Source organism: Phoenix dactylifera, chromosome 2 (assembly GCF_051530095.1).
Source record: "Phoenix dactylifera cultivar Ajwa chromosome 2, Ajwa_hap1_PhDact_Kaust_v1.1, whole genome shotgun sequence".
In the NCBI taxonomy this organism is placed as follows: domain Eukaryota; kingdom Viridiplantae; phylum Streptophyta; class Magnoliopsida; order Arecales; family Arecaceae; genus Phoenix; species Phoenix dactylifera.
In genome coordinates this window covers 54979985-55123017 of record NC_143191.1, presented here as the reverse complement: position 1 = coordinate 55123017, position 143033 = coordinate 54979985, and the positions used below count along the sequence as shown (strand labels likewise).

At 42.0% G+C, this 143033-nt stretch overlaps 10 protein-coding genes, 1 long non-coding RNA gene and 2 pseudogenes across 26 annotated transcripts; 6 read left to right on the top strand and 7 right to left on the bottom strand.

The window, feature by feature from the left end:
- The first annotated feature begins 659 nt into the window (after positions 1-659).
- Positions 660-10247, top strand: LOC103715760 (cell division cycle 5-like protein). Its single transcript, XM_008803500.6, has 4 exons — positions 660-1201; positions 1631-3355; positions 7866-8147; positions 8503-10247. Exons 1-4 carry the CDS (start codon positions 1025-1027, stop codon positions 9769-9771), a joined length of 3453 nt encoding a protein of 1150 aa, XP_008801722.4. The 5' UTR covers positions 660-1024; the 3' UTR covers positions 9772-10247.
- Positions 10248-15566: 5319 nt separating this feature from the next.
- On the bottom strand, positions 15567-23577 carry LOC103715784 (uncharacterized). 4 transcript variants are annotated; one of them, XM_017844860.5, is made up of 4 exons: positions 20571-23577; positions 17540-17603; positions 16307-16677; positions 15567-16191 (listed from the first exon to the last, which is right to left on the bottom strand). In XM_017844860.5, exon 1 carries the CDS (start codon positions 23427-23429, stop codon positions 20844-20846), a length of 2586 nt encoding a protein of 861 aa, XP_017700349.5. In that variant the 5' UTR covers positions 23430-23577; the 3' UTR covers positions 15567-16191; positions 16307-16677; positions 17540-17603; positions 20571-20843. The 4 variants fall into 4 exon arrangements, with proteins under 4 accessions (XP_017700349.5, XP_038978756.3, XP_088573171.2 ...); XM_039122828.3 differs by having other exon boundaries at positions 16307-16591; XM_088717045.2 differs by having other exon boundaries at positions 16307-16492.
- A 5082-nt stretch (positions 23578-28659) lies between these two features.
- Positions 28660-33297, bottom strand: LOC103715754 (putative disease resistance protein RGA3). Of its 7 annotated transcripts, XM_089929221.1 has the most exons (5): positions 29901-33297; positions 29718-29794; positions 29449-29535; positions 29257-29361; positions 28660-29160 (listed from the first exon to the last, which is right to left on the bottom strand). In XM_089929221.1, exon 1 carries the CDS (start codon positions 33136-33138, stop codon positions 29971-29973), a length of 3168 nt encoding a protein of 1055 aa, XP_089785347.1. In that variant the 5' UTR covers positions 33139-33297; the 3' UTR covers positions 28660-29160; positions 29257-29361; positions 29449-29535; positions 29718-29794; positions 29901-29970. The 7 variants fall into 7 exon arrangements, with proteins under 7 accessions (XP_089785347.1, XP_089785346.1, XP_089785349.1 ...); XM_089929220.1 differs by having other exon boundaries at positions 29257-29535; XM_089929223.1 differs by having other exon boundaries at positions 29257-29333; positions 29449-32676.
- A 6660-nt stretch (positions 33298-39957) lies between these two features.
- On the bottom strand, positions 39958-44973 carry LOC149768426 (putative disease resistance protein RGA1). Of its 5 annotated transcripts, none has more exons than XR_016399601.1 (4): positions 44189-44973; positions 41046-41122; positions 40783-40869; positions 39958-40678 (listed from the first exon to the last, which is right to left on the bottom strand). XR_016399601.1 is itself a non-coding variant. In XM_089929229.1 (1 exon), the coding sequence occupies exon 1, from the start codon at positions 44492-44494 to the stop codon at positions 42581-42583; it is 1914 nt and encodes a 637-aa protein (XP_089785355.1). In that variant the 5' UTR covers positions 44495-44956; the 3' UTR covers positions 41318-42580. The 5 variants fall into 5 exon arrangements, 1 of the variants encoding a protein (XP_089785355.1); XR_016399600.1 differs by having other exon boundaries at positions 39958-40675; positions 44189-44971; XR_016399603.1 differs by lacking the exon at positions 44189-44973 and adding an exon at positions 41230-41296.
- An 18338-nt stretch (positions 44974-63311) lies between these two features.
- Positions 63312-64969, top strand: LOC149768425 (uncharacterized). Its single transcript, XM_089928492.1, has 2 exons — positions 63312-64592; positions 64734-64969. The coding sequence occupies exons 1-2, from the start codon at positions 63560-63562 to the stop codon at positions 64967-64969; spliced, it is 1269 nt and encodes a 422-aa protein (XP_089784618.1). The 5' UTR covers positions 63312-63559.
- Positions 64520-66131, top strand: LOC120110403 (uncharacterized; annotated as a pseudogene).
- A 640-nt stretch (positions 66132-66771) lies between these two features.
- Positions 66772-69048, top strand: LOC148699979 (uncharacterized). Its single transcript, XR_016399605.1, has 5 exons — positions 66772-67531; positions 67609-67853; positions 67970-68368; positions 68458-68559; positions 68656-69048. It is a non-coding gene; the product is annotated as an uncharacterized LOC148699979 (long non-coding RNA).
- A 4011-nt stretch (positions 69049-73059) lies between these two features.
- On the bottom strand, positions 73060-88285 carry LOC149768423 (putative disease resistance protein RGA3; annotated as a pseudogene).
- On the top strand, positions 77317-78523 carry LOC149768424 (uncharacterized). Its single transcript, XM_089929233.1, has 2 exons — positions 77317-78296; positions 78412-78523. Exons 1-2 carry the CDS (start codon positions 77323-77325, stop codon positions 78431-78433), a joined length of 996 nt encoding a protein of 331 aa, XP_089785359.1. The 5' UTR covers positions 77317-77322; the 3' UTR covers positions 78434-78523.
- A 4481-nt stretch (positions 88286-92766) lies between the features above and the next one.
- Positions 92767-94248, bottom strand: LOC149768422 (putative disease resistance protein At3g14460). Its single transcript, XM_089928480.1, has one exon. The coding sequence runs from the start codon at positions 94246-94248 to the stop codon at positions 92767-92769; it is 1482 nt and encodes a 493-aa protein (XP_089784606.1).
- Positions 94249-95930: 1682 nt separating this feature from the next.
- On the bottom strand, positions 95931-101160 carry LOC120110141 (putative disease resistance protein RGA3). Of its 3 annotated transcripts, none has more exons than XM_089929227.1 (5): positions 97173-101160; positions 96988-97064; positions 96720-96806; positions 96518-96632; positions 95931-96421 (listed from the first exon to the last, which is right to left on the bottom strand). In XM_089929227.1, the coding sequence occupies exon 1, from the start codon at positions 100402-100404 to the stop codon at positions 97243-97245; it is 3162 nt and encodes a 1053-aa protein (XP_089785353.1). In that variant the 5' UTR covers positions 100405-101160; the 3' UTR covers positions 95931-96421; positions 96518-96632; positions 96720-96806; positions 96988-97064; positions 97173-97242. The 3 variants fall into 3 exon arrangements, with proteins under 3 accessions (XP_089785353.1, XP_089785354.1, XP_089785352.1); XM_089929228.1 differs by having other exon boundaries at positions 96518-96613; XM_089929226.1 differs by having other exon boundaries at positions 96518-96806.
- Positions 96759-135939, bottom strand: LOC103715756 (putative disease resistance protein RGA3). The gene is made up of 4 exons (XM_089928479.1): positions 133440-135939; positions 121871-122888; positions 121686-121762; positions 96759-96818 (listed from the first exon to the last, which is right to left on the bottom strand). The coding sequence occupies exons 1-2, from the start codon at positions 135753-135755 to the stop codon at positions 121944-121946; spliced, it is 3261 nt and encodes a 1086-aa protein (XP_089784605.1). The 5' UTR covers positions 135756-135939; the 3' UTR covers positions 96759-96818; positions 121686-121762; positions 121871-121943.
- LOC149768421 (uncharacterized) lies at positions 124652-128254 on the top strand. Its single transcript, XM_089929232.1, has 2 exons — positions 124652-126373; positions 127562-128254. The coding sequence occupies exon 1, from the start codon at positions 124723-124725 to the stop codon at positions 126199-126201; it is 1479 nt and encodes a 492-aa protein (XP_089785358.1). The 5' UTR covers positions 124652-124722; the 3' UTR covers positions 126202-126373; positions 127562-128254.
- Positions 135940-143033: the final 7094 nt, after the last annotated feature.

Below are 143033 nucleotides of genomic sequence, written 5' to 3'. Positions count from 1 at the left end.
TTTAAGAGATTTTAATTTCTTTTTATATTCTGATACATGCCCTCAAATATGCATTAGTAATAATAAATATTACGAGCTATAGTGGTTGTTATAAATGAAAAAGAATAAAGTAGAATAATCCCATGAATAGTAAAAGAACCTCCATAACTATTTTTGTTATCTAATTATCGAATTACTTTTTTCTTGAGCAATATTTTACAGAAAACATCGAAGAGTAGGCACTAGACTAATCCGAGTATTAAAACAAGTTAAAATAGACAAAAATAAGATTAGAATTTTTTTGCATGTAAACCTTCCTAAATATGTAAAATTTCTTGAATACTCTCGTAAAATTGCTATTTGCATGCATACTCTTATAAATATTTATTTTTGTATGTCTACCTATTAAGAGTATTTTGGTTATTTTTAATTTTAAACTACTAATTTTTTAATGGTGTTTCATGGTGTGATCATATATGCAAAAAAAAAAAAAAAAAGGAAAGCAAGGGCATATATGCAAAATAAGTTTTATATGAGGGTATATATGTAAACATAATTTAGAAAGAATATTTATGTAAATTCAAATATTTAGAAGATACATATACAAAAATATAGAGGTATAATTATAAATATTTATAAAGGAATATATAAAAGAAACTTTATAACTTGCATCCACTTTCATGGCCTAAACTAATTATAAAGAAAATAAAAAGAGGGGAATTGGCCTTGGCAACCCTAGTTCTCCTTCTCTCTCCCCTTGTCTTCCACATCCCTCCCTCATCTCCTCCTCTTACCACCGTTAGATCTATACGTGGTATACCTTAATATCTATTTTAGTGTATCTGTTGTCTACCTTAGTGCATCGCCTTCCAAATCCGAAGAAGAATTCCGAAGACAACCGGCGAGAGTGACCTCAAACCCTAGCAGCAGATACTTCGTCTCCTCTCTTCCACGGATTACAAGCCCTAGAGGGATCGAAAGAGATCCTTAGAGATCGGCCAAAACCCTAGACGAAGCGGAGGGGGATAAGAAAAAAGGGGGCAAGATGAGGATTATGATCAAGGGAGGCGTGTGGAAGAACACGGAGGATGAGATCCTCAAGGCCGCGGTGATGAAATATGGGAAGAACCAGTGGGCTCGGATCTCATCGCTTCTCGTTCGTAAGTCGGCGAAGCAGTGCAAGGCCCGGTGGTACGAGTGGCTCGATCCCTCCATCAAGAAGGTACCAAAATAGCTTCTTGTTTTCTGTCCTCCGATCTCTTGCGTCCTTCTCTGCCCCGCCTTCTTCTAAAAAGGATCTTTTTTTTTTTATTGATTTGAACGCCGTCCTCGAAATCACTTAGAAAAAGGAAGACGATCTCTTTTTGTAACTTTACATTGATGCCCTAATGATTTGTTTATCGTGGCGTTCTAAATGGAATGGATTCTATTTTTTTTTCTTTTTTATCAGAAGGGAGGCGATATTTTGTTATTTTACATTGATGTACTGATGAGTTGTAGAATCCTTTTTTCAGTTTATATAAATCTCATTGTTTTGATTATATTATGATGGGATTTTAAAGGCACAGGTGTCAAGTATTTAATCTGCAATGATACTGGACTTGTGTTTAGAATTTAACGGATTTTTTGATTTGAATGTGATTGGTTACAGACTGAGTGGACCAGGGAAGAAGATGAGAAGCTGCTTCATCTTGCTAAACTTATGCCTACTCAATGGAGGACCATTGCACCGATCGTCGGCCGGACACCATCTCAGTGCCTCGAGCGCTACGAGAAGCTTCTTGATGCAGCCTGTGCCAAGGATGAAAACTATGAACCAAGTGATGACCCACGAAAGTTGCGTCCAGGAGAGATTGACCCCAATCCTGAGTCTAAGCCTGCACGTCCTGATCCTGTTGATATGGATGAAGATGAAAAGGAAATGCTCTCGGAAGCGCGGGCTCGGTTGGCCAACACCAGGGGCAAGAAGGCAAAGAGGAAGGCGAGGGAGAAACAGCTCGAGGAAGCAAGGAGGCTTGCATCCTTGCAGAAGAGGAGAGAGTTAAAGGCAGCTGGCATTGATACGAGGAAGAGGAAGAGGAAAAGGAAAGGAATAGATTATAATGCGGAAATACCTTTTGAAAAAAGACCTCTACCAGGGTTTTATGATGTTTCAGGTGAGGAGAGGCCTGTGGAACAGCCTAAATTTCCAACAACCATTGAGGAACTGGAAGGAAAGAGGAGGGTTGATATAGAGGCCCAATTAAGAAAGCAAGACATTGCAAGGAACAAAATTGCACAAAGGCAAGATGCTCCTGCTTCAATTTTGCAAGCAAACAAACTAAATGACCCGGAAGCAGTTAGGAAGAGGTCAAAACTGATGCTTCCAGCTCCTCAGATTTCGGATCAAGAACTGGAGGAGATAGCAAAGATGGGTTATGCAAATGATTTTGTCTTATCAAATGAGGAACTCACTGAAGGAAGTGGTGCTACGCGTGCTCTTCTAGCAAATTACTCGCAGACTCCAAGACAAGGGATGACTCCCTTGCGAACCCCACAGAGAACTCCAGCTGGGAAAGGTGATGCTATTATGATGGAAGCTGAAAACCTGGCACGATTAAGAGAGTCGCAGACACCTCTTTTTGGTGGAGAGAATCCTGAGTTGCACCCATCAGATTTTTCAGGTGTTACTCCAAGGAAAAGGGAGATACAGACTCCAAATCCAGTGGCAACTCCTCTGGCAACTCCGGGTGCTATGAGTCTTACCCCAAGAATTGGCATGACTCCTTCAAGAGATGCATATTCTTTCGGTGCAACACCTAAAGTGACTCCTTTCCGTGATGAGCTTCACATAAACGAAGATATGGAAATGCAGGATAGTGCTAAGCTTGAACTCCGCAGGCAGGCCGAGTTGAAAAAAACATTGCGTTCTGGTTTAACTAATCTTCCCCAGCCTAAGAATGAGTATCAGATAGTTAGTCAACCAATTCCAGAGGAAAATGAGGAGACCGAGGAAAAGATTGAAGAGGACATGTCAGATAGAATAGCTAGAGAGAAAGCACAGGAACAAGCGAGGAAGGAGGCCTTACTCAGAAAGAGATCTAAAGTGCTTCAGAGGGAACTCCCTAGGCCACCTGCTGCTTCATTGGAACATATTAAGAATTCTTTGATGAGGGGTGATGAAGATAAGAGCTCTTTTGTTCCCCCTACTTTGTTTGAGCAGGCTGATGAAATGATAAGTAAGGAGCTTCTTGCATTACTAGAATATGATAATGCCAAATATCCACTTGATGGAAAACAAGAGAAGGAAAAAAAGAAATATGCCAAGCATGTGGCAAATGGGAAAGCTATGCCTCTACCTGAAATTGAAGATTTTGATGAGGATGAACTGAAAGAGGTTTGCTTCTTTCTGTTATCTTTATGTATGTTTTTTTTGGGATATGTTTGCTCCATTTGCTTTCTGTTGTCTTCATGTGTAATTTATTTCTGGGTATCTTCATTCTGCATTCATTTCCTCTGTTAGGTACTCTTTGATTATGCATTGCCTAATCGACAAGGCATTGTTCAGTTTCTGGCTAGATATTCTGTTTTCAATTTAAACTGTGAAATCTTTTTTCTTTTTTTTTTGATTTATGCACTGGAAAGAAACAGAGGGATATTGATAAAATGCTGACGTATGTCAGTCTACTTGTAGAGAGGTTTTTTTTTTTTTTTGAATCTTACTTATGAAAATCTACCTCCTGAGGAACTAAGCAGGTTATTGTAGTGTTTGTCTTTCTGGGGAGTTAGGAAAATTTGTCAGGAGGGAAAATATCTGTCTTCATATTATTTAAGTTGTTTAGGCATGAGTTAAATTATCTAGTAATTCAGGGGCTAAAATTGTAACTGGGAGCTAGTGTATTTAGATCCTTTGATATCTACACTCATTCCATCTTTCTGTTGAGATGTATGATATTATAGGTATGGTTAAAATAGGAATGGAAGTGATAATTTTAAGAAAAGATTTATTTCTAACTGAAGAGACATACAAATGCAAAGAAATTTGATATGCATAGGCTGAAGATTTCTGGGCCATCCTAAGATGTTAGAAAATGAAGATCTAAGTATTAAAGAAAATAGAATGATTATATGGATTTAAAAGAGCGAAAAGAAAAGAACAGAACAGAAGATGTTCTTTCCTTTTGAAATTACGACTCTTGATCCCTTCGCTTCAACATGACCAGTGCTTCCTATCGAACTAGACCTTGGTTTTGGGTTAGCTTGAAGTCCTTCTAGACAAAATAATATACACGTAAATTAACATGTGTGCGTTCGTAGCCTTGCTTGTGCTGTTTTTGGTCTCATCTGCATCTTTCCTACGACCATTTATTTGTTGCATCCACATTGCTCAAAGAGTCTCTGTACTTGATTACAGGTCAAGATCTCCTAGTCTTAGTAGTCTGCTTCTTTTTTAGTATTTGCAGTCAGTCATGGGTATTGCATAAAGGATCTATTTGTCTTGCTGATTTTATGCAACAATTTAATGGAACAATGTCAAACAATCCCCTTTGTCAATGTCTAAGTTGTACGCATTATTCAAATTCCATTTCTTGTGTGAACTTGACATGGTTCGAATTGAGCTTAGTTCAAGGATCAGGAGTTTCAAATCCACCTTTTCTCATTATTTTTTTGGTATTAGAATTCAATTCTGATGAGAATTTTGGAAATTTAGATAACCACATATTGAGCTATTTTACATTTAGGTTTCCTGAGAAAACAGTTATGTTAATTCAAGAAATGAATTATCTGACATGCTCAAAGCTTGCAGAAGCTTTGGTGCAGCAAAGTCCTATTTTCGATCATTTGTTGTTGATTTAGTCATGTTGGTGTCTTAACATATGACTGTTACAAATGGAAGAGTTTTAGGGCATTAGACATTGAGTTATCCACCTGAAGAGTCTTTCTAGGAGGTATTTTGTTAATGTAAGGAATCAACTCCGTATGATATCTGAACAGGTGAAAGGTCTAGATTGTCCATTTCTGGTAAATCTTTCGGAATTGGTTGTCATTATTGTGCTTAGATGAGTTGGGCAAATAAACTCATGTTTGAAGAGGAGTTCATGATGATTTGTTAGAACATTTAAGCCAGCGATATATGAACTAAGTCTTGCAGACCTTGCAATTAGTGGTGGAAACTGGGTTTATTAACTTGCTGTGATGTTCTGAAACTTGAGTGAGGACTACTTAAATGCAAAATTTTACTATTATAGACTAGTACAATCACATAACATAGGAGACTTTATATTTGAAAATATACTACAGAGCAATAAATAACCAATGATCTTATACAACTATATGCGAGCAATGTCTCTATTTACAGCAAAGTATATATGGGATCTTCTTTAACCTCATCGCTGAAATTGTGTCATTGTCGAAGCATTACCTTGTTAGTGCATGATCTTGATATTTTATGTACGTATATGACTTTATAATTAGTCATCTGTTTTCTGTATCTGCTTTCTGTCTTAGAACTGGTTTATGATCGCTTATCCATAAGAATTTTATAGACTGATTTAAAAACTGAATGTGCTTGCTGTTCAACAATTTTGTAGCTTTGATTCTCCATGTAAATTTTTATAGTTCTCTGCCAGCAGAGTTGTTCTGAGTCTCATTTATGCATAGCTATGTCCATCCAAAGGGATTTATATATGGTTCTGATTTGTGCACAGTTAATTTTGCATTCTGCGCTTGTTCCACCATATCTAGTCATTTGCATTGATGACAACTGGCTCATTATTATTTTAAGTCATGATCCAAGTTTGGTTGGTCTAATCCTCGAATTGATTCACTTTCTTGTGATAGACTTCCCAGTGGTCTGTGTTTTTACTGGCACTCAACAAAACCTAGAAGTTGTTTATACATGGTGCTTTTGTCAAGTTTTTGTGCTTGATCTTCTAAAGATTGACAAAGGGATTTGAATTTCTTTTTCAAGTGACATATAACATATTTACTTGGGCCGCTATTGGAGACTGAAAAAATGGGTTCAAGTCGAACTTATGCAGGATGTTCATTTTTATGTTCATAAATAGTTATATCTGGAAGATGCTTGAGCATTTGGTTCTCTTCATTGCAATCCGGTGCTCCTTTGTTGCCTAACTTTTTTCAAGTAGTGGGCATTTTTATTGACATCTTGGAGATGTGTTGATCCCGTCCTCCAGCACAGCTTACAAGTGTCTTCTGCACTGCTTTATTGACCTTAGAGATCTGTTCCTGTAGATTTTGCAGGTAGTGGCAGGCTGTAGTGTATAGTGACAGTCATTCCCCTTTAACACTTTGGCCACCAGGTGCTAGTGCCTACAAAACATACTGAAGATATGCTTTAGATCTTATTGCTCTGTGGGTCTGTTTAGATAAGCATTGTAACACTCCTTTTGTCCCTTACAATGCCTTCCAGTGGATCCAATTGCTAGCACTGATATTAGTGTTCTGCCAGCAATCACCTGTTACATTGTTATCTTTGATGAATCCAACATGTTAAAAAGTATTGCCATGTACCAAATGTTGTTCTTTTTTATTCTTAATGCAGAGTTCAAATCTCTGGCATGCTGTTGTATAATACAGTGACACTCCTTGTCTGGTCAGTTTGTTTCATCTATGTGAAGAATCCTGAAATGTATGATAACACTCCGGTAAATTTGCAGCACTGGCTGAATGCTCTTAGCAAATGCTTCAATACCTTTGAATTGATGCCTTTTGAGGAACCATAGCACCTCCGGAATCTCCTTACAGGATCATGGAAAGCTTGATTTTTCCTGCCTATAGACCCAAGATCCCATAAACAGGGCAGGACATGGGAGGAGGATCTGACGGTTGCTAGTTACATAGGATTGATTATAACCTGTATGATAGCTTTCTAAGCATGACAAGCACCTAGAAAATCATGTATGGCCAAAATGTTTCTGACCCATGGCAAGCACCTAAAAGGAAGGTGACATGCCTTGGAACAGGATGGTGATGATATACAGGTGGAAGGAAAAGAAAATAGATACATAAAATTGGATGACTAGCATGGTGTTGCTGAAGGGGTCTTCATATGGATCATATGCATATAACTTGGAAGAGTATTTTCTAAATGAATGGGATTCTGGTCTGATAATACAACTATCATTAAGGGCATACTTTCAGAGGGTTTGGTGGTTCAAGGCAAAAAAAGACTAGCCATCAAAAATATGGGCTGACTGGCTACTTTGAAAGAGTGAGGTTTTTAACAACTTCAAATTATTTGCTGGTTTCATAAGCTTCTTATTTGTTTAAGTTGAAACGACATGCCTGCTGTTATAATGGCCATAGCTAGTATGGACATTACAAACAAAAGAATGTGCTTAAGAATTTGGAGTAGAGGGATAATATTCCCTTGCATCTGTTAGCAAATGGCTTGCATATTCTTTTTTTGAGGTTGTGAAAATTGCATGTCGGCATGAAGCACTGTTTTGTGAACTCATTCTTTATATCTTTAACATCTTTGAGGGCTATCCCTCGATTTTAGAGTCCAACTTCTCTTTATAGCTTACATGGTCTGCCACCCTAATTTTTCTCCTCATAGCATTTCTTTTCTTTTCTTTTTTTCTTTTCATTTTACAACACATTTTACCGGGAATTCCCGGTTGTAGTTCAGCAAGTCTTTTTTCTGTCATTCTTTTTTTTTGTATTTGTTACTGAACTGTAATGAATCCGTTTCGAATATGTTCAATGGTGTCTCTACATGCCTTTTTTGATTTGCATTTTTTTTTCAGTACTTGCTTCAAGACATAAATGGAAAGAGCATATGGTCTCATTAATCATACTTTATGACTATAGTGCATGCTTTATAGATTATGGTAGCCTCATCATCATGGAAAATGTTAATGTAGCTCAATTTACTTTTGCAGGCTAATTCTTTGATTAAGGAAGAAGTTGAATTTCTTCGCGTGGCAATGGGGCATGAGAATGAGTCTTTTGATGATTTTGTTAAAGCACATGATGCATGCCAGGAAGATCTTATGTACTTCCCTGCTCGTGATAGCTATGGCCTTGCTAGCATTGCTGGCAACAGTGAAAAACTTGCTGCTTTGCAAAATGAATTTGAGATCATGAAGAAGAGAATGGATGATGAAGCAAAAAAGGCAACACGACTTGAACAGAAGGTTAAACTTCTCACACAGGGATACCAGGTATGCTGGGATCGTACTTGGTGTTTGTTTTCTCATTTCTTTTTCTCCCTCTTTTCCCTCTCCAAGTTAAGATTTGATGTGGATATATTTTGCCTGGTTTTCTATATGTGCCAGTTTTTTTTGTCAAGTTAAATCCATCTAAGTTTTGAAGCAAATATCACTTGGATAATTAAAGTTCATTGAATACTGATGTATGGAAAACAGCGAGGCCTTGAACCAGTTTCATGGTCTACAAATTACCCTGTTGCTAATTGGTTGCCTTTCCCACTTTTTCATGCCTAAATTTTTGAATTCTCATTGTTATTGTTATCTCCGTCTTATGGATCTTTAACTTGGTTCTTATTTGAATGAGCAGACAAGGGCTGGAAAATTATGGTCACAGATAGAGGCCACATATAAGCAAATGGACACTGCTGCTACAGAACTTGAATGCTTCAAAGCTTTACAAAAGCAAGAACACTTAGCAGCCTCATACAGAGTCAGTGGCTTAATTGAAGAAGTCAACAAACAGAAAGTGCTCGAGCAGAGCCTCCAGCAACAGTATGGGGATCTCTTAACTGAGCATGATAGAATTCAAAAGCTACTGGAAGAACACAAAGTACAATTACGGATACAGGAAGAAATTGCTGCCAAAAATCGTGCACTTGAGGAAGAACTTGCAGCAAGGAATCGTGCCCTCGAGGAAGAAGCGGCAGCAAAACATGGTACTCTGGATGAAAAATTGGCAGAAGAGAACCAGCATGTGGACACTGCTCAGTTGGGTGACGTCTGTAGGCCAGATTCAGGATTGGATCAAACTGATTTACCAAATGCAGATCATACTGAAACCAGCTCTTCGTGCAAACAACCTATACCTTCAATACCCAGCAGCCAGTTGTTTGCAGAAGGTTCGTCTGAGAGAATAGATGCTTTTGAAGGTCAATCTACCCAAAGCGCAAATGTAATTCAAGAGGGTCTTAGTGATAGCAAAGAGCATACTTATGTCGTTGATAAAAATGCTGAATTATCAGGTGGTGTGGCTGGATTTGTTAATGAAGAAAAAGAGATGGTTGGCCATATGATTGATGCACCTGCTCCAGTTAAAAATCAAATAGATGGCTTGCGGGAGCAGGAAACAACAGTTGCCCATTCAGGTAGTGAGGTTGCTGGTGCACCAGTTATACAGCCCAATATATCTCAACAAACCAGGGATCCATCTGCTTCCTCTGACTCGGCTGTTCAGATGACTGCTTGTTTAAGCGATCAGATAACTGTTTCATGTTCAACTGGCTTGGAGAATATGGTGGTGGATTCAGGTGATGGAGTGGTGGATGGTGAGCTGGTTGGATGCTCCAATATTTCTGCACAAGCTGTTGTTCCCGTTGAGTCTGGGAATGCCGATACCCGGTCCGCTGACCAAATTGCTGGTGATTCAAGCAATCTAGCAGCTGCTGCTAGCGCACTATGCTCTGAAGAAAAGATACATTCTGATTTTTCTTTTCAGACAGCTGTTAATTCAGCAGACTACGCCCTTAACAGTACAGATGGTGGAATTGTAAGTGAGACTAATGTCTCAATTCCAGATTGCGGGGAGAATTCAATGGTTAAATCAGATGATAAGGCAGAAACAGGAGATGGCAAGTGATGATACCGGACTGTTTGGTTAAATATGCAAGCATTCCATCTGTAAGATTCTATGACCAACGTGAGGCTTTAGTCCCCAACACTGTCCATGTGAAAAATAAGGGTTATGTCACTTATTGCACCTTGATGGTGAACCTAGTGATGTTGGAACTGACAACTTTAATGTTTTCCTTAATGCAGTCAGGAGGATTATTGGAGGTTTTAGTTTGAGAGATCCTGTCTCAGTGGGCTATTGCAATATTAATTTGGGAAAAAACAGCCTTTTGTTTCTATGGAAAATTGAGGAGTTATTGTTGGCTTGTTGCAGTAATGTGCTTATAACTGTTCTTAGGTGCTGATGACTCCAATGTTTGGTGGTTGGAGGCCACCTGTCGAGTCTTCTCTGATTGTGGGCTTGAATCTCATGGTTGTATTGTGTTTTTCTCAGGCTAATGTAATCTGACATTTGAAAGAACACGATGTGAGTTGGTATTTCAAGCGTTGACTACTCTTATTTTGCTTTGCATGCTCTTATGACAGCATCGAAAAGTGCATGTTTTTCCACCCAATTTTGAATAATCCTATATGAGATTCCATCCACTTATTGCAAGCTTCGATTAATCCTACGTTTCTTCTCTTAGCTGAATGACGCAACCATCATCTTAACTCAAGGGGAGACATGTTCAACCGGCGAGTCGGGCCGGGTTCGGACGGACTCAAGCTAAGGCGCCATTTAATTTAATTGGGCTCAGACCGATTCTGGCTTAGTTTTTAGGCTCAAGCATGCTACTTATGGGGAGAGATCATGGGTTTCTTTGACCACCTTTTGCTAAAGAATCTCACTCTTCCCTTTTTTTTTTTTTCAAAAAAAGCTGCATTGTCTCACCAGCGGAAGTGATGAAATGGCTCTCTCCAGTTCCTAGGAAACCTTAGAAGGATGCTGATGTTCTTCACCTCGATCCGATCTTCCTACTCCCTATTTTGAGCTCCATATCTCCTCCGTTGCCGCTGGACTCGCGATTATTACCATATTCGCAGTTTCGATTGATCCGAAGGTAGAGGGGTGTGGCACCAATATGAGATCCGACTCTACCGACGAAATTTGTCTCCTGGATCGGACAAGGGGCATCGATGTGGCAGTGATCGACAGTCGCTTGGTTTGATAGGACTCGTGGTGGGGTGATCGGATTAGGATGAGTGGCTGATCGGGTAGCGATGGGGTGATGGAGGAGGGTGGGGGTAGCAGGGTGAATTGATCTCATGCCGGGGAGTCGCATGGGGCTGCACTCTTTTGCCTAGGATAATGAGTCCTGCTCACGAGCTGGAGGAGATGAGGGATGGAACTCCTCTCCTTTATTTGGCGGAGTGATGGATTGAGGTGAGTAGGCTAAGTAAGTGAGAACCCTAGCCTCCTTGTTCTTCAATTAATCCAATGAACTGGCAGGTTGGGTTCACTAGAGACTAGGTCACCAACATAGGTTGGTTACGAGCCTGGGGCATATCATATATATCATATATTATTTTAGATCTGGGCTGGGTTGAATTGACCTAAATCTGAGTTCAGCCCATGGAACAGATAGGCTCATATCTCAGGTCCGACCAAACCCATGGGGCTTAAAGTCTGGCCCAAGCTCGTCCGAAATCATAGAGTTTGAGCGGGCCGGGCATGTTGTCCAGCTCATAAACAGGGTTACTCAAGGAATATTTAGCAATGGTGGGATCGTGGTCCTTGTTGGAGTTGTGTTGACAAGCACTCTTATTGCCTTGGTGTATGTGTATTGTTTGCTACCTTGGATGAACAATCTAATATTCATCTGGTCCAATGCTTCAATCGGAGCATATAGGACAACCATACTTTCTTAGTTTATTCTGTTGTTACTATGTGCAGGTATCATGAATATGTTTAGGTTCTCTCTTCTACGCATTTTGCATTCTCATTTGTAAGAGGGATTGAATGAGGATTCCGATTTTTCTCTTTGTCGATTTATGCAGTCAATATTCTGGATGCTTAGATTTTTAAGTTTCTTCCAGAGTGGATCTTCTTTGGTGAAAAAGAGAAGAAATGAGAATCCTGCTTATTTTAAAGATTGGAGCAACTTTGCGTCAGGCCAACCTTCACAACTGAAGCAGACAAGCAACTGCTGTTGTCAGGTTGGGCAACCTTCTTCTCCAAGCTACATACATATAAACACATTAAATCATGCCTATGTTTATGTTAGTCACAACCTAAGCATTTCTGGTGTGTTATTGCATTCATGCTCATTATTTTCAATTGGGACATAGAGGTCTTGCCCAACAAAATGATGAAAGTTCATTCTGATACGACCATGACTATGGCTGCAAATGGGTCGGGTTGGATCAGAGATTGACCCAACCCCATATCCAATCCATGTTTGAATTGGATAAAAATTCTGAATCCAACTCTAATTCATTTCCATTTGAGCTGCACAGATTTGATTTAATATTCATTTTTATAACTGCAATTGAATTTTTCATATCAAATTTAGTAAAAATAATTCAAATACAAATGATCAAGACATCAGAGATGGTTAGCAATAATTGACGAATGAGGAGCAAGTGCAAATAATCTACTAGTTCTGATTTAGAAATGCTTCATATTTTAGATTATGAAAAATAAAATAGAAAGGCCAGAAAGGATCTCTAAGGGTGTTCAATTACGGTGAATTGACAGAAGGCACTCTAATAGTCTGATTTAATTAGATGCACTCTTTTTTTTTTGGTAAAAACGGTAAATTATATAGCTCTAATGTGAGTACATTCTGTCAGATCACGAGAAAGTAAAAAGTACAAAGAGGAGGAAATATTTCCTATAGATGTCTAGAGGAACTCCTCGGAGTGCCGGGCGACGAAGGAGGCGACCCAATCGGTTGCCCTATTCGCCTTCTAAAATACGTGTATTGCCTGAAAACCACCCAACTCCTGAGTCAGTCTCCGAGTTTCTCTAATGAGGGGATGTCCATCACCATACCTATCCACACCTCGGATCTAGTCAATCACCACAGAAGAATCCCCTCAAGAAGCACCTGCTGGGCACCGAGGACCCTCCTCGCATATAACAACCCCTCCCATGCAGCCCAAAGCTTTGCCTCTACAATAGTGAGTTCCGGCGTACACTGACCCCCTGCTGCTACCAGCCTGCCCCAGGAGTCTCTGATCACAAATCCAACACCCCTAGATACACTATCCACCGACATGCTACCGTCGAAATTCACTTTGAGATGACCAAGGGGTGGGGGCAGCCAAGAAACGAGAGCGAACTTAGGCGCTGTGATAGTGGAGAGAGTGCCATAGATGTCCCTGGCCATCTCAGTAGAGAACAATGCAGAAGCTGCAGTAACCTCTCCCGCCTGCAGTATAGCTCAATCAACCACCATCCTCGGAGACAACCTCCTACCCTCGAATAGGCCAGCATTCTTGTCCAACCAAATATGATAAGCCAGGTATGCTCTAAAGATGCCCTCCTCCCAGAGTCTAGGGCTCCGAATAGACACTCTCAATAAAAGAATCAGGTCCTGTGCTGACTCCACCGACTGAGGCAAGGAGGCCGGTGATCTGCTCCATATCTCTCTCGTCCTAGAGCACTGTAGAAGAACATGATCAATGGTCTCCTCCATTTCCATGCATACCATACATCACTATGTGACCCGCACTCCTCGCCGAGCTAGCAAATTTCTGGTCGGTAGGCATCCCCATGCCACCTTTCAGATGAAGAATGCACACACGGGTGAACCCGCATCCTCCAAATCCATCTTTCCTCAATTTGCTGGCTGACTCCCTACTGAATAGAGGAAGTAGATCCTTGGCTCGTACCCGTGTCCGACTTGATGGCCTCCACACTAGCCTGTCAGACTTCTTCCGAGAGGGAACCGGTAGAGCCAGAACCAACTCTGCCAACTGCTCTCCAAAAGCCTCCCGAATCAACCCCTCCCTCCACTGACCCCCAGCAGGGTCCAATAGATCACAGACTCTGTATCCATCCAATCTCGCCGAGTCTACCAAGGTCGGCAGACGACTGATCAGCTGCTCAGTCACCCAGCCGTCCTCTTAAACATCGATCGATCGCCCATCCACAATGGACCATCTAATCTCCAAAAGCATCAACATGGCACTGGCACACATCTTCCTCCAGACCGGTGAGTGGTGCCGTCCTGCCCGTGTCCCAGGAACCAAAGCCTCATACTTGGCCCTCATCAGTGAGCACTACAAACTATCAGGCTCTAGCATAAATCTAGCTATGTGACGCGCCGCTATAGCCTCACACCTCACCACCAAGGAATGCACTCTCAATCCTCCAATCCTGGTCGGCTGGCATACAACCTCCCATGCCAACAAGTGGATACCGCCTCTACCACTACTCCTCCCCTAGATAAAGCTCTTGAAGAGCTGCTCAATAGTCCTTAGAACCGCCACTGGAATAACAGAATTGGAGAGAAAGTAAGTCGGAATCGACGAAAGAACTGACCGAACCAAGGTAATCCTCCCCATCATCGATAATGTGTGCCTCTGCCATCCGCCCAGTCTATGTCTGATACTAAGCTCTAGAGAGGAATAGTCCCTGCTGTGCAGCCGCTGACCTGAGAGCGGGATCTCCAGATATGTCAACGTGCCCACGTGCTCGCCCACCCCCAAAATCTCCAAAATAGAATTCTTCACTGGCAACTTGTCTTCGGGCTGAAACATATTGATGATTTGGATAAATTGACACACTGCCCCGACACTGCACAATAGTCACGAAGAATCCTGCAGATGACCTGCGCGGCCTGCTAAGTCGACCGGGTCAGCAATAAACAATCATCAGCGGAAAGCATGTGAGAAATCTGCACAACCTCCTCCAACGACCTATAAGCCTCTAACTCCTGCATGGACACAGCATGTTTAAGAGCTCTAGAGAGCGCATCCGTACAGATAATGAAGAGCAAAGAAGAGAGGGGGCAGCCCTGGCACAACCCTCCAGTAGACTCAGAAACGAGATGGTGTACTATTCACCAAGATGGCGAAAGAAGAATGCCGCACACAACCCATAACCCAGCTGACTCTCTATTTTTTCCTCTTCTCCGGAAGTATTCTTTTTCGTTTTTTTGATTTTATTTTGTTTTCATGTGATCCTCTGAGAAAATCCTGAGGGAAAAAAGTCATAATAAAAGAGTGTCTATTAAAAAAAAAGAAGTTTCAGTTTTTTTTTTTTAAGAGAATAACGGAAAAAAAAGTTTGAGTTACTACTGTAAACAAGTCCCATCGTATCCGTTTATCTAAATAGAAGCGTCATTTGCATTTGCAAATGCTGTTTCAATTCTTCCATTGAGTCTTTTTTTCTCTTTTTTCCTCCTTGAAAGAAACAAAATTTGACAAAAACAAATTTTGATGATAAGTACGTTACTAAATATTTGTGTAATAAAACATTTGTTTTGGAAGAAAGTTTCATATTTTGGCATCGATCAAGGCTGAAGTTGGATCTTGAAAGTCATAGGAAGATCTAAGAATATTTTGAAAGAAGATCTTAGAACATGCACAACTAAGTTGGCAGGTTAATTCTTAAGATGGTTGTAACCCAGCTTTAGGACTCGGTCCTGCATTTGATTCTCCAGTGTTACCTCGATGGTCATCTCGCACAAAAATGCAAGAATAAGTTACATGCAGATTAATACAGGTAGGAAAAGAGTTCAGAAGAAAAGCAGTTTAAGCCATTCTATTAAGTTGAGTAGGTCCATATCAAATGCTTCTCCGCCTCTACAGGTTTCAGATAGATCCTTTCTCCAAAAAGGGCGAGAAAACAAATGAAGATATTGGAATGTAATAAACCCCTCAAGATCAGATAGGCACTCTATATAGATTGAGACATTTAAATAGATAAAAAAAGGAAAGAAGGATGCAGTCAAAAAGAATGAGAGAACAGGTTCATCTCCCTGCTTTACTTCTCTAAATACAGCTGAACGCGAAGAAATTTCTGAGAAGGAAAAAAGCGATGTCCTGCACTACTCTCAATTTTCTCTCTGTATAAGTCATCTCTCTAGTGGTGTGGGTTGTGAACACCTACTTGATATTTGCATAGCCACTCTATCTACTAGTGTGAGATGCTATGTTCAAGAACTCGAGTGAGATAGCTATCTGATAATGATGGGAGATTGAAGATAAGCAGCTCTAGGGCCCTCATCATTTCAGTTAAGAGCAAACTTCAAACACATATGGGGCTTCGAATCGCTTGTTCTGAATTTCTTTTTTTTTTTTGGATACAAAATCCACATCTTTCATTGGTTGAGTGGCCGCAAGGCTCTACAGGATCATGACAAGCATTCACATGCAGTGCATGTGCCACAGTTCATGTCTTGGTACATCATCTTGATGCATCACTCCTACAGAGAATAGGCCAACCAAATCACTCCCAGCTGCAGGGTGGCCAATCATGCTATAATCCGATGAAACCCTAATCAACAGAAGCATAGCAAAGTGATAAAATTCATTAGGAAGCACTGCGAGTTTCTAATTATTGGACCAACCCATGGTTGCTCAAAATAAGAATGGTTGCAAATGGCTCTTACCAGAATGATGGAAGCTCCTCCTTGTTTGGCTGAAACTTCTTGCTTAACAGAGCTGGTGCACCATTTTGATGACATAAAGAGCCACAAACACCACTTTCCTAGAGCAGGCCCTCATCCATTCTCCCAGGAACCACACATTAGGCCAGAAAGGATGCATCTTACACCTTGGTGAATTTTACCATCTATCTGCATGGCAAGTACCATTCCTCTAGAAAACTCTTATGAAGGCTGAAACACATCACAACTGCTCCTCTTTATTTTTAGTCTCCACAGATGGAGACGTTTCTGAGTAGGGATAAGTGAGGTTCATGAGGCATTAAGTGGCAATCATTTCCATGCTTGTGTACATTTGGCACCATTCATATAATGATCTTTAGAAAAGAATAACAATAAGCTGATACTGTTTTTATGCCAAATGTGATTTCCTACATTTGCTGATATTTTTATAAGAAAAAATTAAAAAATATAAATTCTTCTTGCTTTCTAACGGAAAGACAACTCGAACATTATTTTTTAAAAGTGTCTCCGTATATCCTTGTATGTGTTTGACATGCTTCATATATCAAGCTCGTCCAGGCACAAGATGTTTCGCAACTATGCCTTATTTTTGCTGTGTTACATACTTTGGCAACTACAACTGCACTTGAAAAAATGGTCAACTTTAACTGCAGTGTCCATGACCTGGGAAAATAATCAGCACCAAAAAAAAATGAAATAACCTGATATAGGTGAAGTGAGATGAGTAATGAATTGAAACAAAATCCAAGGTAAGCATGTCGAAGTCAAGTTTATAACCAAAACCACTAACTAGTTACACATTACAAACTTCTGAAGTGCAAAAACTCACCTAGGTGATGGGGAAAAAGGTTTAAAGAAAAAAAAAGCCAAAGAAGAACAGGCTTTTCCAAGGCCAAAAACATCCATGGTTATTGAGTCCAAAGTCATCTGAAGCCTAACACTAGAGAGTTTTTTCTTTTCTCGTGACAGGATTAAGCTCGTATCAAAATCATTTTAGCTAGCTTTTCAATCACTTTATCCAAAAAGTCCTTTTATTTATCTTTCACCTTTCCTTTTTTTTTTCTGTTATAACAGGAGGCATGCATGCCCTTAGCAAACAAATCCAGTTTGCTATAATATATCATACAAATTTATACATCATCTGACATCTGACTTCAAAGAACAGAATACCAACTGGAAAAAATACTGGTATAGTTGAGTTCAATATCAACTTACAGATGAAACTGCTCCCATTGGCAATGTTTGATAATGAAGCTTCAACAGAAGTTTTTGGGAGAACCTACAATACATTTTCCAATGAATATTCAGTACAATTGAAATTACATGATAACTGAAAGGCATTCATTTTTTCAAAAGTATAAGGTTACATATTTTTTAAAGCATGCGTAAGATTTTGTTTTCTTTTTTTTTCTCTCTCTTTACCAATGATATAAACCAATCTATCAAAGTTACATTCATGAAAACAATTTTCAACAGAATAAAGTTGTCATCGTATATGGTGAACATCACTCACAAATAAGGCAAACACTACCAAGTTCAGTAAATTTTTCATTGAGTTCACCAAAGGTCCGATACTTTTATGAAGGGGGTTATGGCATTAACCAGCCAAATAGGAACTAGTCTTATGATCTAAAAGATCTATGAAGTGATTAAGAAATCGGACTGAGCCCACCATATAGTGGTTTGGAAAGGGCAGCAAGAGCAGCATGATCACAATCTCTCACCTAGAAACAAGTCATTGTAATGTTTGACTTTCCTTATCATATCAACAACATTTTTTATTTCTCTTTAAAAAGCAGTTGCAACAACTGCTACAGCGGCTGCTATGCTATGGGTTTAAAGCAAGCAATTTATTCTATAGAGGACTAGACCATTTTCTAATTAGATCCAACAATTAGCCAGTCCAGGAGAAAGTTTAGTATGATATATGATTGAGGACACCTTTCTTCAATGGCTGATATTGTATAATTTTAGATATCTTTGTTTTATGGTTAATATTATTGACTATGGACATTTGTATCTTATGAGCGATTTTTATTATATTTGGTGGATGATGATATTTCTTATTAGATTGTGAACCTTTATATTATGGATGTTGACATGATACTCTAATGTTAGATGGATGATGTTTTATAGCTTTGTTCTTGATGTTTCTAATATCTTTCTTTCTTTCTTTCTTTCTTTTTTGTGTGAATTTGATGTAAAGCATTAATTTTGGACACTTAGTAAGAAAAACTATTAATATATTTTAGCAGCCTGCTTTGGGAGATAGCACCGCTATCCACTATGAAACCCCCCAGCCGCTAAGTTCCCACTATCCAATATTTAACACATTGATCAATGATAACCATCTTGAACATGGACAAGTCTCTCCACAGAAATCCGCTGCTATTAATTAGGATTATCTAATTTTATCTCCATTAAAATCAATTAGAACTTCTACCGTCAAAAGAGATGAATTATGCATTTTGTTCTCTTGTATCGTCCAAAGATTTAAAGATAAGGGTTCTCATTTATAATAAACATCATTAATCATACGAGAAACTTCAAATCTTACTATAACATGAAGCTTCAATTCAAAAGAAACCATACTTATAAAGAACTTTAGGATGATGAAGCAAGACAATTTAATTTATAGAATTTGCCAGTACCAACCTTGATAGGTTGATGGATTTTTTGCACTTCTAGTTGCACAACTAACTGTTGAGAATTTAGAATGTTGTATTGGGCAAGCAAAGGACTAAAAAGAGAAGAAAAGTAAAGGCATGATGGGCAGGAAAGTTTGGTTGGACAGCCTTGGAGGGAGAGAGGGTGCATTTGATGAAAAAAATGTAAGGCTGAATGATAAATCCATCATCATATTTGATAATAAAAAATGGAAGGAGTAATAAGGGACTACTGATAAATCCATCATTAAATTTTTTAAAATTGTAAGATGCCCGAATCCTCTTATGGTGGAAGTCAGGAACATGCTTGAAGGTTTACAAATTTTTGCTGCTTTTGGCAAGTGAAGATTCATAAGCTTACTTCAAATACTTTAGACAAGGACTAATTGTTATGGTTATGATTATGGCAGATACTTGACAGGATTCAGCCAAGACATGAAAATGCAACAATGAAATTGAATTTTCTTAGGTTGCTAACAATAATCAAGAAATTGCATAGTTCCCTGGTAATATGGGAGGACACAATTGTAAATGTTAAATGAAAAGCGAGGATTTTTAGGAGTGCCGATTTCAGCACATGTTAGGGTGGCAAATTAAGTTGAAGATGGGTTGTCTCAAAGAGAGAAATGAGCCAATTTTGTTGTCATTTGGAATTTTGATGCTAATTTTGTATGACTTATATTAACAACCTTATATTGGTGATCATGTGACTTAAATTAACACCTTTATATTTGATGGTAATTTTATATGCTTCAGGCAATGCACGTGGATGGCTGTGATTAAGTATGTTTCTTATATATTTCGAAGATATGGGCTTTATAAGAGGCCTAAAAGAGAATAGAGAGAGGTTTTAGATGCCGCCTCCCTTTTTTCTACTATGGAACTAGTAACATTTTGCATACGAACCATGTTTTTAGAGATTCTCAAAGAATAAATGCAAAATTAGATTCCAAGATATAGTTATCTATGAATATTTAAACTGATTTTCAACTATTTACCTCATCCGTATGCTTCCAAGTTAAAGACTCTAGGAAAATATTACATTTTCTTTTCCATGTGGTTATCACAGGAGGAAACCACGGAACATCCAACCGAGATACGATAAATGCTCTGGAATTTCCTTATATATAGAAGATATATCTTCAAAACAATAACAGGGAGCAGAAAATATAACGAAAAGAGGAGTCACATATTTAACTTAACCAGAAATATAAACTTCTTACTGAAGTAAGATGCAAAATTGCCTTCTTAACTACATACACTTAGGATATTTCATGCAATTTCATTCCGTTGGATATTTTCAATCACATTTGAGTTATGCATGGTTACTTGTGTGCAAGATATTCATAACACTGAGCAATGTATCCACCATCATATAGGGTGTGTGTGATAATTCACATAGGTGTCACATAAAATATTTTCCCTTCCACACATTTGTACAAAAATCAACACTATAGAATGTACCCAGTCTGAACAAAGCAATGTAATAAATGTTTTTAATAATACAATAGCTAGTGAATTAATATGGAAAATAGAACTAGAAATAAGCAGTTAAGCACATAAGGAGTCAAGATACTTGCCTCTTATTCAGTTGCTCAAAGAACCTCTAGAATCTAGATGGTACATTAATCTGATCCCAGCAACCTGTGGAATCTTCAATGATTGGAGAATGTAGCTTTTAAATTTTGTGCACTTTTTCCATTGTCAAGACATCTCATCCTGTCTGATTTAGTACAGGACATGTGAGATGAATGCTTATGTGTGGCTATGCATACCATTTCCTTCAACTTTTCATAGCCAGCACTGCGATCAGCATGAAAGCAGATCATGACTATTAAAGTCAGCTCTCAGCATTACTTTATAACCCCATTACCTCCACCGGTGATTTCCTCCAACATCTTTGCATATGTTCGGGGACTAGGACGGCAATGCCTTTCCTCCATGATAGATAGCATCTGTGAGCATACATCAACATGGCCCTTTTTAAGCAGGGCATCAATAAGAATTTTCCAAGCAATTTCATCGCAATTATAACCTCTTGAAAGTAAGCTACAGAAAACTGATGTAGCCTTCTCAAAGCTTCCTTCATCACAGAGTCCAGAAAGAAGTAGCTGATAAGATTCTAAATGTGGCAGATAACCACATTCAGTCATGGAATCAATAAATGCCAAAGCCTCTATGTACAATTTTAATTTGCAGCAACAATTTATTATAATCGTGTATACATCTTCGCTGGCAGGTTTCCCACCTTCTTGCATGTGAAAGAGCAAAGATTTTGCTTCTTCCAGCCGGTCCACTTTGCAGAAACCTTTCATGAAGGCACTGTAAGTGTTAATTGTTGGGGTGTAACCCCCTTTGGACATCTTCTCCATAAGCTCAAGGACAGTATCCATATCCAAAATTTTCCACATACCAGCAGTATCAATGGACACACTATCCATCTGCTTCCTGTTCAAAAGAATTTTGAGCAATGTAACATAAGTCTCGTCATTTGGCTCACAGCCAGCATCAATCATCTCCTTGAAAGCAGTAAAAGCTCGATCAACCAATCCCATATTTCCATACCCATCTATTAATGTGTTATAAGTTACTGAATTAGGGAGAACCCCATCTGCCTTCATTTGAACCATCATGCTTTCCGCCTCTTCCAGCCTGCCTTCCTTACAAAATGAACGAATAAACACAGTATAAGTGCACACGTCAGGTTTGCAACCCAAGGAATTCATCTGATCTAAAATCCTCATAGCATATTCAAATTCTCCTACTCTCACCATCTCATCAATAAGAATTGTGTATGTGACAACTGTGGGTTTAAGTCCCTCCTCCAACATATCATCCAATACTGACGTTGCCTCCTGCAACTTCTTCTCCCTACACAAACCATCTATCAAAGCACTATAGGTATAACTGTCTGGCAAACAATTTCCTGAAGCCATCTTCTCTAGCAGCGAACGTGCAATATCAATCTTTCCAGCCTTGCACAACCCATCTATTAATGCAGTATAGACCACCTCATTCACCTCCACTCCTTGCTGCATGAAAGAATCAAGGAACAAGCAAGCTTCATCAGCCCTACCACCCTTGCAAAGGGCATCTATCAAGATCGAGGACGTCCACTGGTTAGGCACTAAACCATTCCTCTCCATCAAATCGAGCAACATTAGGGCACTATCCAGGTAACCCTCCTTGCATTGCCCCTGTATCAATGCAGTGTATGTAACAAGGTTCGGTGACAAGCCAGTCCCGATCATCTTACTCAACAAAGCCATTGCCTTGTGAACCTTCCTCTCCCGACACAACCCACATATCAATTCAGTATAAGTCCTTACATTTGGTTTACACGCATTCGATTCCATCAACCCTAAAACTCCAAAAGCAGCATCAATCTTCCCTGCTTTGCAATACCCATCAACCAAAGCATTGTAAGTAACAATATTAGGCCTCAAACCTCTCCCAGCAACTTCATTAAGCATAACTTCCGCATCCTCAACCCTTCCCTTCTTACAGAGGCTATCTATCATCACCGTGTATGTGTACACATCTGGCGAGCAACCATCATCCCACATTTTTGGTAACAATGAGGAAGCCTCATTTGTGCAGCCAGCCTCACAAAGCCCATGAATCAGGACAGTGTAGGACACCTCATTCCTTGGGCAACCTCTCAGCGGCATTAACAAAAACACCCGGCATGCCCGAACCAAATCCCCACTCCTACAGTACCCCAACATGAAAGAGGTGTAAGTATGCGTATCGGGGCTCAATCCAGCTTGCAGTAAATAGTGCAGATAGATCTTCGCCTCGCTGAGGTTCCCCTCCTTACAGTAGGCATTGATCATTGTATTATACGTATAAATGTTGGGAAAGGTCTCACCTTTCTGCATCGAGTCGAACAAATCCTTCATCTCGGCGGTCATCGCAAACCTCGCGAGGGCCATCAGCAGCGTGTTCAAGCACCGGAGGGTCGGCGCGAAACCGAATCGAACCAGGGCTTTGATTGAATCGAAAATGGATCGCATTTCTTCGGCGGAGTAGCAGGATTTTATCATGGAGATGGTGATCTTGTTGGCGGGGCCGAAGAGTTTGGATCGGGCGAGGGCTTGGAGGAGGGAGGAGAACGAATCGACGGAGTGGCGGAACCCCGGCTGGTGGCCGATCCAGTCGAAGAAGGAGAGGGAGGTACGGGGGTCAAGGGGGCGGGTCCTGAGGAGGTTCGCGACGTGGCCGGAGGTGAGGGATGGGGCGAGACGCCGGAGATCAGGATCGCTGAGCCAGCCAGGGCGGGAGAGGATTGAGAAGAGCTGGGAGGAGGGGTCGGGAAATTCTAGGGTTAGGGTTTCGCTGAGAGTGGGGGCGGCGGCGGCGGCGATGGCGGAGGAGGAGGAGGGGCGGGAAGCGACGGCGGGGCGGCGTGCCTTGATGATCGCCGAAGATCTTAGCATGTTGGGGATCTAGGGGGGAGCCATGGAATTAGGGTTCCGGCCGCGGCGGCGGGCGGCGGCGGCGGGCGGCGGCGGAAAAGGGGAGATAAGAGAAGGACGGCGCGTGAAGTAGAGGGATGACCAACGTTTTCATCCACTTGTGGCCGACTTTTTTATTTTTCATCTTTTGGACGGAAATGCCCTTCTACAAAGAGCTAATGCCGTTGGTTATGTTAGATACCATCTCTCTTTTGAAATCTGCACATTCCTTAGGCGGGATGGTCCTGGAAAAAATAAAAAAATTCGCCGAGGAATGACACAGCTGGAGTGCATTTATGAGAAATGGAGCGGCTTTTATCCATCCTCATCATAGTAGCTCCATCTACCGTTCAGTGGTTCATCAAAAGTCGTGTGCATGATGATTTGTTAATGACAACAAATAAGCACATATGCACCTAAATACATTTTTATTTTTATAATGAGAAGCATAAATAAGCCGAATGAGAGCAAGCTAGGGTTAGTCCAAGCTTGTCTTGTCTTAATCCACTGAGCTTGAGATAGCTTATTTAATTTTGAAGTGAGCTAAAGCCAGCCATTTAGGAATACTCGTTTGAGAGATCGTGTGAAAGCATGAGATCATTTTAGGCAAGTTTTTTGACATTATTATCATTTTATAGTTGAAATATATTTATTTTTTTATAAAATAATATATTTCATAATAAAGAAATAGAAAAATAATTTTCATATAGATAATAATTAAAATAATAGATAATATATAAAAATATTATATATTCACATTTACCTAGATCAAGTCGAACTTGAGCTAAACTTATAGTTGAATTTGAACCGGTTGTAAGCAACTTGCTCATTAGCCCTAGTGACGAAGAAAATACCTTGAAGTATGGCTATTGAAGCATTTATTGAAAGTCTAGCATTTATTGAAGCATACATTTTTGTTTTCTTGAGAAAGAAATAAAAACAAGTGCATAACCAAGAATGAAGAGTATATGTTAAGGAAGGACTATAATTACCCTCCCTTCCTTACATGCTATAACAATCATTTAACAAGGCAACAATGCAATCAAAGTTGTACAAAATGTTTTTGAGCAAAAGGTTGCACGAAGCCTTGAATTACCATCCGCAAATGCTTGTGGAATTTAATATACTATTTTAGCATTATGTATAATATGAATGGCTTTCAAAGTCAAAATACAATATCATGAGTTTTGTGCATTAAAAATATTTAAAAAATTCAGTGAAATTTGATTCTTATGTTACAACATGTATGCCATGGTCCAATAACACAAATTATTGTTTTAATGAAGAAAATTATCTTTTTTATCCCTGAAGGGTTAGTGTAATTGAGTTTGATTTTACTTGACTTGGTGTAATTAGTTATTGCAGTGTTTTGTCCATAATTATCATTGGAAAGGATGAAATAGATAAGTAAATAATGATATATGATTTTAACAATACAAAATTGATAGTTTTAAAGTTTAGTAAAGAACAAAAAAATGATTTGATAAGAAGAAAAAGAGAAGAAATATGCCATCCAAAATTGGCCTTCCAACCATATATCTTCGCTTGTTCTATTTTTTTTATTAATTTTTGGTCATTAATTCAAATATATGTTTTTTCTGATGCCAGCTATTCATATAATAAATATAGCTTCCCCCCCTTTCCTCTATCTTTGTTGAGAGAATTTTTTGTTGTGGTAGGTAGAGAAAATAAAAAAACAAGAAGGAAAAAGATAAAAGAACAAGAGAATAGAATATTTATGAGGTTCAGTCTATTGACCTACGTTTGCAAGCAGAAATGATGCAAAAATTTCACTAAAAAAAATTAGAGATTATATGGTACAATATTTTCTCACAAATTCCAACTCTCAATACACCCGATTTCTAGAACACTTGGTTACTCTCTTCTTTTAGGGTTATAAGAGATATATATAATAGAGTAAGTCGATTTGGACTTGAACTGATATCTCACAATAATAAGATTAGTCCAGCCAGTGGAAGCTCTAACCTCGTACCCTGGGTGTAGCTCAAACAAAATAAGAATGGCTTCCCAAAGGAGGAGGGGGGGAGGGTCGCTCAGCTCTGCTTGCTATGCACGTTGCGCTATATTCCAATCACTTAGCTCACTCCACTTCAGAAAAAGATTTCTTTTTGCCTCTCTAAAATTTGTAAACTTAAAAAATACTCAACATAATTGTTGCAATCTACCTATTATTGGCAGACCATCAAGTGGAGTACCTTTAAGATCAAGAGTCCTTAGATTCATCAACCCTAGAGCACCTTTAAGGAGCTTTTGCAAAGATTTATAATCCTTAGGGATCATGAATAAGAGATTTTTAAGATCTCCTATATTCTGGTATCTCTTTTACGTGAGTACTGATATTAGCTTTTCTTTATTATTTTCTGAATTTTTCTATGATTTCAAATCGATATTGGATAGTTTAATGCAAATAGATGTGTATTTAATGAACTCCAACAATTCGAGGCTTAGTTGGGCTTTATAAGTTCTGAGCTGCTGATAATGAAGTGCAGCTCGGTCGATCGTGCATGATATGGATATGTGCATAGCTAACATTTTTGGCCATGCTCTCATATAATTCAAATTTTAAAACTCAATTTGAGGTGCCACACTCCCATTTAATACAAATTTTAAAATTGAATTCAGATCTTAGTCATCTTGATTTCACTCTTCCATATATAACATTGGCATTATGGGCCTTTATAAGAAACTTACGACCTTCATGAGGTTATTGTTGAGGCCTTTATAGACCTCTTTACGGATTACCTAAGCCAATATAAAGGCTCCAAGTCTGCATGCAACAGTGTACTATCAGCCTTTATGAGATGCTAGCACCTGTAGGCCTCTGTAGCCTCCATGAGATAGTTGTAGGTTACTGAGAATCAGTTTATATAAAGATTCTAGGTCTGGGTCTTAAATACAGATCATAAAACTAAAATCTCTACGAGAAATAAACTTCCTAAATTCTCTTCATGCTTCCTAAATATAGATCTTCGGCATGGTAAAGGGTAGATTTTTGCCCGAAGTAGCAATGGATACCAAGAAATTATACACAAAGCTCCTGGAACACCTCCTGATTTTCTTAATCTCATCTTCTTTGTAATATGTTCAAGGCTGCGTGTTGCAGTCACTTGGTAGTGTGGGATGCAGACTTTAGTATTCTAACATGTATGTTGGATGTTGGCTAGAAGTGCCACAGCTTTTGCTCCAAACTTGTGTGTAGGAAAGAAAAAATATGTAGAAAAGAAAATATTGTCCAGAACTTCTTCTATCTATTTCATGAGGTAGTCATTATGTATATTTATAGTTGAGAATGTACAAGAAATTATAACTAAAATGAACAAAGATAGAAAAAAAATAACAAATGAATCCCTAGGATCAATCCTAAAATTATGCTATTTGAATTCAAAATTCAGAATTTAAAATTTTGAAATTCATAAGATCATAGATCTTTGATATGTGGCTTAATATGGGGTTGAGATGAAGATACTGCAAATATAGTAAAATCTCTTTCTATGATGGGACTTAATGAAGCCCAATAATTCAAAGTCTATTTGAGCTTTATAGGTTTTTGACCAATGACCGTGCACGAAGGCTCTCGTGCAATTTGGTTGGCTGTGCCATGCATGATATGGACATGAGCATGGCTAACATTTTTGGTTATAGTCCCATACAATTCAAATTTTAAAATTCAAATTGAGATGCCACAGTCCATTTAATTCAAATTTTGAAATTAAAATTCAGGTGATCGTCATCCTGATTTCACTCTTTCATATGTAATGTCGGAGTTGTAGGATATAGTTCACTAATGAATTCCATCTTCACCCACTCTGCTTACACATTTGAGTTCTATAAAAGAGGCCAGATGGCATGCCATCTTGTCCATCCACAATCGGTACTATTCCTCCAACATGCAGAATTTGCAGAGTTATGATGCATGCTCGGCCATGGCAAATGCAAAAAGGCAAGTTCCGTGGTGTGGGGGATCTCCAAATGACACCCAAGGGTCCTATGATTCTTTGAGTGTTGTAATCTTCAACAAATATTGATGAGATACAAATATGAAGGCCTTTTTCTTTTGAGGGGCCAAGGCACACCTGCTGGATTTACATGATAAGAAGGAATTGAGGGGAGGTGGCCATGATATTAGAGAAGGGGAAAAGAGAGCACTCCAAGCTCGGGATGCAAGTGGGTTAGGCAGGTCGGGTCATGAGTGATCTCGACCTAACTCGGTTTCTTCTTCGGGTCCTAATTTTTGACCTAGACCCAACCCAATAAAAAATCAGGTTGGGTTGGGTCGCGTCCACGGCTATAATTTTTGACCCAATAGGTCATTCAAGTAGGGTCGGATTCATGTATAAGTCGGACCCAACCCAAAAAATTCAGGTCCAGCTCGGGTTTGGGTCGGGTCTGATTCGGGTCAATCCATCCAAGGCTATTGAACTTGTTTGCAACCTCGCGGCCTGCGGCCTGCGAGCCCAAATAATTTTGCAGATGCAGGTCAGGTCGGATCGGGCCGTAGGATTGAAAATCCAAAATTATCCAAATTTCAAATCGGTCAGGTCGGGTCGGGTCTGAATTTAGTAAACCTAGACCCGACCCAGAAAATTGAATGAGTCTAAATTTTAGGTCCCGACCCGGCCCCATGGGTCCTCCAAAATGGGTCGGGTCAGGTCACGAGTCAACCCGATCCATTTGCAGCCTTACTCCAAGCACTTTCCAAGATTAATATATATATATATATATATATATATATATATATATATATATATATATATATATATATATATATATATATATATATATATATATATATATATATATATATATATATATATTGATTCTTGTTTCCTCGCTAGTCTTTTATATCTATTATCTATAAGAAAACCTTGCAAAGTTATCTTGATTAGGCATCCAGTAGATATTGATGATTAGGTATCTTTGATCAGTTCCTAAAACAAGGAGTCTCAAAGGTAAACAGGATCGATGTCCTAAGCTCACTCTTCATTCATCATGCTGAGCTCGGGCCAAAAACTGTCGAATTGGGTATGGGCTGGATTGAGCATGAATTATAGTAACTTGGAGTAAGCTTGAGACTACATTTAACCTGGCCCAACCCGCTGAATTTGGTATCGCTAGGCACAGACTCCATCATAAAAATAGCATCATCATCAAATGAATAACAACCCAATTATCAGGTCTGACGGTTTTCATATGGTCACATTGATAGATGCATCAAAAGAATTTTTCAATAGATCATAGACATACAACATGTTTTCTCTATCACGTGTTTTCGGATACTAATAGAAAAATCTTGCGGAATGCTTGAAGGAATTGAGAGAATTCTGCTGTTACATGCTCTCACATCAAAGTACAAAATATAGTTTATGTATTCATGAATCCATCTGCTCATGCATTCATGCAAATACATTCTAAAAAAATGTTATTTCTTTCTAATCCTTGTCCATCCAAATGTGGTAATAATACGTCGAACATGATTTCCGCAGTCAAATCCCCAAAACAAATGTGCCCAGAATTCGTTAATGTACTTGCTCGTAGACTCCATACTTTCATTCACATCTTTCCAATGTCTGATACTCCCAAGTATGATACAATGATCTCATAAGATTTTGTCCATGATGCAAACTTTTTACGGCCAAGCAGGTGAAGTAATGAAGTTTGGAACACCATCACCTTGGGGTCATCGATCCTTTCTCTGCACGAGAACAAGAAAGAGGTTTAGTCTTGATTCTGCTAATTAGTAATTGTTGAGTAATGCATCTGAGCAGCCAGTGGTTTTTGGAATTAGTACCATAGAATCTATAATTGGCTGTTGCTAGAATAACAGCAACCAATACAATTGGAGAGAAGCTTCGGATTTCAGCTGACCTGTTGGGCTTGCAAAAATATACAAAAGCTGAAGGAAGGGTGTAAAAACAAACAGCTTGATAGATCTTTGCTTATCATACGGTATTCAAAGTGAAACTAAGATGAGCAGTCATACAGTAGCCAATTAATGTAAGGAATTGCTCTGCATATCATCCGGTCTCAGGCTTTTCTTCTTTCTTACTGCAGTCCCTGGGTCCAAGACCTGCACAAAAAGCTGTAGATCATACAATATGCGCACAAGGATTTCTTGTATTCAATAAAAGAAGGCAGCGAAGAAAAAAAAAAGAAGAAAAAAAAAATTGGTATCAGATATCGTCTCTTGAAAGGAAATGCGAAGAGGATTAGGTATCAGAAGAAAACAAGCGATCAGGTTGGGATATGTACCTGAAAGGACGAGAATGATGTAGAATATCAAATAGGTGCCGAGTAGTATAACTTCCATCCCTCGCTTGCTGAAGCAGCTGCAAAATATGGGGAATAAATTGATGGGCCTGTTTGCCAATTATCTTCCATTCATTGCTCCAGAAAGAGGAAAGAAAGGAGACACGGGTGGAAACCATTTCTGACCTTTTTCTTGTACGGTTGACTGTCGTTGGCCTATACTTGCTGATTGCTTCAACATGAGATGGGTGTTGTTTCATCGGATTGAAGGCCAATCGGGCAGCCCTCGGCGACAGATTTTGTTGGAGAGAGTCAACTTGTGGAGGGAAGGAAAGCATGGTTGCTCTTCACCAGCACCTACTAACCACTCTGGGAGAGAGACTGCTTCTCGATCATCGAGCTGTATGTGCTCCACGGCATTCACACCCTCCACAACCTTCAATTCCTCACAATCATAAACGTCTAAGTGTTTGAGTCTAGGAAAGTTGGACGCTCTCTCCAAACTCGAGTTGCTATACAAGATCAATTCTGTAAGAGAGGGGAGGTTTTGTATTTCTCTCAGGCTGTGGGCCCTTCTAATTCGTAACTCCTTCAGTGCGGTGGCATGACAGAGGAGGCTCTCTGGAAGAGACCTCAACTTCGGACAATTATAAATATGTAATTCCTTAAGAGAAGGTAGCAACGGTGTTGTCTGGTTGTCCTCCTCCTCCAACCGCCACCACCATTCTTCCCAATTAGTCATGTTTTCAAATCCAAGTTCCTCTAGTTTGGGGAAGCAAGAGTCTGTTTTTCTTCCACCAGCACTAGCACCCGCCAGCACCAAGAATTCAGGCCCGATGCTCGTGACTTCAGAAGCACCTTTAATCCATAGGCAATCTAGTTGGGGCAGCATTCCCAAGGATGGAAGTTGTTGGCATAGAGCAAAATCCTGCAGATCCAGCCTTCGTAGGTTGTGGAGTGATGACGAGGAGGGTGTCATCATCCAGCTGGGAAACTCACGGCCGAAGTAGCCATTGATTTCAAGATGTTGAAGGCATGGCGGTGGGCAGAGTTCCTCGAAGACCTCCCCTATTCTCTTGATATCTTCCTCCTCGTAATCATTTGCATGAGGCTGCTGCACATCAGAAGATCTGCTCGGTAGCGTGCAACACAAATCTAGGTAGATAAGATGGGGCTTGGCTTGAAGTGCAGCGACTTTTGCTTCAGCCTTGTCTGATACCCTCTCCAAGTTTACTATTGTCAAACTTCGGAGTTGGGACAGGGATTTCAACTCCTCCAAGGTGCAGAATCTCCCATGTTGATGTCCCTTGTGCTCTTGCTCCTGCTCCGTGTCATCTTCTCCCACTCTAGATCTGCAGCCCTCACTACCACTCACCACAAATCCCAATAATTCACTTAGTTGTTTCAGTCTCCCTATTCCCTTAGGGAGACCATCAAGTGGCGCACCCACGACGTTTAGAATCCTTAGATTGATTAACCCCACGACACCATTAGGGAGGTTGTGCAAATATTTACAATTCGGGAGGGGCAGGAATTGGAGATTTCTAAGATTTCCTATGCTCTCTGGTATCTCTCTTATTGGAGTCGCATCGAGATCAAGACGTCTAAGGTGCACAAGATCTCCCAAGGAAGTTGGGAGATTGCAAATGGCAGTTTCACTTAAGTTCAGGACCCTTAAACTCCTCAGCTTTTTGAAGAGATCTTCTGGAAGATCCCGAATAAGTGGGGAATAAAAGAATGACAAGGTTCTCAAGGACGTCTGTTCCATTATAAAGTCTGGTATGGTTTCTAATTTTCTATCTACAATCGATAAACGGCGTAATTTTATCGATGCTGATGAGGAAGAGGAGGACGTGATCTTTTTTTCAAATGCTCGTGCATCTCCGACGAAGCACTCATCCCCTGCTATATGTTGAGCTAGAGATCGCAGGAGGTCATGCATCCTGCAAGCTAATAGATCATAATATCCAGGATCTGGCTGTAGGAGGTTCCTTTGCACCAACTCCTTCCAATATCCTTCCGCCACAACTTCCAAGGGCGTATTGTCTTCGGATGTTACAAAGCCCTCTGCAGTACAACTATTAAGAAAAAAACCTCGATAAATTAGGTAGTCCTCGGGAAATAATGAAAAGCAAGTGAAGCACTGCTTGAGAGGAGGTGGTAAATGCAGATAGCTCAAGTACAAAGCACCCATCGCCCCATCCGGAAGCTTAGTAAAAGACCATGCTGAGCTAGAAAGGACCAGTTCCCATTCCGATTGCCTTTTCGCCTTGGTTCGAAGAACCCCTCCAATCGTCCTAAGACCAAGGGGAAGGCCATCACATTTTTCTACAATTCTCATCCCAACATCCTTTAACACATCCCTTTCTCCTTCCTCGTCTTCCTCAAACACCATCTTGCAAATTAATGACCAACCATCCTCTCGAGACAACTTATCCACTATATGAGTTTGTATAGCACCCATCTGTTGAGCAATATTTATATTTCTAGTTGTTATTAAAATTCTACTACCTGCCAGACCACTCTGCAAAGGATTTCTCAATAGCTTATCCCATATTTGTGCATCCCAAACATCATCCAAGACTGCAAACAATTTTTTGTTCCTAAGTAATTCGCTAAGCATGGGTTCAAGCACTTCCTTCTCTTTAGCATGTCCAGGATCACCACCAGCTTGTTGTACGATGGATCTCAGTAAATCAGACTCTGAGAACTCTTGGGACACGCACAACCAAATCCGTGGCATTTGGTTGAAGTTGTCCCGAAGCTTTTCATCATTGTAAATTTTTTGAGCAAGAGTAGTTTTGCCTATCCCACCCATGCCGACAATAGCAAAGACTGGAATTTTTTTCTTATATTCTTTGGTCAACAGGTCCACCAACCTCCTTGTATCATCCTCAATTTTCTCTCCCACAAGATGAGGTTCAACAAGTACAGGAGATGTCTTGCGACTTATTCTACTTTTACAGCGGTCATCATGGGGAGCAGGTGTAAGATGGAGGTCAGCTTTGTCCTTGGCAAGTTCATCAAGCCTAAGGTTGAGATCCCTAATTCTATTGCCAATCTCATGACGGAATCCAACTTTGTGCAAGCAAGCAAAGGGAGGGTTGCAACAACGTACCCACTCAGCACAACGAGATGAGGATGAGTTTGAGCTGAGAAGCTTCTCACCCTCGATCCGGCATTCATCGATGATGTCGTCTGCATCGTACATGAGATCTCGTAACTCGTTGAGCCAAAGGTTGATGCCTTCGTCGTCGAAGCGTCTATTCTCTGCATCAGCGAGACCGACCCGCATCCTCTTCAGCCTCCTATGGAGCTTCTTGATTTCATCAGGCACACCCAAGATCTTGGCCGCCTCTTCCTTTCCATAGGTTAATAGCATCTCACATAATTTGGAGACGAAGGCATCTGCGATCATGGCCATCTTTTGTTTCTCCAAGTGCAAGATGATGGGAGGATGGAGAGCTGGAAATGGTAGGGTACTGCTTGCGCTCTCCAAAAAGACAACTATTTAATGACCGCTAATACCCCTCTACCCTCCTAAACACGACATGCGATATGGAAGAGCTATTTCCATTATTTTACTCCGAAGATGCCATGAACTAATATATGACGTATTGAGGGGGTCTGCCCTTACTTTATGTGGGAACTGTCATTTATCTTTTTTTTTTTTTTTTTAATTTTTGGTTTGGTGTAATAGCATTTATAGTGGGATTAGCATGGTCCATCGCCTATTTATTTTCTTTCATTTTTGATTTTAGTGTAAGAAGTGGACCATTGAAGGCCTTAATGCAGCTCGGTCATGCATGCCGGTGCCAAAAATACGGAGGACGGACATCCGAACGCAAGCTTTCATGTATCTCAATGCATAATCTAAGGGCCTAAGCTGCATTGGGTCATGAAAATGGTTCCATGCATGACCGTTGGACCCAACCCTTGTCCTCTGATGTAAGAGCGTCATCAATGAGATAGGTATGGCTGTTCATTTGCAATGCACCTGCTAGTTTCCTTGGCCAAAGTTTTAGTTTGGCATAATATATATCATTATCAATAGGATAAGAATGATTTATTTTATTCTGGAGTTGTCAATCTCTGCCTTCTCTTTGTTTATTATTTTTTAGTTGGTGCAATAGCATCATCTATGAAGTACACTTTCTTTTGAAAAATTCAAAGTTTTGGTCTATTTCTGTGGTTTGTTTTAAATATTATTATTATTGTTGCTATTGTTAGAATAAGCTTGAGATGCAAGGTAAGGTTCCAACAACCTTGACTCCTCCATTCATTAAAATTATTACATTGTATTACAGTAGAAACACCGGCATTATTTCTGTACTTTAGTATTATATTGAAAATGAGAAGACAGCTGTTGCCAATACTAATAATATATATAAAAAATACTAGGTGCTAGTTGGTTGTCACAGGTCGTTGGTTATTAGTAGCTAAAAGTTTATCCTACTTTTAAAATATAATCATGATATTATTTAATAATATTTTAAATTAAATTATGGAGGTTTGAAATTTTTGAAAAATATTATTATGACCAAAAAAAAATGGAAACGAAGGCTTCCAAATTATTCCAAATACAGAAATTCTAAACTCTTCGATATGCTGCTAGAGGTGAAAGTGGATTGGATAATATCTGAGAATCCGACCAATATCAATATTTGTATTCATATCCATTAAAGAGAAATAGATATGGATATGGACAAACAACTATCCAATCTTTATTTGAATATCCGATTCTATTTATAATCCTATTTAATTTTATATAGCACTTATTTATTTTTAAAAAATAAATAAAATACTATTATTTTGATTCATCATTATTTAGTAATACTTTGATTTTTTGGTCATAAAGTTTAGTTATCTGATTTATATTTGTATCCATACCTATAATTTTGGTATTCAATTCGTATTCGTATTTATTTAAAATAAATATTAATTTAAATTTTTTAATCTAATTAATATTAATATTTATATTATATTTATTAAATAAAATAAATATAGATGTATTAGTATCCGGTCCGACTGGTTCGCGTGTAGTGGTGGAAACAAGAATACTGTACCCGAAAAATATATTAAAGAATGTGGAAATTTTGCAACTTGCTCATGGATATTGCTGTTAGGCGGCGGAAGAATACTGTACCCGAAAAATATATTAAAGAATGTGGAAATTTTGCAACTTGCTCATGGATATTGCTGTTAGGCGGCGGAAGAATACTGTACCCAAAAAATTATATTAAAAAATGAGAAAATTTCACACTTGCTCATGGATACAGCTGTTGTGACTTGACTAAAAAAGGAAAAATACAAAGGACAAGTTGGTTTTGAAGCTAAGTGGACCATCGAAGGCGTTGATGCACGTTGGTTATGTGTGCTGGTGCCAAATGTATGGTCATGATCTATGCACATAGCACATCCGAACGAAAGTTTTCATGTATCTCAATGCATGGTCCAAGAGCCTAAGCTGCATAGGGTCATCAAAATGGTCCCAATTTAGGGGTGCAAATGGGTCGGGTCGGGTCGGGTCCTAGGTGACCCCGATCCGATCCGGTTTTTTGTTCGGGTCCCAATTTTGGACCTGGACCCGACCCGGTTGAAGATCGGGTTGGGTCGGGTCGGGTCCGAGTCGGGTTCGGGTCGGGTTCGGGTCTGATTCGGATCGGGTTCGGGTCCGATCGGGTCTAATTTTTTTGTGCTTTTGGAAAAAAATTTGGGCAAATCTAATTTGGTCGTATCATAATTATGAGGTGCTGGGTGACCCATGACTTGAAAGACTTGCAATTGAGCTCCAGTCAGAACAGATGACCCATGACTTACTAACTAAGTCGGTCTACAAGCCAAAATTCATATCACACTATTTTTTATCTGTATGACTGATTGGACGGAACTCGGTGTCTCCCAGCTCCCCTCTCACGAGGACAAAAAAAATCCCAGACCTTCTTCCAAAATCCAATTCCATTACAGAAAACTGGCACATGACCCATATTCAGTTGCAGTGTTCCCTCACTTTCTCCCTTCAAAGTTCAAAAGTTAAAAGAAACAAAAACCAAAAAACAGAAGGAAAAAAAAAAAAAAAAGGCAGCTACCGAGACACCAGAGGTCTCAACAGTGTAATAGATCGAGAGAGAATCCTGACGGGCCGACGTTCCTTTGGATTCTGTGAACCTATGCTTGTTGCTAACTTGCTATCCTCCCACACTGACCAACAGTACCACAACCCACGCCAAAAAAAAAAAGAAAAAGAAAAAGAAAAGACTTTCTTTTGCTTTTCCTCTCTCTTTCTCTCTTCGGGTCCATTCGGGTCGGGTCGGGTCCGTTTGGTAAACCCAGACCCGATCCAGAAAATGATTCGGGTCCAATTTTAGGACCCGACCCGGACCCGCGGGTCCTAAAATTCGGGTCGGGTCGGGTCTACGCGGGTCGGGTCGGATCGGGTCACGGGTCGACCCGACCCATTTGCAGCCTTAGGTCCCATGCATGATAGCTGAACCCAATCCTTATCCTTTGATGTAAGGGCGTCATCAATGAGATAAGCATGAATAAGACTCATAGAAATGAGTGGATGTGGTAGGTGGCATGCTTGCACACCATGCAGGATATTATTTTTTCTCTGACCGAGTCTTTTTCTACTCTGTAGAAGTAGAAGATAGCTGTGTGCACCATGCTAATCGCAGACTCCACCTCAATAATTGCAACATGCAAATTTTTTTTATTAAAAATCTTACACCTTGCTTCTGTTATCATGTGGGTTTCTGTTATATTTTACTCTTCCTCGATATAACTCTTTGTTGATATAACGCCTTTTTATTAACTCAATGACATCTGAATGGGCCCTCCCTCTCCTTTTTTTTTTTTTTTTTTTTTTTTGTTCCCAAAAAGAAAAGAGTGAAATTACGAACGTGTTTGGACACCTAAGCTGTTGGTTCCATCTCCCTTCCAAGTTCCCACATTAGTTTTAGCTTTCTAGTCTACTGAAATGATAATAATAATACATTCTAGTGGCATAAAAAAATGTTTGATTACCACTAGAACATAACAAAATGAAACAATCTATTCTTTTTTGCTGTGGGATGAAACAATCTATTGGGCTCTTAAAAAATTAGAAGAACCAGGTCTCCCACCTGCTTTGACAAAAACATTTTAAAATAGAAGAAATGAACTGATTTGTTGAATGACGCCAGCCATAACACAAAAATTAATGCGAAAGAAGAGACATGAAACAAAGATGATAATAGATGCATGTAGGATGTGTGGTATGAATGGGCTTGAGAGTCCTTATTTTTTGAACTGATGTAGAATGGATGTTGTAATTTTGTACTGGGCAGTCACCAGAGTCCTCATGGAACCGATCCAGCAGTTGCTAGTTCTAATGGGAGGCCTTATTGGACTTATTTTTGTTCTTAGGTCGGACCCGTTTCACCATTTCATTGTATCAGTGAAATGTGTAGTAGTATTTCCACCATTTTGCTGAAAAAAGATGATTGGAACTTGTAAATCAATTTTTCCGCGAATTAAAGAAAATTTTAATTCGATGCCTTAGCGGCTTAAAGAACCGAGTACATGTTTTTTGGACCAATTTTAACCATTATACTCAGATGCGAAATCACTTCCTGAGAAGCAAGATGTTTGCTCGCCAAAACACTCAGGCTGCTGGTGTTATAAATTAAACAGTCCAAAGTGTTTTGTTGTAAGCAATTACATTTCTCTTGGCACATAAGGTTTTGATTAAGAACTAATTTACCTTTCAACTTGGAGCATCTCTATTTTCCATCAGCCGGTGAAGAGTGACATTATGGGGTGAGCCATAATTAAAGCAAGGTTCCACCTAAATTTGGCAAATTCATCATGAAACTACAAAGCTGCAGATAAATACAACAGTCGCCTAATTAGCGGTGCTACTTTGTTGCCATGGATTACCATTTGCCAATAGTTTTTTATTTTAGTGAAATGACCCAAATGATATATTGCATTTATTATTCGAACAAAGTCAAGGAAGAAAGGATAATCTCTAGGATGATGGCCATCCAACCACATGCATGGCTTAAAATATCTAATAATGTATGCCTTTGACATTGCACAACTCTGATGCTAAGATCTTCGGCAGGGTAAAGGCTAGATTTCTGCCCAAAGTAGCAATGGATACTAAGAAATTATACGGAAGGTAGCAGACAAAGCTCCTCGAAGACCTCCTGATTTTCTTAATCCCATCCTCTTTGTAATATATTCAAGGCTGCACGTTGCGGTCGGTTGGTAGTGTGAAATGCTAACTTTAGTATTCAATATGTATGTTGGTTAGAAGGGCCATAGCTTTTGCTCCAAACTTGTATGTAGAAAAAAAGAATATGTGTAAAAGAAATATTGTGGAGAACTTTTTTTACCTACCTCATGAGGTAGTCATCATGCATGTTTATAGTTGAGAATGTACAAAAGATTACAACTAGGATGATACAAAGATAGAAAAAAATAACAAATGGATCCTTAGGATCAATTCTAAATTTATGCTATTCGAACTTCAAAATTCAGAATTCAAAATTTAAAATTAGAAATTCGTAAAATCATGAATCTTTGATATGTGGCTTGATATGGGGCTGAGATGAAGATACTGCCAATATTGTGAAATATCTTTTTATGATGGAACTTAATGAAGCCCAATAAGTCAAAGTCCATTTGGGATTTATAGGTTTTCGACTGATGACCCTGCATGTAGGCTCTCATGCAACTTGGTTGGCTGTGCCATGCACGATATGGACATGTGCATGGCTAACCTTTTTAGCTATACTCCCATACAATTCAAATTGTAAAATTCAAATGGAGATGCCACACTCCCATTTAATTCAAATTTTAGAATCATAATTCAAGTGTTAGTCATCCTGATTTTACTATTTCATATGTATCGTCAGAGTTGTAGGATATAGTTCACTAATGCATTTCATCTTCACCAACTCTGCTTACATATTTGAATCCTATAAAAAGGGCCAGATGGCAAGTCATCTTGTCTATCCACAATCGGCACTACTCCTCCAACATGCAGAATTTGCTGAGTTATGATGCTTGCTCGGCCATGGCAAATGTAAAAAGCCAAGTTCCGTGGTGTGGGGGCCAAGGCATTTTTCTTTCGAGGGTCCCATGATCCCTGGAGTATTGTAATCTTCAACAAATATTGATGAGATACAAATATGAAAGCCTTTTTCTTTCGAGGGGCCAAGGCACCCTTCTGGATTTACATAATAAGAAGGGAGGGGAGGTGGCTATGATATATAAGAAGAGGAGAAGAGAGCACCGGAAGCCCTTCAAGAGGTTAAGAATCCTTTTTTTTTTTTTGATTTTTGTTTCCTCGCTAGTCTTTTATATCTATTGTCTATAAGAAAAGCTGGCAAAGTTATCTAGATTAGGCATCCAGTAGACATTGATGATTAGGTATCTTTGATCAATTACTAAAACAAGGAGTCTTAAAGTTACCCAGGATCGATGTCCTGAGCTCACTCTTCATTCATCATGCCAAGCTTGGGCCACAAAATGCCGAATTGGGTATCGGCTGGATTAAGCATGGATTATAGTAACTTGGTCTTCATATGGTCACATTGAATAGAATTTTTTCAATAGATTATAGACATACAACATAGTTTCTCCATCAAATTTTTGTTACATAGACAAGCACGATCTCATGTTTTCGAGTACTAATTTGCTTTAGAAAAATCTTGTGGAATGCTTGAAGGAATTGAGAGACTTTTGCTGTTACATGCTCTCACACCAAAAAAAAAAAAGTACAAAAATTGGTTTATATATTCATGAATCAATCTGCTTATGCATTCATGCAAATAAATTAAAAAAATTGTTATTTCTTTCCAAGCAAGTGAATCTACGTCGAACGTGATTTCCGCAGACAAATCCCCAAAACAAATACTCCCAAATACTTCCCACTGAGCTCATAAGATTTGGTCCACGATACTAACTTCTTTCGGCCAAGCAGGTGAAATAATGAAGTTGGGAACACCATCATCTTGCGGGCATCGATCCTTTCTCTGCGCGAGAACAAGAAAGAGGCCTAGTCTTGATTCTCCTAATTAGGACCATCAAGAAATCTCTAACTCATAATTGTCCATTAATGCAATGTTAGCATGTTGGGATTGGGAGGTAACTCCCACCTTATGTAAACCTGTTAGGAAACAAACAACTAGAGCCAAGGCATTCACAAATACCTAGCTGATTAAATTATTAGAAACACAAAAGCAACACCAAATTTTTACCTGGAAAATCTCCCCAATATGGAGAGTAAAAACCACGGGACCGTAGTCCACCCAAAAACTTCCACTATCAACTAATAATGGGTATTATAATCTGTTCTCTCTAGCCAAACTAGAGGCATGTATCAGCACATAATCTTAAGAACAATATTCTTGGCAAACATCAACAATAAGAAAGAAAGATTGAGAAGATCTCACATGAACAGCAGCCACGTTTCTACAGAATCTGACTATGGTAGAAGACTTCAAATGGCGATCACACCGTACAGATTGAAGAACCACGTGTTATGAGCATGCGATACAAATTTCAGCTCGATCGGACCATGGATCGCCTTCCGATCGTCATTTGATCAAGACTGCGCTCTGAATATTAATTCTGCATCTTCTCTGTTGCCTCCCTCTATTTTTAACTCGTGCTGGACAGCTCATGTACCTTGCCTTCTCAACATAAAACATTGCCCTAACGGGCCTCACGTTTTGGGCCAAAAGTAGCCCATATTTGTTGGGCTAAAAGTAATTAACTTAGCCCACATTTGTTGGGCTAAGTCTCCTCCAATATAGGAGGGATAACCCAACATAGCAGCCAATGATTTTCGAGATTAGCACCATAGATGGGTAATTGCTTGTTCCAAGACTCTGCTAGAATGAAAGCTACGTACTGATGCAGTTGGAGAGAAGCCTCTAGAAACAAGGATTTCAGCTTATCCGCTGGACCTGCTAGATCATATAAAAGCAGAAGGGTGAGTGTAAAAACAAGCAACTTGATAGATTTTTTGCTTATCATACGGTATTCAAAGTGGCACTAAGATGAGCAGTCATACAATTGCCAATTAATGTAAGGAATTGCTATGCATGTCATTCGGTCCCAGACTTTTCTTCTTTCTTACTGCAGTCCTTGGGTCGACGTCCTGCACAAAAAGATGCAGATCATGCAATATACACATAAGGATTCCATGTATTCAATAAAAGAAGCAGCCAAGAAAAGAAAAAAAGAAAAAAACTGGTATCAGATATCGTCTCTTGAAAGGACATACGAAGAGGATTAGGTATCAAAGAAAACGAGCGATCAAGTCAGGATATGTACCTGAAAGGACGAGAATGATGCGGAATATCAAATAGTTGGCGAGTAGTATAACATCCATCCCTGGCTTGCTGAAGCAGCTGCAAAACATGAAGAATAAATTAACAGGCTATTTGCCAATTATCTTCCATTCATAGCTACAGAAAGAGGAAAGACAGGAGACACAGAGGTGGAAACCATTTCTGACCTTTTTCTTATACAGTTGATTGTCGTTGGTCCATACTTGCTGATTGCTTCAACATGAGATGGGTGTGGTGTCATCGAATCAAAGGCCAATCGGGTAGCCCTCGGCGACAGATTTTGTTGGAGAGAGTCAACTTGTGGAGGGAAGGGAAGCATGGTTGCTCTTCACCAGTACCTACTAACCACTCTGGGAGAGACTCTGCTTCTCGATCAGGGAGCTGTATGTGCTCGACGGCATCCACACCCTCCACAACCTTCAACTCCTCACAATCATAAACGTCTAGGTGTTTGAGTCCAGAAAAGTTGGATGCTCTCTCCAAACTCGAGTTTTTAATCAAGATCAATTCTACAAGAGAGGGGAGGTTTTGTATTTCTTTCAGGCTGTGGGCACCACAAATATGTAACTCCTTCAGTGCGGTGGCATGACAGAGGAGGCTCTCCGGAAGAGACCTCAACTTCGGACATCCATCAATTTCCAATGACCTGAGAGAAGGTAGCAATGATGTTGTTCGGTTGTCCTCCTCCTCCGACCGCCACCACCATTCTTCCCAATTAGGCATGTCTCTAAATACAAGTCGCTCTAGTTTGGCGAAGTAGGAGGAGAAGCAAGAGTAGTTTATTCTTCCATGCAGCCCTCCTGCACCGGCACTGCCATCTGCTAGCAAGTAGAATTCAGGTCCGATGCTCGTGACTGCAGAAGCACCTGAAATCCGGAGAAAATCTAGTTGTGGTAGCATTCCAAAGAGTGGAAGTTGCTGGCATAGAGCACAATTCTCTAGCTCTAGCCTTCGCAGATTGCGGAGAGATGACGAGGGTGTAATCATCCAGCTAGGAAGCTCACGGCCGAAGTAGCCATCAATTAGAAGCATTTCAAGGCATGGTGGTGGGCGGAGCTCCTCGAAGACCTCCCCTATTCTCTTGATATCTTCCTCATCGTAAGCATTTGTATGAGACTGCTGCACATCAAAAGAGCTGCTCGGTAGTGTGCAATGCAAAAATAGAACTGTGAGATGGGACTTGTCTTCGAGTGCAGCAGCTATTGCTTCGGCCTTGTTCGATACACTTTCCAACTTGTGTATGCCCATTCGCCGGATTTGGGAAAGGGATTTCAACTCTTCCAAGGTGCAGAACCTCCCGTGTTGATGTCCCTTGAGCTCCTGCTCCCTGTCATCTCCTCCTACTCCAGATCTGCGGCCCTCCCTACCATTCACCACAAATCCCCCAAGTGAGTGTAGTTTTTGCAGTCTCCCTATTCCCAAAGGCAGACCAACAAGTGGTGCACCTTTGACGTGTAGAAGCCTTAGGTTGGTTAACCCCACAACACCATCAGGGAGGTTGTGCAAATATTTACAATCCTAGAGAATCAGGAATTGCAGATTTCTAAGATTCCTTATGCTCTCCGGTATCTCTCTTATTTTAGTATAAGAGATTTGAAGACTTCTAAGGTGCACAAGATCTCCCAAGGAAGTTGGTAGATTGTTAATGTCCATTCCACTTAACCTGAGGACCCTTAAACTCCTCAGCTTTCTGAAGAGATTTTCTGGAAGATCACGAATAAGTGGGGTATGGAAGAATGATAGGTTCCTCAAGGATGTCTGTTCCATTATAAAATCTGGTATGGTTTTTAATTTTCCATCTACAATTGATAAACGGCGTAATTTTATCGATGATGATGATGAGGAGGAGGACAGGATCTTGTTTTCAAATGCTCGTGCATCTCCGACGAAGCACTCATCCCCTGCTATCTGCTGAGCTAGAGATCGCAGGAGATCATGTGTCCTGCAAGTCCCGCAAACTAATTGATCATACCACATCGGATGTAGATGTAAGAGGTTCCTTTGCACCAACTCCTTCCAATATCCTTCCGCCACATCTTCCAAGGGCGTATTGTCTTCGGATGTTACAAAGCCCTCTGCAATACAACTGTTGACAAAAAGATATTGAGGAATTTGGTAGTCCTCGGGAAATAATGAAAGGCTAGTGAAGCACTGCTTGAGAGGAGGTGGTAAATGCAAATAGCTCAAGTACAAAGCACCCATCACCCTATCCGGAAGCTTAGTAAAAGACCATGCAGAGCTAGAAAGGACCTCCTCCCATTCCGATTGCCTTTTTGCCTTGGTTCGAAGTACCCCTCCAATCGTCCTAAGAGCAAGGGGAAGGCCATCACATTTCTCTACAATTTTCATCCCTATATCACTTAAGTCGTGCATATCTCCTTCCTCGTCTTCCTCAAACACCATCTTACAAATTAATGACCAACCATCCTCTCGAGACAACTTCTCCACCATGTGACTGTATATTGCACCCATCTGTTTTGCAATGTTTATGTTTCTAGTTGTTATCAAAATTCTACTATCTGTTGAACCACTCTGCAAGGGATTTCTCAATAGCTGATCCCATACCTGCGCATCCCAAACATCATCTAAGACTACAAAGAATTTTTTGTTCCTAAGTAATTCGCTAAGCATAGGTTCAAGCACTTCCTTTTCCTCAGCATCTCTAGGATTACCTCCAGCTTGCTTTATGATAGATCTCAGCAAACTGGACTCTGAGAACTCTTGGGACACGCACAACCAAATCCGTGGCATTTGGTTGAAGTTGTCCCGAAGCTTCTCGTCATTGTAAATTTTCTGAGCAAGCGTAGTTTTGCCTATCCCACCCATGCCGACAATAGCAAAGATTGGGATTTTTTTCTTATTTGCTTTTGTCAACAGGTCCACCAACCTCGTTGTATCATTCTCAATTTTCTCTCCAACAAGATCAGGTTCAACAAGTACAGGAGATGTCTTGGGGCTAATTCTACTCTTATAGCCGTCATCACGAGGAGCAGGTGTAAGATGGAGGTCACCTTTGTCCTTGGCAAGTTCATCAAGCCTAAGGTTGAGATCTCTAATTCTTTTGCCAATCTTACGACGGAATCCAACTTTGTACAAACAAGCAATCGGAGGATAGCAACAACGTACCAGCTCAATACAACGAAATGAGGATGAGTTTGAGCTGAAAAGTTTTCCGCCCTCGATCCAGCATTCATCGATGATGTCGTCTGCATCGTACATAAGATCTCGCAGCTCGATCAGCCAACGGTTGATGGGTTGGTTGTCGAAACGTTTGTTCTCTGCATCACCAAGAACATCATGTATCCTCTCCAACCTCCTATGGAGCTTTTTGATTTCGTTGGGCAAACCCAATATCTTAACGGCCTCTCCGTTTGCATAGGTTAACAGCATCCAACACAATTTTGAGACGAAGGCATCCGGGATCATGGCCATCTTTTGTTCCCCAAGTTACAGGACTATGTGAAAACAGAGAGAGGGGAATGGTAGGTTACTCCTTGAACTCTCCACGTACAGAGACGACTATTTAATAAGTGTTACTGTGCTAGTGCCCCTCTACTTACGCATGGTGGCTCTATTTTCTTCGTTGGACCCAATCCTTCTCCTTTGATGTAAGAGCGTCATAAATAATAAGATAGACATGACTGCTATTTCCAATGGACCTTCTGGCTTCCCTGGCTTTTGTTTCGTATACGCTACCCGCAATAATAGTGACATTTGTTTGGCCGTTTCTTTGTAGACTGTGATATATGGAAAAATTTCCATAGACCGAGACTTCAATTTCTGATCCATACGTCATATTATGCTATAATTTTCGATGCCTAAGACATATTTTGATTTTTTAAATTCCAACAATATCCCTATATCAATTTTTTGCTACAGTCCCGCTCTAACAGATCACCCATATGAATCCCGTGCTCTTCGGTCATCCGCCGCCGCGTCGGCCTCCCCTATTTCGCCTCTCTCCATTCTCTCCTTCCTAGACATGGCCACCAACCTCTCAGAGGTCCACCAGTCCTCGTATTGATATTATGCTTTTTACAATCTTTATCTTAGACCTTCATGATCTTTACGGTACTGTTTTAGGGCTCATATAGCCGTGTCACTTGCCAGGATGCTGGGTTTAGGATGTGACAATATCTCTATATTAATTTTTTTGCTACAGTCCTGCTCCAACAGTTCACCTATACAACTCTCGTACTCTACCATCGTCCGCCGCCACGTCCGCCTCCCCTCTCTCCATTCTTTTCTTCGTAGGCATGGCCACCAACCTCTCCGAGGTCCACCAGTCCTCGTGCCGATATTATGCTATAATTTTCAATCGCTGAGCCATATTTGGATTTTTAAAATCTCTAAGACATACCCTATATTGGTTCCCGTCCTTGATTTAAAACCATTATTGGGGGCTATTAGTTCCCGTCCTCCGCCGCCGAAGTGCAGTCCCACTCCACCAAATCACCCATGCAGATCCAGTCCTCTACCTCCCTCGATCCTTCCTCTCCTTCACGGACATACCTACTAACCTCTCCAAGCTTCACCAGTCCCCATGCCTACATGATCAAGATTGGCCTCGTCCGCTCTCCGGCTGTCGTCGCTTGACTTCTCTCCCCGTCCCCACCTCCTTCGCCTGGAACTCTATGATCCGAGCCTACACCCGTGCATGGGACCTAGTGTTCGCCCTCCAGCTCTTCTATCGGATGCTTCCTCTACAAGGCTTGCGCAGCCCTTCCTTATCTTCTTGAAGCCTTCCATATCCACGCCCGAATCCTCAAAACCGGGTTCAGATCCAATATCTTCGTCCTTGACACACTACTCCACGCCTATGCTATCAACCGTGCAAGCCATTTCGTTGAAGTGATTTTGCTCTTTCAACAGATGCAGTATGACGATGTCTGGCCTAGTCATGGGCATCGGGCCGTGCCGGGCCGGCCCGGCCCCGGCCCACCGGGCCACGGACTAAACGGGCCGTGCTAGGCCTGTGGATTGGCAGGCCGGGCCCGGCACGGCACGAGACGGGCCGTGCCAGGCACGGCCCATCACGGGCTGCCAGACGGGCCATGCCAGGCACGGCCCGTAACGGGTCCAAACGGGCCGTGCCTGGCACGGCCCGTCTGGCAGAAAAATTCTGCCCGTTACGGGCCATGCCTGGCACGAGACGGGCCGTGCCTGGCACGGCCCGTTTGGACCCGTTACGGGCCGTGCCTGGCACGGCCCGTCTGGCAGGGGGAAGAAAATAGACGTTTCCAACGGTTATTTTTTGGTTTTTTCCCAAAATACCCCTCCCAACAGTCCAAAAACGACTAATTTGAGGGGTATTTTGGGAAAAAAAGGCCGTGCCGTGCTTAGCCCGCAGGCCGTGCCAGCCCAGGCCCTTATGGGCCGTGCCGGGCTCGGCCCGCGGGCCAGAAAGTGGTAACCCAGCCCGGCCCCCTTTAATGGGTCGTGCTAGGCACGGCCCGTTACTGTAGCAAGCGTGCCGGGCCGTGCCGGGCCATAGGCGGCCTGGCCCAGTGCCCATCTCTAGTCTGGAGGGACAAATGACACTCGTGAATGTGTTGTCAGCATGTGCTTGAGTTGGAGCTCTGGGACTGGGCGAGTGGATTCGAGATTATGTTGATAAGAATGGGATTGAGATCAAGGGATTTTTAGTGACAACGCTTGTGGACATGTATTCAAACTGTGGAAGCATAGAGGGTTTTGCAGGTGTTTAGTTACGCTTCGAAAAAGGATGTTAATACATGGGATGCAATGATAGATGGTTTATGTAGCCATGGCTTTGGGGAGTATTGAGGAGTAGATGGAGGCCCGGGACTTTAGTCCCATATTGGTTGAGTAGCGAAAATGATTGTGCCTTATAAGGAGGGGCCAACCTCTTCTCTTTAGAGGCGCCGTCCTAAGAGGGACAAAACCATACAGGGTGACGGCACTCAAAGAGCTTATTGGGCCCCAGCGTGACTGAACCCCAGAGCGGACAATACCACATCGAGGGGATGCGATCCATTTGCCCTCTGCTTGTAGCCATGAGGGATTGTTGAATGAAGGTTGCTGGATTTTCGATGATATGGCTCAAGTATATGGAATTGAACTAAAGAGCATTATGGATATATGGTTGATTTGCTTGGTCGAGCTAGGCTTTTGGAGGAGGCTAAGGAGGTCTTAAGGAGAGCGCCACTCAAGGATGCACCGATGCTTTGGAGGTCACTTTTGAGAGCTTGTAGGTAGGGGTGGCAATCGGGTCGGGTTGGACATAAACGGATCGGGTCAAATGCAGGTCGGGTCAGAAAATCATAAATCTTAATCCGAACTATTTATTAAACAGGTCAGAAATTTCAACCTGAATCCAGCCTGTTTATTAAACAGGTAACCCGACCTGACCCGACCCAACCCGTTTAACCTGTTTAATAAACAGATAACCCGTTTAACCCATCCGACCCGTTTAACCTGTTTCCGCCCAATGCCATGCCCCTTTTTATTAGGTTTCCTCCCCTTCGCCTCCTCCGCCGCCTGAACCTCACTGCCTACCGCTGTTCCCTCTCCGAACCCGACGTTGAACACCAGCAACGACACCGCGCCCCTCGTCGGATCTGTTCCCCGGCGGGGGCCGCCTTCATGAGCGCGGAGCTCGCTCGGACGGCGAGCTCGGCCAGGTCCACCGCGTGGAGCCAGTGCTTCAGCATTATCTTTGGGACGAGAAAGTAGAGGTTCCTCGGCCGGAGCTCCTTGCTGGTGCCAACGGCGGAGACGAACACATCGATCTCCCTCATGTCAGCGTCATAGACGAAGCACGTGGGGTCCTTCTGGAGCACGTGCGAGACTCTCGCAGAGCGGTCGTACTCCCGGATCTCGTCGTCCGTAAAGACTGAAGATCACCTTAGCTGTCGCCACCGGCATCACCATCGCCGTGACCGCCTCGCACGAGGTGCAGATCCCCATTGGTGCTCAGAGGAAATGATTATAATCGGCAATTTCCTCCCACCTCCTCGAATGGTTTCGGCTTGGCGCTCAGAGGGGAAGATTTATATTTTATACAGAAGGAGGCGATTTGTCACCGAGCAAGCGAATGCCAGGCTATAAGTTGTTGAGGCCTGGGTGGACATGGGGAAAAGGGCTTGGATTTGGAAGAAATTACAGGGTTTGGGACTCAGGACATGAACTAATCGCAACAAATCAGTGGAGCTTGCGCGGAAATTGGGCCAAGGCGGGAGTTGGGCCGAAGCGGTGAAATCGGGCCGAGATCGGGATTTGGGCTGGCCCTAGACCTTATCTTGTGGGTTGTGGCCCTTATTTATCAGCCCAACAGTTAAACAGGTTATACAGGTTAAACGGGTCAGACGTCTAAAATCTGTATCCGACCCAATTAATAAACAGGTTAAACTGGTCAACCTGTTTACGACCCAAACCTGTTTAGGTCAAACCCAAACCTGTTTGTGGCGAGTCGAATACGGGTCGAGTTGGTAGGTCGGATCATATTTTGCCACCCCTACTTGTAGGGAACATGGGGATGTTGAGTTGGCAAAGAGAGCAGCAAGGCAGCTCCTAGAGTTGAGTCCTTTTGATTGCTCTTGCTGCATTCAATTGTCGAATGTTAAAGCATTGATGGGCAGATGGGATGATGCAAGGAAGGTGAGGGAGACGATCAAGGTGCAGCAAGTTAAAAAGGAACAATGTTATCGCACAATTGAAGTGGACAGAGCCATTCATGAGTTCTTTGTGGGTCATTGAACGTATCCTAATACCGAGCTTCTCTAGTGATACATAACCTGGTTGTGCAAAGGATTTGAGGTATTCTTGGCTATTTGTCAAAACTAACCATTTCATTGAGGGATCCTAGCCTTCTCCAAGACATAAACATTTATGGGTGCACAAATTTCATACGCCGGCTGGTCAAATTAAAGAGATTTTAGTGTATATACAACTAACTTTGCATTAAAAAACCCGTGTGATTTTTTTTCGCCCTGCAAAGCTGCACATCAAGTCCATAATTAGCTCAACCTTTCTATCTACCAGCACAGGATGGTGTGGAAGATCAACCAGGCATATTAAATGAATATACAATAAAATGGTAATCTTCATATTCACATATAAGCTCCAGAATAAACTATCTCTGATATGCATCAGAATGTTAAATATGTGAAGACATTATACAATGCAATTATTTGAAAGTAATAGTATGCAGAGTTGAGAATAACTACAGCTTAAAAAAAAAAATCATTGCAGCAAAGTGCAAACAAGTATAACTATATTCTTCAATACACACTTAATATACCACAATACATACTTAATTTACCACAATACACAGTTAATATAACACGGTAGTTAATATCCCCCACTACGTAATTACTAAATACGTATATACACTTAATATACTGCAGCACAAAAATAATAGACTATAATATATACTTAATGTATTACAGTACATAGTTAATATAACACTGTACATAGTTCATATCTCCATGTACACAATTACTAGATATATATATATATATATATACATACAATATACCACAGTATGCACTTAATATATTATAGTACATAATTAATATGCCCCCAATACACAGTTATTAGATACATGTATATATTTAATATATCACAATATATAGTTAATATACCACAATAAAGAGTTAATATAACATAGTACATAATTAATATCCCCAGTACATAGTTATTAGATGCATGTATATACTTAATATACTATTGTACAATATACCATTGTACACAGTTAATATCCCTGTGCATAATATTCTTATCAATGTTGGATCTCTTCCCTTCCCTCCATTTCTTAATTGCATTTCTTCCAATTGCTCTTTTACCAATCTCTACCTCCCTATCAGTGGAGACTAAAGCATTCCTTGAATTACGAAGGCAGATAAATGATCCCATATATGGGTTATCTTGAGAGCTAGAATGAATCCGAGTCTCCCTGCCAATTTTTTGGGGTCACTTGTGACGACTCTTGCCAAGTGATCGGAATTTCTTTTGCAAGCTTATCATTATCCGGCAAGATATCACTTATGATGGTGTCGGCATTGCGGTCATTGGAGAGGGTGACGATGGTGATGGGAGAGGTGGATTTTCTGCTTTCTTTTTGCAAGTCGGATTTTTACCTCGAGTCGGCCTTCCTGTTCGAGAAGATCATCTGAGAAGACTAATCAAGCAGACGAAATTGCCGTGCAATTTCGTCTGCTCTCAATTTTGGCGGCAATAGTAAGCAAGCTATTATATGTTCACCTCCTCTCAATTTTACTTCAGCAAAGCATTTTTTTTCTGTTGTGGGAATAAAGGGTCCGAACTTAATCCTACATCGATTAGATAGCGGAGAGGTCTATTCCTTAAATAGAGGGGGGCTACCCCTTTCTCTTCAGAGGCGCCTTTTGTGGGACAAAACCGTGCGTGGAGAAGAGACTATGAAATCCCCCAAGCGGACAATACCTCTGAGGAGAAGCAGTCGCTTTCGCTGTCTGAGCCCGGTGGGAACTGAGCTCTGGGGCTCGGAGGATACCCTCGGCCTCATCGATAGTACTTTCATTGAGAGCTTTGACTCCGGCACAGACCCCTCTGCTTGGGGGCTATGTTGTGGGAATAAAGGATCCGAACTTAGTCCCACATCGACTAAATAGCTAAGAGGTCTGTTCCTTAAATGGAGGGGGCTACCGTTTTCTCTTCAGAGGCGCCTTTTGTGGGGCAAAACCGTGCGTGGGGACGAGACTATGAAACCCTCCCAAAACGGACAATATCTTTGAGGAGAAGCAGTCGCTTCCGCTGTCTGAGCCTAGTGAGGACTGAGCTCTGGGGCTCGGAATACTCTCGGCCTTATCACTCCCTATTTCAATTCCTTTCCTCTCACTAAGAAGAAATGTGACGAGAACAGCTGAACTCGGCCTTACCAGTGGTCCTAAGACCCTATGCCCTTCATGATCAAATATCTATCCATTATTCTATTGACACATGGATCGTCTACCTGCACAGCTAAGTTCTCCTGATTTGAATTTGGAACCGTACAGCAATGGAACTCTAAGGCACAGATAGTCTCATGGTCAGAATTGAAAGTGATAGCCTGGACCCGTTAAGTTACCATGAGTAGTCCATTGGTTTGTAAACAAAAAGGGACAGCAAAGGCAGAGAAAAAATTAAAAATAGGTCGGAAAAGGTGTCTTTGCGGGAGAAAACGGACGGATGATAGACCCTTGTATAGAAACTTGAAGGGATGATGTATTTTTTTTATTTGTAATATTTATTTTGCGGTTGGTACGACAGATGGCTTCGCATGGGGAGGTTGAAGAAGATATAGAAGAGAGAGAGGAAATTAAGTGGAAAGAGGTATATTTTGAAATTAGAGAAAATAGCTAGTAGGGACAGGAAGTTATAAAAATTATAAATATTGAACTAGGTGTTATAACTTTGGTACAGCTCATATAACCTCATTAACAAAAAAGGATGAGGTACAGCTGCTACGACAACAATGGATAATTTTCTACACTATTTACGAGGTCAGCTCTCAAGTCATAACTTCGGCTCTCACCGAGTCTTCTCTTCTCAACGAGAATTTATACCCTGCACTGCATGCACCGTTGTGCGTGCAGCCAATCGCAGCCATTTGTTTTCCTAGAAATGCATTGAGATAAGCACTTGATGATGGCCGTATGCATAGCCGCAATGGAGCACAGCGTTATAATTTCTCCTTCTCCGACCTACGGAAGGAGCTGCACTGCCCAATCAAAGAAGAAATTTTGTCCTCCATCACGTGTACCGTATCAATCAAAGACTCCTCCTTGATAACTTCGAGATGGAAAAATGCTTCTTAAAGGCCTTACACCTACAATCTTGCACTTTGTTTCTGTTATATTTTACTCTTCCTTGAGGATGTTCACTCGGGCTGCTGGTATGATAAATTAAACAGTCTATAGTACTTTGTTGTAAGCAACTATAGTCCCATTTGCGCATAAGGTTTTGATTAAGATCTAATTACCTTTCAACTTGGGGCATCTATATTTTCCACCAGAGTACCAAAGAACATAATTTGAAACAAAGACAGCAACAGAGAAACATTTTAATCATACAATGAGAATAGAGGAAATAAGTAGATTGAATTAAGAAGAGAGTAGGTAGAAGACAGCACCTGAAAAAGGTGATGGCTGTAAGGAATCAAAGTTTCAGCCATTTTTCCAGCAGGTTATATGAAACATTCCGACTTTGGAGCAACAGGTTGACAGTGTGCTGCACAGGCAGGTCACTTAATGTGGGACTCTCCTTGAAAAGAAGGGTACTCTGTTGACATTATAAGACTTCTAATCATCCGCTAGTAGCGCAGGGACCATCTTAATTAACCTTGTTACAGCATCTGTCTCTGATAACACAGGGCTGACCATAAAGCAATCGAACCTTGCTTGTTAAGAAAAATTCTAGTGTTCCTCTCTTTCCAGCATACATAGCCATATCATAGCAGCAAAGAGCATGAGGATTAACACCAACTTTTAATTTTGAGAATAAATTATCACCAACTTTTCCTTTCCCAAGCAACTAAAACAGCTGTTTTTTCCCCTTATATTTTCAATAATTGTGGGTGTTGTAGCGAATTTACCTTTCAAATTGTTTTTGCATCTTACAGACGTTGCTTGTTCTTGTTGAGATATTGGTTTCGAAGTTGAAGGTCCCAATCCTGTACAGGGATATCGATCTTTTTGACAAAGAAAAGAAGAAATTTTTTTTTGGAGTGAAAAATACAAAGAAGAAAATTAAAATCACATAGAAGGCAGCCAAGAAAAGAAAATGAAAAAGAAACTGGTAACACATAGCCTCTCTTGGAGGCAAGGTCATTAGTAATCTAATCAGAATACGTACCTGAAGAGTATTACGGAGTTGGCAAGTAGTTCCACATCTCTTGCTTGCTTCAAGATGTGTCATCAGCTCAGAGGCCAATCAGGCAGCCCTCAGTGATAGATTTTGTTGGGGAGAGTCAACTTGTGGAGGGAAGGGAAGCATGGTCGCTCTTCGTCGGCACCTACTAACCACTCTGGGAGAGATTCTTCAGCTTCTCGATCGTCGAGCTCTATGTGCTCCACAGCTTCCACATCCTCCACGTACATCAACTCCTCACAAGCATAAACATGTAGGAGTTTGAGTGTAGGAAAGCTGGACACTCTCTCCAAACTTGAGTTGTCCACCAAGATCAATTCTGTAAGAGAACGGATGTTTTGTCTCTCTCTGAGGATATTGGCGTTTCTTATTTATAATCTCTTCAGGGCAGTGGCATGATAGAGGAGGCTCTCTGGAAGAGACCTCAACTTCGGACATCTATTAATGATCAATACCTTAAGAGAAGGTAGCAACGACAGTGTCTGGTTTTTCTCCTGCTCCCTCCACCATTCTTCCCAATTAGGCATGTCTGTAAATACAAGTTGCTCTAGTTTGGCAAAGTAGGAGGAGAAGCAAGAGTATGTTATTCTTTCATTCTGCCCTCCTGCGCCAGCACTTCCATCTGCCAGCAAGTAGAATTTAGATCCGATGCTTGTGACTGCAGAAGCACCAAAAATTGGAGGAAATCTAGTTGTGGCAGCATTCTCAACGGTGGAACTTGCTTGCATACAGCACAATTCTCTAGATCCAGCCTTCGCAGGTTGCAGAGAGATGATGAGGGTGTCATCATCCGGCTAGGAAGCTTACAGCCAAAGTAGCCATCAATTTGAAGCGTTTCGAGGCATGGTGGTGGGCAGAGCTCCTCGAAGACCTCCCCTATTCTCTTGACATCTGTTAGGAAACCATCAATAATGCAATTCCCTCCATGAAAGGAAACTACCAATCTGTCAAATGCTGTTAAAGATACAGAGTTATTGGAAACCAATAAGGAAGATATAGAGCCATTGGAAACTAATAAAGAAGATGCACAATTGTTGGAAACAAACCATCAATCATGTAATTCCCTCCAAGAAAGAAAACCACCAATCTCTCAAATGTTATTGAAGATGCAGAGTTATTGGAAACCAATAAGAAAGATATAGAGCCATTGGAAACCAATAAGGAAGATGCAGAGTTATTGGAAACAAAGAAGAAGTCTCTCCAACGTTCCAATTAAGCTGTTAAAATCTTTGTAATTATTTTCCTTCCCATTCTATTGTTGTAAGGTTTCCTATTTATAATCAAATACAATCACCTCTCAAATTAAGGAGAGTTTTACCCAAAAAACTACTAGCTAAATCTTTCTTCATGGTATCAGAGCATGCTTATTACTAATGCTCTCAAAAAAACATCATCATCCGATCCACAAAAACCCACTCTTCCGCTCAATTTTGTGCAACTCTCCTCCATAGCTTCTCCAACAATTGCTGTCAGTAACTTTGTTACCCTCCGCCTGAAATCAGATAACTACCCTCTCTGGCTGGAGCAAATTCTGATCCTTGCTGCAAGCCAAGATTTGCTTGGCTATCTCAATGGCGACACACTAGAACCCACATGAACTATTGCTAGGTCAGGATCATCCAACACTAGCTCCATTCCCAACCCCGAACACACTAAGTGGAAGAAGAATGATCTTCTTTTAAGAGAGTGGATCATTGGAAGCTTAACTGAAGAAGCCCTCGGTCTTGTTATTGGACTGGAATCAGCCTCCAAGGTCTGGAGTGCTCTTCAAGAGGCGTATGCCCAACCTTCCTAGGAGAGACAGTTTATGCTTCTACATCAGTTGAATTCTCTTCACAAAACTTCTGAGATGGAACTTGATGATTATATTTGTGAGTTTAAGCAAATTTCCGATAGCTTTGCTGTTGTGGGATGACCTGTCTCGGACAAAGAAAAGGTTTTTTCTCTCTTAAATGGCTTAGGTGCTCAATATGAACCTTTTGTTTTTTCTATGCTTAAACCACCTATTCCATTCTATGGTGAGATAATTCCTTTACTTCAAGCCTTCGAAATTCATACTAACACCAACAAACACCACTCCCATAGCTATGCTGCATTTTTTAGTCAATAGAACAAAGGCAACAAAAACAAAGGTACATTCCATTGTCATAGCAAGAATTATTCAGGCAAAGGTAGAAAACCCTCTCCTTCAAATAAGCCTACAAATTGTAATACTCCTCCACCAACCAACCCTACTCGATCCAAGACCTCGGGTCACTCCTCCAATGCAATTGTTCGCTGTCAAATTTGTAAAAGGCACAAACATGAAGCCCTTGTGTGCTGGTTCCGCTATGATCAGTTCGATGATGACACTCCGAATCAAGAGGCGTCTACTGCTTTGCAAATCTGTGATGCTTTGGAAGACCAGGAGTGGACAACTAACACTGGAGCATCATCTCATATGATGCCAAATGCTGGTATGTTGTGTAATCTCAAACCTTATAGAGGCACTGATAAATTTTTATACTATGCTTGTCTTGTTGATGATCACAGTAGATATATGTGGCTTGTTCCGTTGCAAAAAAAAAATGAATTCTTTAACTATTTTCGTGCCTTTGTTGCTTATATTAAGCGACAATTCTTCCATAAGAACAAAATTTTGCAAAGTGATGGCGGGGGTGAGTTTTTTAGCAATACTTTCACTAATTATTTGCAGGAGCTTGGTATAGTCCATTAATTGTCATGCCCACACACCTTGGAACAAAATGGTGTCATTGAACGTTGCCACCGAATCATTCATGAGCTTGGCCTTACTATGCTATATCACTATGGTATGCCAAAAAAAAAATTAGGTGGAAGTCTTTTCCACCACTACTTTTTTAATTAATCGCTTACCATCTCTTGCAAATCATAGTGAATCTTCTTTTTATAAAGTCTATGGCAAACATCCTAATTATAAATCCTTTAGAGTTTCGGCTATAAATGTTATCCTTACACTTGACATACCAAATCTAATAAGTTTGTTCCCAAAACTGTATTATGCATTTTTATGGGTTACAGCCAAAAACATAAAGGATACAAATGTGTTTCTCCTCAATTAGGAAAAATGTTTGTCTCTAGACATGTGGTGTTTGATGAAGAGATTTTTCCTTACAAAAACCAAAGCACACTTTATCTAACCTCCCACAGCACACAAAATATTACATCCTTTTTAGATTGGCTTGATGAGCAGCCCCCTATGCCTACATCTGCATCCCCTATGATGTCTCCAATCGAATCACCCTCACACATTATCGACCTTCCCACTTTGAAAGTAATAGCCAACCCTGAGCACAGATAAACACTGCGTTAGAGAATCTTTCTGTCCTCGCGAATCACTTCTTCATGGTGTCATCTAGTCCTCTTATGGCCTCAGCTCCGAGCATGTCTTCAGAAAACATTCATCCCATGGTCACACGGGGTAAGGTAGGTATTTCTAAACCCAATCCCAATTACGCCTATCTTCATAGTGTTACCTCCATCCCTCAGATACCAAAAACTATTAAAACTGCTTTAAAACATGAGGGATGGGTCAATGCTATGAAAGATGAATGTAAAAATGGAACCTAGAGTTTAGTCCCTAGAGAGCCTAACATGCATGTAATTAGCAACAAATGGGTTTACAAAACTAAACTCAATTCTGATGGTACCTTAGAATGCCTAAAGGCTCGTTTAGTTGCAAAAGGATATCATCAAGTTGATGGCATCGATTACCATGAGACTTTCTCTCCGGTAATCAAACAAGGTACCATAAGACTTATGCTCTCTATTGCTCTTTCAAAAAACTGAGACATTCGACAACTTGATGTTAAAAATATTTTTTAACATGGTTCTCTCCAAGAAACTATTTTTATGGAACAACGTCCCGGTTTCATTGATTCTCACTTTCCAAATGATGTTTGCAAATTATACAAAGCATTATATGGTCTCAAACAAGCACTACGTGCATGGTATGCTCATTTTAGCTCATTTTTGACAAAATTTAGCTTCTTCTATAGCATTGCTGACCCTTCACTCTTTATTTACAAAAAAACAGAGTGACACTTTAATACTCCTTCTCTATGTTGATAATATTCTTTTGACAGGGTCCAATCCTACCCTTTTACAAAATTTTATTCTTGATCTTCATAAATAATTCGATATGAAGGATCTTGGATTTCTTCGTTAATTCCTTGGTGTTCAAATTACACGTACTACTAATGGTTGCTCTTGTCACGGTCTAAGTATACTTTAGACATTCTTCAATGAGCTCAAATGGAGGGGTGTAAGCCGATGAACACCCCCATGTCTCCCAAGGACAAGGCCTCCACGGACACCACCCCATTTCCTGATCCTACTCACTATCGGAGTATAGTTGGTGCTTTACAATATCTTACATTTACCAGACCTTACCTCTCTTTTACTATGAATTTTGTCTCACAATTTATGCATTCTCCAATGCAAGGACATTATCAACTTGTCAAAAGGATCCTCAGATATGTGCACGGCACCATCACTCTTGGGCTTCACCTTTGCCACCACTTGGCTCTTAACTTTTATGTTTTTTCTAACTCTGATTGGGTCGGTTGTAAGGAGACTTGACGATCTACCTCAGGATACTGTACCTTTCTTGGTAGCAATATCATCTCTTGGTCAGCCAAAAAACAGTCTTCCGTCTCCCGTTCTAGCTCCAAAGTTAAAAAAAAAAACATTGTCCATTACTGCCGCTAAATTACTTTGGTTATCCTACATTTTACGTGATCTTGGCATTCCTCCACAACGCCCTCCTCTCCTCCTAACTGACAATCAAAGTGCTATTTATATGGCAGCCAATCCTATTTTTCATGCCTGTAGCAAGCATATAGAAATTGATTTCCATTTCGTTCGGAGAAAAGTCCAACAAGGTCTACTTCGCACGAATCATGTTCCATCCAAACTCCAAACAACAGACATTTTTACAACACCATTGGATCGGCCAGCATATGAGTTCAATCGCCGCAAATTAAGCCTCATCTTGCAGCTTCATTTGAGGGGGGATGTTAGGAAACCATCATTCATGCAATTACCATCAATCATGCAATTTCCTCCAAGAAAGAAAACCACCAATCTGTCAAATACTGTTGAAGATATAGAGTTATTGGAAACCAATTAGGAAGATATAGAGCCGTTGGAAACTAATAAGGAAGATGCAGAGTTGTTGGAAACAAACCATCAATCATGCAATTCCCTCCAAGAAAGAAAACTACCAATCTGTCAAATGCTATTGAAGATGTAGAGTTATTGGAAACCAATAAGAAAGATATAGAGCCATTGGAAACCAATAAGGAAGATGCAGAGTTGTTGGAAACAAAAAAGAAATCTCTCCAGCGTTCCAATTGAGCTGTTAAAATCTTTGTAATTATTTTTCTTCCCATTCTATTGTTGTAAGGTTTCCTATTTATAGTCAAATACAATCACCTTTCAAATTAAGGAGAGTTTCACCCAAAAAACTAATAGCTAAATCTTTCTTCAACATCTTCCTCATAATTATTTAAATGAGGCTGCTGCACATTAGAAGAACTACTCCGTAGAGTGCAATGCAGAAATAGAACTGTGAGATGGGGCTTGGTTTGAAGTGCTGCGGCTTTTGCTTCGGCCCTGTTCGATACGCTCTCCAACTTGTATATGCTAAGATAGCAGAGGGGGCGAGGCATTTTAACTCTTCCAAGGTGCACCATCCTACTCCAGATCTGCCACCCTCGCTAGCATTCACCACAAATCCCACTAGTGTATTTAGTTGTTCCAATCTCCCTATTCCTATTGGCATAACATCAATTGGTGCATCATTGACATCCAGAACCGTTGGACTGGTTAACCCAAGGACATCGCTAGGGAGGCTGTGCAAATATTTACAATTCTTGAATATCAAAAATTGGAGATTTCTAAGATTTCCTATACTCTCTGGTATCTCTCTTATTGGAGTCTCACGGAGATCAAGACGTCTCAGGTGCACAAGATCTCCCAAGGAAGTTGGTAGATTGTCAATGGCTATTTCAAGTAAATTTAGGACCCTTAAACTCCTCAGCTTTTTGAGGAGATCTTCTGGAAGATCATATATAAGTGGGGCATGGAAGAATGACAGGTTCCTCAAGGATCTCTCTTCCACCAATGAGTTCGGCGCTGTTTCCAATCTTCCATCCACAATTTTTCCATTATTGTAAATCTTCTGAGGAAGATCCCATGCCATGTCAGAAATAGCAGAAATAGGGATTTTTTTTCTTGTGCTCGTTTATCAAGTAGTCCGCCGGCTTCCTTGCATCATCCTCAATTTTCTCTCCCACACAAGATCAGGTTCAACAACGGGAGATGTCTTGCGGCTTATTCCACTCTCATAGCGGTCATCACGAGGATGGACTCCTAAGCTGTTGGTTCCATCTCCCTTCCAAGTTCTCACATTAGTCTTAGCTTTCTAGTTTACTGAAATAAAAATAAGACATTCTAGTAGCATAAAAAAATGTTTGATTGTGGGAACGCTATGTTAGCTGGTCTAATTACCACTAGAACAGAAAAAATGAAACAATCCATTGGGCTCTTACACAAAGAACCAAGTATCGTACCTGCTGTGGCAAAAACATTTAAAATAGAAGAAATGAACCGATCGATATGTTGAATCACGCCTGCCATAGCACAAAATTAATGCAAAAGAAGAGACATGAACCAAAGATGATAATAGATGCATGTAGGATGGGTGGTTTGAATGGGCTTGAGAGCCCTTATTTTTTGAACTGATGTAGGATGGATGTTATCTTGCAGTCACAAGGGTCCTCCTGGAACCGATCCAGCGGGGGATCATTTTGGGCCAGAAAGATGTCGAATTGGGTGTGAGCTGGATTAAGCATGGATTATAGTAACTTGGAGTAAGCTCGAGACTACATTTAACCTAGCCTAACCCACCGATTTTGGTATCGCTAGGCATAGAATCCATCATAAAAATAGCATCATCACACTACAGGAAAATTGGGAAAAGCCGACCCTTTTTTGCCGATGCTATCCACACGCGTCGGGAAAAAATACCCCAGGCGTCACATATCCTCACGGTTCAAAGAAGCGTCGGTGGCTGCTCCCCAAATACAACCCTCCCGATCGAGCCCTAGCCTGGCCTCCTTTTCCGGCTCTCCGCCTCCCCGAATACCCACCCTCCTTTTTCGGCTCTCCGCCTCCCCGAATACCCACCCGATCGAGCCCTAGCTAGCCCTCCTCTCCGGCACGAGCGGCTGCCTCCGCCCTCAAGCCTCCTCCCTCCTCTCCGGCGTCAACCGACAAGCCTTCAAGCCTCGAGCGAGCTTCACCTCCGCCCGAGGATCTTTTCGAGGATCTTCTCCTCGTCCCTCCTCTCCGGCTCCGACCGATTGGCCCTCAAGCGTTGATCGAGCTTCTTCTCCGCCCGAGGATCTTCTCCTTGTTCTTTGGAAGCGCCGATTCGAGGTATGCCCCCTCTTTCTCCTGTCAGCTAAATACTTTACAGAAAATTTTCTTTACCACTGTAGGATGTTTGTTGTGGTGGCACATACATGCGCTTAGTTGGAATAGTTGACGAATCTATGTCCCCGATGCAATACTTGCTCATCATCTCCTTAGCAGAGGTGCTGTGACCTACATCTTCAAAATCGTTGGTTGCATCCTTCCCTGCAAAGACAATTAGATGAAAAATTTAGTTCTGCAAATAGAGTCAATTAAGCAAGACCAGAGTTTGACTGGTTTAATCATGCTTTCTTTTATATAAGAATGGAGGAAAATATACAAGACAAAAAGCAACTAACATGTAAAATCTACAGTTCAACAAAAAGCTGATTTGAATTATTACCAGTTACTGCTAGCAAGACTTCATCACCACCTGGATGCTCATCCATAAATGGGGTGACATCGAACACCTGTAGTACCAAAATATGTGAAAATAAAAGTGAGTACTTCATGATGAAGAAAAGATATGGGCATGCCCAAATTTTCATATCAAGTCCCCGCAAGTTAATACGCAATTATTCGGATATGTCTTAAGCTCTTCATAAATCATTGTCCTATATGTTAATAAGGGGAGATTGTCAATATACAGATCGACTTGCCTAACGTAAAAAAAAAGAAGGGGAAGAGAAGAGCATAGGTTTAATGTTTTATAAACACTAAATCTCAGATAATGTCAGAAAGAAAGAAGGCAAGAACAGTAATATAATTTGGTTTAGGTGTGAAATCATTAATATTTTTATAAGAGATAACGCGTAAGTCCCTACAAATGACGACCAGAATGAGAACTACTAGATACAATTTCTTAAGATGATTAAGATAAAAATATTGAAGTCACCAGGAGAAAGGAAAGAGGGCATTTCAAGAAAAGATCCAATTTTCTGTAAGTTCTTACAGAAAATTTAAATACTTTACAGCTAAATGTAATTTCTTTACCACTGTGGTCATACTGTAAGTTGAATTGTGATTCAGATCATAACTTGAGCTGCTTTTTTTTTTGTGACTCCTGTCATCCTAACTCCACATTTGCATCACAAATAAGACCTAGACTAGCTAATTGGGCACGCATGAGTTTTGCACTGATAAAGAATGCTCGGGTGAATGTATATTGATGCCATAAAGATAGGGACAAAAATCAGTACAAATTAAAAAAAAAAAAACAAAAAAAACATGGTTATAGTACTTGGGTTCTCATGCTCCAAGTAAATTTCTTGGGTTCTCCTGCTCCAATATACATTTATGACATGACACAAGAAAAGAATATGATATGGCACAAGAAATCCACTTGTGCCTTTCCCTTCAAAGCAACTGCATTTAATGATAGGAATACACACATACAAATATATATACATACAATATATATATATATATATATATTGTATGTATATATGTGTATATATGTACACATATATTCATAGACATGCATGCATACATAAACACGTACTTTTCATGAGTAAAAAAAAAAAAAACCAATATAGCCCATTCACTGGATGTACAGATATATGAATGCTATTTATCAGAGTTATATATGTAGTCTTTTTGGGGGATGAACTATATGTTGTCATCTGCATGAGTGTGGATGAAGCAATGAGGTAGCTTGGCAGACTGGATAAAATGCAAGATGGTATTGCAATGACATCTAAGAGCACCTGACATTGATACACAATAGTGATGATATTTAGGAACTGAAATTTGAGGTTCCTGTGCCAGTGTACCGACTCGTGTGCTGCATTTCTTTTGACAAGCTATCTTATGTAAGGATGCCAGTCTTTTTGAACAGAAGCTCTATGTCTGTGGCTAGAATGCTGGCATCTTTTAACTGTGGAACTTCTTCATGGCATCAATGTCAGAAAGGTACGCAACCACTTTCAAGGCATCTTTTATCTGTGGAACTTCTTTCACTACAGTAAATGAGGAAAAAGAGAGAGGTAGAAAGAGAGAGGTTTCTTTTCTTGCCATTAGCTAAACAAAACCTCTTCCATATAGCAGGAAAGAGAGAGGTAGAAAGTGATCCCTATGAATGAGTGAGAAGGCTCTCCAAGCACCACATTTCTTTAATCTAGCTTTTAGGCTGAAGGTAGGTGAAAAGTACCATTAATCTCATCGCATGGATAGAGATATCTGGCATTGGACTTTTTTGTTTGTCTTTATTTATCTATCTAGCAAATGTGAGGAATGGCTTGCATCATGGAGAATATAATTTATAATTCCTAGGATACATAGGGTTGATGATAAGCACCATGGACCACATTACTATTGTTCCTGATGCTTAGCTAAATACAATGTCTCACCGACCATCACATGAACTATTGCACAAAATAATACATCCATGGTTCAAGAAAGATAGGACCATAGAAAAGGTGCCATTTGTTAAATCTTTCGACAAACACGTATAAATAAAATAAGAAAAAGGCATCTGCTGCTATGTGTTTTGGATTCAAAATAAATAGCTTACAAGTTGTATGTTACATGCATCCACCAAATCATATGATAATGGTGCATCCAATTCACATTCAATAAAAGCAGAATATAAGTTGGAAATCTTCTCTTCTTTTTTGTATAGGTTTAAATGTACAAGATGAAATACAGCCTAGTGGGATTATAGATGCTTTGATTCGTCCCAACTGTCACATGCATATAATATGGATTTTTGTTTTTTTCTGTTTCATGCATATACTATGGATCTGTTTCATGCATACTGTGGAATGTGGATGCATTATGCATTACTTGCCCTTATGCATATTAGATCTTGATTCGTAATATCTTGGATTGGTGCACTTACCCTTATGAGAAATGATAAGATCAACTTTAGGCTCCTATGAAACTACATATGTGTATGGGAATAGGTCAACTCGTGATAGTAGATGTTTGCCAATATTGATTCAATTAGTATCTTCTGACCTGGATTTCAAAACTGGGATCCAAGGAACCTTCAAAATGGACTAAATTGTAAGGTAGGTTTCTTAACAAGCTATGGTTTTGTTTTGAGAATGATTACAGCGCATTATTTTTGTATTTTGAATGTCAGGCAATATATTATGAGGTTATAGTAAGTGTCACATGCTTTTCTTCATGCAATTTATATGTAGTCCATCCTTCTAATAGTGTTTATCTTTTTTATATGAACTGCAGTTCAATCGGTATTCTAATAGAATGGACAAAAGTTGGATAAATAAGTTGAGATCCAGTGCCGAATATTTGGATGGAGTTCAGAATTTCATTAAGTTTGCTTTTGAGAAATCTAATATGAACGGAAAAATTTTATGTCCATGTCAAAAATGTGTAAACGGTTCTGCTCTTGATCCAAAAATTGTTGAAGAATATTTGGTATGGAATGGTTTTCTAAAGGGTTATACTGAATGGGTACTCCATGGAGAGTTCATACCTTCATGTAACCAACCCTATCTAGAAGACACCTTCAATTTTGGATGTAGTGACACGGAACAAAATTCTGTAGAAGAAGATGATATAAGGGGCCTACTTAGAGATGCTCTTGGACATAATATCAGAACTGTAGGAGAAAATGAGCGTGCAGTTATTGATCAGTCCATGCATGTTGAGGAATCTATACATGCTGATGACACAGCTCATTATGATAACTTGGTGAAAGATTGTGATCAAGAACTGTATCCGGGTTGTAAGAATTTTATGAAGATTTCTTTTCTTCTGCATTTATTACATTTGAAATATTTGAATGGGTGGTCCAGCAAGTCTTTTACCATGCTTCTTCAATTATTAAAGGATGCATTTCCGGAAGGTGTTACTTTGCCATCATCTTCATATGAAGCCAAAAAATTAATAAAAGAGTTGGACCTTGGATACGAGAAGATACATAGTTGTCCGAATGACTGCATTTTATATCGTGCTGAAAATAGCAACCAAGAGTCATGCCGAATATGTGGAACTTCACGATGGGTAAAACCTAAAGAAGATGAGAATGATTCATTGACTGAAGTGGATGCTGCACTGACTAAGAAAAAACCGGCTAAAATTTTGAGGTATTTTCCTCTTATACCAAGATTAAAAAGGATGTTTGCATCATCAAAGACAGCTTCCTCGATGAGATGGCATGACGAAGGTCGTATAAAGGATGGAATGTTACGACACCCAGCGGATAGTCCTGCATGGAAAGCATTTGATGATAGGCATCCCGGATTTGCTTCTGATATTCGCAGTGTTAGGCTAGGTTTAGCTACTGATGGATTTAATCCATTCCGAACGATGAACTCAACATACAACACTTGGCCGGTTGTTTTAATTTCATATAATTTGCCACCATGGATGTGTATGAAATAGTCTTCAGTAATTCTGTCAATGGTTATTCCAGGTGACAAGGGCCCAGGTAATGATATTGATGTTTTTCTACAGCCTCTAATAGAGGAATTGAAACAAATATGGGAGGGTATTGATGCATTTGATGCTTTCGCTGGCCAAAATTTCAAATTGCGTGCAGCTCTTATGTGGACTATCAATGATTTTCCTGCGTATGCTAATTTATCTGGTTGGAGCACTAAGGGGCGTATTGCATGTCCTTCTTGTGGAGATTCAACCCATTCATATTGATTAAAATATGGAGGAAAGTTCTGTTATATGGGCCATTGTCGGTGGTTAGAAGCAAACCATCCATTTCGATTTCAGAAAGACTTATTTGATGGTACCATAGAGTTGCGATCTGCCCCTATTCCACCAACTGGAACTGAAGTCCTTAGACAAATGCATGGCACCAATTATATACCGGGTAAGGTCTCCAAATTTCAAAGAAGAGGGGAAGGGAACATGTTGGCAGCACAATGAATGAAGGATTAATAGCAGAGGTTGAAGAGGATGCTGACAACTTTTTTGAGAATGAAGATAACGTATATGGTCAGGAAACAATGGCAGCATCTACACAGAAACAGCTATGGAAAAAAAAGAGCATTTTCTTTGATTTACCTTATTGGGAGTATAATCTTCTTCGACATAACCTTGATGTGATGCATATAGAGAAGAACATTTGTGATAACCTGATTGGAATATTGTTAAATCTTGATGGAAAGACCAAAGATAACTTGAAAGCGCGTCTTGATTTGAAAGATATGGGCATAAGACAAGAGCTTCATCCGACAGAGCTTGCCAATGATAAATTTTATACACCTCCTGCATGTTATACAATGTCTACTCAAGAGAAAGATCTTTTTCTAACAGTTCTGAAAAATATGAAGGTTCCTGATGGGTACTCATCGAATATTTCACGATGCGTAAATCTCAAAGAGCGTAAACTTTCAAATCTTAAAAGTCACGACTGTCACATTTTGATGCAAGATATCTTTCCATTGGCTTTAAGATCGTCAACACCGAAACAAATTTTCGCAATTGTTTCTTAATTGTCATCATTCTTTAAGGCATTATGTTCTAAAGTTCTTGATCCTAAGGAGCTTGATCAATTGGAGTCTAATGTTACACTTACACTATGCCATATGAAAAAGATCTTCCCTCCTGGGTTTTTTACTATTATGGTTCATCTACTCATTCACTTAGCGGCAGAGGCTAAACTTGGTGGACCGGTTCACTACCGATGGATATATCCTATTGAGAGGTGATTTTTCTAAACTCTAATAGCCAAATTTAATAATCAGTTTGATTTTGATATTTATTTTAAAAATTTATTGTTGAAGGTTTCTTATGCGCTTAAAAGATTATGTACGCAATCGAGCCTATCCCGAGGGATTGATTGCTGAAGGATATATTGCTGAGGAGTGTTTGACATTTTGTTCGAGATATCTTGAAGGTGTTGAAACAGTTTTCAATCGACCTCAAAGGAATTGTGATTTCATAGAGAATGCAGATGTTTACAAGTTCTCATCTGGTAGAAGAGTTTTGGAAAAAGTCGAAAGTGTTGTTCTTGACCAGAAATCATTGGCACAGGCACATCGCTATCTCTTACTTCATAGTGATATAATATCCGCGTCTCGCAGGTTAGTACGGTTAATGAAAATCTAAATTTACTGTCATGTCAGGAGAATGTAATATTGATACTCAATTAAAGATTTTCTGATCATGCAGAGAATTTTTAATGGCTCAGCGAAGTCTCAACCATAACATTCGTCCTACACCAAGGATTGAGCAACGATGGTTGGTTGAGTTATTTCCAGAATGGCTTTTCAAACAGGTTAGATGTCTAATATATTAAGTTTTTTTTAATTTTTATAGAGAGAAATTAATCATTACTTCTATAATTCTTTTTAGGTACCAATGATGATGGAGAGGAATTGTTTCGAGGAGTTAATAGTCATTGCTCGAGGTCCGAATAATATTGTCAACAGATATGGTGGGTTCATTAAAAATGGTTTTAAATTTCATACTAAAGAGTGTGAGAAATTTAGAAAAACCCAAAATAGTGGGATTATGGTTGAGGCGGATGGAAAAAATTATTATGGTGCTCTAACAGATATTTATGAGCTGGATTATTATGGAAAGTTTAAGGTAGTATTATTTCGATGTGATTGGGTGGATATAAACTCACCTAGAGATTTGAGGCAAGACATAAATGGATTCGCACTTGTAAATTTTTCAAGGTTGATACATACTGGTGTGTTATTGAAAGATGATCCATTTGTTTTTTCATCTCAAGCTCGACAAGTATTTTTTGTGCAAGACTCAAAAGATAAAAATTGGTCTCTCGTTATTAAGACGAAACCTAGGGACTTGTATGATATGGAAAAAAGGTTGGAAGAGGAGGACGATGATACTTATACTCAGTGTATGCCTTATAATGTTGTGCCAACTGATGAAGTAAATGCGCCAATGAGTTTGATTAGGATGGATGTTGAATGAGAATGTAGTTTCATAATGGTAAGTAAAATTTATGAAGCATACGTTGAATGAGTTATTATATTCTCTTTTATTAGCCCTTTATTTAGTATAAATTTATCATTTAACCAAATATTGATTCTTTTTTGTACATACCAGGTAACAATATGCCCCGAGGGAGGCAATTTAGAGATGTGGAGTTCCAGCATTCTCAGGTGGGATCTACTTCTGAGCAGTCCCTGCAGTCCCAGCAGCCATATGAGCACCAGCAGCACGAGTCAGGATCTCAGCGCGAGCCTCCTGCTGATTGTCCGGAGGATGAGCTCCGGATCCAGGGTAATTCGATTTAAAGTTCATATTTTATGTTCATATTTGTCTTCAACTTTTTAAGACATTTTATTTAATTTGAATAGATGGACAAGGGACAGTGAGGACGAGACGGGGACCCACTCAAGCAAAGGATGTGTGGAAGCTTCCTCCGGGTGAGAAGATCATCATTTGATGCAACGAATTGGGGCAGCCCATCAATAGAGCTGGAAGTCTTCTATCAAGCTTTTTAGGATCGGTTGCACGCAAGGGTCAGCTGTGTCCGCTCAACTATACGAAGTGGAATGACATGCTTCCTTCGTATAAGGTTGAGCTTCTTAGACTCATACAGGTAATGAATTGAATTTGTTCTTTTTAATTTGACACCTTCTGTATGTTAATTTGCTTACTACCATGATTTTACTTTTGAGGTTTAATATTATTATAACATTCTGTATCTTGTTGTAGGGTAAGTTTGTACTCCCTCCAGAGAGCCATGATTGGGTGCTAAAGTCCCTCAACCGCAAATGGAAAGAATATAAAGCAAAATTGAAGACGGACTTCAAGCGTGAGGGTATGACAGAGGAGGATGTTGCTCGTGTGACTCCTCCTGATGTATACCCTCAGCAGTGGAGGGAGCTTGTTCACTACTGGTTTTCTAAAAAAGGACAGGTCACGTATATTGTTTCAATATCTTATATTATCTTTATTATTAATATAGATTGCAAATATATACATTGAATAATATTATACTGTGTGCTTTTATTTTGGCTGACATATTCTAATATTGGTAGAGCTGCACGAGCATCTCAAGCAGTTCCTCATACTTCAGGCTCGAAGAGTTATGCGAGACGTAGAAATGAATTCGTAAGTTTGTTTGAAACTATTTGAAACTCTACTAACATATAGCACGTATCATGATATATAGTTTGGCAATATACTTTCCGTATGTGTAGATAGTAGAGCATGGAAGGGAGCCTGGTGAGGTAGAGTTTTATAAGATGACCCACACTCACCGAGATGGCAGCTTTGTCCGGGACGAGTTGAGAGATATAGTTGTATGTATTCATTTTTTATTTGATCATAATTTTTTTATTAATTTTACTTCTTTTAAATTATTAATGTGACTGTTTATTTTTTTGAGAGAGATATAGAAAAGAGCTACAAATCTCATTTCAGAGCGCGTCGGGGAGTCATCATCATCCGACGCGGCCAGTCGCGTCGAGGCTCAGGTCTATGCAGAATTGATGGGCCCAGAACGTTATGGTCGCATGAGGGGTTACGGTATCGGAGTTACCCCCACTCAGCTGTCTGCAGTGAGCCGATATACCCAAGATGCCAGACAAGGTACTAGCACTGCAGAGATTTGTAGTTTGAAGACAGAGATGGCACAGATAAAGCAGTCATATGAGACAAGGATAGAGGAGATGAGGCAGAGTCATATGACTGATATGGCGGAGTTCAAGCAGAGCCAAGAGTTGAAGATACAATCTTTGCAGGATCAGCTTGACCATATTTCATCTTTTTTGCAGAGATTTGCTCCTTCGGTACATAACTAAATATATTTGAATATTTTATATAATTATAATGTATTCTTGTATGAGCGTGATGACTTTCGTATTTTTAGTTTCTAAAGTATTTTTTTTCTTGTAGGTTGCTGATACTTCATCTACTCGTAGAGATGATGATGCCGTCGACTCTTGATACATCGTAGATTGTGTACTTACGAATTTGAGATGAATGTTTTTAGATTGTTTTAAATTTTTTTTTTTGATACTTACCTCAATTTCCAAAATATGTTCTAAGATATAGAACTTTGATAAGTATAGATCTTGGAAAGGACTTTAATTAGTATGTTCTATGTTGACTTGACAGGAACATGGTTTCCAAAATCTTATGTATAACAATTAGTTTGTAGAGTTTGATCGGTTTAAGATAGATAATGCAGATTCGGTCAACCTCAGCCAAAGGAAGAAACACTATCTAGACACTCCACTCCATTTTAGGTCCTAACGGGCTCCAGGGCCAATAGACCGGTCCCATTACTGGTATAATGGTATAACCCTTGCACTATTGACAAGTCTTCTCGCTCTTTTCTCTGCAAATTAGTGACTGACATGGATCATTTGCTGCTACTTGGTACAGGTCCAGCATCCCAGTAATGCTGAGTTAATCCATAGTGGATTTGCAGGGTGAGAATTTTTAACACGTATTACTATTGCTTGATCAATTGAAGTATTGAATTGGCATCATCCAGCTAAAAAACATGCATTTGTTAGTTATAGAAATTTAAGTTGTATGCCATATTTTAGGTGGTTAATTTTGTTTAATTTGCTTTATGATCACTTTGCCAACTGGCATTTTCTGATTGCAATACAACTTTCTTATATGGTTTACATGGTACTGTTGTGGTAAATGAAGGTGATTCCAGAAAGAGCAGTCATGATTTGGAGTCTGTTCTATTCCTTGATGATGGTAGTTGCTTTGTTCCAGTAGAAAAATCCTGATCCTTGGCCACCAGTGTTGCACAGGAAGATTCTCTTCAGTTGAGTATCAGGCAACCATCTCCTCCTCCAGTTCTTGCTGAGGTGGAACCTGAGGTGCATGCAATTTCTCCATCAAAAGTTGCTAATCCAAGACTTGGACCACCAAAACGTCCATTGGATGACATGCCTGATTCTAAGGAATATCAAGATTTGCACGTAGTAAGCTCTCCCCCTCCCCCCCCCCCCCCCCCCAACCCCACCACCATTATCTTACCTCAATTTCCAAAATATGATTATGCCAGAACTTTGATAAGTATAGATCTTGGAAAGGACTTTAATTAGTATGTTCTATGTTGACTTGACAGGAACATGGTTTCAGGACAGGCAGTCCGGCTGGACGACTTGACTCCCACGATCTAGATGAGGTAACTGGAATACATCTTCTTCATGAAAGTAAACTGTTCATTCTATTTATCCCATTATGTTTTTTACAGGGTGTTGATGTAACTGTAACATACATAGATTTTTTGGGGAAACTTCAAACATTCAAGGTCAACTCAAGAAACCTGTCTTCTTCCTGGGTGTGGGAGAGTTCTTTTGGTGCAAACCACACACAAGCAATGGTTGGACTGGTACTCTTTTAACCTCTTCAGCGCTGCTGGTCACAGGATTAATTGTATATTTGGATTTGTGAGAAAATTGAGAAAATATTTTCAGTTATGTTAAACCAAAAGGTCTTTGAAACAGTATGAAACTCATTTAAAGGATTGCATTTCAATTTGGCTCCTTTGGCTTGATATTTAACGACGGTGGCGGTGGAGTTGTGAGCAGCCAGACCGAAAGCCTTCCCAAACTATGGATATATGCAGATATATGCAGATATATAAATGAAGAGGTTTCAAGTGGGATCTTCAATGCTGATAGATATATGCGGGATTTAGGTGAAATCTTCAATAATAATAAGAGCTCGTGGAAATTGAATTTCAGTTTAGTGGCATGATGAACTCATGAGCAAGTGCTTGATGGTGGTGCTTGTAAAAAAATTAAGTAATGCTTTGAAAGTTTATATATGATAAACTAAAACAACAACATCATATACCCTTTTTCTTTTTTTGTTGTAAGAATTGTGCATTTGTCTTGTGTTTTCTTTAGAGTTTCCTCCCTCCTCTTCCTGATGCTTGTCTTTGTCATCATGATTAGAAACTTGTTTGCAAAAGGTTGTGCTTTCAGGTCACCAGATTGTTGGCTAAAGGTATGTATTTCTTCATACTGTAGATGACTAGTGTTTGGTCTTTTGGCAGATCACCAAAAGGTACAAGCAAGCACTGTCCAAATCCAAGAAATAAAAATAGGTTGCTCTACCAAGTCCTGGCAAAATTAATGAAAGGTTTCTTCTCGAAGGAGATCAGGGTTTAAGCATATCTGTTAAAGGTCTTCAGGAGTTTATGCATGCCTTTTTCTTTTCCTATGGGATTTAGAGAACGTATATTGAACAGGATATATAAATCAGTGATGGTTTTCTGTTACTAGTTTTTCTACATAACTTGGCATTCCTTTGGTGTGGTAATACCAAGCTATATGTAATCAGTGTAAAGTATTAATTGGACATGTTAAGGAATGAGCATGATTTGTTTTCTCAATTGGTTGTTAATATTGAATGAAAGGAAACAAAAAAGGAAGAAAAAGATATTGATCTATGATGTGATCAACCAGAAGTGACCAAAAAAAAAAAGAAACAATTACCTCAAGTTCACAACTACCAGAAGTTCGCAACCCATAGGTTTGATGTTTAACGATGCTTTATTGCGTCGGTCAAGTAGCATAAGCCGACGCTTTTAAGCGTCGGCATAGTCCAACACAAAATACGGTGGGAAGCGTCGGTTCAAGTACGCCGACGCTTTCGTAAAATGAACGACGCTTAAAAGCGTCGGCATAGAGCGACGACGCTTTTTTGACGCGTCGGGTTAAATCCGACCCACGCCCACCTGCCCGACGTCTGACCCACGCTTTGCGGTGCGTGGGCTGGAAATTCGCCGACGCTTAAAAGCGTCGGGAGAGACCAAAAAAAGCGCCGGGAGATATCCTTTCTTTTGTAGTGGATCATCAAATGAATAACAGCCCAATTATTGGGGCCAACGGTTTTCATATGGTCATATTGAATTATTGATAGATGCATCAAAAGAACTTTTTCAATAGAACATAGACATACAACATGTTTTCTCTATCACAATTTTGTTACATAGACAAGCATGATCTCATGTTTTCGAGTGCTAATTTGCTTTTGAAAAATCTTGTGGAATGCTTGAAGGAATTGGGAGAATCTTGCTGTTACAATAATGAAATTTGAGAACACCGTTGTCCAAGCAGGTGAAAGAATAAAATTGGGAACACCATCATCTTGCAGTCATCGATCCTTTCTCTGCACAAGATTAAAATCTCAACTTATAATTGTCCATTCATGCTATGTTAACAGCCAGTGGTTTGCGGGATTAGCACCATAGATGGGTAGTTGCTTGTTCCAAGACCCTGCTAGAATGAAAGCTACTACTAAAGTTGGAGAGAAGCCTCTAGAAACAAGGACTTCAGCTTATCTGTCGGGCCTGATAAATCATACAAAAGCAGAAGGGTGGGTGGAAAGACAAACAACTTGATAGATCTTTGCTTATCATACGGTATTCAAACTGAAACTAAGATGAGCAATCATACGGTAGCCAGTTAATGTAAGGAATTGCTATGCATATCATCTGGGACCTGACAGATTTTTTTTCTTTCTTGCTAGAGTCCCTGGGTTGAAGTCTTGCACAAAAAGGTATAGATCATGCAATATACACACAAGGATTAATTCCATGTATTCAATAAAAGAAGGCAGGCAAGAAAAGAAAAGAAGAAAAGAACTGGTGTCAGATATCGTCTCTTGAAAGGACATGCAAAGAGGATTAGATATCAGAAAGAAAAGGAGCGATTAGGTCATGATATGTACCTGAAAGGATGAGAATGATGCAAAATATCAAATAGTTGCCGAGTAGTATACCATCCATCCCTGGCTTGCTGAAGCAGCTGCAAAATATATTTGCCAATTATCTTCCATTCATAGCTACAGAAAGACGAATGAAAGGTTACGTAGAGGTGAAAACCATTTCTGACCTTTTTCTTGTATAGTTGACTGTCGTTGGCCCATACTTGTTGATTGTTTCAACATGAGATGGGTGTCGTGTCATCGGATCAGAGGCCAATCGGGCAGCCCTCGGCGACAGATTCTGTTTTTGAGAGTCAACTTGTGGAGGGAAGGGAAGCACGATTGCTCTTCACCAGCACCTACTAACCAGTCCGGGAGAGACCCTTCTCGATTATGAAGCAGAATGTGCTCCATGGCATCCACACCCTCCACAACCTTCAACTTCTCACAATGATGAATCCTCAAAAATTTTAGTGCCGGAAGGTTCGACACTCTCTCCAAATTTGAGTTGCTAATCAAGATCAATTCTGTAAGAGAGGGGAGGTTTTGTATTTCTCTCAGGCTGTGGGCACCAGCAATGTATAGTTTCTTCAGGGCGGTGGCATGACAGAGGAGGCTCTCCGGTAGAGACCTCAACTTCGGGCATCGATCAATTCCCAATGACTTGAGAGAAGGTAGCAACGATGTTGTCCGGTTGTCCTCCTCCGACTGCCACCGCCATTCTTCCCAATTAGGCATGTTTTTAAATCCAAGTTGCTCTAGTTTGGGGAAGTAGGAGGAGAAGCAAGAGTCTGTTTTTTGTCCACCAGCTCTACCACCCGCCAGCACCAAGAATTCGGGCCCGATTCTCAGGACTGCAGAAGCACCATTGATCCAGACGTAATCTAGTTGTGGAAGCATTCCCAAGGGTGGAATTTGCTGGTATAGAGCACAATTCTTCAGTTCCAGCCTTCGCAGGTTGCGGAACGACGAGGAGGACGGTGTCATCAACCAGTTGGGAAACTCACGGCCAAAGTAGTCATTGATTCTAAGAATTTCAATGCATGGTGGTGGGCAGAGCTCCTCGAATACCTCCCCTATTCTCCTGATATCTTCCTCCTCGTAATCATTTGCACGAGGCTGCTGCACTTCAGAAGTGTTGTTCGCTAGTGCCCAATGCATATCTAGGTAGAGAAGATGGGGCTTGGCTTTAAGTGTTGCAGCTCTTGCTTCATCCCTGTTCGATACCCTCTCCAAGTTTTGTATAATCAAATACCGGAGCTGGGAGAGGGATTTCAACTCCTTCAAGGTGCAGAACCTCCTGTGTTGATGTCCCTTGTGCTCCTGCTCCCTGTCATCTTCTCCTACTCCAAATATGCAGCCCTCGCTACCATTCGCTACAAATCCCCAAAGTGAATGTAGTTGTTCCAGTCTCCCTATTCCTACAGGCAGACCATCATGTGGTACATTCTCGACATCCAAAACCCTTAGATTGATTAACCCCACGACACCATTAGGGAGGTTGTGCATATATTCACAATTCTCAAGGAGCAGGAATTGGAGATTTCTAAGATTCCCTATGCTCTCTGGTATCTCTCTTATTGAAGTATTAGAGATATCAAGAGTTCTAAGGTGCACAAGATCTCCCAAGGAAGTTGGTAGATTGTTAATGGCTGTTTCACGTAAGTTGAGGACCCTTAAACTCCTTAGCTTTCTGAAGAGATCTCTTGGAAGATCCCGAATAAGTGGGGTATGGAAGAATGACAGGGTCCTCAAGGATGTCTGTTCCATTATAAAGTCTGGTATGGTTTCTAATTTTTTATCTACAATTGATAAACGGCGTAATTTTATCAATGATGATGAGGAGGAGGACGTGATCTTGTTTTCAAATGCTCGTGCATCTCCAACGAAGCACTCATCCCCTGCTATATGGTGAGCTAGAGATCGCAGGAGGTCATGCATCCTACAAACGAATTGTTCATAATATATAGGATCTGGCTATAGGAGGTTCCTTTGCATCAACTCCTCCCAATATCCTTCCGCCACATCTTCCAAGGGTGTATTGTCTTCGGATGTTACAAAGCCCTCTGCAATACAACTTCTGACAAACCGATTTTTAACAATTAGGATGTCCTCGGGAAATAATGAAAGGCAAGTGAAGCACTGCTTGAGAGGAGGTTGTAAATGCTGATAGCTTAAGTACAAAGCACCCATCTCCCCATCCGGAAGCTTAGTAAAAGACCATGCTGAGCTAGAAAGGACCTTTTCCCATTCCAATGGCCTTTTTACCTTGGTTCGAAGAAGTCCCCCAGTAGTCCTAAGAGCAAGGGGAAGGCCATCACATTTCTCTACAATTTTCATTCCTATATCACTTAACTCATGCATATCTCCTTCCTCGCCTTCCTCAAACACCATCTTGCAAATTAATGACCAACCATCCTCTCGAGACAACTTATCCACCATATGAGTGTATATGGCACCCATCTGTTGAGCAATGTTTATATTTCTAGTTGTTATCAAAATTCTACTATCTGCCAAACCACTCTGCAAGGGATTTCTCAATAGCTTATCCCATACTTGTGCATCCCAAACATCATCCAAGACTACAAAGAATTTTTTGTTCCCGAGTAATTCGCTAAGCATGGGTTCAAGCACTTCCTTCTCCTTGGCCTGTCCAGGATCACCTCCAACTTGATGTATGATGGATCTCAGTAAATCGTGTTGGGAAAAATTTAAATGCGCACGCGGCCCGAAATTTGGCCGCGTGCGCGTTTGAGAGAAAAAAAAGAGAACGCCCAGCGGGCGTTACGCATTTCATTCTGGAAACGGCCGCGGCCGCGGCCGCGTGCTCGTTTGAAAACGAAAACGCTCGTTGGCGTTTTCGTTTGCATTAAATGGGACGCGTGCGCCCGTTGGCGCACGTTTGCGAGAAGAGCGCGGACGCGTCCGCGGAAGGCGCGGACGCGTCCGCCGAAAAGACCATATTGCCCCCGATTAAATCCCTATATAAACCCCTCCATTTCATCTCTTTTTGAGTACGAAAAAAATATAGAAAAATAGTGGAAAAACTCTGAAAAAATTCTTCTTCTCCTTAGCCACTTCCGATTTTTATTTTTATATTTTTATTCAGTTTTATTTTATTCTTTTCATACTGCTCTTTGCTGGATCTGCAAGTCCGATCGGGTTCGTTTTGACTTCTTCCGAGACGTGCCGAAGAAGAGGTTGTAGGGTCGTCGTATCTCCGAGAAGGATTGCCGGGTGACCCGTACGTGGGGGCAAATACTTCTTTGGGACAGCGTCTACGCGCTTCGACCTGCTTTCAATCAGGCTACTTTCTTCTACCTTTATTTTTAATTTAATATTAGTAGATTGGTAGGATTTGAAATTCTATGATATAAACTTATTAAATGCATAGATTTATTTTGTGCTAGAATAGATTTATTTTGTATTAAAATAGAATTATTTGGATGCCGAATGATATGCATGTATATTATTTCCTTTAAGATTTTTATTAATTGAATTTATAGGTTTATTTATTTAGTTAGGAGATATATTGCTAACAATCCAAAGAAGTATTTTTTTTTGTTAGTAATATATAATTAATTAAATTCTTTATTACAATTGTGGCATATTAGATTTTAATTGCAATAATTGTTTTTGCTAGCACATCATCAATAATAAATTATTCTAAAGAGTTAATAATTTGGTTAACCTCCAAGAGGTTTATTATACCTCCATTTGGACTTCTCAAGGAGTAATTTCCAGATCCCATTCAAACGGGAAATTCGGAAATTGGTTGATACATAATAGTTAATCTATTGAATTGACTTATTAGATCTCAATAAATTATTCTAATAAAGGAATAAATATTTTAATTCGCTGAATTGACATTTTAGATCTTAATTACAATAATTGATTTGCCATAAAATTAGTAATCAATTATTTCAATAAGGCAATAATTCAAATCTAACATATAATTCATTAAATTGATATTTTAGTTCTCAATTAAAATAATTGATTTGCTACTACTAAATTAGTAATCAATCATTGCTAATTCGGAAAATTCAAACGAAAAATTTTGAAATTAGTTAATCCACAATATCTAATTTAAATTTGCATTTAGGTTATTTTAAATATTGAATTTGTGTGATTTCTAGTGATTATATCCACTAACTAATAGTGTCTAAGAAAAGCTTGTCAAAAAGGCATACGTGCCTAAGAAAGGCTGGTACTTAAGTGAGCCTAGTGCTCCACCACCGATCTGGAGCTGATCTGGCTATTAGTTTTTTGGATATATCAATTAGACATCCAAAGTTCAATATAAATATTACTGCAATCTTTTGACATAGATTTCTTTGATTTCAATCAGGTTTCTGTCACTATTCTGCAACCCTGATCCTATGGCCTCAAACACTAGTGACCATCTTAGTGCCAAACCTGAAAAATTTGATGGCCATAACTTTAGGAGGTGGCAGAACCAAATACGGTTCTGGCTCACCACATTAGGGTTAATCTCAGCCATAGGTGAAAGTACGATCGAAGTTGATAACGGGTCCAACCCAACTACCTCTTCCAACACTGAACATTCTGCCTCCACTAGCACACCCTCTAGGACACCTGATGAGATAGATTATCATTGTATCCATAGAATTCTAGGTGCTCTTTCTGAGAGGCTGTATGATATCTATTACACAGCCAAGAGTGCCAAAGAACTCTGGGACACCCTAGATAGCAAATATGGTCTTGATGATGCTGGGGTAAAGAGGTTCAAGGCCTCCGATTTCAATAAGTTTAGGATGGTGGACTCAAAGCCTATGAATGACCAAATTCATGAATTTGAAACCCTGATCCACCAGCTTAGGGCTAATGGAACCAATTTGGATGAATCATTCCAGGTAGCCTGTTTGATAGATAAACTACCTACTTCCTGGTCTGATTTTGCTAAGACCCTGAGCCATACCCAAGGAATTCTCACCCTAACCCAAGTCTTAAACTCCATTAGGATTGAAGAGCAGCATAGGCTCAGAAATAATACCTCTACTGGATCTAAAAATAATGCATATAATGTAGAAGCTCCTCCTAAAAAAAATCAGAACCGACCCTTCCGTAAGAATTTCAAGAAGAAACCCTACAACCCTAGAAACCCTAACCACCACTACAATGGGAAGCCTATTCAATCCCAGGAGCAAAAGAAGAAGAAAGAGGAAGGTGGTGCTCGTTTCTGTTATGTGTGTGGTCGGACCAACCATTTGTCTCCACAGTGCTTCTATAAGAAGACTGCACCTCTTCAATCTAAGAAGAAGGGTCCACACACATCCAGTGCTCAAGTCAACATGGTGACTTCCGGCGCTGGCTCCTCTGAGACAGCTTTCAGGTCTGTTTCCTTCACTCCTGAAGTTAACATGACTTTACAAGCACTAGATTGGTGGATTGATACCGGAGCTGGTATTCATATTTGTTCGGATCGTTCCTGGTTTTCTTCTTACCAGATCTCAAGTGGAGGAGCTGTGATCATGGCAAACAGCTCGGAGGCACGTGTGTTAGGAGTAGGACGTGTGGACTTAAAGCTTACCTCTGGAAAAGTCCTGTCACTGCACGGCGTCCAACATATTCCAGTTGTTAGGAGAAACCTCATTAGTAGTTCTTTGCTTGTCCAGCAAGGCTTTCGTCTTGTTTTTGAGTCCAATAAGGTTGTAATTTCTCATGGTGTTATGTTTATTGGAAAAGGATTCCTTAGTGAAGGATTGTTCAAATTGAATGTAATAGCTCCTTCAATAAATGAAAATCCTTTGATTATGAATATAGAGCCTCCTTCTATTTGGCATGGTAGATTAGGTCATGTAAATTATAATTCAATTAAGCAACTTATGAACCTAAATCTAATACCAAAAAGTGATCTCAAGAACCATGAGAAATGTCAAACTTGTGTAGAAGCCAAACTCCCTAGGAAGCCTTTTAAATCTGTTAATAGGGATTCTGATCTATTAGAGTTGATTCATAGTGATGTTTGTGACTCTGGTAGAACTTCTAGGGGAGGTAACAGATACTTTGTAACATTTATAGATGATCTATCGAAGTTCTGTTACATCTACCTAATTAAAACCAAGGATGAGGTGCTCAGCAAATTTAAAATTTTTAAGATTGAAGCTGAGAACCAACAGGAAAAGAAAATTAAAATTCTTAGATCAGATCGGGGAGGTGAATATACATCAAATGACATAACTCAATTCTGTGAAGATCATGGAATCATTCATGAAGTGACTGCACCCTATTCTCCCCAATCAAATGGAGTAGCAGAAAGGAAGAATAGGACTTTAATGGATATGGTGAACTCCATGCTTATAAGCTCAGGAGTGCCAGAAAATTTGTGGGGGGAAGCTCTTGTTTCAGCCTGTTATATCCTTAATAGGATTCCCTCTAAAAATAATGATCTAACCCCATATGAAGTTTGGAAACATAGAAAACCTAATCTTAGCTATTTAAAAGTGTGGGGGTGCTTGGCAAAAGTAAAAATACCTGATTTTAAGAGAAAGAAAATAGGCCCTAAAACAGTGGATGCCATATTCATAGGTTATGCAGCCAATAGTAATGCCAATAGATTTCTGGTAATAAGTTCAGAAATAAATGATATTAGTAACAACACTATCATAGAAGCCAGAGATGCAACATATTTTGAAGACACCTTTCCACTTAAGACTAGAGTAGATAGCGGTATAGCTAGTAGCTCTAGTAGAATAAGGACAAGAACAATAGAAGTAGAAGCAGAACCTAGGAGGAGTAAAAGATCCAGGGTAGAGAAAATATTTGGAGATGATTTTTATACCTTCCTAATAGAAGACTCTCCAACTACCTTTGAGGACGCAATGAAATTTTTGGATTCACCTTTTTGGAGAGAAGCTGTGGACAATGAGATGCAATCAATTATCCAAAACCATACTTGGGAATTGACTGATCTTCCTTCTGGTTGTAAAACAATAGGATGCAAATGGATCTTTAAGAAAAAACTTAGGCCTGATGGCTCTGTAGATAAATTTAAGGCTAGATTAGTTGCCAAGGGTTTTACTCAGAGACCTGGTGTAGATTTCTTTGATGTTTATGCACCTGTAGCTAGGATTACTACTATTAGGGTCCTTATAGCATTAGCCTCCATTCATAAATTAGTGATTCATCAGATGGATGTTAAGACAGCTTTTCTAAATGAAAACTTAAATGAAGAAATTTATATGGACCAGCCAGAGGGATTTAAAATCCTAGGCCAAGAAAATAAAGTTTGCAGACTAGTCAGATCTCTTTATGGTCTTAAACAAGCACCTAAGCAATGGCACTTGAAATTTGATGAAACCATAATGACATTTGGATTTGAAATCAATAGTACAGACGAATGTGTATATCATAAGAGAGTTGGACACAAATTTGTGATCTTGTGCCTTTATGTAGATGATATACTGATCTTTGGGACAGATCTTCAGATAATTGATGAAGTAAAACAATTTTTAAGTAATAAGTTTGATATGAAAGACTTGGGACAAGCTGACTTAATTTTAAATACCAAAATAATTAGAAGTGCAAAAAGTATTGAGTTATCCCAAAGTCATTATGTTGACAAGATACTTAATAAATTTAATTATTCCGATTGTCAGCCTGTCTCTACTCCATTTGATCCCTCTACTCATCTTAAGAAGAACTTAGGAACTCCTGTCCTTCAAAGCCTATATGCTCAAATCATAGGCTCACTAGGATTCCTAACAAACTACACTAGGCCAGACATAGCATATGCTGTAAATAGACTTAGTAGATATACTGTTAATCCAAATAGAGATCATTGGACAGCATTAGAGAGAATTCTTAGGTATCTTAAGGGTACCAAGTCCTATAGTTTGCACTTTAGTGGGTTTCCTGCTGTTCTAGAAGGCTATAGTGATGCCAACTGGATCAGCGATACCTTAGATGTTAAATCCACCACAGGATACGTCTTTCTCCTAGGAGGTGCTGCTGTGTCTTGGAAATCCACCAAACAAACCTTAATATCTAGGAGTACCATGGAGTCTGAACTGATAGCTTTAGACACTACTAGCACTGAGGCTGAGTGGCTCAGAGATCTACTTATAGACCTTCCTGTAGATGAGTCACCTTTACCACCTGTCTCCTTACATTGTGACTGTAAATCTGCAATAGATAAGTGCAACCAAGAAAATGCCAATGTAAAAATGAACAGGCACTTAAAAGTACGTCATAAATCATTGAGATATAAATTGAAAAATAATGTTATTGCCTTGAATTTTGTAAAATCAGAAAATAATTTGGCTGATCAGCTTACAAAAGGTTTATCTAGAACAGTGGTTCTAGAGTCGTCGAGGGGGATGGGGCTTAGCCCATAAAGATAGATCACCACGGTGGGAACCCAACCTTAAAAGGTTCAATGGGTAGAAACAAACCGGAGTGTGACTAAGAGGAGCACTATTTCATGTTTTCCTCATCCCTATGGCGCTAGTGCTCATAAAAGCAAGCGGTAGGATGAGTTCGTTTGTATAACTCTTAATGAGTCCGAGACCCAAGAGGCAGGAGCTTCCTTGCTAGCTTTCTTATTAGGACTCACCTATATGTGCAATCGTGAGGCCGCGATTATGGGAAATGGGCGATTCCCTAAAAAGCACATGATAGATACCTGCGCATGGCCATAATAGCGCAACCCGCTTAGAACCCAGATCGGGCTATATTATGTGTGCTGTTGATTTAATCTGAGCCATGGACCGAGGTTCAAGGTTAAGACCACCTTGGCTCCACAGATGTAATCAATTGTCACTAAGTGAAGGTTCAAACCGAAAGGTACCTACACCTATTACATAATATAAGATATCCAGCATTTTATTTTGATTTTAAAATTATTTAAATTTTTGTGAGGGATTGTTGGGAAAAATTTAAATGCGCACGCGGCCCGAAATTTGGCCGCGTGCGCGTTTGAGAGAAAAAAAAAAGGTAACGCCCAGCGGGCGTTACGCATTTCATTCTGGAAACGGCCGCGGCCGCGGCCGCGTGCTCGTTTGAAAACGAAAACGCTCGTTGGCGTTTTCGTTTGCATTAAATGGGACGCGTGCGCCCGTTGGCGCACGTTTGCGAGAAGAGCGCGGACGCGTCCGCGGAAGGCGCGGACGCGTCCGCCGAAAAGACCATATTGCCCCCGATTAAATCCCTATATAAACCCCTCCATTTCATCTCTTTTTGAGTACGAAAAAAATATAGAAAAATAGTGGAAAAACTCTGGAAAAATTCTTCTTCTCCTTAGCCACTTCCGATTTTCATTTTTACATTTTTATTCAGTTTTATTTTATTCTTTTCATACTGCTCTTTGCTGGATCTGCAAGTCCGATCGGGTTCGTTTTGACTTCTTCCGAGACGTGCCGAAGAAGAGGTTGTAGGGTCATCGTATCTCCGAGAAGGATTGCCGGGTGACCCGTACGTGGGGGCAAATACTTCTTTGGGACAGCGTCTACGCGCTTCGACCTGCTTTCAATCAGGCTACTTTCTTCTACCTTTATTTTTAATTTAATATTAGTAGATTGGTAGGATTTGAAATTCTATGATATAAACTTATTAAATGCATAGATTTATTTTGTGCTAGAATAGATTTATTTTGTATTAAAATAGAATTATTTGGATGCCGAATGATATGCATGTATATTATTTCCTTTAAGATTTTTATTAATTGAATTTATAGATTTATTTATTTAGTTAGGAGATATATTGCTAACAAATCGGACTCTGAGAATTCTTGGGACACGCACAACCAAATTCGTGGCATTTGGTTGAAGTTGTCCCGAAGCTTCTCATCATTGTAAATTTTCTGAGCAAGAGTAGTTTTGCCTATCCCACCCATGCCGACAATAGCAAAGACTGGGATTTTTTTCTTATATTCTTTGGTCAACAGGTCCACCAACCTCCTTGTATCATCCTCAATTTTCTCTCCCACAAGATCAGGTTCAACAAGTACAGGAGATGTCTTGCGGCTTATTCTACTCTTACAACGGTCATCATGGGGAGCAGGTGTAAGATGGAGGTCAGCTTTGTCCTTGGTAAGTTCATCAAGCCTCAGGTTAAGATCTCTAATTCTATTGCCAATCTCATGACGGAATCCAACTTTGTGCAAGCAAGCAATGGGAGGGTAGCAACAACGTACCGACTCAGCATCATGAGATGAGGATGAGTTTGAGTTGAGAAGCTTCTCCCCCTCGATTCGGCATTCATCGATGATGTCGTCTGCATCGTACATGAGATCTCGCAGCTCGTTCAGCCAAAGGTTGATGGCCTCATCGTCGAAGCGTCTATTCTCTGCATCAGCGAGAACGGCATGCATCCTCTTCAGCCTCCTATGGAACTTCTTGATTTCCTCAGGCACACCCAAGATCTTGGCAGCCTCTTCCTTTCCATAGGTTAATAGCGTGTTACACAAGTTGGAGACGAAGGCATCTGCGATCATGGCCATCCTTTGTTTCTCCAAGTACAAGATGATGGGAGGATGGAGAGTCGGAAATGGTAGTGTACTTCATGCACTCTCCACAAAGACAGCTATTTAATGACTGTTAATACCATTCCATTCGTCCGAAACACGATATGCGATATGGAAGAGCTATTTTCATTACTTTACTCCAAAGATGCCCTAGCTTAGTTTTGGTTTGGTGTAATAGCAGTGATAGTGGGCTTAGCATGGTCCATCGCTTATTTAATTTCAAATGTATTTTTTTATTTTCTTTCATTTTGGATTTTAGTGTAGGAAGTGGGTCGAGTTTGAAGCTGATGGACAACCGGTGCCAAAAATGCAGAGGACGAACAATCGAATACAAGCTTTCATGACCTCAATGCATGATCTAAGAGCCTAAACTGCAATAATCAGGCGGCAGTGATCAAGAGGCATCGGAGCAGGATCAGGATGATCAGAGATGAGGATGGGCAGCTAGTGGAGGACCCAGATATGATTCGAAGGGTGTTGGAGGGCTTTTTCAGGGCCAAATGGTCTGAGAAGACGGGCACCGAGACTTCAGAGGGTATTGTGCCACCACTAATACGGGTGGCGGAGGAGGATACATCAGCACTGATTAGGCCGGTATCAGAGAGGGAGATTCATGAGGTGATGTGGTCCCTTGAGGGGGACAAGGCGCCGGGTCCGGACGGCTTTCCATCGTTATTCTTTCGGAGGTACTGGATGATTGTGGGACAGAGTGTGACGGCTGCCATACAGCAGTATTTCAGCACAGCCGTGATGTCTACAGATTGGCAGAGGACCCTAGTCACCCTGATACCGAAGCGACAGGATGCTTCTGAGCCTGGTCACTTTCGCCCGATTAGTCTGTGTACTACCCTGTACAAGGTGACGGCGGAGTTACTAGCCTTGAGATTGAGGGATATTCTATTGAGACTGATCAGCCCGGAGCAGGGGGCTTTTATGGGAGGGCGGAGTATTACAGATAATGTCCTTATTGCCCAGGAGTTTATCTTTGATCTTGGTAGGGTCTCGAGTAGGAGGAGTTTGATGGGGATCAAGCTTGACATGGAGAGGGCCTATGATAGGATGAGATATGATTTTGTGCACCAGTCTTTGCAGGGGTTTGGCTTTCCTGAGGTATGGATCAGATGGGTTATGGGATGTATCAGAGCCCCCTCCTTCGCTATCCTGGTAAATGGAATGCCATTACGGTATTTTGTGTCTTCTAGTGGATTACGTCAGGGCTGCCCCCTCTCTTCATTACTGTTTATTATATGCGCAGATGCACTTTCCCGGGCCCTTCGACATGCAGTGATCTCCCAGGAGCTAGAGGTTTATAGGTCGGTGTCGGAGGCCACACCGATTTCTCATTTGCTCTTCGCCGATGATTGTCTCTTGTTAGCCCGGGCGACTAGGCAGGCTGCAGGGATTATTTGGAGGATTCTTCGAGACTATTGTTCAATGTCTGGTCAACAGGTCAACTTATCTAAGTCAGCAATTATTTTCAGCCCGAAGACTAAACTGGCTGTGAAGACCTCCATATTGGAGATTCTGGGAGTGGGAGAGCAGGAGGACACATTGAGGTATTTGGGAGTGCCGCTCTACGGTCAGCATCTACACAGCAGCGATTGCTCTTCCCTCGAGATCAGTATCAGACACAGGCTGGAGGGCTTGCAGATACATTCACTCTCCATGATGGGCAGGATTACTCTGGTACGGTCAGTTCTTTCCTCGATCCTTGTCTATCTACTGTCTAACTCTCTTATCCCAGTAGCGACAGTGAGGAAAATTGAGCAGATCTACAGGATCTTTATTTGGGGGAGGAACAAAGGTAGGGGAGGCATCCCTCTTATGGCATGGGAGGTTGTATGTCAACCAACGAGATATGGTGGTTTGGGGGTGTAGTCCTTGGTGGCGAGACAGGAGGTCCTAGCGGCACGGCATCCGCTAGAGTTGTGTTGGAGCCTAGTGGCATGTGGTCCTCACTGATGAGGGCCAAGTATGGCGTCCTAGTGTCTGGGGCCCGTGCTGGACGTCGTCATTCACCAGTCTGGAGGGAGATTTGTGCTAGAGCAGGGTTGGTGTTTCCCGCGATTTGATGGGCCATTGGTGATGGTCGGTCCATTGATGTGTTGAAGGATTGCTGGGTGACGGAGCAGCCTATCAGTAGATTACCGGTTATGGTGGATACGTCGAGGTTAGCTGGCCTCAGGGTCAGAGATCTGATGGAGCCCGGGGGCGATCTTGTAGGGTGGAGTTGATCAGAGAGACTTTTGGGGAGCAGTTGGCAGAGATGATCCTGGCCCTACATGTCCCTGCCCGGGAGGGGCCGGATAGACTAGTCTGGATGCCGTCAGGGCGATCGCAGTTGCGAGCCAGGGATATTCACACGTTCTTGAGCCGAGAGCCAGCTCGGCAGATAGAGGAAGGATGGATTTAGAGGATGTAGATTCACCTGCGTGTGGCGCTCTTCATCTGGAAGGTGGCATGGGGCTGCCTACCGACCAGGAGCTTGCTAGTACAGCGAGGTTTGAGGATCACTCATTGTTGTGAGGAGTGTACGGAGACTGAGGAGACGATTGATCATGTTCTTCTGCAGTGTCCTAGAGCTAGGGAGATTTGGCGCCTATCACCATACTTATTACCCCATTCAGTCGAGTCGACACAGGATTTGATTCACTGGCTGAGGGTTTCCATGAGAAGGCCTAGTACTGTTGAGGCCGGCATTTGCTGGATATATTTGGCTTATTCTATTTGGTTGGACAGGAATGCTGTCCTCTTTGAGGACAAGCGGTTACCCCCGCAGAGGGTGGTGGACAGAGCCATGCTTTATGCGAGGGAGGTTGCTACAGCTGCCATTAGTTTCTCTTCTGAGATGGCCAGGGACACCTGGGGTACTCTTTCCGCTATCACAGCGTCCAGGTTCGCCCTAGTTTCTTGGGTACCCCCACCCCTTGGTCATCTCAAAGTAAATTTTGATGGTAGTATATCGGTGGACGGGGTGTCAGGAGGGTTGGCTTTGTCATCAGAGACCATCTGGGTAGGCTGATAGCAGCTGGTGGGCGCCGTACGCCGGGACTTACCGCAGTTGGGGCAGAGTTGCGGGCAGCCTGGGAGTGTATATCCTATGCGAGGCGGGTACTCCGTGCTGAGCATATATGTCTTGAGGGAGATTCCTCTGTGGTGATCGATTGGATTCGGGGAGTGGACAGATATGGTGATGGTCATCCCCTCATTCGTGAGATTCAGCGATTGGCTCAGGAGCCGAGCGATTTCCAGGCTTCACATGTTTTTCGGAAGGCGAACAGTGTAGCAGACTGGATTGCTTCATTTGTTGCTCGGCACTCCGGGGAGATCATATGGACATCTATAGGATGTATTCCTCCCACCTTTTACTCTTTGCTTTCTTTTGATATGGCTGGATGTACTCAAGTTAGAGCTATATGAAATGCCGTTTTCATCAAAAAAAAAAAAAAAAAAAAAAAAAAACATACCTAAACTGCATAGGGCCATGAAAATGGTTCCATGCATGACCGTTGGACCCAACCCATGTCCTTTGATGTAAGAGCGCCATCAATGAGGTAGGCATGGCCGTTTATTTTCACTGCACCTGCCGGCTACTTTAGGTAAAGTCTTAGTTTGGTATAATATCATTATCAATAGGATAAGAATGATTGATTTTATGGAGTTATCATTAATTGCCGTCCTTTTGTTTATTATTTTTCAGCTGGTGCAATAGCATCATCTATGCAATACACTTTGTTCCTTTCGGGACAGATTCGCGTGCAGCGGTCGAAACAAGAATACTGTATCCAAAAAATATATTAAAAAAATATGAAAATCCCACAACGTGCTCGTGGATACAGCAGTTGTGACTCGTGCTCCTGATAGGCTCAACATGAAAAAAAAATTAAAGTTATAAATAGATCGAATCGAATCAGATTCTGGATGATTCAGATCTGATTTAATTTTTTGTTCGGATCCTAATTTTGGATTCAGTTCCGGCCTGGTTGAAGATCGGATCGAATTCGAGTCGAATCTAGGTCGAATCTGAGTTGAGTCGGATACATGTCCGAGTAAAATTATTTTTTTTTTGTTTTTGGAAAAAAATTTGGACAAACCTAATTTGGTCATATCATAATTATGGGGTGCTGGGTGATCCATGACAAGAAAGACTTGCAATTGACCTCCAGAACGGATGACCCATGACTTACTAACTAAGTCGGTCAATAAGCCGAATTTCATATCACACTATTTTTTATCTATATGACTGATTGGACGGAACTTGGTGTCTCCCAGCTCCCCTCTCACGAGGACAAAAAAATATCCCATTGCAGAAAATTGGCACATGACCCATATTCAGTTCAGCGTTCCCTCACTTTCTCCCTTCCGAAGTTAAAAGAAACAAAAACCAAAAAACAGAAAGAAAAAAAAAAAAAGCCAGCTACCGAGACACCAGAGGTATCAACAGTGTAATAGATCGAGAGAGAATCCTAACGGGCCGAGGTTCTTTTGGATTCTGCGAACCTATGCTTGTTGCTGTCCTTCCACGCTTGAACCCTATTTTTCTTAGGGCTTTTCTTCCAATAGCACCATGGCCCATCCACACAAAAAAAAAGAAAAGACTCCCCCTCTCTCTCTCTACGGGTTCATTCGGATCGGATCGGATCCGTTTGGTAAATCCAGATCCGATTCAGAAAATAATTCGGATCCAATTTTAGAATTCGATCCAGACCCGCGAGTCCTAAAATTCGGATCGGATCGGATCTATTGGGTCGGGTCATGGATCGATCTGACCCATTTGCAGTCTTAGAAAAAATTATTAAAAATTTAACTTCTATAGCCTCACAATTTTGTTTGTGTTATCATGTGGGTCCGCATATTTAGCTCTTCGAACTTTGAAAGAAGATAGGCTAAATGATATATATATATATATATATATATATATATATATATTATTAAAGGTTTTAGGAAAATGAAAAATAATTTTTTAAAAATAGAGTTTAAATTTTATAAAAAAATATATATAAAATATAGAAAAGTTTAATTTCTATCCTCCAAAAATTAGAACAATTTTTTTATAAAAATATTTTTTAAAATTATGAGATAGAATAAGATAAAATCTTTTTTATTAAAAATATAATAAATATTTATATAATTTTTAATAAAAAATAGATATCAAAAATTAAATATAAGTCACAGTAAAATATGCGAGAGAAGCGTCTGCTGGCTCCCACGAGCTCCCATCATGTCCGGAGGACAAAATATCATGTCACCAAGATGGGTGGGAAAAGAAGATGAAATATCAAGATGTGGTGGTAGAAGACCACCACCATATAACGAGTGCTCATGCTTTCTGCACACGACATGCGACATGCAAGATGCTCTCCTTCGTGTGGAAGCTGTAATTTATCATTTTTTTAATTAATTTCGGTTTGGTGGGGTAGCACTTGTAGTGGGATAATCATGGTTTCCCACTTATTTTCTATCAAATATATATTTTTTAATTTTCTTTCATTTTTGATTTTTGTGCAGGAAGTGGGTTGGTTTTGAAGCTAAGTGGACCTTGGAAGGCGTTGATGCAGCTTGGTCACGCATGCCAAATGTATAGTCATGATCTATGCACATAACATGTTAGCTTAATTTTAGAGCTACGTAACCATCAGTATCAGCTATATTATTTTTTTTTGATCTTGTATCAGTGAGTATTATTTTTTTTTATTAGAGTGATCGGCGGGCAAAATGGATCGTCCTACCCAAGTATGGGACCACCCCATCCCAGCCAAGCAAACTTCAGTGTCAAGCAGGCCAGACCTCGGACCTCGCCGAAGGCCGAGCTGACCTCGGCCCCTTCCCACAAATCAAGTTACTGCCACGACCTGCAGTAACCTTCTCTGATGACATAATGACGTCTCGGGCCTGAGCTCGGAATGCCCTGTAGAGTCGACTAAGAGCCGAAGAGGCTCCGTCGACCGTTCGCAAGAGACGACATCCCGGGCTTAAGCTCGGGACGCCCTGCAGAATCGACTAAGAGCCGAGTATATGTTACGGTCTCCAAGCGAGCCCGACCTCGTCCACGGCCGCATCCACGCGCGCACCCATGTGCGCCCCTACGCCCGCACACGTGGTCGTATATTACAACCTCACCGTGCCATGCTTTGCTTGCTGGCCACTCCACGACATGTCGACCAGGAGCCATGCTTGCTGTCAAGGGCCATACCCTACCACATCTGCCAACGCTATGTCGTTCACGAGAACGGACTACACTATGCGCCTCAAGCAAGCCATGGCTGCATGTCACCGGGCCAAGACCATCTCCTCCCATGATGAGGATGGGTCAAACCTCCGCCGCCTGGGCACTTCTCTAGAGGTTATAAATAGCCCGCATCAGGTAACGCCTGGATACTTTTGGACCAAATAAGTTCCACTCTAACTTAAGCATCGGAGGGCCCTCACAGAAATCACCGGTGAGGCTTCGTGCAGGTACGCCAGCATGCAGGAGGTGACGCCCTTTCTCCGTCTCAATCAGCGGCTCCTTCGACTCCTCCGGTGTGGTTACCCTCAGGCCAGATTTCAACCACAACAGTCAGTATTATTTTTCTTTATTAGCGTGATCTTATATCAGCCTATATTATTTTTTTATGAAGTCTGTACATGAATATATATAACCCCTGAGATGATTCGAATATGATGGAATAAATAAATAAAATCATTTTTCTCTTTCTTTTTTCTCTTGTTTTTCTCTTCTTCTGCAAATATTTTAACACGGTATTAGAGCAACCGCTCACCTAATCTTCTGCCAGCATCTCTTCCATTTTTGTTGTGGCTGTCGTCGCCATATTTAGAAGCTTTGAAGATCTCTATTGCCGATTTATCGCTCTCTATTTCCGGGTGGTGAATAGATCATGGCGCAGACTAATTGTTATAACTTATAAACCTAAGGTCGATTGACTCTCCGCATCTGGTGAGCAATCAAGCAAATAATTTAGAAAACGCAAGTGGAGTTAACAGGAGTCTTTTGGGTAACAGGTCACGTCCTGCATGAAAGCCACCTGGACTATATTTCACTACCTAATCGTTTGGATAAAAGTGGCATCTTTGGCATCAAAAGAAGTTGAATTCACCTACGGATCATCAAATGGTCGCTTTGAGATTCATACAGGTGGATAAATGATGGAGCTCAGAGTGCTTTGAGATCATCGCAATGGGTGATACAACCTCGATCATAATCATCCAGCCGATCTAGCATGTTCCAATTCGGGGGTGCAAGAATGAGACAGTTTGGTGCATCTAAAATTTCCACTCGCAAAGTGGACAGACACAAGCAGAGGACTTGGCAAAGTGACCCACAAGTTAATCTTTGGAAAAGGAAAAGGAGAAAGATAGCAGGGTTAAGCGGGCCACCACCTTAACGCATTGCTGATGGGATCAAGGCTCGATGGATGTTGGCGTGATTGACGTTAGACATAGTGTTGTCTCTTTCCCCATAGTTTATTATTTTAATAGCTCCAAACATTTCTTGGAATTTTGCTAACTATGAAGAAAGGGACCCTTCAAAAAACAAAAAAAAAAAAAAAAAAAAAAGGGGTGGCTGCCACTAAGGTGGGAGCTCAGTGGAACTGGACCTCACTTCTAATCACGTGGTTTCGAGTTCAAAATGCGCGGGCGTCGATTAAATTGTGGAGACTAGATGCTCCCTGCTCGAACACGTGTTTGGAAGGGCTTATTGATCTACTGGTAGCTTCGGTGGTGCCAGGTGTGACGTACTCACACGGTGGGTTCGTGCCGGAGTCCATAGGGATAACCGAGCCGGACTCACGGATGGAAAGGGTATGAGTAAAACCGGCTGGGGTGCCCAACACATGGTCATTTCTGCCCGCATCGAATATTTTTCTGGCGGGTTGGGGGCCAGTGGGGGCTGCTACGTAGGGTGGGCCTGTCCGTTCCTCCCTCCTTCCCTTTTTTTTTTAAAAAAGAAGGGAGGGTCACATCGCCATCGTAATCTCCGCCAACTTTAGAGAGTACAGATGTGCGTCACTCAGACTCCCTTTGCCTACTTCCTTCCTCCAAAGTCTTCTCCCAACTCCCAAACAAGGCCCACCCTCTCTTTTGCTGGTTATCGTTGATTCCGAGTTCATGATCTATTCCCCACTAATTAATTGTTTGGACGTTGATTCCGAGTCCATGATCTCTGGTCATCGTTGATTCCGAGTCCTCCTGGAACCGATCCAGCGGGGGATTATTTTGGGCCACACAATGTCAAATTGGGTATGGGCTGGATTAAGCATGGATTATAGTACTTAGAGTAAGCTCGAGACTACATTCAACTTAGCCTAATCCACCGAATTTGGTACCGCTAGGCACAGAATCCATCATAAAAATAACATCATCATCAAATGAATTACAGCCCAATTATTGGGTCTAACGGTTTTCATATGGTCACATTGATAGATGCATCAAAAGAACTTTTTCAATAGATCATAGACATACAACATGCATGTTTTCTCTATCAGATTTTTGTTACATAGACAAGCATGATCTCATGTTTTCGAGTATTAATTTGCTTTAGAAAAGTCTTTGCAATGCTTGAAGGAATTGGGGGAATTTTGCTATTACAATAATGAAAGTTGAGAACACCATTGTCTAAGCAGGTGAAAGAATGAAGTTGGAAACACCATCATCTTGCGGTCGTCGATCCTTTCTCTGCACAAGATTAAAATCTTGATTTTACTAAGTAGTGCCATCGAGAAATCTCAACTCATAATTGTCCATTAATGCAATGTTAGCAACCGGTGGTTTCCGGGATTAGCACCATAGATGGGTAGTTGCTTGTAACAAGACTGCTAGAAGGAAAGCTACTAATGCAATGTAAGGAATTTCTATGCATATCATCTGGGGCCTGACAGACTTTTTTTCTTTCTTGCTGGAGTCCCTGGGTCGAAGTCCTGCACAAAAAGCTAAAGATCATGCAATATGCACAAGGATTCCATGTATTCAATAAAAGAAGGTGGCCAAGAAAAAAAAAGAAAAGAAGAAAAAAACTGTTGTCAGATAGACATGCGAAGAGGATTAGGTATTAGAAAAAAATGAGCAATCAGGTCAGGATATGTAACTGAAAGGACGAGAATGATGCAGAATATCAAACAGTTGCCGAGTTGTATAACATCCATCCCTGGCTTGCTGTAGCAGCTGCAAAATATGAAGAATAAATGGATGGGCCTTTTTGCCAGTTATCTTCCATTCATAACTACAGAAAGAGGACTGAAAGGAAACACAGTGGTGAAAACCATTTCTGACCTTTTTCTTGTACAATTGATTATCGTTGGCCCATACTTGCTAATTGCTTCAACGTGAGATTGGTGTTGTATCATCGGATCAGAGGCCAATCGGGCAGCTCTCGGCGACAGATTTTATTTTTAAGAGTCAACTTGTGAAGGGAAGGGAAGCGCGATTGTTCTTCACCAGCACCCGCCAACCACTCTGGGAGAGACTCTACTTCTCGATCATCGAGCTGTATGTGCTCCACGGCATCCACACCCTCCATAACCTTCAATTCCTTACAATCCTCAACGTCTAAGTGTTTGAGTACAGGAAAGTTGGACACTCTCTCCAAACTTGAGTTGTGGGCCAAGATCAACTCTGTAGGAGAGGAGATATTTTGTATTTCTATTAGGCTGTGGGCACCATCAATATGTAACTTCTTCAAGGCACTGGCATGACAGAGGAGGCTCTCCGGAAGAGACCTCAACTTCGGACAGATATAAATCCTCAATAACTTGAGAGAAGGTAGCAACGATGTTGTCTGGTTGTCCTCCTCCTCCCACCGCCACCACCATTCTTCCCAATTAGGCATGCCTATAAATATAAGATCCTCTAGTTTGGCAAAGTAGGAGGAGAAGCAAGAGTAAGTTATTCTTCCAGAACTGCCATTTGCCAGCAACAAGAATTCAGGTCCGATGCTCGTGACTCCAGAAGCACTCACAATCCAGAGGGAATCTAGTTGTGGCAGCACTCTTAAGGATGGAAGTTGCTGGCATAGAGCACAATTCATCAGACTCAGCCTTCGCAGGTTGCGGAGCGATGACGAGGAGGGTGTCATCATCCAGCCGGGAAACTCACGGCCGAAGTAGCCATTGATTTCAAGCAGTTCAATGCATGGCGGTGGGCAGAGCTCCTCAAAGACCTCCCCTATTCTCTTGATATCTTCCTCCTCGTAATCATTTGCACGAGGCTGCTGCACATCAGAAGAGCTGCTCGGTACTGTGCATTGCAGATATAGAACTGTGAGATGGGACTTGTCTCCGAGTGCGGCGGCTCTTGCTTCAGCCCTGTTTGATACCCTCTCCAAGTGTTGTATTGTCAAACACCGGAGTTGGGAGAGGGATTTCAACTCCTCCAAGGTGCAGAACCTCTCGTGTTGATGTCTCATGTGCTCCTGCTCCCTGCCACCACTCCCCACAAATCCCGTTAGTATATTTAGTTGTTTCAGTCTCCCTATTCCCACAGGCAAACCATCAAGTGGTACAGCCCGGACGTATAGACCCCTTAGATTGATTAAGCACACGACACCACTAGGGAGGCGATGCAAATATTTACAACCTTCGAGGACAAGGAATTGGCGATATCTAAGATTCCCTCTGCTCTCTGGTATCTCTCTTATTAGAGTCGCACTGAGATCAAGACGTCTAAGGTGCACAAGATCTCCCAAGGAAGTTGGGAGATTGGCAATGGCAGTTTCACTTAAGTTCAGGACCCTTAAACTCCTTAGCTTTTTGAAGAGATCTTCTGGAAGACCACGAATAAGTGGGGTATGGAAGAATGATAGGTTCTTCAAGGATGTCTGTTCCATTATAAAGTCCGGTATGGTTTCTATTTTTCCATCTACAATTGGCGTAATTTTATCGATGATGATGATGAGTAGGAGGAGGACGTGATCTTGTTTTCAAATGCTCGTGCATCTCCGACGAAGCACTCATCCCCTGCTACATGCTGAGCTAGAGATCGCAGGAGATCATGCATCCTACAAACACTTCGTCTATAAAATATAGGATCTGGCTGTAGGAGGTTCCTTTGCACCAACTCCTTCCAATATCCTTCCGCCACATCTTCCAAGGGCATATCACTAATTTCACTCTTTCATATGTAATGTCGGAGTTGTAGGATATAGTGCACTAATGAATTCCATCTTCACCCACTCTGCTTACACATTTGAATTCTATAAAAGAGGCCAGATGGCACGCCATCTTGTCCATCCACAATCGGTACTATTTCTCCAACATGCAGAATTTGCAGAGTTATGATGCATGCTCGGCCATGGCAAATGCAAAAAGGCAAGTTCCGTGGTGTGGGGGATCTACAAATGACACCCAGGGGTCCAATGATTCTTTGAGTGTTGTAATCTTCAACAAATATTGATGAGATACAAATATGAAGACCTTTTTCTTTTGAGGGGCCAAGGCATACCTGTTGGATTTACATGATAAGAAGGAATTGAGGGGAGGTGGCCATGATATTGGAGAAGAGGAAAAGAGAGCACTCCAAGCTCGGGATGCAAGTGGGTTAGGTCGGGTCGGGTCATGAGTGACCTTGACTTAACTCGATTTCTTGTTCAGATCCTAATTTTTGACCGAGACCCAACCCAATAGAAAATCGGATTGGGGTAGGTCGCGTCCATCGCTATAATTTTTGACCCAATAGGTCATTCAGGTAGGGTCGGATTCATGTATAACTCGGACCCGACCCAAAAAATTCAGGTCCGGCTCGGGTTTGGATCGGATTCGATTCGAGTCAATCCATCCATGGCTATTGAACTTGTTTGCAACCTTACGGGCTGCGGCCGGCGAGCCCAAATAATTTTGTAGATGCGGGTTAGGTCGGGTCGGGTCGTAGAATTGAAAACCCCAAATTATCCAAATTTCAAATCGGTCGGGTCGGGTCGGGTCTGAATTTAGTAAACCCAGACCCGACCCAGAAAATGGAATGAGTCCAATTTTAGGTCCCAACCCGGCCCCATGGGTCCTCCAAAATGGGTTGGGTCGGGTCACGGTCAACCCGATCCATTTGCAGCCTTACTCCAAGCACTTCCCAAGGTTAAGATATATATATATATATATATATATATATATATATATATATATATTGATTCTTGTTTCCTCGCTAATCTTTTATATCTATTATCTATAAGAAAAGCTTGCAAAGTTATGTTGATTAGGCATCCAGTAGATATTGATTATTAGGTATCTTTGATCAGATACTAAAACAAGGAGTCTCAAAGTTAAACAAGATCGATGTCCTGAGCTCACTCTTCATTCATCATGCGGAGCTCGGGCCACAAAATGTCGAATTGGGTATGGGCTGGATTAAGCATGGATTATACTAACTTGGAGTAAGCTTGAGACTACATTTAACCTGGCCTAACCTGCGGAATTTGGTATCACTAGGCACAAAATCCATCATAAAAATAGCATCATCATCTAATGAATAACAGCCCAATTATCAGTCTAACGGTTTTCATATGGTCACATTGATAGATGCATCAAAAGAATTTTTCAATAGATCATAGACATACAACATGTTTTCTCTATCACATGTTTTCGAGTACTAATTTGCTTTAGAAAAATATTATGGAATGCTTGAAGGAATTGAGAGAATTCTGCTGTTACATGCTCTCAAATCAAAGTACAAAATATAGTTTATGTATTCATGAATCCATCTGCTCATGCATTCATGCAAATACATTCTAAAAAATGTTATTTCTCTCTAATCCTTGTCCATCCAAATGTGGTAATAATACGTCGAACATGATTTCCGCAGTCAAATCCCCAAAACAAATGTGCCCAGAATTCGTTAATGTACTTGCTCGTAGACTCCATACTTTCATTCACATCTTTCCAATGACTGATACTCCCAAGTATGATACAATGATCTCATGAGATTTTGTCCATGATGCAAACTTTTTATGGCCAAGCAGGTGAAGTAATGAAGTTTGGAACACCATCTCCATGGGGTCATCGATCCTTTCTCTGCACGAGAACAAGAAAGAGGTTTAGTCTTGATTCTGCTAATTAGTAATTGTTGAGTAATGCATGTGAGCAGCCAGTGGTTTTCGGAATTAGTACCAGAGATTCTGTAATTGGCTGTTGCTAGAATAACAGCTACCAATACAATTGGAGAGAAGCTTCTATAAACAAGGGATTTCAGCTGATCTGTTGGGCCTGCAAGAACAAACAAAAACTGAAGGAAGGGTGTAAAAACAAACAACTTGATAGATCTTTGCTTATCATACGGTATTCAAAGTGAAACTAAGATGAGCAGTCATACAGTAGCCAATTAATGTAAGGAATTGCTCTGCATATCATCCGGTCCCAGACTTTTCTTCTTTCTTACTGCAGTCCCTGGGTCCAAGTCCTGCACAAAAAGCTGTAGATCATACAATATGCGCACAGGGATTTCTTGTATTCAATAAAAGAAGGCAGCGAAGAAAAAAAGAAGAAGAAAAAAAAACTGGTATCAGATATCGTCTCTTGAAAGGAAATGCGAAGAGGATTAGGTATCAGAAGAAAACAAGCGATCAGGTTGGGATATGTACTTGAAAGGACGAGAATGATGTAGAATATCAAATAGTTGCCGAGTAGTATAACTTCCATCCCTCGCTTGCTGAAGCAGCTGCAAAATATGAGGAATAAATTGATGGACCTGTTTGCCAATTATCTTCCATTCATTGCTACAGAAAGAGGAAAGAAAGGAGACACAGGGGTGGAAACCATTTCTGACCTTTTTCTTGTACGGTTGACTGTCGTTGGCCTATACTTGCTGATTGCTTCAACATGAGATGGGTGTTGTTTCATCGGATTGAAGGCCAATCGGGCAGCCCTCGGCGACAGATTTTGTTGGAGAGAGTCAACTTGTGGAGGGAAGGGAAGCATGGTTGGTCTTCGCCAGCACCTATTAACCACTCTGGGAGAGAGATTGCTTCTCGATCATAAAGCTGTATGTGCTCCACGGCATTCACACCCTCCACAACCTTCAATTCCTCACAATCATAAACAACTAAGTGTTTGAGTCTGGGAAAGTTGGACGCTCTCTGCAAACTTGAGTTGCTGCTCAAGATCAATTTTGTAAGAGAGGGGAGGTTTTGTATTTCTCTCAGGCTGTCGGCACTACTAATGTGTAACTCCTTCAGTGCGGTGGCATGACAGAGGAGGCTCTCTGGAAGAGACCTCAACTTCGGACATCTATCAATAATCAATGTCTTAAGAGAAGGTAGCAACGATGTTGTCTGGTTGTCCTCCTCCTTCCACCACCATTCTTCCCAATTAGTCATGTTTTTAAATCCAAGTTCCTCTAGTTTGGGGAAGCAAGAGTCTGTTTTTCTTCCACCAGCACTAGCACCCACCAGCACCAAGAATTCAGGCCCGATGCTCGTGACTTCAGAAGCACCTTCAATCCAGAGGTAATCTAGTTGGGGCAGCATTCCCAAGGATGGAAGTTGTTGGCATAGAGCAAAATCATGCAGATCCAGCCTTCGTAGGTTGCGGAGTGATGACGAGGAGGGTGTCATCATCCAGCTGGGAAACACACGGCCGAAGTAGCCATTGATTTCAAGCTGTTGAAGGCATGGCGGTGGGCAGAGTTCCTCGAAGACCTCCCCTATTCTCTTGATATCTTCCTCGTCGTAATCATTTGCACGAGGCTGCTGCACATCAGAAGATCTGCTCGGTAGCGTGCAATTCAATACTAGGTTGATAAGATGGGGCTTGGCTTGAAGTGCAGCGACTTTTGCTTCAGCCTTGTCTGATACCCTCTCCAAGTTTACTGTTGTCAAATTTCGGAGTTGGGAGAGGGATTTCAACTCCTCCAAGGTGCAGAATCTCCCATGTTGATGTCCCTTGTGCTCTTGCTCCTGCTCCCTGTCATCTTCTCCCACTCCAGATCTGCAGCTCTTGCTACCACTCACCACAAATCCCAATAATTCACTTAGTTGTTGCAGTCTCCCTATTCCCACAGGCAGACCATCAAGTGGCGCACCCCTGAAGTCTAGAATCCTTAGATTGATTAACCCCACGACACCATTAGGGAGGTTGTGCAAATATTTACAATCATGGAGGATCAGGAATTGGAGATTTCTAAGATTTCCTATGCTCTCTGGTATCTCTCTTATTGGAGTCGCACGGAGATCAAGACGTCTAAGGTGCACAAGATCTCCCAAGGAAGTTGGGAGATTGCAAATGGCAGTTTCCCTTAAGTTCAGGACCCTTAAACTCCTCAGCTTTTTGAAGAGATCTTCTGGAAGATCCCCAATAAGTGGGGAATAAAAGAATGACAAGGTTCTCAAGGATGTCTGTTTCATTATAAAGTCTGGTATGGTTACTAATTTTTCATCTACAATCGATAAACGGCGTAATTTTATCGATGCTGGTGAGGAGGAGGAGGACATGATCTTGTTTTCAAATGCTCGTGCATCTCCGATGAAGCACTCATCCCCTGCGATATGCTGAGCTAGAGATCGCAGGAGATCATGCATCCTGCAAACCGATTGATAATAAAAACGAGGATCCGGCTGTAGGAGGTTCCTTTGTACCAACTCCTTCCAATATCCTTCTGCCACAACTTCCAGGGGCGTATTGTCTTCGGATGTTACAAAGCCCTCTGCAGTACAACTACTTAAAAAAAAATCTCGAGGAATTAGGTAGTCCTCGGGAAATAACGAAAAGCAAGTGAAGCACTGCTTGAGAGGAGGTGGTAAATGCAGATAGCTCAAGTACAAAGCACCCATCGCCCCATCCGGAAGCTTAGTAAAAGACCATGCTGAGCTAGAAAGGACCTCTTCCCATTCTGATTGCCTTTTCGCCTTGCTTCGAAGAACCCCTCCAATCGTCCTAAGACCAAGGGGAAGGCCATCACATTTTTCTGCAATTCTCATCCCGACATCCTTTAACACATCCCTTTCTCCTTCCTCGCCTTCCTCAAACACCATCTTGCAAATTAATGACCAACCATCCTCTCGAGACAATTTATCCACTATATGAGTTTGTATAGCACCCATCTGTTGAGCAATATTTATATTTCTAGTTGTTATCAAAATTCTACTATCTGCCAGACCACTCTGCAAAGGATTTCTCAATAGCTTATCCCATACTTGTGCATCCCAAACATCATCCAAGACTGCAAAGAATTTTTTGTTCCTAAGTGATTCGCTAAGCATGGGTTCAAGCACTTCCTTCTCTTTAGCATGTCCAGGATCACCACCAGCTTGTAGTACGATGGATCTCAGTAAATCGGACTCTGAGAACTCTTGGGACACGCACAACCAAATCCGTGGCATTTGGTTGAAGTTGTCCCGAAGCTTTTCATCATTATAAATTTTTTGAGCAAGAGTAGTTTTGCCTATCCCACCCATGCCGACAATGGCAAAGACTGGAATTTTTTTCTTATATTCTTTTGTCAACAAGTCCACCAAACTCTTTGTATCATCCTCAATTTTCTCTCCCACAAGATCAGGTTCAACAAGTACAGGAGATGTCTTGGGGCTAATTCTACTCTTATAGTGGTCATCACGAGGAGCAGGTGTAAGATGGAGGTCGATTTTGTCCTTGGCAATTTCATCAAGCCTAAGGATAAGATCCCTAATTCTGTTGCCAATCTTATGACGGAATCCAACTTTGTGCAAGCAAGCAATAGGAGGAAAGCAACAACGTACCGACTCAGCATAACGAGATGAGGATGAGTTTGAGCTGAGAAGCTTCTCACCCTCGATCCGGCATTCATCAATGATGTCATCTGCATCGTACATGAGATCTCGCAACTCGTTGAGCCAGCGGTTGATGCTTTGGTTGTGGAAACGTCTATTCTCTGCATCAACAAGAACATCCTGCATCCTCTCCAGCTTCCTATGGAGCTTCTTGATTTCATCGGGCACACCCAAAATCTTGGCAGCCTCTTCCTTTCCATAGGTTAATAGCATCTCACACAATTTGGAGACGAAGGCATCTGCGATCATGGCCATCTTTTGTTTCTCCAGGTGCAAGATGATGGGAGGATGGAGAGCTGGAAATGGTAGGATACTGCTTGCGCTCTCCAAAAAGACGACTATTTAATGGCCGCTAATACCCTTCTACGTACCGTCCGAAACACGACAGGCGATATGGAAGAGCTATTTCCATTATTTTACTCCGAAGATGCTATGAACTAACATGCGACGTGTTGAGGGGGTCTGCCCTTACTTTATGTGGGAACTGTCATTTATCTTTTTTTTTAATTTTTTTTTTAATTTTTGGTTTGGTGTAAATAGCATTCATAGTGGGATTAGCATGGTCCATCGCCTATTTATTTTCTTTCATTTTTGATTTTAGTGTAGGAAGTGGACCATTGAAGGCCTTAATGCAGCTCGGTCATGCATGCTGGTGCCAAAATACAGAGGACGGACGTCCGAACGCAAGCTTTCATGTATCTCAATGCATAATCTAAGGGCCTAAGCTGCATTGGGTCATGAAAATGGTTCCATGCATGACCGTTGGACTCAACCCTTGTCCTCTGATGTAAGAGCGTCATCAATGAGATAGGTATGGCTGTTCATTTGCAATGCACCTGCTAGTTTCTTTGGCCAAAGTTTTAGTTTGGTGTAATATCATTATCAATAGGATAAGAATGATTTATTTTATTCCGGAGTTGTCAATCTCTGCCTTCTCTTTGTTTATTATTTTTCAGTTGGTGCAATAGCATCATCTATGGAGTACACTTTGTTTTGAAAAATTCAAAGTTTTTGTCTATTTCTGTGGTTTTTTTTATATATTATTATTATTGTTGCTATTGTTAGAATAAGCTTGAGATGCAAGCTAAGGTTCCAATAACCTTGACTCCTCCATTCATTAAAATTATTACATTGTATTACAGTAGAAACACCGGCATTATTTCTGCACTTTAGTTTTATTTTGAAAATGAGAAGACAGCCGTTGCTAATACTAATAATATATATAAAAAATACTAGGTGCTAGTTGGTTGTCACAGGTCGTTGGTTATTAGTAGCTGAAAGTTTATCCTACTTTTAAAATATAATCATGATATTATTTAATAATATTTTAAATTAAATTATGGAGGTTTGAAATTTTTTAAAAATATTATTATGACAAAAAAAAATATAGAAACGAAGGCTTCCAAATTATTCCAAGTGCAGAAATTCTAAACTCTTCGATATGCTGCTAGAGGTGAAAGTGGATTGGATAATATTTGAGAATCCGACTAATATCAATATTTGTATCCATATCCGCTAAAGAGAAATCGATATGGATATGGACAAACAACTATCCGATCTGTATTCGAATATCCGATTCTATTTATAATCCTATTTAATTATATATAACACTTATTTATTTTTAATAAATAAATAAAATGTTATTAATTTTATTCATCATTATTTAGTAATACTTCGATGTTGTGGTCATAAAGTTTAATTATTTAATTTATATTTGTATCCATACCTATGGTATTCGATTCGTATTCGTATTTATTTAAAATAAATATTAATTTAAATTTTTGAATATAATTAATATTTATATTTATATTATATTTATTAAATAAAATAATTATAGATGCATTAGTATCCGGTTCGACTGGTTCGCGTGCGGCGGTGGAAACAAGAATACTGTATCCGAAAAATATATTAAAAAATGTGGAAAACCCACAACTTGCTCGTGGAGACAGGTGTTATGGCGGTGGAAATAAGAATACTGTACCTGAAAAATATATTAAATAATGTGGAAATTTCGCAACTTGCTCATGGATATTGCTGTTAGGCGGCGGAAGAATACTGTAACCAAAAAATTATATTAAAAAATGAGAAAATTTCACACTTGCTCATGGATACAGCTGTTATGACTTGACTAAAAATGGAAAATAAAAAGGACAAGTTGCGGCGATGGATCACTTTCTTCGGGTCCGAACAGTCTGCACACGGGCCTAGTCAAAAGATTCCTTCTCCTCGATACTCTCAACACGGGGAAAAATTATTAAAAATTTAACTTCTATAATCTCACAACTTTGTTGGTGTTATCACTTATCATGTGGGTCCCGTCACATTTAGCTCTTCGGAAAGAAGGAAAGGAAGTCCGCTAAATTAAAAAAATAAAAAATAATTTTAATATTTTGTTGAAGATTTTAGCAAAATAAAAAATAGCGTTTTAATAAAAACAAAATTTTAAATTTTATAAAAAAATTATATAAAAATAAAAAATTAATTTCTATCTGCTAGAATTTAAATATTTTTTTTAAAAAATATTCTTGAACTATGAGATAGAATATTTTTTTTAGTATAATAAATATTTTATATAATTTTTATAGAAAAATAGCAATCCAACTAAACATAAGCCCCATGTTGTTGTGGCAGGAGACCACCGCTCTATAGCTCATGGAAGATGCTCTCCTTCGTGTGGAAGCTGTCATTTATTTCCTTTTTAATTAATTTCAGGTTTGGTGGAATAGCACTTGTAGTGGGATAATCATGGTTTATCAGTTATTTTATGTCAAATGTATTTTTTTAATTTTAGTGTAGGAAATGGGTTGGTTTTGAAGCTAAGTGGACCATCAAAGGCGTTGATGCAGCTTGGTTATGCGTGCTGGTGCCAACTGTATGGTCATGATCTATGCATATAGCACATCCGAACGAAAGTTTTCATGTATCTCAATGCATGGTCCAAGAGCCTAAGCTGCATAGGGTCATCAAAATGGTCCCATGCATGATAGCTGAACCTAACCCTTATCCTTTGATGTAAGGGCGTAATCAATGAGATAAGCATGAATGAGACTCATGGAAATGAGTGGATGTGGGAAGGTGGCGTGCTTGCACTTTTATAATTTTTTCTCTGATCGAGTCTTTTTCTACTCTGTAAAGCAGATGCACGACCCAATCAAAGGGCAAAATATATCCTACACCGATAAGATAGCTACGTGCACCATGCTAATCACTGACTCCACCTCAATAATTGCAACATGGAAATTTTTTTATTAAAAATCTTACACCTTGCTTCCGTTATCATGTGGGTTTCCGTTATATTTTACTCTTCCTCGATGTAACTCTTTGTTGATATAACGCCTTTTTTATTAACTCAATGACGTCTGGATGGGCCCTCCCTCTCCTTTTTTTTTTTTTTTTTCCCCAAAAGAAAAGAGTGAATTTACGAACGCGTTTGGACTCAAAAGCTGTTGGTTCCATCTCCCTTCCAAGTTCCCACATTAGTTTTAGCTTTCAAGTCAACTGAAATAATAATAATAATACATTCTAGTGGCATAAAAAAATGTTTGATTACCACTAGAACATAAAAAAATGAAACAATCTTTTTTTTTCTTTCTGTGGAATGAAACAATCTATTGGGCTCTCAAAAAATTAGAAGAACCAGGTCTCCCACCTGCTTTGGCAAAAACATTTCAAAATAGAAGAAATGAACTGATATGTTGAATCACGCCAACTATAGTACAAAAATTAATGCAAAAGAAGAGACATGAAACAAAGATGATAATAGATGCATGTAGGATGGGTGGCTTGAATGGGCTTGAGAGTCCTTATTTTTTGAACTGATGTAGAATGGATTAATTTTGTAATGGGAGGCCTTATTGGACTTATTTTTGTTCCTAGGTCGGACGCGTTTCACCATTTCATTATATCGGTAAAATGTGTAGTGGTATTTCCACCATTTTGCTGAAAAAAGATGAATGGAACTTGTAAATCAATTTTTCCGTGAATTTAAGAAAATTTTAATTCGATGCCTTAGCGGCTTAAAGAACCGAGTACATGTTTTTTGGACCAATTTTAACCAGTATACTCAGATGCGAAATCACTTCCTGAGAAGCAAGATGTTTGCTCGCCAAAACACTCAGGCTGCTGGTGTTATAAATTAAACAGTCCAAAGTGTTTTGTTGTAAGCAATTACATTTCTCTTGGCACATAAGGTTTTGATTAAGAACTAATTACCTTTCAACTTGGAGCATCTCTATTTTCCATCAGCCGGTGAAGAGTGACATTATGGGGTGAGCCATAATTAAAGCAAGGTTCCACCTAAATTTGGCAAATACATCATGAAACTACAAAGCTGCAGATAAATACAACAGTCGCCTAATTAGCGGTGCTACTTTGTTGCCATGGATTACCATTTGCCAATAGTTTTTTATTTTAGTGAAATGACCCAAATGATACATTGCATTTATTATTCAAACAAAGTCAAGGAAGAAAGGATAATCTCTAGGATGATGGCCATCCAACCACATGCATGGCTTAAAATATCTAATAAGGTATGCCTTTGACATTGCACAACTCTGATGCTAAGATCTTCGGCAGGGTAAAGGCTAGATTTCTGCCCAAAGTAGCAATGGATACCAAGAAATTATATGGAAGGTGGCAGACAAAGCTCCTCGAAGACCTCCTGATTTTCTTAATCCCATCCTCTTTGTAATATATTCAAGGCTGCACGTTGCGGTCGGTTGGTAGTGTGAAATGCAAACTTTAGTATTCAATATGTATGTTGGTTAGAAGGGCCATAGCTTTTGCTCCAAACTTGTGTGTAGAAAAAAAGAATATATGTAAAAGAAATATTGTGGAGAACTTTTTCTACCTACCTCATGAGGTAGTCATCATGCATGTTTATAGTTGAGAATGTACAAAAGATTACAACTAGGATGATACAAAGATAGAAAAAAATAATAAATGGATCCTTAGGATCAATTCTTAATTTATGCTATTCGAACTTTAAAATTCAGAATTCAAAATTTAAAATTTCAAATTCGTAGAATCATGAATCTTTGATATGTGGCTTAATATGGGGCTGAGATGAAGATACTGCCAATATTATGAAATATCTTTCTATGATGGGACTTAATGAAGCCCAATAAGTCAAAGTCCATTTGGGATTTATAGGTTTTCGACTGATGACCTTGCATGCAGGCTCTCGTGCAACTTGGTTGGCTGTGCCATGCACGATTTGGACATGTGCATGGCTAACCTTTTTAGCTATACTCCTATACATTTCAAATTTTAAAATTCAAATGGAGATGCCACACTCCCATTTAATTCAAATTTTAGAATCAGAATTCAGGTGTTAGTCATCCTGATTTTACTATTTCATATCTATCGTCAGAGTTGTAGGATATAATTCACTAATGCATTCCATCTTCACCAACCCTGCTTACATATTTGAATCCTATAAAAAGGGCCAGATGGCAAGTCATCTTGTCTATCCACAATCGGCACTACTCCTCTGTTGCTGGAAATTGGACCCGGGGGCGATCTTCGGTCGGAGAAAGGGAGCAGCAGGTCCTTTCGGGGAGCGGCGATCCGTCAGCGAGCGGCGTCCTCCGTCCGGGTGCCTGCAGACAAACCAGTGGCCGGGTTTTCCGGCGCCGGCCCTCCGACGCTCAAGTCAGAAGGGGGGCAGAGTGTATAAGAAGAGGAAGAGGAACAGTGTTTTGTAGAGTGCGGATTTTTCCAACCCCCCACCTGAGAAGCCAAGGTTCCCTTTTATAGGCGGGGGTCGGTTTACCTGTGATGTAACGGGGCGAGGCCATAGTACGGCTCGGCATGTTGTTCAGGTCGGCGCACGATCGGGTGAATCATTGCGTTGATGTCGGCGTTGAAGTCGTCGTACGACCCAAACTGGCACGCTACCGGGCGAATCATTGCATTGGTGTCGGAGGTAAGGCCGAGATCAGAGACTTATCATAGTTGACTAGACTCTGCTGGGCTGACTTGCCGTGGGGAGCTGCGGGTCCGTAGACGTCAGGAGCCATGCGCATTAATTATGGAGTAAGCCGGAGATCCGCATTAATTGTGGAGTAAGCCGGAGATCCGCATTAATTGTGGAGTAAGCCGGGGATCCGCATTAATTGTGGAGTGAACTAGGGGTTTGCAGGGGCATGCGCAATAAATGCCAAGGCAGCGGCAGGATATGGCCCTCGGCCGGACCTCGGATGGGTACGGCCGTAGTAGGTGGTTGGCAACAGTGGACCTCGGGTGTCGGGAGTTTTCCGGGTCGGAGGTTCTGAGGTTGGATGTTCCGGGGTCGGGTGTTCCAAGGTCGGACGCCGACTTCGGCCGCCCAAGGTCGGCAGTTGTGAGACTTCTTTGGGGTAATTATGTCATTGGGAAAAAATCTTATTCCCCCAACACTACCCCCCGACTTCCGAGTTCGAGCGGCTTGCCGGCTCGGACGTGGAAAGTAAATGAGGATGATAGTGTTATTTTGATGATTAACAAGTAATTATCTAGAGCATGCTATAAGTTAAATTGATACTTCATTTATAAGTTCATTACTCTCAGTACATTTGCTTAATTGGAAATATATATGTGGTCTTGTTCATTTGGATGAATCTAACCTTGAGAATGCAGCAAAGTGTGGATTGAGTCGACCCATAGATTGATTGGGTCGACCCCGGCACATCGAGGAATCATTTGGCACACTCCTGCAAATATGGCACAAATGAACAGTAAGTTGGGTCGACCCAAGGTAAGCATGAGTCGACCCAACCTCCAAAGAACCTCAAAACACAAAGATAAAATGCTCTCTGGATTCACTGAGAGGGTCGACCCACACAGTGGTTGAGTCGACCCAAGCTTGAGTCGACCCAAACTCTGAGAGGGTCGACCCAAAGAGCAAGACAGAAAGACAGACAGAAAACGGTTCTCTGGAATTACTGAGAGGGTCGACCCAAGAAAAAGTTGAGTCGACCCAAGTGAACTTTGAGTCGACCCAAAAATTGGTTGGGTCGACCCATGGGAAGGAAGGCTGAAAATGAGGTTTCTGTGGTTACTGAGAGGGTCGACCCAAGAAATTGTTGAGTCGACCCAAGGCAAAGTTGGGTCGACCCAAGGACAGGTTGAGCCGACCCAAACACGGGCTGAACAGTAACGGCTAGTTCTGCAGATGTACTTTTTGTCCTTCCCAAGACTTGTAACGGCTAGTTTTTCAAATCTGACGGATGGGGCTTGTCCAAGGAAGGTTGAAAACTATTTAAAGGGGCACTATTCATCAGGATAAACAACTTTTGAGTGGGATATCAAAGCATACACAAGAAAACAAAGAAAGCCCTAATCTCCTTCATCAAGAGCTTCATCGAAGAATCAAAGAAAGGGATTGAGCACATTCAAAGAGGCATCAAGAGCTCCTTCCCCCATTGAAGAGTGAAGCTTCCTTGACAAAGAAGAGCAAAGCGACTTCAAAGCGATAATTTCCTTCTAAACTCTTCTTTGTTGTTCATATTGTTTTATATGCTCATTTAGGAGTTAAATCTTTTATTTTTCATTTGCTTAAACACCTTGTAAAGGTTCGTTGGTAAGCCCGCAAAACCAACAAAGGTTTTTGGTGAACCCGTAAAACCAAAGTTGTATAGGTTCGTTGGTGAGCCCGCAAAACCAACAAGATTCTTGGTGAGCCCGCAAAACCAAGTGTATAGGTTCGTTGGTGAGCCCGTAAAACCAACTAGGTTTTTGGATTGTGAGCCCGGAAAACAATCCAACTGTAATCCGCGTGATTATAGTGAAATCCCAAGGGTACGCTTGGGGAGTGGACGTAGGTGCTAAGGAGAGCACCGAACCACTATATATTGTGGTGTTTGCATTGTGCTTGTGCCTCTATTTTCTCTTGCTTTACCTTCTATTATTGCATTAGCTTAACTCACTCAAATAGCCTAAGAAAGCATCCACCGCACTTAACTAAGAAAGTTTTTAAAAGCACCAAAAGTTTAAAAGAATCCAATTCATCCCCCCCTCTTGGATTGTCACCTTGGGCAACAGTAAAGACTATCATTAAAGTTGGAGGGAATCTCGTCCGCATCCTTACGCTTCTCGGAGCCTTTATGACGGGACCTGCGCCCTTTGGCGCTTCGAGGTCGCTTTATTCAGCGAACTTATGATGGGGCTCGTATCCTTATGTTTTTCGAAGCAGCTGTAACGGGGGTGGCGCCTCTCGGATCTCCGAGATCGCTTCGTGCGGCGAACCCATGATGAGGGTCCTCGAGCTCGACGAGGCGGCGCCTCGATCTCATGGTCGAGGCTCCCCGCTCATCAATGAGCATGTCGTTTCGTGCTTCAAAATGGACACGCGGCATGATCCGAGGTCGGACGTTTCCGGTCTCGTGTTAGTGGATCATAGATCTGGGGAGGTGGAGGCTATATCGGGGCTCCACGTGTCCCAGAGCCTTATTAAATGAGGGGAGCGGGGGTGACGTCCGCTCGTTCTTCAAGGCGATTTGATCCTGCGGACCCATGATGAGGCTCCGAGATCCGATGGGACAATGTTTCGATTTCGTACCCGATTTATTGATCCAGAGTGAATGCGGTGCCTCGGCTTCCGAGGTCGACACGTGGCGCAATCCGATCGAGAGATGGGAACCGACCCTGTTGATCTGGGCCGTCAGGGGGGTCTATATAAACCCCGCGAGTCTGCCCTAAGAGTTCCATTTGGTTGCCTTGCATTTTCCATTTTCGCCGTCTCCCTCCTTGCTCTACCCCTTGACCAAATCTTTCCGTCGGTGCCCGGAGCGATTTCCGGCGATGTCCCGTAGGTTCCTACCCTGTAACTGCTAGGGTTTCTCTTCCTTTTCCCTCCTCTGCTTTCAATCTCGTTTCGTTCTTCTGTAAAATGGGTCTCGGTTCTGAGGAGGTGGGATCAAGTCTGTCGGGGGAGGAGTTGGAGTTAATCCGCTCCCGGTTTTTCTTCCAGCCCGGGTTTCGCCTTGAAACCGCGGGGCCAGAAGATAGGGTGACGCGGCCGCCCCCAGGTCGGATTGCGGTTCATCGCGAGACTCTCTGGGCCGGCCTGCGGTTCCCTGTTCACGAGTTCGTGAACAACTTGCTGGTCGAGTACCAACTCGTCCCAGCACAGCTTGCTCCGAACTCGTGGAGAACTATCATCGGGTTCCTGTCCTTGTGTCTCGGGCATGGGATCCCGATCACCGTGGGCGTCTTCCGTCGGTGTTTCTTATTAAAGAAAAACCCGGCGGACGCAGAGTGGCTATATTTCGCCTTTCGGGGCGGTATGTCACTCTTTCACGGGGCCCCTTCCTCTATTCATGAGTGGAAGGGGAAGTTTTTCTTTCTTGCGTCCGAGGCGCCGTGGGGGTTCAACCCGAGGTGGGGACACCCTCGGTTGAAGACCCTCAATAGGCTCTTCGAGCCCTCAGGGAGGGAGCTGAGGGTTCTGGACTCTTTGCGGGCCCTCGGAAAGGGGTACGACCTGACCGAGCTCCTACGGGAGGATGCCCTGGCGAGCGTGGGCTTGAGCTCGGCGCGCCCCGAGGGTAAGAGCAGTTGCATTACCTTCTTGTCTTTCCTTTTCACTTACATTGGTCTAACACTTGGAAAATTTTTGATTTCAGATATCCCTCACATGCCGACCAGCAACGTATCCCTCTTCTCCCGCCTGAAGAGGCGAGAGGCCGAGGCCGGGGGAGCTATCCCCAGCCTCGGAAGAAAGCAAGGTCGGCCGGTGCTTCTACCTCGGCCGGGGCAAGTGGCCCAGAGGCGGGGGCCTCTGCAGCCGACCCGGGGCGGATGCGGGTCGCCGGCAACGCGGGCCCAGCGGCCCCCCTTTGTCCTCCCCCTATCGCCCAGCGGGAGGGGCCGGCCGTGGTCCAACTGCGGCACCCGGGACCCGAGCCGACCCGAGGCCCCGAAGCGAGCGGCTCCGGGACCTCAGGCTCGGGTGTGCCGGGCTTTTCCTGGGCTTTCCGAGAAGAGTCCGTCGAGCCGGACTCCCCTATTCCCGAGGGGAGCTCGGCTATTCATGATGCCGAGGTCGCACGCTCTGTATTCCGGCGTGCGATGCTTCCAGCGGACCGGGCCGAGTTTCGGAACCTGCCGTTGGAGGAGGTCGTAGACGGTACCTACCGCAACACCGCCCGGGTAAGTCCTCTTCGGAATCTCCTCGAAGTTATTAGTGAACTTGTGTGCTTTTCGACTCACGGCCATCTTTGTTCCTTTCTTTGCAGCATATTCACGAACTTGACACCCTGGTGTTCATCGCCCAAGGGTGTCAAGAGGAGGCCCGGCGGCTTGGCCGACAATTGGAGCCAGCCAAGAATAGAATCGCCGAGCTGGAGGCGGCGTTGGCCAAGGCCGAGGCTCGGAGGGAGGCCACCGAGGCCGGGCGCCTCGCTATGGCGGAGGTGCTCGAGGAGGAAAAGGCCGCCCACGCCTTGACCAAGTCGGCCTTGCGCGCTTCGGAGGCGCGCCTGGGGGAGGCCCAATCCGAGGTTGCGGGCCTCAAATACGAGGGCGGGGTCTTCCGCCTCAAAATCGAGCAGCTTGAGGCCCGGGAGAAGAGGGTGCTCGAGCGAGCCGAGCATGCCGTGGAATTCTTCAAGGAGTCAGAAGAGTTCCGCGATATGTTGGAGGAGGAGACGGTGGACGGGTTTCTCCGGGGTTTCGATAACTTCCGGAAGCAGATGGCTCGGATCTGCCCCCAGTTCGATCTTTCGACGGTTCGTCCGAGGATGAACCTGGGCTACGGGCCCGACACGGACGACATTCCCGCCATTTTGACATCCGAGGCGGGATTGTACGAAGGTGTCGCCGCCGAGCCCTCGACGGCGGTGGCCGAGTCGGAGGCACCTGCCGAGGCCCCCGCTACCGACCCCGAGCCCGCACCTGCCGAAGGCCCCCAGGTCATCACCGTGGACGACCCCGAGGGTGATGCGGACGCTGCTGCCGCCGCTTAGGACTTAGATCTTTTTTCTTTCTATTGTAATCGAGGTCGGCTTCTTAAATGGCCGACCCTCAATTTTGTAATTGGCCTTCTGGCCCTTTATTAATGAAAGATCCCTTTTGTCATATTGTGTTCATTTTTCTTTCTCTTATCGTAGATGAAGTTGGAATCCTGATTTCTCCAACTCTTGACTTCACATCTTGGCTTTCTCAAGTTATGGTCGTACGAACTAGAGGGAGCTCCGAGCTTAGGTTTTTAGAAAATTTCTCTAAGTGCTACAGCTCGAATCTTGAGATCACAGAAGTTGCCACGCTTGGCCTTTAGGTCCTTAAGGCACTGAAGTCGGGCCTTAGTCTTTCAAGTAGAGTCGTGCGAGATTTGTTTACGCTGCTATCCGAGAGGTCTAGTTGGGCTTCTGAATTTGACTCCCGGATCGTAGGATCATAGAGAGGGTCGGTGCCGTCCCTTAAGGGGGAGCGTGAGCTAATAATCGAGCTGTCACCAAGGTTTTATAATTTTCATCCTCGGATTCTGCCGAGGTCTCAGTGAACGGGGTCGGTACCTTTAGAAGATACCTCGGTCTTTCCAGACCCAATTGGTATATCTGTGGTCGAAGTTGTTTTCGTAGCTTGACATGGGAGACTACGTATGGGGGCCGAGTTGGGCCCTAGTTTGCGAAGACTTACATAAGTCATGATGGAGGTTCAATAGGCGGAGTACAGTGGGGAGTTGGTCTTAGACCGACTCGCAGGAGTAATCCATTTTTCGGTCAGAAGAAGGTCTCGACCTTGGCCGAGATTTTGCTAACAGCACGTACAATATGACGAGGCAAGTGTCGAGTAAGGTGTACCTTTTGTATTCCCAGAGTTGTGCTCCACATGGCAGAGTGGGTTGTTTCCCTTATCGACTTTCGGAGTCACTTTGACTCGTCAGGGTGGCTCGAGCCTCTTACGGACCTGATGACGCCCGCCGAAGTTGAGAGGATCTGGGAAGGCTTTATTAATCCGTAGCTTTTTCCGAGGCCAAGGGAGTTCGAGACCCTACGGTCGGACCTCGGGGCGCCTCAACCTTGGTCGAGGGATCCTGCGTCAGGTCGGCGGGTCTGAGGACGCTTTGCTGACCTGCGGTGCATTCTGAGGTCGAGGGAGTTTGGGACTCTACGGTCGACCCTCGGGGCATCCCGACCTTAGTCGAGGGATCGTTCGTCAGGTCGATGGGTCTGGGCACGCTCTATCGACCTGCGACGCTTCCCGAGATCGAGGGAGTTTGGGACTCTACGATCGACCCTCGGGGCATCCCGACCTTAGTCGAGAGATCGTTCGTCAGGTCGATGGGTCTGGGCACGCTCTATCGACCTGCGACGCCTCCCGAGGTCGAGGGAGTTTGGGACTCTACGGTCGACCCTCGGGGCATCCCGACCTTAGTCGAGGGATCGTTCGTCAGGTCGATGGGTCTGGGCACGCTCTATCGACCTACGACGCTTCCTGAGGTCGAGGGAGTTTGGGACTGTACGGTCGATCCTCGGGGCATCCCGACCTTAGTCGAGGGATCGTTCGTCAGGTCGATGGGTCTGGGCACGCTCTATCGACCTGCGACGCTTCCCGAGGTTGAGAGAGTTTGGGACTCTACGGTCGAGCCTCGAGGCATCCCGATTTTAGTCGGGAAATCTGAGGATCACAGACGGCCCAACATTAGAAGAGAATTATAATCATTAAGATGGGAGAATTATTTGCAGAAAAGAGGCTGAGTCCATTGTCCTGATTGTCTTGAACCCCTAGGGATTTCATTGGTAGTACATTCGTAGATTCTCGGAGTTCCAGCTTCGCGAAATCAGAGTCCCCTCTAGGGACTTCAGTTTGTATGCTCCGGGTCGTTGTACTTGGGCGATTTGATATGGCCCTTCCCAATTTGGGGCGAGCTTTCCTTGCTCGGTCGGTTGAGAAGCCTCGGCTCTCCTGAGGACGAGGTCCCCTACTTTGAAGAGCTTGGGCTTGACTCTGGAGTTGTAGTATTGGGCCGTTCTCTGTTGGTATCTCGCCATACGGACCCGGGCGACCTCTCGTGTCTCTTCAACGAGGTCCAAGTTGCTCCTGAGCTGGGAGGAATTGGTGTCGGGGTCGTAATACTCCACCCTTAGAGAAGGGAGGCCGATCTCTAGCGGGATGACGGCCTCAGTGCCGTATGCTAGGTTGAAGGGGGTCTCTCCCGTGGGCAGTCGGAACGTAGTCCGGTACGCCCAGAGGACGTTGTACAAGTCCTCGACCCACTGTCCTTTGGACCGATCAAGCCTAGCCTTGAGCCCCTGCAAAATTGTACGGTTAGTTACCTCAGTTTCTCCGTTTGTCTGGGGATGGGCAACCGAGGTGAAGCGGTGGTCAATGCCGAGCTCAGAGCAAAATTTTCTAAAGTGGACATTGTCGAACTGCCGACCATTGTCGGATATAAGGATACGGGGTAGTCCAAATCTGCAAATTATGGACTTCCACACGAAGTCCTGCATCTTTTGCTCGGTGATCCGGGCTACGGGTTCGGCTTCGACCCACTTGGTGAAGTAGTCGATGGAGACGACCAGGAACTTTCTTTGCCCGGTGGCCAGGGGAAATGGCCCCAGGATGTCGATCCCCCATTGGGCAAACGGCCAGGGGGCGATGATGGAAGTCAGCAGAGCCGAAGGTCGGCGCTGGATATTAGCGTTCCGTTGGCACCGGTCACACTTCCGGACGAAATCCGTCGCATCTTTCTGGAGCGTGGGCCAATAATATCCTTGCCGCAGGATCTTATGGGCTAATGCCCGACCCCCCAGGTGATTTCCACAGATTCCTTCATGGACCTCTCGGAGGGCATAGTCCGCTTCGGAGGGGCGGAGGCATCTGAGAAGAGGAGAAGTAAATGATCGACGATAAAGTTTGTTTTCGTACAAGATATACCGGGGAGCTTGGCGCTTGATTCGACGGGCTTCTGCCTCGTCATGGGGTAGGGTTCCGTCCTGAAGGTAGCAGACGAACCCGTCGATCCAGCTCGGTTCAAAGTCGATACACATGGTAGGTTCTGGCTCCTCCGTGCTGGGAGCCTGTAGGTACTCGAGCGTTGTCCCCTTGGGAAGCTCGCTCATGCGGGAGGTTGCCAGCTTGGACAACTAGTCTGCCCTGAGATTCTCCGCTCTGGGAATGTGCTGAATGTCAAAAGAGTTCAGAGTAGACGTGAATTCTCGCACCTTTTGGAAGTATTTCTGCATGGATGGCTCTTTTGCTTCGAAGTCTCCCCGGATCTGGCTTACCACCAGCTGGGAATCACTGAAGGCCGTCAGGTCTTCCACTTTCAACTCCTTTGCTAACTTGAGCCCGGCGATGAGAGCCTCGTACTCAGCCTCATTGTTCGAGGCCGGGAACTCGAGGCGCAAGGCTTGCTCGGCCACCACTCCGTCTGGACTGGTGAGGATGAGTCCGGCCCCGCTACCCCCCGAAGTTGAAGACCCGTCCGAGTGTAGGACCCATGGTAGCCTTGGGGCTTCCTCTACGGATACGGATGGCAGCTCGGGGTCGTCTGGTAGGGTGCACTCTACAATGAAGTCGGCGAGTATTTGAGCTTTGATAGCCGGCCTGGGCCGATATTCAAGGTCAAACTCCCCGAGCTCGACCGCCCATTTGGCGATCCTCCCCGCACGATCCGACCTTTGCAATATTTGCTTCATAGGCTGGTCGGTCAGTATAACTATTGTGTGGGCTTGGAAGTAAGGCCTGAGCCTCCGAGCCGAAGTGATGAGAGCGAAGATGGTCTTCTCGAGTTTAGAATATCGGGTCTCAGCATCTCTGAGAACCCGGCTGATGTAGTAGACCGGCTTTTGGAGCTTGTCCTCTTCCCGGACGAGGACTGAGCTCACTGCAACTGGGGAGACAGCCAGGAATAAGTAGAGGACTTCGCCCCTCTGAGGCTTGGTGAGTAGCGGGGGAGAGGCCATAAGGCTCCGGAGCTCTTCAAAGGCCTGCTGGCATTCTTCTGACCACCGGAAGTCCTTCGGCCTTTTGAGGATCTTGAAGAACGGGAGGCAGCGCTCAGCCGATCGGGAAACGAACCTCCCCAAGGCGGCAACTCGCCCCGTGAGCCGCTGCACCTCCTTGACTGTCTTTGGAGGCGCCATTTCTTGCAGTGCTCGGATTTTCTCGAGGTTGGCCTCGATCCCACGCTGGGTCACTATGAAACCCAGGAACTTGCCCGAGGTGACTCCGAACGCGCACTTCGCCGGGTTGAGCTTCATTCGGTATCTCCTGAGCTTGGAGAATGTCTCGTTGAGATCGGCTACGTGGTGTTCCGCCGCTCGGCTCTTCACTAGCATGTCGTCCACGTAAACTTCCATATTTCGGCCGATCTGGTCTTTGAAAATTTGGCTGACCAGTCTCTGATAGGTGGCCCCGGCGTTTTTCAGGCCGAAGGGCATCACCTTGTAGCAGTAGGTGCCCTTGTCGGTGATGAAGGCCATCTTCTCCTCGTCTTCTGGCGCCATTCGGATTTGATTGTACCCTAAAAAGGCGTCCATAAAAGTTAGCAGTTGGTGTCCTGAGGTGGAGTCGACGAGCTGGTCGATGCTTGGGAGGGAGAAGCTGTCTTTCGGGCAAGCCTTGTTCAGGTCGGTGTAGTCCACGCACATGCGCCATTTCCCGTTGGCCTTCTTTACGAGGACTACGTTGGCGAGCCAGTCCGGGTAAGAGACCTCCCGGATGAAGCTGGCTCCAAGGAGTTTATCCACCTCCTCGGCCGTGGCTCGTTGTCGTTCCGGGGCGGAGCCCCTTTTCTTCTGCTTTATCGGTCTGCTGGTCGGCTTCACCTGAAGTCGATGGACTATGACCTCAGGGTCAATTTCTGGCACATCCACGGGTGACCAGGCGAAGACGTCAGCGTTGTCCCGCAGGAAGCTGACGAGGTGATCCCTCTCGCAGGCGCCAAGGCCGGAGCTGACCTGCACAGTTAGCTCAGAAAAATTTTCTTGTAGTGGAACTTGAACAAGAAGCTCACCGGGCTCTACTTGCTTCTTCCAAAGGGTGTCCCTCGCATCGAGGGTTTCTATAGGTAGTGAGGGACCCGTTGGCTGAATCGGCACCTCGGTTGGCTGCCTTACTTTGTGGGCCGCTATGTAGCATTGCTTGGCAACCAGCTGGTCTCCGCGGGCCTCGCCTACTCCTTGGCCGGTGGGGAACCGCATGAGCAGATGGCGGGTTGAAACCACGGCTCGAAGGGCGTTTAGCCCTGGCCGCCCAAGGATGGCGTTGTAAACCGAGGGCAGGCGGACCACAAGGAAGTCCGTCCTCACAGTGCTCTCTCGGGGAGCGAGGCCAACTGTGACAAGGAAGCTGGCCTCACCTTCAACCGGGACCGAATCTCCGGTGAACCCAACCAGTGGGGCATTAATTTTTTGGAGATGTCCTTCTGGCAACCCCATTTTTTGGTAGGCATGATAATACAAAATGTTGGCTGAACTTCCATTGTCAACTAGGACACGCTTTACATCAAACCTATTTACAATCATAGAGATGACCACAGCGTCATCATGAGGGGTCTCGACCCCTTCCAAGTCCTCGTCCGAGAACGAGATGACTTCATCAGCACGCGGGCGCTTTGGGGGTGCTCCCTGGGCGACTGCTCCTGCCGAGGCCCTTCCAATCATATTGATGGTGCCGGCGATAGGCCTGTTGTCGTCCGAATTTTCGGGCGGTACGGGGTTCTCCGCCGGCCTCCTTTCCTCGCGTCGGTTCCTCACGAACCGGTTGAGTACTCCCCGACGGATGAGCGCTTCTATCTCGTCCCGGAGCTGGAAGCAATCCTCCGTGTCATGCCCACGGTCTCGATGGAAGCGACAGTACTTCCTGGGATTACGGGGGACCCCCATATCTCGCATGGGAGGCGGGGGTCGGAAGAAGTCCCGACCCTCGATTTCCATCAGGATCTCGGCCCGGGGAGCGTTGACGGGTGTGTAGTTCTCGTACCTCCCTGGGTACGTCCGAGGCCGTGGTGGGGACCTCGGTCGAGGAGGGGTCCTCCGCTGAGGTCACCCCTGCTGCCGGGGCGGGCTCCTCAGTCGAGGGAGATTCTTCTCTCGACGGAGAGATCGGCTCCTTTGTCGGCCGCGTTCCTCGCGGCGTTTCTTCTGCTTCTTTGAGGCGGGCTCAATTGCTCCCCGCCTGGAGGCGACCGCCTCCTCGGCCTTGGCATACTTCCGGGCTCGGGCCAGCATTTCGGTGAAGTCGGCCGGGAAGCTCTTCTAGATGGAGAAGAGGAATCGGTAGGAGCGAACTCCAGTCTTCAGAGCCGACATGGCTATTGACTGGTCTAGCTCGCGGACTTCCCACGTGGCAGCAGTGAAGCGGTCCAGGTACTCCTTGAGAGATTTCCCCTTCTTCTGTTTGATATCCAAGAGGGAATCTGACGTCCGTCGTTGACGTCGGCTGGCAGCAAAATTGGTGGCGAACTGCCTGCCGAGTTGCTCAAAGGAGGATACCGTGTTCGGCTTCAGTCCGGAAAACCAAAGCCGAGCGGTCCCTCGGAGGGTTGCTGGGAAGGCCTTGCAAAGTATGGCCTCCGAGGACCCTTGTAGGGCCATGAGGGCCCGATAGCTCTCCAAGTGGTCGAGGGGGTCGGTGATTCCGCTGTAGGGCTCCACCTGAGGCATTTTGAACCTTGCAGGAACCGGCTCATCCTCGATCTGGCAGGAGAAGGGCGACTTGGTAGTGAACTCAAAGTCCCCCTCCTGCCTCACCTTCTTATTGTGGAGCGCTGCAATTTGGCGCTCCAGATGCTCAACTTTCCTGTCGAGCTCCCCTACCCGTGGGATTGTCGCCGTGGTCTGCGCCGGCCCCCGGTGGTCTGGGGCTGACTCAGCCTCAGAAGGTTGGGGTCTTCTGTTGAGATCTTCCCCCTGCAGCTCTCTCTGGGGGGAAGTCCGCTCTTCATTATTGGCTCTGGAGGAGCCATGCAAATTCTGGCCTGGGAGAACCGGGCCATTGGAAGGAAATTCCGGCAGGACCTGGGCTTGCGGGGGAAGCGTTGATAAAGCCTCCTCGCGCCGTAGGCCTTGAACGGCGGCGGCCAGGGCCTGGACTTGCTGTACCAGGGCATTGAACTGTTCCGGCTGGACCTGAGGAACTGGGTCAGCCGGAGTAGGCGAATTCTGGACGGAGTGTCCAGGACTTTGCGGGGGACGCCGGGAGATGTTGGAGGCTCCCTTGCTTCTCAACTTCATGATCGCTACTCGGGCCCTTCCTCTAGCGCCAACTGTTGCTGGAAATTAGACCCGGGGGCGATCTTCGATCGGAGAAAGGGAGCAGCAGGTCCTTTCAGGGAGCGGCGATCCGTCAGCGAGCGGCGTCCTCGTCCGGGTGCCTGCAGACAAACCGGTGGCCGGATTTTCCGGCGCCGGCCCTCCGACGCTCAAGTCAGAAGGGGGGCAGAGTGTATAAGAAGAGGAAGAGGAACAGTGTTTTGTAGAGTGCGGATTTTTCCAACCCCCCACCTGAGAAGCCAAGGTTCCCTTTTATAGGCGGGGGTCGGTTTACCTGTGATGTAACGGGGCGAGGCCATAGTACGGCTCGGCATGTTATTCAGGTCGGCGCACGATCGGATGAATCATTGCGTTGATGTCGGCGTTGAGGTCGTCGTACGACCCGAACTGGCACGCTACCGGGCGAATCATTGCATTGGTGTCGGAGGTAAGGCCGAGATCAGAGACTTATCATAGTTGACTAGACTTTGCTGGGCTGACTTGCCGTGGGGAGCTGCGGGTCCGTAGACGTCAGGAGCCATGCACATTAATTATGGAGTAAGCCAGAGATCCGCATTAATTGTGGAGCAAGCCGGAGATCCGCATTAATTGTGGAGTAAGCCGGAGATCCGCATTAATTGTGGAGTGAACTAGGGGTTTGCAGGGGCATGCGCAATAAATGCCAAGGCAGCGGCAGGATATGGCCCTCGGCCGGACCTCGGATGGGTACGGCCGTAGTAGGTGGTTGGCAACAGTGGACCTCGGGTGTCGGGAGTTTTCCGGGTCGGAGGTTCTGAGGTTGGATGTTCCGGGGTCGGGTGTTCCAAGGTCGGACGCCGACTTCGGCCGCCCAAGGTCGGCAGTTGTGAGACTTCTTTGGGGTAATTATGTCATTGGGAAAAAATCTTATTCCCCCAACATCCTCCAACATGCAGAATTTGCTGAGTTATGATGCTTGCTCGGCCATGGTAAATGTAAAAAAGCAAGTTCCGTGGTGTGAGGGTCTGCCAATGACACTCGAGGATCCCACGATCCTTGGAGTATTGTAATCTTCAACAAATATTGATGAGATACAAATATGAAAGCCTTTTTCTTTCGGGGGCCAGGGCCCCTTCTAGATTTACATAATAAGAAGGGAGGGGAGGTGGTTATGATATATAAGAAGAGGAGAAGAGAGCACTGGAAGCCCTTCAAGAGGGTAAGAATTTGTTCCCTCGCTAGTCTTTTATATCTATTGTCTATAAGAAAAGCTTGCAAAGTTATCTTGATTAGGCATCCAGTAGATATTGATGATTAGGTATCTTCGATCAATTACTAAAACTAGGAGTCTCAAAGTTACCCAGGATCGATGTCCTGAGCTCACTCTTCATTCATCATGCTGAGCTTGGGCCACAAAATGTCGAATTGGGTATCGGCTGGGTTAAGCATGGATTATAGTAACTTGAAGCAAGCTCGAGACTACATTTAACGTTGCCTAACCCGCTGAATTTGGTACCGCTAGGCACAGAATCCATCATAAAAGAATTTCATAAAACAACCCAATTATCGGGTCTGACGATTTTCATATGGTCACATTGAAAAGAATTTTTTCAATAGATTATAAACATACAACATATTTTCTCTGTCAAATTTTTGTTACATAGACAAGCACGATCTCATGTTATCGAGTACTAATTTGCTTTAGAAGAATCTTGTGGAATGCTTGAAGGAATTGAAAGAATTTTGCTGTTACATGCTCTCACACCCAAAAAAAAAAGTACAAAAATTGGTTCATATATTCATGAATCAATCTGCTCAAGCATTCATGCAAATACATTAAAAATATTGTTATTTCTTTCCAAGCAAGTGACTCTACGTCGAACGTGATTTCCACAGTCAAATCCCCAAAACAAATACTCCCAAATACTTCCCACTGAGCTCATAAGATTTGGTCCACGATACTAACTTCTTTCGGCCAAGCAGGTGAAATAATGAAGTTGGGAACACCATCATCTTGCGGTCATCGATCCTTTTCTCTGCACGAGAACAAGAAAGAGGTCTAGTCTTGATTCTCCTAATTAGGACCATCGAGAAATCTCAACTCATAATTGTCCATTAATGCAATGTTAGTATGTTGGGATTGGGAGGTAACAATAAACAAGACAATTAAAGCACAACGGAATCAAAAACTCTCCCACCTTGTGTAAACCTGTTAGAAAATAAATAACTAGAGCCAAGACATTCACAAATACCTAGCCGATCAAATTATTAGAAACACAAAAGTAACACCAAATTTTTACGTGGAAAACCTCCCCAATGTGGAGAGTAAAAACCACGGGACCGTAGTCCACCCAAAAACTTCCACTATCAACCAATAATGGGTATTACAATCTGTTCTCTCTAGCCAAACTAGAGGAATATATCAGTATATAATCTCAATAACAATATTCTTGGCAAACATCAATAATAAGAGAGAAGATTGAGAAGATCTCATATGAACAGCAGCCATATTTCTGCAAAATATGACTATACTAGAAGATTGAAAATGGCGATCACACCGTATATATTGAAGAACCATGTGTTATGAGCCTGCATTCCAAATTTCAGCTCGATCGGACCATGGATCGCCTTTTGATCGTCGTTTGATCAAGATTGCGCGCTAAATATTAATTCCGCATCTTCTCCGCTGCCTCCTCTATTTTTAACTCGTGCAGGACAGCTCATGTACCTTGCCTTCTCAACATAAAACATTGCCCTAATGCGCCTCACGTTTTGGGCCAAAAGTAGCCCATATTTGTTGGGCTAAAAATAATTAACTTAGCCCACATTTGTTGGGCTAAGTCCCCTCCAACATAGGAGGGATAACCCAACATAGCAGCTGATGATTTTCGAGATTAGCACCATGGATGGGTAATTGCTTGTTCCAAGACTCTGCTAGATTGAAAGCTACTGATGTAGTTGGAGAGAAGCCTCTAGAAACAAGGACTTCAGTTTATCCACTAGACCTGCTAGATCGTATAAAAGCAGAAGGGTGGGTGTAAAAACAAGCAACTTGATAGATTTTTTGCTTATCATACAGTATTCAAAGTGAAACTAAGATGAGCAATCATACGATTGCCAATTAATGTAAGGAATTGCTATGCATGTCATCCGGTCCCAGACTTTTCTTCTTTTCTTACTGCAGTCCTTGGGTCGAAGTCCTGCACAAAAAGATGCAGATCATGCAATATACACATAAGGATTTCATGTATTCAATAAAAGAAGCAACCAAGAAAAGAAAAGAAGAAAAAACTGGTATCCGATATCGTCTCTTGAAAGGACATATGAAGAGGATTAGGTATAAAAAAAAACGAACGATCAGGTCAGGATATGTACCTAAAAGGACGAGAATGATGCAGAATATCAAACAGTTGGCGAGTAGTATAACATCCATCCCTGGCTTGCTGAAGCAGCTGCAAAACATGAAGAATAAATTGACGGACCTATTTGCCAATTATCTTCCATTCATAGCTACAGAAAGGGGAAAGACAGGAGATACAGAGGTGGAAACTATTTCTGACCTTTTTCTTATACAATTGATTGTCGTTGGCCCATACTTGCTGATTGCTTCAACATGAGATGGGTGTTGTGTCATCAAATCAAAGGCCAATCGGGTAGCCCTCGACGACAGATTTTGTTGGAGAGAGTCAACTTGTGGAGGGAAGGGAAGCATGGTTGCTCTTCACCGGTACCTACTAACCACTCTGGGAGAGACTCTGCTTCTCGATCAGGGAGCTGTATGTGCTCGACGGCATCCACACCCTCCACAACCTTCAACTCCTCACAATCATAAACGTCTAGGTGTTTGAGTCCAGAAAAGTTGGACGCTCTCTCCAAACTGGAGTTTTCAATCAAGATCAATTCTACAAGAGAGTGGAGGTTTTGTATTTCTTTTAGGCTGTGGGCACCACAAATACGTAACTCCTTCAGTGCGGTGGCATGACAGAGGAGGCTCTCCGGAACAGACCTCAACTTCGGACATCCATCAATTTCCAATGACCTGAGAGAAGGTAGCAATGATGTTGTCCGGTTGTCCTCCTCCTCCGACCGCCACCACCATTCTTCCCAATTAGGCATGTCTCTAAATACAAGTCGCTCTAGTTTGGGGAAGTGGGAGGAGAAGCAAGAGTAGTTTATCCTTCCATTCCGCCCTCCTGCACCGGCACTGCCATCTGCCAGCAAGTGGAATTCAGGTCCGATGCTCGTGACTGCAGAAGCACCTGAAATCCGGAGGAAATCTAGTTTTGGTAGCATTCCAAAGAGTGGAAGTTGCTGGCATAGAGCACAATTCTCTAGCTCTAGCCTTCGCAGATTGCAGAGAGATGACGAGGGTGTCATTATCCAGCTAGGAAGCTCACGGCCGAAGTAGCCATCAATTAGAAGCACTTCAAGGCATGGCGGTGGGCGGAGCTCCTCGAAGACCTCCCCTATTCTCTTGATATCTTCCTCATCGTAATCATTTGCATGAGGCTGCTGCACATTAGAAGAGCTGCTCGGTAGTGTGCAACGCAAAAATAGAACTGTGAGATGGGACTTGTGAGGATGATAGTGTTATTTTGATGATTAACAAGTAATTATCTAGAGCATGCTATAAGTTAAATTGATACTTCATTTATAAGTTCATTACTCTCAGTACATTTGCTTAATTGGAAATATATATGTGGTCTTGTTCATTTGGATGAATCTAACCTTGAGAATGCAGCAAAGTGTGGATTGAGTCGACCCATAGATTGATTGGGTCGACCCCGGCACATCGAGGAATCATTTGGCACACTCCTGCAAAAATGGCACAAATGAACAGTAAGTTGGGTCGACCCAAGGTAAGCATGAGTCGACCCAACCTCCAAAGAACCTCAAAACACAAAGATAAAATGCTCTCTGGATTCACTGAGAGGGTCGACCCACACAGTGGTTGAGTCGACCCAAGCTTGAGTCGACCCAAACTCTGAGAGGGTCGACCCAAAGAGCAAGACAGAAAGACAGACAGAAAACGGTTCTCTGGAATTACTGAGAGGGTCGACCCAAGAAAAAGTTGAGTCGACCCAAGTGAACTTTGAGTCGACCCAAAAATTGGTTGGGTCGACCCATGGGAAGGAAGGCTGAAAATAAGGTTTCTGTGGTTACTGAGAGGGTCGACCCAAGAAATTGTTGAGTCGACCCAAGGCAAAGTTGGGTCGACCCAAGGACAGGTTGAGCCGACCCAAACACGGGCTGAACAGTAACGGCTAGTTCTGCAGATGTACTTTTTGTCCTTCCCAAGACTTGTAACGGCTAGTTTTTCAAATCTGATGGATGGGGCTTGTCCAAGGAAGGTTGAAAACTATTTAAAGGGGCACTATTCATCAGGATAAACAACTTTTGAGTGGGATATCAAAGCATACACAAGAAAACAAAGAAAGCCCTAATCTCCTTCATCAAGAGCTTCATCCAAGAATCAAAGGAAGGGATTGAGCACATTCAAAGAGGCATCAAGAGCTCCTTCCCCCATTGAAGAGTGAAGCTTCCTTGACAAAGAAGAGCAAAGCAACTTCAAAGCGATAATTTCCTTCTAAACTCTTCTTTGTTGTTCATATTGTTTTATATGCTCATTTAGGAGTTAAATCTTTTATTTTCATTTGCTTAAACACTGTGTAAAGGTTCGTTGGTAAGCCCGCAAAACCAACAAAGGTTTTTGGTGAACCCGTAAAACCAAAGTTGTATAGGTTCGTTGGTGAGCCCGCAAAACCAACAAGGTTCTTGGTGAGCCCGCAAAACCAAGTGTATAGGTTCGTTGGTGAGCCCGTAAAACCAACTAGGTTTTTGGATTGTGAGCCCGGAAAACAATCCAACTGTAATCCGCGTGATTATAGTGAAATCCCAAGGGTACGCTTGGGGAGTGGACGTAGGTGCTAAGGAGAGCACCGAACCACTATATATTGTGGTGTTTGCATTGTGCTTGAGCCTCTATCTTCTCTTGCTTTACTTTCTATTATTGCATTAGCTTAACTCACTCAAATAGCCTAATAAAGCATCCACCGCACTTAACTAAGAAAGTTTTTAAAAGCACCAAAAGTTTAAAAGAAACCAATTCACCCCCCCCCCTCTTGGATTGTCACCTTGGGCAACAAGTGGTATCAGAGCGAGGTGCTCTAATAGTGCTCATTGATCTAACCATCAAGAGTTAAAGATCATGACAACCCAAGTGGGAGGTGCAATGAGTGAGGGGCAATCCACAAATAGACCACCTCTATTTAATGGCACAAATTATGCATATTGAAAAGCTAGAATGAGGATATTCATTCAAGCTTCAGATTATGAGGTATGGCAAGTAATCACTAGAGGACCTCACACACCCACACTCAATATAGAAGGCACTATCATACCCAAACCAGAAATGGATTGGAACGAAAATGATAGAAGACTAGCACAATTAAATGCAAAAGCTATAAACATACTTTATTGCTCTTTAGATGTAAATGAATTCAATAGAATATCCACTTGCTCCACTGCCAAAGAAATTTGGGATAGACTTGAGGTCACACATGAAGGGACCAATCAAGTCAAGGAGTCAAAGATAAATATATTAGTACATAAATATGAATTGTTTAAAATGGATTCTACCGAATCCATAACTGATATGTTCACTCGCTTTACTGATATTATAAATGGACTCAAAAGTTTAGGAAAATCTTACTCTAACTCTGATTTGGTGCGTAAAATTCTCAGGTCTCTACCAAGGAATTGGGAGGCCAAGGTAACCGCCATACAAGAAGCGAAGGACCTCAACGCACTGCAGCTAGAGGAGCTTCTAGGGTCACTCATGACCCATGAGTTGACAATGAGGCAAAACTCAGAAGATGAGGTCAAGAGAAGAAAGCCCCTTGCCCTAAAGACTACCACCCCTAGACAACAATCTGAATCAGAAGACTCAGATGACGATGAAGATATTGATGAGGAAGGGATGGCAGTACTTGAGAGAAAATTCAGAAAATTCATGAGAGGTAAAAATAGATTCCATAAAAAGAAGCCCTTCTCTAAAGGTAACTCAAGCAAAGAGAAGGGTAAGGACAAAGAGAAGGGTAAGGACAAAGAGAAAGAAACCCCTATTTGCTATGAGTGTAACAAACCCGGGCATTATAAGATAGATTGCCCAGATTTGAAGTGGATGGCAAGAAAACTGAAAAAGAAGAATTTTATGGCCGATTGGAGTGAGAGTGAGGATTCAAGTTCAGAGGACGAAGATCATCAAGACACGGCCCAAATATGTCATATGGCCAATGACGATGAGGTAGATTCTGAACTTGACTGTGATTTTACTGTTGATGAGTTACATGATGCATTTTTAGAACTTATGGAAGAACATAAGAAAGTAATTAATAAAAATAAAGCTCTAAAAGAAGAAAATCAATCTCTCATTAAAGATAAAATGAAACTGTCTAATAACTATGAAACATTAAGTAGGAAACTTGAAAATAAAAATAAGAATCTAATTGCTGAAAATACTAAGTTAAAAGAAGATGCTGAAAAGTATAAATCCTTGGTAAATAAATTTACTCTTAGTTCTACCAAGTTAAATATGATACTTGATAGTCAAAGAGCTGTATATAATAGGGCAGGTTTAGGCTATAGACCAAATACAAAACAAAAATTCTTAAAGAATATTTTTGTAAAAGCAAAAAATGAAAATATTACTTGTTATTGTTGCAATAAGATAGGACATAGAGCATATGAATGTAATTTTAGAAAATCTAGTCAAAACAAATCAAGTAATAATCAAAAGATTAAATTCAAGAAAGTTTGGGTTCCAAAAGGAACATGGAGTACTAACCCTAAAGGACCCAACTTAGTTTGGGTACCTAAAGTTTCATCTTGATCTTGATTGCAGGTGTGTCTTACAGCTGATAAAATGGAAAAACGATGGTATCTTGATAGTGGCTGTTCAAGACACATGACCGGTGACGAAGATCAGTTTGTCACTTTGGAACCAAAGAAAGGTGGAGTAGTTACCTATGGAGACAATGGTAAAGGTCATATCATTGGAAAGGGTAAAATTTTCATTGCTCCATCTATTTTTATAGAAAATGTTTTATTGGTTAAAGGTTTGAAACATAATCTTCTTAGTATAAGTCAATTTTGTGATAAAGGATTTAAAGTTACATTTGAAGCATCTGTATGCATTATCACAAATCCTAAGGATAATAGCATTGTACTTGTAGGACAAAGGCAAAGAAACATTTATTTAGTAGATCTTCATGAATTAGGTAAGAAAAATGGTTTATGCTTAATGACTAATGAAGAAAAGAAGAATGAAACTAGTTGGCTTTGGCATAGAAGACTAGGACATGCCAGTATGGAATTAATATCAAAACTAGTTAAGAAGGAACTAATAAAGGATGTGCCAAAATTGGTTTTTGAAAAAGATAAAATATGTGGACCATGTTCTCTAGGAAAACAAACTAGATCATTCTTCAAATCTAAAAATGTAGTATCAACAACTAGACCATTTGAACTCATACATATGGATTTATTTGGACCTACTAGAACGACAAGTCTAGGAGGAAAGAAATATGGACTAGTTATTGTTGATGATTTTTCAAGGTATACATGGGTTTCATTTTTGGCACATAAGAATGAAGCATTTTCTGAATTCTTGAAACTATATAATAAAATAATAAATGAAAAGAAACTCACATTGGTAGCAATTCGAAGTGATCATGGCACGGAATTTGAAAATCAACACTTCGAGGAATTTTGCACTAACAATGGAATATCACATCAATTTTCAGCACCTAGAACGCCTCAACAAAATGGAGTTGTTGAAAGGAAAAATAGGACATTGGCGGAAATGGCACGCACAATGTTGTGCGAGTCAAATCTTCCGAAGTATTTTTGGGCTGAAGCTATAAACACCTCTTGCCATATTTTAAATCGAGTTTTAATACGACCCATAACTAAGAAAACTCCTTATGAACTTTGGAAGAATAAGAAACCAACTGCAAAGTATTTTAAAGTGTTTGGTTGTAGATGTTTTATCTTAAATAATGGCAAGGAGGACTTAAGTAAATTTGATGCCAAGTCAGATGAAGGTATCTTCTTAGGATACTCCACATCTAGCAAAGCATACAGAGTATTCAACAAAAGAACCCTAGTAGTGGAAGAGTCGGTCAATATCATATTTGATGAGTCTGATAGTGAGTCTGCTAGGAAAGAAAACTCTATTGATGATGATATAGGAATTATCGACTTTGAGAAGCTGAAAATTGATGACGTGCCAAATCAAGATAAGGGAGAAGATTGTGTGCCACCACAACCCCAAGACGTGCCAAAAGAATGGAGGTATGCACATGGACATCCCAAAGACTTAATTATTGGTGATCCATCTCAAGGGGTAAGAACTCGATCTTCTCTTAGAAATTTAAATGATTATCTTGCTTTTGTTTCACAATTAGAACCTAAAACTTATGAAGAAGCTGAAAAAGATACTAACTGGATAAATGCCATGCAAGAGGAATTAAATCAATTTAAAAGAAGTAATGTATGGACATTAACTGAAAGACCAAAGCATAATTCAGTAATTGGAACAAAATGGGTATTTAGAAATAAATTAGATGAAAATGGAGTAGTTATAAGAAATAAGGCTAGACTTGTAGCTAAGGGATACAATCAGGAAGAAGGAATAGATTATGATGAGACATTTGCTCCTGTAGCTAGATTAGAAGCTATTAGATTACTTCTAGCATTTGCTTGTTTTATGGACTTTAAATTATATCAAATGGATGTGAAGAGTGCATTCTTAAATGGCATTATTGAGGAGGAAGTATATGTAGAACAACCTCCAGGATTTGAAAATCATGAATTGCCAAATCATGTGTTTAAATTACATAAGGCATTATATGGTTTAAAGCAAGCACCTAGGGCTTGGTATGATAGGCTAAGTAAATTTCTGATTGATAATGATTTTTGTAGAGGAAATGTAGATAAAACTCTATTTCTCAAGAGAAAGGACAAAAATCTTTTAGTGGTACAAATATATGTAGATGACATAATCTTTGGTGCCACTAACGATACTCTATGCAAAGAATTTGCTGATTTAATGCATGGAGAATTTGAGATGAGTTTGATGGGAGAACTAAGTTTCTTTTTAGGATTACAAATCAAACAAATCAAAGAAGGGATTTTCATTCATCAAACTAAGTATACAAGGGAAATACTGAAGAAGTTTGGTAATGAAAATCATAAGGGAATTGGCACTCCAATGAATCCCACTAGTAAGCTAGACAAAGATGAAAAAGGGAAAAGTGTGGATATTAAGCTCTATAGAGGACTAATTGGATCCTTGATCTATCTTACGGCTAGTAGACCCGACATTGTTTTTAGTGTAGGGATATGTGCTAGATATCAATCGGATCCTAAGGAGTCACATTTAAGTGCTGTTAAGAGAATCCTTAGATATTTAAGAGGAACTACCACCATTGGATTATGGTACTTGAGAGACTCCTGTTTAGATTTACTTGCATACTCCGATGCAGATTTTGCCGGATGTAAATTAGATAGAAAGAGCACAAGTGGCACATGTCAATTCCTAGGAAGCAACCTAGTATCATGGTTTAGTAAAAAGCAGAATTCAGTGGCACTATCAACAGCTGAAGCTGAATACATAGCTGCTGGTAGTTGTTGTGCCCAAGTATTATGGCTCAAACAACAATTAGAGGACTATGGAGTTAAACTAGATAATATTCCTATTAAGTGTGATAATACGAGTGCTATCAATCTCACTAAAAATCCAGTTCAGCACTCTAAGGCCAAACACATAGAAATAAGGTACCATTTCATTAGGGATCATGTGCAAAATGGAAATGTATGTATTGAGCATATATGCACAGAAAAACAATTGGTCGATATATTTACAAAACCATTGAGTGAAGATAGATTCTGTATGCTCAGGAGGGAGTTAGGTATATGTGATCCTTTTATTGAATGAATATGAAAGGGAACTAGTAGTCTCATGATACACTCCTCTATTTTCAAAAATCCCATGAAACATGAGTCAAATTTATTGTCTATAGATTTCTTACTCATGTATCATTACTCCATAAAGAGGTTATAAGGATTAGAAGCAAGAAAAACTTTTTAGAAGCAAAAAGGAAGAGAAAACAAATTTCTGCACTTGGGTCGACCCAACCCAGAACATGGGTCGACCCAACGTTGAGTCGACCCAAGAAAATTCTTGAGTCGACCCAACGTCGGGACCCCACTGTTAAAAGGGGGGCCCGAGAGCTCATCTAGGGCACTGTTTGCCCTTTGTCTCCTTCCGAAAAGCTTGGTCCCCACTCTCCAATCTCCACTAAACTCCTCCAAACAGTAGATTTCCTAAAGATCTAGGAGAAATGGGACCCAAACGAGCCGTGGCCAAGAGATCCGGAAGAGTGAGTCGGGTCCAACGAGAGGAAAGGCGCTCTACCGAGCCTTCTCCCGTGTCTCCACGACGTGAGGCACGTGCGGAGGTCCCTCCTCCTCCTTTCCCCTCAGTTATCCTTGCAAGATTTGCGGGGAGGCCGGTCACTTTCGGGAGAAGGATCCATTCGGAGTTTTTCAACCAAGAAGGATTTCGTATTTGGGAATGGATCCAAAGACAAGGTTGGGAGTATCTTTGCTCCCTTGATGTGGTGATATACCCCGGATTGGTCCAAGAGTTCTACGCCTTCCTCAAGACTGGTATGGGAGGGCTTATTTCAGATGTTAGAGGGGTTCGGATCCGGGTATCCGAGGAGAGCTTGAGTGAGCTACTACACCTACCTTGCACAGGAGCTACTCCGGAAAAATCAGAAAACAAGATGAGAGCTCTACAGTTGATTATGGAGAATGAGAACTTCGACTTCTCTCAGAAGGTAATAGCTAGTTCTCTGTCTGCCGAAATGAGGTTGTTGCTCAACATGATAAATAGGATTTTATTTCCAAAGACCGGGAGATTTGATCTCATCTCAGAGAGAGATCTTGCAATGATGGAGTATATGATTCGGGGGATTCCCCTAAATCTTCCGGCCATGATATTAAAGCAAATGAGGAAGGTAATAAGCAGCAACAGGGTATCACTACCTTATGGTATGATACTTACATTGATTTTCCGTCAGCATGGTTTACCTCTCGAGGAGGAGGCATCCAGGAGTCTGCATCCCACAGACACGTACACTGCACGGACACTCATACGCATGGGATATGCGAAAGTGAACGGGCAGTGGATTCACACCGGTGCAGGCATACAGGGTGAGGCACCAGAGGGAGAGGCACCAGAGGATGAGGATGAGGAGCCTATGGACCATCCTACTGCACCCTCAGAGGCTGGACCATCGTCATCTACTCCTCCGACAGATACGGATGATTTCTGGAGCAGGATGACTGAGCTCATGACAGCCCAGGCGAGGACTATTACTGACGGGCTCACGAGCCGACTGGATGTCATGTCTGCTGATATCAGTGATCTGAGGCAGCAGATTGGAGCACTCAGGAGTGAGAGAGAGACACATGGACCATCTGTGCCACAGGCTGCTGAGTCAGAGATATCGGCACAGAGTCATCCACCTCGACGTGCTCCACGCCAGACTCAGTCTCACCAGGCTCGACCTCCCCTCGCCACGTATGCTAGGCGGATGAGGACTAGATCCCAGCCATTAGAATCCCCCTAGGCTGATTTTAGCATCTATGTTTAGAGCCTAGGCTAGAAATCTAGTTCTCATATGTATCTTGCCTTTTCTCATATGTATCTTGCTTTTTCCTATATGTATCTTGTTTTTCCTTCATATCTTTAAATCTTGATTGAGGAACATTGTACTTATTTTGGGAATTAATGTATGAAAAATGTTCCTATTTTGATCAATGAAGTCTAAAGCTTGTTCTTTATTGCATCTTTTCCCATATATGATTTTGATGATAACAAAAAGGGGGAGAAGAGAAGGAAAGAGTATATATAGGAGAAGAGAAGGAAAGAGTATATATAGGAGAAGAGAAGGAAAGAGTATATAAAGGAGAAGAGAAGGAAAGAGTATATAAAGGGGGAGAAGAAAAGAATATATAAAGGTGGAGAAGGAAAGAAAGAGAAATTCATTTGAGAAGTTAAGTAAAGATATGTATAACAAAAAGGGGAGATGTAAATTAATTTTTGTGAGAAAGAGTGAGTAAAGAAGTTATGAAAAGAAGAGAGAAATAAATGGGCTAAACAAATTGAAAATCATATAAGAAAGCTTATATATCTAAGGGGGAGCAATTTGTAACAATGAAAACCATCAAATCAAAAGAATCTATCATAATTCAGAATTTGGTACATATAAATTCAGAATTTGGCACGCTTCATTCTCACCCCGATACATAAGCTGAAACTCTTATTTTATCTCAAATTATTGAAGTTTCATTGCTGATGAATTATAAATGAAAGGGGGAGCCATTCAAAAATTCAAATTGGCAAATTTTGAATGATATAGGGGGAGATTTCACTTATATATATGAAAAGCTGAAATTCTGAAATTCAATCCCTTTTATAAACTGATTTTAAAGACAAGTATCAATAGGCTTATACTCTTTATTTTGTAATCATCAAAAAGGGGGAGATTGAGGATGATAGTGTTATTTTGATGATTAACAAGTAATTATCTAGAGCATGCTATAAGTTAAATTGATACTTCATTTATAAGTTCATTACTCTCAGTACATTTGCTTAATTGGAAATATATATGTGGTCTTGTTCATTTGGATGAATCTAACCTTGAGAATGCAGCAAAGTGTGGATTGAGTCGACCGATAGATTGATTGGGTCGACCCCGGCACATCGAGGAATCATTTGGCACACTCCTGCAAAAATGGCACAAATGAACAGTAAGTTGGGTCGACCCAAGGTAAGCATGAGTCGACCCAACCTCCAAAGAACCTCAAAACACAAAGATAAAATGCTCTCTGGATTCACTGAGAGGGTCGACCCACACAGTGGTTGAGTCGACCCAAGCTTGAGTCGACCCAAACTCTGAGAGGGTCGACCCAAAGAGCAAGACAGAAAGACAGACAGAAAACGGTTCTCTGGAATTACTGAGAGGGTCGACCCAAGAAAAAGTTGAGTCGACCCAAGTGAACTTTGAGTCGACCCAAAAATTGGTTGGGTCGACCCATGGGAAGGAAGGCTGAAAATAAGGTTTCTGTGGTTACTGAGAGGGTCGACCCAAGAAATTGTTGAGTCGACCCAAGGCAAAGTTGGGTCGACCCAAGGACAGGTTGAGCCGACCCAAACACGGGCTGAACAGTAACGGCTAGTTCTGCAGATGTACTTTTTGTCCTTTCCAAGACTTGTAACGGCTAGTTTTTCAAATCTGACGGATGGGGCTTGTCCAAGGAAGGTTGAAAACTATTTAAAGGGGCACTATTCATCAGGATAAACAACTTTTGAGTGGGATATCAAAGCATACACAAGAAAACAAAGAAAGCCCTAATCTCCTTCATCAAGAGCTTCATCCAAGAATCAAAGGAAGGGATTGAGCACATTCAAAGAGGCATCAAGAGCTCCTTCCCCCATTGAAGAGTGAAGCTTCCTTGACAAAGAAGAGCAAAGCAACTTCAAAGCGATAATTTCCTTCTAAACTCTTCTTTGTTGTTCATATTGTTTTATATGCTCATTTAGGAGTTAAATCTTTTATTTTCATTTGCTTAAACACTGTGTAAAGGTTCGTTGGTAAGCCCGCAAAACCAACAAAGGTTTTTGGTGAACCCGTAAAACCAAAGTTGTATAGGTTCGTTGGTGAGCCCGCAAAACCAACAAGATTCTTGGTGAGCCCGCAAAACCAAGTGTATAGGTTCGTTGATGAGCCCGTAAAACCAACTAGGTTTTTGGATTGTGAGCCCGGAAAACAATCCAACTGTAATCCGCGTGATTATAGTGAAATCCCAAGGGTACGCTTGGGGAGTGGACGTAGGTGCTAAGGAGAGCACCGAACCACTATATATTGTGGTGTTTGCATTGTGCTTGAGCCTCTATCTTCTCTTGCTTTACTTTCTATTATTGCATTAGCTTAACTCACTCAAATAGCCTAAGAAAGCATCCACCGCACTTAACTAAGAAAGTTTTTAAAAGCACCAAAAGTTTAAAAGAAACCAATTTACCCCCCCCCCCTCTTGGATTGTCACCTTGGGCAACAACTTGTCTTCGAGTGCAGCAGCTATTGCTTCGGCCTTGTTCGATACGCTCTCCAACTTGTGTATGCTCATTCGCCGGATTTGGGAAAGGGATTTCAACTCTTCCAAGGTGCAGAACCTCCCATGTTGATGTCCCTTGAGCTCCTGCTCCCTGTCATCTCCTCCTACTCCAGATCTGCGGCCCTCCCTACCATTCACCACAAATCCCCCAAGTCCGTGTAGTTTGTGCAGTCTCCCTATTCCCAAAGGCAGGCCAACAAGTGGTGCACCTTTGACGTGTAGAAGCCTTAGGTTGGTTAACCCCACAACACTATCAGGGAGGTTGTGCAAATATTTACAATCCTGGAGAATCAGGAATTGCAGATTTCTAAGATTCCCTATGCTCTCCGGTATCTCTCTTATTTTAGTATAAGAGATTTGAAGACTTCTAAGGTGCACAAGATCTCCCAAGGAAATTGGTAGATTGTTAATGTCCATTCCACTTAACCTGAGGACCCTTAAACTTCTTAGCTTTCTGAAGAGATTTTCTGGAAGATCACGAATAAGTGGGGTATGGAAGAATGATAGGTTCCTCAAGGATGTCTGTTCCATTATAAAATCTGGTATGGTTTTTAATTTTCCATCTACAATTGATAAACGGCATAATTTTATCGATGATGATGATGAGGAGTAGGACAGGATCTTGTTTTCAAATGCTCGTGCATCTCCAACGAAGCACTCATCCCCTGCTATCTGCTGAGCTAGAGATCGCAGGAGATCATGTGTCCTGCATGTCCCGCAAACTAATTGATCATACCACATAGGATCTGGATGTAAGAGGTTCCTTTGCACCAACTCCTTCCAATATCCTTCCGCCACATCTTCCAAGGGCGTATTGTCTTCGGATGTTACAAAGCCCTCTGCAATACAACTGTTGACGAAAAGATATTGAGGAATTTGGTAGTCCTCGGGAAATAATGAAAGGCTAGTGAAGCACTGCTTGAGAGGAGGTGGTAAATGCAAATAGCTCAAGTACAAAGCACCCATCACCCCATCCGGAAGCTTAGTAAAAGACCATGCAGAGCTAGAAAGGACCGGTTCCCATTCCGATTGCCTTTTCGCCTTGGTTCGAAGCACCCCTCCAATCGTCCTAAGAGCAAGGGGAAGGCCATCACATTTCTCTACAATTTTTATCCCTATATCACTTAAGTTGTGCATATCTTCTTCCTTGTCTTCCTCAAACACCATCTTACAAATTAATGACCAACCATCCTCTCGAGACAACTTCTCCACCATGTGACTGTATATTGCACCCATCTGTTTAGCAATGTTTATGTTTCTAGTTGTTATCAAAATTCTACTATCTGTCGAACCACTATGCAAGGGATTTCTCAATAGCTGATCCCATACCTGCGCATCCCAAACATCATCTAAGACTACAAAGAATTTTTTGTTCCTAAGTAATTCGCTAAGCATAGGTTCAAGCACTTCCTTCTCCTCAGCATCTCTAGGATTACCTCCAACTTGCTTTATGATAGATCTCAGCAAACTGGACTCTGAGAATTCTTGAGACACGCACAACCAAATCCGTGGCATTTGGTTGAAGTTGTCCCGAAGCTTCTCGTCATTGTAAATTTTCTGAGCAAGTGTAGTTTTGCCTATTCCACCCATGCCGACAATAGCAAAGATTGGAATTTTTTTCTTATTTGCTTTTGTCAACAGGTCCACCAACCTCGTTGTATCATTCTTAATTTTCTCTCCAACAAGATCAGGTTCAACAAGTACAGGAGATGTCTTGGGGCTAATTCTACTCTTATAGCCGTCATCACGAGGAGCAGCTGTAAGATGGAGGTCAGCTTTGTCCTTGGCAAGTTCATCAAGCCTAAGGTTGAGATCTCTAATTCTTTTGCCAATCTTATGACGGAATCCAACTTTGTAGAAGCAAGCAATAGGAGGATAACAACAACGTACCAACTCAACACAACGAAATGAGGATGAATTTGAGCTGAGAAGCTTCCCGCCTTCGATCCAGCATTCATCGATGATGTCGTCTGCATTGTACATAAGATCTCGCAGCTTGATCAACCAACGGTTGATGGGTTGGTTGTCGAATCGTTTATTCTCTGCATCACCAAGAACATCATGTATCCTCTCCAACCTCCTATGGAGCTTTTTGATTTCGTTGGGCAAACCCAATATCTTAACGGCCTCTCCATTTGCATAGGTTAACAGCATCCAACACAATTTTGAGACGAAGGCAACTGGGATCATGGCCATCTTTTGTTCTTCAAGTTACAGGACTATGTGAAAATAGAGAGAGGGGAATGGTAGGTTACCCCTTGAACTCTCCACAAAGACGACCATTTAATAAGTGTTACTGTGCTAGTGCCCCTCTTCTTAACCGCGCATGGTGGCTCTATTTTCTTTGTTGGACCCAATCCTTGTCCTTTGATGTAAGAGCGTCATAAATAATACGATAGACATGACTGCTATTTCCAATGGACCTTCTGGCTTCCCTGGCTTTTGTTTCGTATACGCTACCCGCAATAATAGTGATATTTATTTGGCCGTTTCTTTGTAGACTGTGATATATGGAAAAATTTCCATGGAGCGAGACTTAAATCTCTGATCCATACATCATATTATGCTATAATTTTTGTTGCCTAAGATATATTTTGATTTTTAAAATTCCAACAATACCCCTATATCAATTTTACCAATAGATCACCCATACGAATCCCGTGCTCTTCCATCGTCCGCCGCCACGTCCGCCTCCCCTATCCCGCCTCTCTCTATTCTCTCCTTCCGAGACATGGCCACCAACCTCTCCGAGGTCCACCAATCCTTGTGCCGATATTATGCTATAATTTTAAATCGCTGAGCCATATTTTGATTTTTAAAATCTCTAAGACATACCCTATATTGGTTTCCGTCCTTAATTTATAACCATTATTGGGGGCTATTAGTTTCCGTTCTCCGCCGCTGTAGTGCAGTCCCACTCCACCGAATCACCCATGTAGATCCAGTCCTCTAGCTCCCTCCTTCCTCTCCTTCACGGACAATATATCATAGTACAATATACAGTTATTAGATACATGTATATACTTAATATACCGTTGTACAATATATCGTAGTACACAGTTCATACGCCTATGCATAGTTAATATTCTTATCAATGTTAAATCTCTTCCTTTCCCTCCATTTCTTAATTGCATTTCTTCCAACTGCTCTTTTACCAATCTCTACCTCCCTATCAGTGGAGACTAAAGCATTCCTTGAATTACAAAGGCAGATAAATGATCCCATATATGGGTTATCTTGAGAGCTAGAATGAATCCGAGTCTCCCTGCCAATTTTTTGAGGTCACTTGTGACGACTCTTGCCAAGTGATCGGATTTCTTTTGCAAGCTTATCATTATCCGGCAAGATATTCCTTATGATGGTGTCGGCATTGTGGTCATTGGAGAGGGTGACGATGGTGATGGGAGAGGTGGATTTTCCGCTTATTTTTGCAAGTCGGATTTTTACTTCGAGTCGACCTTCCTGTTCGAGCAGATCATCTGAGAAGACTAATCGAGCAGACGGAATTGCCGTGCGCTAGTTCATCTGTTTCTATCAAGCCACATTTTGGCGGCAATAGTAAGCAAGCTATTATATGTTCACCTCCTCTCAATTTTACTTCAGCAAAGCATTTCTCCCTGTTGTAGGAATAAAGGGTTCGAACTTAGTCCCATATCGACTAGATAGTGGAGAGATCTGTTTCTTAAATTGAGGAGGGCTACCTCTTTCTCTTCAGATGTGCCTTTTGTGGAACAAAATCGTGCGTGGAGAAGAGACTATGAACCCCCCAAAGCGGACAATATCTCTGAGGAGAAGCAGTCGCTTCCGCTGTCTGAGCCTAGTGGAGACTGAGCTCTGGGGCTCGGGGGATACCCTCGGCCTCATCAATGGTGCTTTTATGGAGAGCCTTTGACCCCGGCATAGGCCTTTCCGCTAGGTGGCTATGTTGTGGGAATAAAGGGTCCAAATTTAGTCCTACATCAACTAGATAGTGGAGTATTGGGAACCCGCCCATGCCGCTGATATTTCAAAAATTTCAGATGGCAGCGGAATCGGCATGCACGGGTTCGACGTTCATCGCATGAATGCTTGTTTCGAGACCTTTCGTAATTAGGTAAGAATTAAAACTTTTAAAAACTACTAGGAAGATCAAATCTTCACCTTGCGCGGGTAGATGATCACCGCGAATCTGAATTCGTGGTTTTAGGAAGAGGGTTCGCTTGAAGCCGTTCAAACGTCCGGCCTCTACGGGTATCCACACGAAGTAGAGAACCGATCAAAGCTTTCTTGTCTTCCCGGGGTGCTAGCTCCCTTGCAAAGACTCCTTTGATGGCTGATCTCTTCTCTTTCTTTCAACTCTTGAAAGAGCTTGAGAGGAGGAAGAAGAAGGTTGAAGAAGAGGAAGAAGAAGAATCCCCACGCAGCCTTCTTTCTTTTCCCTGCGTTGGAAGGAAGAAGGGAGGAAGAGGATGCCGCCAACCTTTGGCCTTGGTCTTCCTTGCTTGCGGCTGATCACAAGAGGAGAGGAGAGGGAGGCTCACGGCAAGGAGAAGGAGGAGTTCTTCTATGCTTAGGGCGCCGGCCTCACACCTCCTTTTATAGCCATCTAGGGTTCCTACTAAGTAGGAGCCCTAGACATCTTTCCAAAGAGGGGGCGCCGGCCCCCTCTCTTGTGCCGCACCAATGGATCAAGGGGGAGGGGCTTGCGCCCCTCCCTCTTGGTAAACCCTAGTCCACATTAGGGTTTGCATTGCCCTAATGTGGTCAAGCCCTAATCCTATTAGGTTTAGCCCAAGGGTGAACCAATGGATCCAATCTAGGTAAGTCCTAATCCAATTAGAACTTGAATCAATTTTGACTCAATTGAACTCTTCAATCCTAATCCAATTAGGAGTCTTATTGATTCATTAGATTAATAATTAATTGTGACTTAAGAAACCCTAATCCATATTAGGATGTATTTAATTTTAGTCCTAATCCAATTAGGATTAGATTTGAATCCGAAGTCCTAATCCAATTAGGATTCCTAGGAATCCTACTCCAAGTAGGAATCCGATTTAGATTCAAAATTCCTAATCTCATTAGGATTGAGGAATCCTATTCCAAGTAGGAATCACAGTCCTAATCCAATTAGAACTCTAGGTATCCTACCCGAAGTAGGATTCTTGTTTCAAGTCCAATTAATTAATTCCTTTTTCCTTCTTCAACTTTTTATCAATCAAATTGATTTCTTGTGATTCCTAATCACGATTTCAACCATCGGATCGGTCAATACTTCTAGTGTGTGTGACCCCATAGGTTCTATTCTGACTGGTAGTGAGATATATTGTGATCTCTATCACTATATCATTGAAAACTCCTTTCAGTGGGTTGGAACGATTCCAACTCAACTCATTAGGGTTTATCGATCATCAAGATAATCCCTATGAGTCCCACCATCCACCAGTGACACCTAGCAGCATGTAGTGGCTACCCAGCAGAATGGAATGATGAACCTCTAGGTGCAGTTAACATGTGATACAGTCCTACTATCGTGGATCCCTACAGGACGGAGGTCATGGACAACTCGTCAAACCCCATCGTCTGTCATATGTCAAGATTTATTCGACTTAAGTTCGAGAGTGGAAAACTCTTTCTCCACTATGCATACTGCCCCGGCCGAGGTCTTACGAACTCAGTCTTATAAATCACATAGGATCTCTCCTTATCTATCAAGGTCGATAGATTCCTTATAGGTGCATACCCTACTCCTACAGTGAACTTACTGCAGCCAATCTACACTGCATGGACCCATATGGCTAGGGACCATGTATGTGTGCAGTCAAACTACAATAACCCCACTGTGAGCAGCCGAAGCACCGCAGGTCAAAGGACCAGTCACACTACTGCAACATCAAGCAAGTCACTGACGAGTGGATAGACATCCAAGTGACTTCTTGTATTGGTCACGCTCAGTACCCTTGTTCTCTAACAAGCACCTGCACTATCACTTCAGTGTCCCTACACTGTGGACTCAAGTCTCGTCCATCCAGAAGGAGAGTGATCTGTGCACTGATCGGATCGATCACCGTCCTCGTGATAATCCTTTGATCAGGAGCATTTAGAAATTAATCACCAATGATACATGGCTCAAATTCTCAACTCTTGAGAATATGTATCATCATCTTATTAATTTCTTGGACGATTCATAGACACATAAACAATATGAATGAAAAAGATGCCTTTTATTTATTCAATAATAAATAGTCAAGTACAAAATTATGTCCCTAGAATCAACAATGTGTTAGCCAAATTGGCTTCTAGGGCATACATCTAACACGGAGAAGTCTGTTCCTTAAATGGAGGGGGGCTACATCTTTCTCTTCAGAGGCAGGCAAAACCGTGCGTGGGGAAGAGACTATATGAAACCTTCCCAAAGTGGACAATACCTCTGAGGAGAAGCAGTCGCTTCCACTACCTGAGCCCGATGAGAACTGAGCTCTAGGGTTTGGAGGATACCCTCGGCCTTAGCACTCCCTATTTCAATTCCTTTCCTCTCACTAGGAAGAAATGTGAGAACCGCTGAACTCGGCCTCACCAGTAGTGTTGGGCAACGGGCCGTGCCGGGCCGGCCCGGCCCAGGCCCACCGGGCCAAAGGACTAAACGGGCCGTGCCTGGCCCGGCCCGCTTATGAAGCGGGCTGTGCCAACCGTGCCTGGCACGGCCCGCCTAGCACGGAACGCCAGCCCGGCCCGGCCCCAGGCCCGTCTATTGGCGGGCCGGGCCGGGCACGGCACGCCATGGGCCGTGCCAGGCACGGCCCGTAACGGGCGCAAACGGGCCGTGCCAAGCACGGCCCGCAACGGCTCGAAACGGGCCGTGCCTGGCACGGCCCGCAACGGCTCCAGACGGGCCGTGCCAGGCACGGCCCGTCTGGAGAGGGGGGAGGAAAATAGCCGTTTCCAACGGCTATTTTCGTGAAAATGACCCTTTTACCCCTCTCAACAGTCCAATAACGGCTGAATTGAGGGGTATTTTGGGAAAATTTTTTTTTGGACTTCTATAAATAGCCCATTCCTCCCTCATTCTCACCACACCAAACCAACTATTCTCTCCTTCTCTACTGCTATTATTTCTCTCTTCTAAAGTGCTCTTCTAGCAATTTAATTTTTAGTTTGTTCAAGTGCTACACAAGAGGAGGTTCCTGTTGAGAAGAGAAGGTCGCTTCTATTGAGAGCACAAGAGAAAGCTCGGAATCTCGGCTCTGCCACTGCCCTCCGACCCTCTACTCAATTCCTCCTTGCGGTTAGTTTTTATTTTTTGAATTAATCATAGATATGTCATCTTTTGAGGAAAGTCGGTTTGGCATTCCTCCTGTTTCTGAGGGAGAAGAAACTAATCCCCAACCCCATGTTCCTAGTTCCTCTAGAACTGGTGAACCGAGTGAAGATCAAACCTCTTCTCGTAAGAGGACTAGTGCTGTATGGAATGAATTTGATAGAGTTATGGTTGATGGAGTCTGGAAAGCTAGATGTAAAAAATGTGCCAAACTTTATAGTTGTAGTAGTAGTGGGGGAACAGGGCATTTAAAAAGACATCAAGAGAGTCATAGGATGCATGATTCTCATGCTCAAACTCAAAGTACCCTTAATATACAAGGGGGATTACTTGTAGGTAATTTTGCTTATAATCATGAAAATCAAAGAAAAGCACTTGTAAAATGGATAGTTAAGGATGAATTACCTTTTAGTTTATGTGAATCTTTTAATTTTGAAGAATATGTTCAATTAAACCTACAACCTGCTTACAAAAGAACTAGTAGGCGTACATTTAGAAGAGTAGCTATGACCAACTTTTTAGCAATGAAACAAAATTTAATTGAAACACTTTCTACTTTAAATGTAAAAATTTCATTAACTTCTGATATTTGGTCAGCATCTGTAGGTAGTAATTGTTTTATTGCCATTACTGCTCATTATATTGATAATGATTGGCAATTAAATAAACGTATTCTTGCTTTTCGTGCTTTTGATTTTCCACATTCTGGGCAACAAATTTCAAATATCATTTATCAAACTGCATGTTCATATAATATTAATGATAAAATTATGTCTATTACTTTTGATAATGCATCTAATAATAATTCTGCTGTTGCATTATTGAAAGACTCATTGCATCCCATATTAGATGGAAATTTACTGCATATTAGATGTGCATGTCATATCTTAAATCTTTCTGTTCAAGCTGGCATGGGCATGATTCAAGATGTGATTTCAAAAATTAGAAATGCAGTTTCTTTTATTCATGCTTCAAGATCAAGACTTCAAGAATTTAAGGAATTATGCATAAATCATGGTAAACGTTTTAAAAAATTTAAACTTGATGTAATTACTCGTTGGAACTCCACGTATAGCATGATACATGATGCATACCCATATAAAAACTTATTAAGTGCATATATTAATGATCGTGGATTAGGCTTTACATTGTCTGAAACTGATTGGAATAAAGGAAAAATTTTGGAAGATTTTTTGCTTAGTTTTTATAATGCTACCAATGTTCTTTCTGGTATTTATTATCCAACTTCATGTTCATTTTTACAACAAGCATATATAATTAGTCAAAAATTTGCAGAACATAGATATGATGATGTTTTAATGCCTATTATTGACCTAATGGAATCTAAATGGAATGAGTATTGTGACAAGATATGTCCTATGCATAACTTAGCTGCTGTATTTGATCCTAGAGTTAAATTAAATGGTGTGCTAATTTTACTTGATGCAGACTCTGAAAATATGAATCAAGATTCTGAATCTGCTAAAGATGAGGTAAAACAACTTCTTTATGATATTTATGCTATATATGATGAAAAAATTCGTGGATCTAGAACACAAATACAAACCTCTATTTTTTCTTCTAGTAGTTCTCGTTCGTCATCTATTTTTTCATTCATTGCACAGAGAAGACACACACATGCTTCAAGTTCCTCTTCATCTTCTTCATCTTTAAGTAGTGAACTAGAATTTTATTTACGAAATGATCTTCATTATGCATATGATGAAAATCAAATAGAGAATCTAGATGTATTATCTTGGTGGAAGAGTGTTAGAAATCAATATCCTGTTATGTCTGCAATTGCACGCGATATTTTAGCTGTGCCGATGTCCACGGTAGCATCGGAATCCGCTTTTAGTGCAGGTCGGCGTGTTCTTGACGAAAAGAGAAGTAGGATGACGGGCGAAACGGTGGAGATGCTTCTCTGCTTCAAAGATTGGTTGGATGCTGAGGCAAGACTTCAAGATAAAGGTGGACATAATACAACATCCTCTGATGATGATGATACAAACACTACTGAAGACTGAAGAAGTGAAGACTGAAGAGTGAATACTGATTCACTGAATCACTGATGATTAGTAAGATTTCTTAATTTTTTATAATTGTACATTTTTATTGAATTCTGGAGGTCAGACCAAAGTCCAAACCTCGACCCTTTCTTATTGTATTCTGGAGGT

Bases quoted from the DNA above. Each gene is read 5' to 3' on its own strand.
- LOC103715760 (XM_008803500.6), top strand. From the start codon at position 1,025: ATGAGGATTATGATCAAGGGAGGCGTGTGGAAGAACACGGAGGATGAG. The intron at 1,202-1,630 runs GTACCAAAATAG...GATTGGTTACAG, and splicing joins TCGATCCCTCCATCAAGAAG to ACTGAGTGGACCAGGGAAGA. The intron at 3,356-7,865 runs GTTTGCTTCTTT...TTACTTTTGCAG, and splicing joins ATGAGGATGAACTGAAAGAG to GCTAATTCTTTGATTAAGGA.
- LOC103715784 (XM_017844860.5), bottom strand. From the start codon at position 23,429: ATGCTAAGATCTTCGGCGATCATCAAGGCACGCCGCCCCGCCGTCGCT.
- LOC103715754 (XM_089929220.1), bottom strand. From the start codon at position 33,138: ATGGCCATGATCGCAGATGCCTTCGTCTCCAAATTATGTGAGATGCTA.
- LOC149768426 (XM_089929229.1), bottom strand. From the start codon at position 44,494: ATGGCCATGATCCCGGATGCCTTCGTCTCAAAATTGTGTTGGATGCTG.
- LOC149768425 (XM_089928492.1), top strand. From the start codon at position 63,560: ATGGACAAAAGTTGGATAAATAAGTTGAGATCCAGTGCCGAATATTTG. The intron at 64,593-64,733 runs GTTTAGCTACTG...TGGTTATTCCAG, and splicing joins TATTCGCAGTGTTAGGCTAG to GTGACAAGGGCCCAGGTAAT.
- LOC149768424 (XM_089929233.1), top strand. From the start codon at position 77,323: ATGGCCTCAAACACTAGTGACCATCTTAGTGCCAAACCTGAAAAATTT. The intron at 78,297-78,411 runs GTCTGTTTCCTT...TCTTCTTACCAG, and splicing joins TCCTCTGAGACAGCTTTCAG to ATCTCAAGTGGAGGAGCTGT.
- LOC149768422 (XM_089928480.1), bottom strand. From the start codon at position 94,248: ATGGAACAGACATCCTTGAAGAACCTATCATTCTTCCATACCCCACTT.
- LOC120110141 (XM_089929226.1), bottom strand. From the start codon at position 100,404: ATGGCCATGATCGCAGATGCCTTCGTCTCCAAATTGTGTGAGATGCTA.
- LOC149768421 (XM_089929232.1), top strand. From the start codon at position 124,723: ATGGATTGGAACGAAAATGATAGAAGACTAGCACAATTAAATGCAAAA.
- LOC103715756 (XM_089928479.1), bottom strand. From the start codon at position 135,755: ATGGCCATGATCCCAGTTGCCTTCGTCTCAAAATTGTGTTGGATGCTG. The intron at 122,889-133,439 runs TGCTTTTAAAAA...CACTATCATCCT, and splicing joins GGTTTCTTTTAAACTTTTGG to CACAAGTCCCATCTCACAGT.